The sequence below is a fragment of the Oncorhynchus nerka genome, linkage group LG14 (genome assembly GCF_034236695.1).
Source record: "Oncorhynchus nerka isolate Pitt River linkage group LG14, Oner_Uvic_2.0, whole genome shotgun sequence".
NCBI classification, from domain to species: Eukaryota; Metazoa; Chordata; class Actinopteri; order Salmoniformes; family Salmonidae; genus Oncorhynchus; species Oncorhynchus nerka.
The window spans coordinates 9,894,093-10,038,271 of NC_088409.1; the positions used below are offsets into that span (position 1 = coordinate 9,894,093).

The 144,179-nt window shown below is 45.7% G+C and overlaps 2 protein-coding genes across 2 annotated transcripts; both read right to left on the reverse strand.

Moving 5' to 3' along the window:
* Positions 1-35,456: 35,456 nt before the first annotated feature.
* Positions 35,457-47,686, reverse strand: mal2 (mal, T cell differentiation protein 2). Its single transcript, XM_065027329.1, has 4 exons — positions 47,108-47,686; positions 42,789-42,959; positions 37,931-38,119; positions 35,457-36,166 (listed from the first exon to the last, which is right to left on the reverse strand). Exons 1-4 carry the CDS (start codon positions 47,222-47,224, stop codon positions 36,095-36,097), a joined length of 549 nt encoding a protein of 182 aa, XP_064883401.1. The 5' UTR covers positions 47,225-47,686; the 3' UTR covers positions 35,457-36,094.
* A 726-nt stretch (positions 47,687-48,412) lies between these two features.
* On the reverse strand, positions 48,413-82,760 carry colec10 (collectin sub-family member 10 (C-type lectin)). The gene is made up of 7 exons (XM_065027328.1): positions 82,564-82,760; positions 77,307-77,378; positions 70,052-70,123; positions 52,960-53,013; positions 50,211-50,306; positions 49,658-49,978; positions 48,413-49,192 (listed from the first exon to the last, which is right to left on the reverse strand). Exons 1-7 carry the CDS (start codon positions 82,676-82,678, stop codon positions 49,104-49,106), a joined length of 819 nt encoding a protein of 272 aa, XP_064883400.1. The 5' UTR covers positions 82,679-82,760; the 3' UTR covers positions 48,413-49,103.
* Between the last annotated feature and the right edge of the window lie 61,419 nt (positions 82,761-144,179).

The window sequence follows — 144,179 nt, forward strand, 5'->3', positions numbered from 1 at the left end:
ATTTGGACAGTTGGAGATGGGGATTTGGCCAGTTGGAGATGGGGATTGGCCAGTTGGAGATGGGGATGTGTCCAGTTGGAGATGGGGGATTTGTCCAGTTGGAGATGGGGATTGGTCAGTTAGAGATGGGGATTTGGTCAGTTAGAGATGGGGATTTGGTCAGTTAGAGATGGGGATTTGGACAGTTGGAGATGGGGATTTGGTCAGTTAGAGATGGGGATTTGTCCAGTTGGAGATGGGGATTTGTCCATTTGGAGATGGGGATTTGTCCAGTTGGAGATGGGGATTTGGTCAGTTAGAGATGGAGATTTGGACAGTTGGAGATGGGGATTTGGTCATTTAGAGATGGGGATTTGGACAGTTGGAGATGGGGATTTGGTCAGTTAGAGATGGGGATTTGGACAGTTAGAGATGGGGATTTGGTCAGTTAGAGATGGGGATTTGGACAGTTGGAGATGGGGATTTGGACAGTTGGAGATGGGGATGTGTCCAGTTGGAGATGGGGATTTGGCCAGTTGGAGATGGGGACTTGGCCAGTTGGAGATGGGGATTTGGCCAGTTGGAGATGGGGATGTGTCCAGTTGGAGATGGGGATTTGGCCAGTTGAAGATGGGGCCTTGGCCAGTTGGAGATGGGGATTTGGCCAGTTGGAGATGGGGGACTTGGCCAGTTGGAGATGGGGGATTTGTCCAGTTGGAGATGGGGATTTGGACAGTTGGAGATGGGGATTTGGACAGTTGGAGATGGGGATTTGTCCAGTTGGAGATGGGGATTTCTATTTGTCCAGTTGGAGATGGGGATTTGGCCAGTTGGAGATGGGGATTTGGCCAGTTGGAGATGGGGATTTGGTCAGTTGGAGATGGGGATGTGTCCAGTTGGAGATTGGGATTTGTCCAGTTGGAGATGGGGGACTTGGACAGTTGGAGATGGGGACTTGGACAGTTGGAGATGGGGATTTGGCCAGTTGGAGATTGGGGATTTGGCCAGTTGGAGATGGGGATTTGGCCAGTTGGAGATGGGGATTTGGCCAGTTGGAGATGGGGATGTGTCCAGTTGGAGATGGGGATTTGGTCAGTTGGAGATGGGGTTTTGTCCAGTTGGAGATGGGGTTTTGTCCAGTTGGAGATGGGGATGTGTCCAGTTGGAGATGGGGATTTGGTCAGTTAGAGATGGGGATTTGGACAGTTGGAGATGGGGATTTGGTCAGTTAGAGATGGGGATTTGGACAGTTGGAGATGGGGATTTGGTCAGTTAGAGATGGGGATTTGGACAGTTGGAGATGGGGATTTGTCCAGTTAGAGATGGGATTTGGTCAGTTAGAGATGGGAGATTTGGACAGTTGGAGATGGGGATTTGGTCAGTTGGAGATGGGGTTTTGTCCAGTTGGAGATGGGGTTTTGTCCAGTTGGAGATGGGGATGTGTCCAGTTGGAGATGGGGATTTGGTCAGTTAGAGATGGGGATTTGGACAGTTGGAGATGGGGATTTGGTCAGTTAGAGATGGGGATTTGGACAGTTGGAGATGGGGATTTGGTCAGTTAGAGATGGGGATTTGGACAGTTGGAGATGGGGATTTGTCCAGTTAGAGATGGGGATTTGGTCAGTTAGAGATGGGGATTTGGACAGTTGGAGATGGGGATTTGGACAGTTGGAGATGGGGATTTGGCCAGTTGGAGATGGGGATTGGCCAGTTGGAGATGGGGATGTGTCCAGTTGGAGATGGGGATTTGTCCAGTTGGAGATGGGGATTTGGTCCAGTTAGAGATGGGATTTGGTCAGTTGGAGATGGGGATTTGGTCAGTTAGAGATGGGGATTTGGACAGTTGGAGATGGGGATTTGTCCAGTTAGAGATGGGGATTTGGTCAGTTAGAGATGGGGATTTGGACAGTTGGAGATGGGGATTTGGCCAGTTAGAGATGGGGATTTGGACAGTTGGAGATGGGGACTTGGCCAGTTGGAGATGGGGATTTGGCCATTTGGAGATGGGGATGTGTCCAGTTGGAGATGGGGATTTGGCCAGTTGAAGATGGGGACTTGGCCGGTTGGAAATGGGGATTTGGCCAGTTGGAGATGGGGGACTTGGCCAGTTGGAGATGGGGGATTTGTCCAGTTGGAGATGGGGATTTGGACAGTTGGAGATGGGGATTTGGACAGTTGGAGATGGGGATTTGTCCAGTTGGAGATGGGGATTTCTATTTGTCCAGTTGGAGATGGGGATTTGGCCAGTTGGAGATGGGGGACTTGGAGATGGGGTTGGTCAGTTGGAGATGGGGATGTGTCCAGTTTTGGGATTTGTCCAGTTGGAGATGGGGGACTTGGACAGTTGGAGATGGGGACTTGGACAGTTGGAGATGGGGATTTGGCCAGTTGGAGATTGGGGATTTGGCCAGTTGGAGATGGGGATTTGGCCAGTTGGAGATGGGGATTTGTCCAGTTGGAGATGGGGATTTGGCCAGTTGGAGATGGGGATGTGTCCAGTTGGAGATGGGGATTTGGTCAGTTGGAGATGGGGTTTGTCCAGTTGGAGATGGGGATGTGTCCAGTTGGAGATGGGGATGTGTCCAGTTGGAGATGGGGATTTGGTCAGTTAGAGATGGGGATTTGGACAGTTGGAGATGGGGATTTGGTCAGTTAGAGATGGGGATTTGGACAGTTGGAGATGGGGATTTGGTCAGTTAGAGATGGGGATTTGGACAGTTGGAGATGGGGATTTGGTCAGTTAGAGATGGGGATTTGGACAGTTGGAGATGGGGATTTGTCCAGTTAGAGATGGGGATTTGGTCAGTTAGAGATGGGGATTTGGACAGTTGGAGATGGGGATTTGGTCAGTTGGAGATGGGGTTTTGTCCAGTTGGAGATGGGGTTTTGTCCAGTTGGAGATGGGGATGTGTCCAGTTGGAGATGGGGTCAGTTAGAGATGGGGATTTGGACAGTTGGAGATGGGGATTTGGTCAGTTAGAGATGGGGATTTGGACAGTTGGAGATGGGGATTTGGTCAGTTAGAGATGGGGATTTGGACAGTTGGAGATGGGGATTTGTCCAGTTGGAGATGGGGATTTGGTCAGTTAGAGATGGGGATTTGGACAGTTGGAGATGGGGATTTGGACAGTTGGAGATGGGATTTGGCCAGTTGGAGATGGGGATGGCCAGTTGGAGATGGGGATGTGTCCAGTTGGAGATGGGGATTTGTCCAGTTGGAGATGGGGATTTGGTCAGTTAGAGATGGGGATTTGGACAGTTGGAGATGGGGATTTGGTCAGTTAGAGATGGGGATTTGGACAGTTGGAGATGGGGATTTGTCCAGTTAGAGATGGGGATTTGGTCAGTTAGAGATGGGGATTTGGACAGTTGGAGATGGGGATTTGGCCAGTTAGAGATGGGGATTTGGACAGTTGGAGATGGGGACTTGGCCAGTTGGAGATGGGGATTTGGCCATTTGGAGATGGGGATGTGTCCAGTTGGAGATGGGGATTTGGCCAGTTGAAGATGGGGAGATGGGGATTTGGCCAGTTGGAGATGGGGGGGCCAGTTGGAGATGGGGATTTGTCCAGTTGGAGATGGGGATTTGGACAGTTGGAGATGGGGATTTGGACAGTTGGAGATGGGGATTTGTCCAGTTGGAGATGGGGATTTGTCCAGTTGGAGATGGGGATTTGGCCCAGCCAGTTTGGAGATGGGGATGTGTCCAGTTGGAGATTGGGATTTGTCCAGTTGGAGATGGGGACTTGGACAGTTGGAGATGGGGATTTGTCCATTTGGAGATGGGGATTTGTCCAGTTGGAGATGGGGATTTGGTCAGTTAGAGATGGAGATTTGGACAGTTGGAGATGGGGATTTGGTCATTTAGAGATGGGGATTTGGACAGTTGGAGATGGGGATTTGGTCAGTTAGAGATGGAGATGGGGATTTGGTCAGTTAGAGATGGGGATTTGGACAGTTGGAGATGGGGATTTGGGCCAGTTGGAGATGGGGATTTGGCCAGTTGGAGATGGGGGTCCAGTTGGAGATGATTTGGCCAGTTGAAGATGGAGATGGCCGGTTGGAAATGGGGATTTGGAGTTAGAGATGGGGATTTGGCCAGTTGGAGATGGGGATTTGTCCAGTTGGAGATGGGGATTTGCCAGTTGGGATGGGGATGTGTCCAGTTGGAGATGGGGATTTGGTCAGTTGGAGATGGGGTTTTGTCCAGTTGGAGATGGGGATTTGTCCAGTTGGAGATGGGGATGTGTCCAGTTGGAGATGGGGATTTGGTCAGTTAGAGATGGGGATTTGGACAGTTGGAGATGGGGATTTGGTCAGTTAGAGATGGGGATTTGGACAGTTGGAGATGGGGATTTGGTCAGTTAGAGATGGGGATTTGGACAGTTGGAGATGGGGATTTGTCCAGTTAGAGATGGGGATTTGGTCAGTTAGAGATGGGGATTTGGACAGTTGGAGATGGGGATTTGGACAGTTGGAGATGGGGATTTGGCCAGTTGGAGATGGGGATTGGCCAGTTGGAGATGGGGATGTGTCCAGTTGGAGATGGGGATTTGTCCAGTTGGAGATGGGGATTTGTCAGTTTGGAGATAGAGGGGATTTGGCCAGTTGGAGATGGGGCCAGTTGGAGATGGGGGATTTGGCCAGTTGGAGATGGGGATTTGGCCAGTTGGAGATGGGGATTTTGGCCAGTTGGAGATGGGGATTTGTCCAGTTGGAGATGGGGATTTAGTCAGTTGGAGATGGGGTTTTGTCCAGTTGGAGATGGGGTTTTGTCCAGTTGGAGATGGGGATGTGTCCAGTTGGAGATGGGGATTTGGTCAGTTAGAGATGGGGATTTGGACAGTTGGAGATGGGGATTTGGTCAGTTAGAGATGGGGATTTGGACAGTTGGAGATGGGGATTTGGTCAGTTAGAGATGGGGATTTGTCCAGTTAGAGATGGGGATTTGGTCAGTTAGAGATGGGGATTTGGACAGTTGGAGATGGGGATTTGGCCAGTTGGAGATGGGGATTTGGCCAGTTGGAGATGGGGATTGGCCAGTTGGAGATGGGGATGTGTCCAGTTGGAGATGGGGATTTGTCCAGTTGGAGATGGGGATTTGGTCAGTTAGAGATGGGGATTTGGCCAGTTAGAGATGGGGATTTGGTCAGTTAGAGATGGGGATTTGGACAGTTGGAGATGGGGATTTGGTCAGTTAGAGATGGGGATTTGGCCAGTTGGAGATGGGGTTTTGTCCATTTGGAGATGGGGATTTGTCCAGTTGGAGATGGGGATTTGGTCAGTTAGAGATGGAGATTTGGACAGTTGGAGATGGGGATTTGGTCATTTAGAGATGGGGATTTGGACAGTTGGAGATGGGGATTTGGTCAGTTAGAGATGGGGATTTGGACAGTTAGAGATGGGGATTTGGTCAGTTAGAGATGGGGATTTGGACAGTTGGAGATGGGGATTTGGACAGTTGGAGATGGGGGGTCCAGTTTGGGGATTTGGCCAGTTGGAGATGGGGACTTGGCCAGTTGGAGATGGGGATTTGGCCAGTTGGAGATGGGGATGTGTCCAGTTGGAGATGGGGATTTGGCCAGTTGAAGATGGGGCCTTGGCCAGTTGGAGATGGGGATTTGGCCAGTTGGAGATGGGGACTTGGCCAGTTGGAGATGGGGATTTGTCCAGTTGGAGATGGGGATTTGGACAGTTGGAGATGGGGATTTGGACAGTTGGAGATGGGGATTTGTCCAGTTGGAGATGGGGATTTCTATTTGTCCAGTTGGAGATGGGGATTTGGCCAGTTGGAGATGGGGATTTGGCCAGTTGGAGATGGGGATTTGGTCAGTTGGAGATGGGGATGTGTCCAGTTGGAGATGGGGATTTGTCCAGTTGGAGATGGGGACTTGGACAGTTGGAGATGGGGACTTGGACAGTTGGAGATGGGGATTTGGCCAGTTGGAGATTGGGGATTTGGCCAGTTGGAGATGGGGATTTGGCCAGTTGGAGATGGGGATTTGGCCAGTTGGAGATGGGGATGTGTCCAGTTGGAGATGGGGATTTGGTCAGTTAGAGATGGGGATTTGGCCAGTTGGAGATGGGGTTTTGTCCAGTTGGAGATGGGGATGTGTCCAGTTGGAGATGGGGATTTGGTCAGTTAGAGATGGGGATTTGGACAGTTGGAGATGGGGATTTGGTCAGTTAGAGATGGGGATTTGGACAGTTGGAGATGGGGATTTGGTCAGTTAGAGATGGGGATTTGGACAGTTGGAGATGGGGATTTGTCCAGTTAGAGATGGGGATTTGGTCAGTTAGAGATGGGGATTTGGACAGTTGGAGATGGGGATTTGGTCAGTTGGAGATGGGGTTTTGTCCAGTTGGAGATGGGGTTTGTCCAGTTGGAGATGGGGATGTGTCCAGTTGGAGATGGGGATTTGGTCCAGTTGGAGATGGGGATTTGGTCAGTTAGAGATGGGGATTTGGACAGTTGGAGATGGGGATTTGGTCAGTTAGAGATGGGGATTTGGACAGTTGGAGATGGGGATTTGTCCAGTTAGAGATGGGGATTTTGTTAGAGATGGGGATTTGGACAGTTGGAGATGGGGATTTGGACAGTTGGAGATGGGGATTTGGCCAGTTGGAGATGGGGATTGGCCAGTTGGAGATGGGGATGTGTCCAGTTGGAGATGGGGATTTGTCCAGTTGGAGATGGGGATTTGGTCAGTTAGAGATGGGGATTTGGTCAGTTGGAGATGGGGATTTGGTCAGTTAGAGATGGGGATTTGGACAGTTGGAGATGGGGATTTGTCCAGTTAGAGATGGGGATTTGGTCAGTTAGAGATGGGGATTTGGACAGTTGGAGATGGGGATTTGGCCAGTTAGAGATGGGGATTTGGACAGTTGGAGATGGGGACTTGGCCAGTTGGAGATGGGGATTTGGAGATGGGGATGTGTCCAGTTGGAGATGGGGATTTGGCCAGTGAAGATGGGGAGATGGGGATTTGGCCAGTTGGAGATGGGGGACTTGGCCAGTTGGAGATGGGGATTTGTCCAGTTGGAGATGGGGATTTGGACAGTTGGAGATGGGGATTTGGACAGTTGGAGATGGGGATTTGTCCAGTTGGAGATGGGGATTTGTCCAGTTGGAGATGGGGATTTGGCCAGTTGGAGATGGGGATTTGGCCAGTTGGAGATGGGGATTTGGTCCAGTTGGAGATGGGGATGTGTCCAGTTGGAGATTGGGATTTGTCCAGTTGGAGATGGGGACTTGGACAGTTGGAGATGGGGACCAGTTGGAGATGGGGATTTGGCCAGTTGGAGATTGGGGATTTGGCCAGTTAGAGATGGGGATTTGGCCAGTTGGAGATGGGGATTTGGCCAGTTGGAGATGGGGATTTGGCCAGTTGGAGATGGGATGTGTCCAGTTGGAGATGGGGGCCAGTTGGAGATGGGGTTTGTCCAGTTGGAGATGGGGATGTGTCCAGTTGGAGATGGGGATGTGTCCAGTTGGAGATGGGGATTTGGTCAGTTAGAGATGGGGATTTGGACAGTTGGAGATGGGGATTTGGAGTTAGGATGGGGATTTGGACAGTTGGAGATGGGGATTTGGTCAGTTAGAGATGGGGATTTGGACAGTTGGAGATGGGGATTTGGTCAGTTAGAGATGGGGATTTGGACAGTTGGAGATGGGGATTTGTCCAGTTAGAGATGGGGATTTGGTCAGTTAGAGATGGGGATTTGGACAGTTGGAGATGGGGATTTGGTCAGTTGGAGATGGGGTTTTGTCCAGTTGGAGATGGGGTTTTGTCCAGTTGGAGATGGGGATGTGTCCAGTTGGAGATGGGGATTTGGTCAGTTAGAGATGGGGATTTGGACAGTTGGAGATGGGGATTTGGTCAGTTAGAGATGGGGATTTGGACAGTTGGAGATGGGGATTTGGTCAGTTAGAGATGGGGATTTGGACAGTTGGAGATGGGGATTTGTCCAGTTAGAGATGGGGATTTGGCCAGTTGGAGATGGGGATTTGGACAGTTGGAGATGGGGATTTGGCCAGTTGGAGATGGGGATTGGCCAGTTGGAGATGGGGATTTGTCCAGTTGGAGATGGGGATTTGTCCAGTTGGAGATGGGGATTTGGTCAGTTAGAGATGGGGATTTGGTCAGTTGGAGATGGGGGGTCAGTTAGAGATGGGGATTTGGACAGTTGGAGATGGGGATTTGTCCAGTTGGAGATGGGGATTTGGTCAGTTAGAGATGGGGATTTGGACAGTTGGAGATGGGGATTTGTCCAGTTAGAGATGGGGATTTGGACAGTTGGAGATGGGGATTTGGCCAGTTGGAGATGGGGATTTGGCCAGTTGGAGATGGGGATGTGTCCAGTTGGAGATGGGGATTTGGCCAGTTGAAGATGGGCCAGTTGGAGATGGGGATTTGGCCAGTTGGAGATGGGGATTTGTCCAGTTGGAGATGGGGATTTGTCCAGTTGGAGATGGGGATTTGGCCAGTTGGAGATGGGGATTTGGCCAGTTGGAGATGGGGATTTGGTCAGTTGGAGATGGGGATTTGTCCAGTTGGAGATTGGGATCCAGTTGGAGATTTGTCCAGTTGGAGATGGGGATTTGGACAGTTGGAGATGGGGATTTGGCCAGTTGGAGATGGGGAGAGTTGAGATGGGGATTTGGCCAGTTGGAGATGGGGATTTGGCCAGTTGGAGATGGGGATTTGGCCAGTTGGAGATGGGGATTTGTCCAGTTGGAGATGGGGATTTGGTCAGTTGGAGATGGGGATTTGTCCAGTTGAGATGGGGATTTGTCCAGTTGGAGATGGGGATGTGTCCAGTTGGAGATGGTCAGTTAGAGATGGGGATTTGGACAGTTGGAGATGGGGATTTGGTCAGTTAGAGATGGGGATTTGGACAGTTGGAGATGGGGATTTGGTCAGTTGGAGATGGGGATTTGGACAGTTGGAGATGGGGATTTGTCCAGTTAGAGATGGGGATTTGGTCAGTTGGAGATGGGGATTTGTCCAGTTGGAGATGGGGATTTGGCCAGTTGGAGATGGGGATTTGGCCAGTTGGAGATGGGGATTGGCCAGTTGGAGATGGGGATGTGTCCAGTTGGAGATGGGGATTTGTCCAGTTGGAGATGGGGATTTGGTCAGTTAGAGATGGGGATTTGGTCAGTTAGAGATGGGATTTGGCCAGTTGGAGATGGGGATTTGGCCAGTTGGAGATGGGGATTTGGCCAGTTGGAGATGGGGATTTGGCCAGTTGGAGATGGGGATTTGCCAGTTGGAGATGGGGATTTGGCCAGTTGGAGATGGGGATTTGGTCCAGTTGGAGATGGGGTTTTGTCCAGTTGGAGATTTGGCCAGTTGAGATGGGGATGTCCAGTTGGAGATGGGGATTTGTCCAGTTAGAGATGGGGATTTGGACAGTTGGAGATGGGGATTTGGTCAGTTAGAGATGGGGATTTGGACAGTTGGAGATGGGGATTTGGTCAGTTAGAGATGGGGATTTGGACATTTGTTGGAGATGGGGATTTGGTCAGTTAGAGATGGGGATTTGGACAGTTGGAGATGGGGATTTGGCCAGTTAGAGATGGGGATTTGGTCCAGTTAGAGATGGGGATTTGGTCAGTTAGAGATGGGGATTTGGACAGTTGGAGATGGGGATTTGGACAGTTGGAGATGGGGATTTGGACAGTTGGAGATGGGGATGTGTCCAGTTGGAGATGGGGATTTGGCCAGTTGGAGATGGGGATTTGGCCAGTTGGAGATGGGGATTTGGCCAGTTGGAGATGGGGATTTGTCCAGTTGGAGATGGGGATTTGGCCAGTTGGAGATGGGGATTTGGCCAGTTGGAGATGGGGATTTGGCCAGTTGGAGATGGGGATTTGGCCAGTTGGAGATGGGGATTTGTCCAGTTGGAGATGGGGATTTGGCCAGTTGGAGATGGGGATTTGGCCAGTTGGAGATGGGGATTTGTCCAGTTGGAGATGGGGATTTATTTGTCCAGTTGGAGATGGGGATTTGGCCAGTTGGAGATGGGGATTTGGCCAGTTGGAGATGGGGATTTGGTCAGTTGGAGATGGGGATGTGTCCAGTTGGAGATGGGGATTTGTCCAGTTGGAGATGGGGACTTGGCCAGTTGGAGATGGGGACTTGGCCAGTTGGAGATGGGGATTTGGCCAGTTGGAGATGGGGATTTGGCCAGTTGGAGATGGGGATTTGGCCAGTTGGAGATGGGGATTTGTCCAGTTGGAGATGGGGATTTGGTCAGTTGGAGATGGGGTTTTGTCCAGTTGGAGATGGGGATTTGTCCAGTTGGAGATGGGGATGTGTCCAGTTGGAGATGGGGATTTGGTCAGTTAGAGATGGGGATTTGGACAGTTGGAGATGGGGATTTGGTCAGTTAGAGATGGGGATTTGGACAGTTGGAGATGGGGATTTGGTCAGTTAGAGATGGGGATTTGGACAGTTGGAGATGGGGATTTGTCCAGTTAGAGATGGGGATTTGGTCAGTTAGAGATGGGGATTTGGACAGTTGGAGATGGGGATTTGGACAGTTGGAGATGGGGATTTGGCCAGTTGGAGATGGGGATTTGTCCAGTTGGAGATGGGGATTTGTCCAGTTGGAGATGGGATTTGGTCAGTTGGAGATGGGGATTTGGTCCAGTTAGAGATGGGGATTTGGTCAGTTGGAGATGGGGATTTGGCCAGTTGGAGATGGGGATTTGGCCAGTTGGAGATGGGGATTTGGCCAGTTGGAGATGGGGATTTGGCCAGTTGGAGATGGGGATTTGGCCAGTTGGAGATGGGGATTTGTCCAGTTGGAGATGGGGATTTGGTCAGTTGGAGATGGGGATTTGGCCAGTTGGAGATGGGGATTTGGCCAGTTGGAGATGGGGATTTGTCCAGTTGGAGATGGGGATTTGGTCAGTTAGAGATGGGGATTTGGACAGTTGGAGATGGGGATTTGGTCAGTTAGAGATGGGGATTTGGACAGTTGGAGATGGGGATTTGGTCCAGTTAGAGATGGGGATTTGGTCAGTTGGAGATGGGGATTTGTCCAGTTAGAGATGGGGATTTGGTCAGTTAGAGATGGGGATTTGGACAGTTGGAGATGGGGATTTGGCCAGTTGGAGATTGGCCAGTTGGAGATGGGGATTTGTCCAGTTGGAGATGGGGATTTGTCCAGTTGGAGATGGGGATTTGGTCAGTTAGAGATGGGGATTTGGTCAGTTAGAGATGGGGATTTGGACAGTTGGAGATGGGGATTTGGTCAGTTAGAGATGGGGATTTGGACAGTTGGAGATGGGGATTTGTCCAGTTAGAGATGGGGATTTGGTCAGTTAGAGATGGGGATTTGGACAGTTGGAGATGGGGATTTGGCCAGTTGGAGATGGGGATTTGGCCAGTTGGAGATGGGGATGTGTCCAGTTGGAGATGGGGATTTGGCCAGTTGGAGATGGGGACTTGGCCAGTTGGAGATGGGGATTTGGCCAGTTGGAGATGGGGGGACTTGGCCAGTTGGAGATGGGGACTTGGCCAGTTGGAGATGGGGATTTGGACAGTTGGAGATGGGGATTTGGACAGTTGGAGATGGGGATTTGTCCAGTTGGAGATGGGGATTTGTCCAGTTGGAGATGGGGATTTGGACAGTTGGAGATGGGGATTTGTCCAGTTGGAGATGGGGATTTGTCCAGTTGGAGATGGGGATTTGTCCAGTTGGAGATGGGGATTTGTCCAGTTGGAGATGGGGATTTGTCCAGTTGGAGATGGGGATTTGTCCAGTTGGAGATGGGGATTTGGTCCAGTTGAGATGGGGATTTGGACAGTTGGAGATGGGGATTTGGTCAGTTAGAGATGGGGATTTGGACAGTTGGAGATGGGGATTTGGTCCAGTTGGAGATGGGGATTTGGACAGTTAGAGATGGGGATTTGGACAGTTGGAGATGGGGATTTGTCCAGTTGGAGATGGGGATTTGGACAGTTGGAGATGGGGATTTGGCCAGTTGGAGATGGGGATTTGTCCAGTTGGAGATGGGGATGCCAGTTGGAGATGGGGATTTGGCCAGTTGGAGATGGGGATTTGGCCAGTTGGAGATGGGGATTTGAGATGGGGATTTGGCCAGTTGGAGATGGGGATTTGGCCAGTTGGAGATGGGGATTTGGACAGTTGGCCAGATGAGGGACTTGGCCAGTTGGAGATGGGGATTTGGCCAGTTGGAGATGGGGATTTGGCCAGTTGGAGATGGGGATTTGGCCAGTTGGAGATGGGGATTTTGGCCAGTTGGAGATGGGGATTTTGGCCAGTTGGAGATGGGGACTTGGCCAGTTGGAGATGGGGATTTGTCCAGTTGGAGATGGGGATTTGGACAGTTGGAGATGGGGATTTGGACAGTTGGAGATGGGGATTTGTCCAGTTGGAGATGGGGATTTGTCCAGTTGGAGATGGGGATTTGGCCAGTTGGAGATGGGGATTTGGCCAGTTGGAGATGGGGATGTGTCCAGTTGGAGATGGGGATGTGTCCAGTTGGAGATGGGGATTTGGCCAGTTGGAGATGGGGACTTGGCCAGTTGGAGATGGGGACTTGGCCAGTTGGAGATGGGGATTTGGCCAGTTGGAGATTGGGGATTTGGCCAGTTGGAGATGGGGGATTTGGCCAGTTGGAGATGGGGATTTGGCCAGTTGGAGATGGGGATTTGGCCAGTTGGAGATGGGGATGTGTCCAGTTGGAGATGGGGATTTGGTCAGTTGGAGATGGGGATTTGTCCAGTTGGAGATGGGGATTTGTCCAGTTGGAGATGGGGATGTGTCCAGTTGGAGATGGGGATTTGTCAGTTAGAGATGGGGATTTGGACAGTTGGAGATGGGGATTTGGTCAGTTAGAGATGGGGATTTGGACAGTTGGAGATGGGGATTTGGTCAGTTAGAGATGGGGATTTGGACAGTTGGAGATGGGGATTTGTCCAGTTAGAGATGGGGATTTGGTCAGTTAGAGATGGGGATTTGGACAGTTGGAGATGGGGATTTGGACAGTTGGAGATGGGGATTTGGCCAGTTGGAGATGGGGATTTGGCCAGTTGGAGATGGGGATTTGTCCAGTTGGAGATGGGGATTTGTCCAGTTGGAGATGGGGATTTGGTCAGTTAGAGATGGGGATTTGGTCAGTTGGAGATGGGGATTTGGTCCAGTTAGAGATGGGGATTTGGACAGTTGGAGATGGGGATTTGGTCAGTTGGAGATGGGGATTTGGACAGTTGGAGATGGGGTTTGTCCAGTTAGAGATGGGGATTTGGTCAGTTAGAGATGGGGATTTGGACAGTTGGAGATGGGGATTTGGCCAGTTGGAGATGGGGATTTGGCCAGTTGGAGATGGGGATTTGTCCAGTTGGAGATGGGGATTTGGACAGTTGGAGATGGGGATTTGTCCAGTTGGAGATGGGGATTTGGCCAGTTGGAGATGGGGATTTGTCCAGTTGGAGATGGGGATTTGTCCAGTTGGAGATGGGGATTTGGCCAGTTGGAGATGGGGATTTGGCCAGTTGGAGATGGGGATTTGTCCAGTTGGAGATGGGGATTTGTCCAGTTGGAGATGGGGATTTGTCCAGTTGGAGATGGGGGATTTGTCCAGTTGGAGATGGGGATTTGTCCAGTTGGAGATGGGGATTTGGCCAGTTGGAGATGGGGATTTGTCCAGTTGGAGATGGGGATTTGGCCAGTTGGAGATGGGGATTTGGCCAGTCGGAGATGGGGATTTGCTCAGTCGGAGATGGGGATTTGGCCAGTCGGAGATGGGGATTTGGCCAGTCGGAGATGGGGATTGTGGCCAGTTGGAGATGGGGATTTGGCCAGTTGGAGATGGGGATTTGGACAGTCGGAGATGGGGATTTGGCCAGTTGGAGATGGGGATTTGGACAGTCGGAGATGGGGGATTTGGCCAGTTGGAGATGGGGATTTGGCCAGTTGGAGATGGGGACTTGGCCAGTTGGAGATGGGGATTTGGCCAGTTGGAGATGGGGGACTTGGCCAAATGGCACCCTTTTCCCTATATAGTGCACTACTTCTGACAATATGGGCCCTATGGGCCTTGGTCAAAAAGTAGTGAACTATGTAGCAAATAGGGTGCCATTTGGGATACTATGTGTGCCTATAAGTCAGCATGATGAGCTGGCTTTGAATGGTGGCTGTGCAGTGTGCTTTGTAGTGGCCAACCGATGTGTTTTATGGGGTCCGATTCTGATCTCTGAAGGAACTAAACTTACTGGTACCGATATACAGGTCTCTTCCAACAAACTGTTTTACAGTTGGGGAAATGAAAAAGTGAAAACATTTTCCACACTTAGTCCTCAGAAATTGTTATCGAAAAGAGCCAATTGTCCAAGAAATATGTTTCAAAGGTTGATTTCTTCTTTTATGGAAATAATAACAGTAATAACAATAATAACAAGAACACATCATGAGAATGACCCCGTGTTCAGACCACCATGAGATTCTCTTTTCTCATCGAATTTATTGAACCAAATCAAATCTAATCAAAATGTATTTGTCACGTGCGTCGAATACATCGGTTATCGCTGTAATTATTGATATACATTGATCTACACTACGATCATTTAGATGAAACGACACATATCATTCGGGCTCTAGTGCTTTGTGTTCATCATTCAGATATGTGGATATGTCAACTGTTGATTTTCCACGTGTCCGTTTTGACCCTTTAATACAGGGCTAGATTTGATTGGCTGATTCACAGCAGCTGCAGATAACACTAAGGTTTGATTGGCTGATTCACAGCAGCTGCAGATAACACTAAGGTTTGATTGGCTGATTCACAGCAGCTGCAGATAACACTAAGGTTTGATTGGCTGATTCACAGCAGCTGCAGATAACACTAAGGTTTGATTGGCTGATTCACAGCAGCTGCAGATAACACTAAGGTTTGATTGGCTGATTCACAGCAGCTGCAGATAACACTAAGGTTTGATTGGCTGATTCACAGCAGCTGCAGATAACACTAAGGTTTGATTCAATTCCTATTTTGGAGTCCAGCTCTGCATTCCTCCCATTCTTTCCATGAAACACTGTTTCCATTCCTCATTTATCACCAGTCATAATAATTAATAAAATATCTCGGCTATCACCCCTACACCTAAAACAATGCTGCGTCCAATTCCTTCTACCCCTAGGTTATGTCCCAAACAGCACCATATTCCCTACATAGTGCACATATATATATGGAATAGGGTGTAATTTTGGGACACATATCTCCCTATTCATGCTCCCTCCAGAAAGAGCAGCTGCTGGAAAAGCATCTTATTAATGAGAGCTGAGATTCAGAGCAGCTCTCTGCTGCTGTCAGAGACTTGATTCACTGCTGGTCAAATAGTGTTCTCTCTGGAAGTTGAAAAATGTCAGACTTCACAGTTGTGTGTTTGCTGACTGGGTCTGGTGCATTCCTCTGGAGCGAGACCATGAAAACTCTACGTCAAAGCCATCCACACCGGGAGAGAAACTTGGAGAAATTTAAAATATTATTGTATTGTAATTGAGAATGTAAATAGAATAGAAAATACATGTTCTAGTCCTTCTGTATCTTGATGCTCTGAACTAGTCATTCTGTATGTTGATGCCCTGAACTAGTCCTTCTGTATCTTGATGCCCTGAACTAGTCCTTCTGTATCTTGATGCTCTGAACTAGTCCTTCTGTATCTTGATGCTCTGAACTAGTCCTCTGTATGTTGATGCCCTGAACTAGTCCTTCTGTATCTTGATGCCCTGAACTAGTCCTTCTGTATGTTGATGCCTTGGCCTTTCTGTATTTTCTATGATGTAACACAGAAAAATGTATTAGCAAAACAACAGAGCGATTTTTATGTGTACTCCTTGACTTGGATAATTGAGCTTGAATTATGAACAAAATAGCCTAGTGAAATAGATGATGATTTGTTCAGGCTCTCTATCTCAGGCCTATGTATTTAGGTGATCTACTGTATTTCCTACTGTAATAAGCTACAAGTACAGTACCAGAAAAACCCAGAGCCAAATCAGTTTGCTCTCATTATGTCAAATCTAGTGGATTTGTGTATCAGTCACATACAACATTATATCCTGTGGTCTCCAGAAATCAAAACTCAGTGACAGCCCTTCCAACCAAGTCCCTTTTTGAACGTTTGTCTCCCCAATCACACTCAGGAAAGAAAATAAAGAGTATGCATCCGAATTCAGAGCATAATTCAAGAGAGTGTGATAGGAAGTCTAACCTACGCACATAGCGTAACATGTGAAATATTTCCGTCGTCCGCTATGCACCTCTGAAGGCCCAGCAGACGGACAGGGCAGACAGGGCAGAGTACTGTGATTAATGGCCATCCAGGCCGTCCACTAGCCCTGCATCTCAAATGGCACCCTATTTCCTAGATAGTGCACTACTTTTGACCAGGGCCCTATTGTACATAGTGCACTTTATAGGGAATAGGGTGCCATTTTGAACACAACCTAGGGCTAACCCGGTCCTGTCTGGGAGGTGCTAGTGTTGGAGTCTGTTCTGTACCCTCTCTCCTCTCGAGGGAGATGACATCACATATATCCAACTGGGCACACACTGGTTGAATCAACGTTGTTTCCATGTCATTTCAATGAAATTACATTAAACCGACGTGGAATAGACGTTGAATTGATGTCTGTGCCCAGTGGGATAGGATAGATGGCTGATTTCATAACCCCTTTAGGAGTGTCTGTCTGCATGTCTGTGCCCAGTGGGATAGGATAGATGGCTGATTTCATAACCCCTTTAGGAGTGTCTGTCTGCATGTCTGTGCCCAGTGGGATAGGATAGATGGCTGATTTCATAAATCCCCTTTAGGAGAGTCTGTCTGCATGTCTGTGCCCAGTGGGATAGGATAGATGGCTGATTTCATAACCCCTTTAGGAGTGTCTGTCTGCATGTCTGTGCCCAGTGGGCTAGGATAGATGGCTGATTTCATAACCCCTTTAGGAGAGTCTGTCTGCATGTCTGTGCCCAGTGGGCTAGGATAGATGGCTGATTTCATAACCCCTCTAGGAGAGTCTGTCTGCATGTCTGTGCCCAGTGGGATAGGATAGATGGCTGATTTCATAACCCCTCTAAGAGAGTCTGTCTGCATGTCTGTGCCCAGTGGGATAGGATAGATGGCTAATTTCGTAACCCCTCTAAGAGAGTCTGTCTGCATGTCTGTGCCCAGTGGGATAGGATAGATGGCTAATTTCGTAACCCCTCTAAGAGTGTCTGTCTGCATGTCTGTGCCCAGTGGGCTAGGATAGATGGCTGATTTCATAACCCCTCTAGGAGTGTCTGTCTGCATGTCTGTCGGTCTGTATGTCTCTGGTGCCTTTGTGTCACTGTGTGTAAAATTAAACTTTGTGTGTGTTCACTTCCTGCCACCAACCAATGTCTGCGAGCTGAACAGACTCCTAACCTATTTCACAGCCTGTATGATGCGATCTGAAAACATGCGTTTCAGAGTTAGTCATAACTGGGATAACGTTATAGTGCTTAATGATGTGGGTTTGACAGAACACTGGCCACGGTCTCTGTGACATTTGGGCCTGCTCACTTATTGGCCTGCGAGGCTGAGGTCAATACAACTTCTGAAGCTCAGAGCAGCCTCACTGCCAAACGCGATGGTTTGGGCCTGCTCACTTATTGGCCTGCGAGGCTGAGGTCAATACAACTTCTGAAGCTCAGTGCAGCCTCATTGCCAAACGCGATGGTTTGAATTCTAATGGCAGTTTAATAAGGATAAAAAGGTCAACAGTGCTGTTATTCAAACTGCTTTGCTTCATTCAGCCTCGATTTCCTCGTGGTCCTTTGACAGTGTTTCCCCAAACCTGAATGGGTTCTGGAGAGGAACCAGTTGATACCTGCTACTCCCTACATGGGATAAAGTGGAGCTCCACTGGTTTCTCCAACACAGAACAGATGTAGTTGGAGGATTAATTCAAGGGACAAGTTTGAAAGGAAACACTCAGATCATTGAGGTTCAATGTTTTTGAGGTTCTGAGGGACTTCAATACTTCCCATTGCCACTAATCAATCTTTCATCTCAGACCGCTTCCTGTCAACGGACGTAAACCCATAACCTTCTGTATGTCAGTCCAACCTCTTGATGTACGTGCTGGTGTTGTACAAGGACACTGTAATGTGTCTTCTCAATCTTAAAACAGGGCCTGTACAGCTTCTATTCTGTCATCAGAGTAGTCATCTGGTTCCCAGGCACTTCTGCCCAAATGCACAAAGAGTCTGGAGGACCAACGCCTTCGTTAGCCAATAGAAAGACTACGAGAAACCTGTGCATTGGCTTAATTGGCTTCATCTACCAATCATTTCCAACAACACCTTCCCCCTAACCCTCCCCGGTTCTTGTCTTCGATAGGTGTCTTGCCTCAATCTGGAGCTATGCCTTGCAGTCGTCTGATTCGCAGAATATAATGATGACAAATACAGTGTGTTCGGAAACTATTCAGACCCCTTCACTTTTTACACATCTTGTTACGTTACAGCCTTATTCTGAAATGGATTCAATAAAAACACATTTCTCATCAATCTACACACAATACCCCATAATGACATCACAATACCCCATAATGACATCACAATACCCCATAATGACATCACAATACCCCATAATGACATCACAATACCCCATAATGACATCACAATACCCCATAATGACATCATAATACCCCATAATTTTTAAATGCACCGTTGAAGGTCCCCAAGAACACAGTGACCTCCATCATTCTTAAATGGAGGAAGATTGGAACCATCAAGACTCTTCCTAGAACTGTCCTGCCTGGCCAAACTGAGCAATGGGAGGAGAGCGGGCCTTGGTCAGGGAGATGACCAAGAACCCGATGGTTACTTTGACAGAGCTCCGAGCTCCCTGCCATCCAGAAACTCTATACCAGGCGGTGTCAGAGGAAGGCCGAGCTCCCTGCCATCCAGAAACTCTATACCAGGCGGTGTCAGAGGAAGGTCGAGCTCCCTGCCACCCAGGACCTCTATACCAGGCGGTGTCAGAGGAAGGCCGAGCTCCCTGCCATCCCGGACCTCTATACCAGGCGGTGTCAGAGGAAGGCCGAGCTCCCTGCCATCCCGGACCTATATACCAGGCGGCGTCGGAGGAAGGCCTGAGCATTTTTCAAAGACTCCAGCCACCCAAGTCATAGATACTTTAATATATATATTCCCCCCCCATCCTTACTCAAATGATAAGTTATTCCATTTCTCATGTTATCGGTTTGTGAAGGGTCAAGCTGTCTGCTGTTTTCATGGGAACCATTTGTAAGAAAACCACTTGGAATAGCAGCTGATGGTGCCTGTCAAAGGAAGTAAGTCCAGTTGAATCACTTGAATAATTGGAATGAATAGGTTTATTATGGTGGAACTGTTTCTCTTGGTGAACATATCAGTTATTTCTGATGTTTAACTAACAACTCAGCTTCTAGACTTTTGACATAACCCCAATGGCACTTATCCCTGTTACGTTGCCTGCGTCCCAAATCGCACCCTATTCCCTATAATTGAGCACTACTTTTGACCAGGGCCCATATCGACTCTGGTTAAAAGCAGTGCACTACATAGGGAATAGGGTGCTATTTGGGACATGCTATTGGTTTCCATTATGTGTCCAGTAAGGAATTTTAATCACTGTTGAACCCTTTCTGCAAGATACACAATAGACACATCTCAGCTTTTATGGGCCAGCTAAAGTATAACAGATGTTTCAATAGGGCACGGATATTTTGGACAGTTCCCTGTCCAGTTCATGTCAGGCGATGGGCTGGGTTCACATGCAGTTTAAAGGTCCCAGAAAATAGTTCCCCCCCCTAACCCTAGCCCCCCCCCCCCCTATATCGCCCAGAGGACCACTGAGTTTCTGTACTCTGTGTATGCGTGCGTGTGTGTGCGTATGGTGCGTGTGTTCTGTGTCTGCGTGTGTGACTGGGCCTGTGTGGTGTGTGTGTGTGTGTGTGTGTGTGTGTGTGTGTGTGTGTGTGTGTGTGTGTGTGTGTGTGTGTGCGTGCTTGCTTGTGGTGAATCCTTTAGTTTTTAGTAATCAAGTTTTCTTCTTTTGCGAATTCATTTCAGGCAACTATTGGGTTCACATGGAGTTCAAAGGTCATAGAAAAGAGCACCTTGTGGTGGATGCTACTGCCTCAGTCATAGGTTTTGGCCTTTCTAGGGAGTTTTTCCTAGCCACCGTGCTTCTACACCTGCATTGCTTGCTGTTTGGGGTTTTAGGCTGGGTTTCTGTACAGCACTTTGAGATATCAGCTGATGTACGAAGGGCTATATAAATACATTTGATTCATACTTCTTCATACTTTGAACAAGTAGAGAAACATCTCAGTGGACTGGATCTATAAGCTAGCAGCATCCGGTTGGTATAAGAGGCTATATTTCTCTGATCTGAGAAGGACAGAGAGATCAACAGAATTGGTCAAAGGCCTATGTAATTGGTTGGCTATCTAACCAGGCCGTAGGCTACGAATAATTGGAATAATCATTGTTTCACCATTTTTTTTTAGCTTGTCTGAACAAAACAAAATCCTTCAGCATGACTTGGTAACAGACTTATTTGAATGGTTGGACTCCATGGGGACGTACCAAATGGCCCCTGGTCTATTCCCTATGTAGTGCACTACTTTTGACCAGAGACTTATATAGGTAACAGGGTACCATTTGGGACTCGGAACACCATGCTGTTTTCTCTCAGCGTGCGACAGGTTTATGGAACATGGGACAGGCTGTCATGCATTGAAGTTTTGTTTTTAGTAGGGCCTGTGGTGTTGTGTGGTATTTAACACATGGATGGCTTGCAATTGCCTGAGATTTTCCATGATAACAAAACCAAGATAATTTAGGATTTTAAGATTTACAGATTATTATTTTTAGCCATTTGCCTGAGTTTTAAAACAAACAGAACAGACGGAGGAAGGAAGGAGGAATAGAATGGACAGGAAAAAAGGAGAGCAGACAAATAATTCTTCCAGAAAAGAGGAATCAAAGAGCAAGCCAGCTCTCAGCTGGGTCTGTTAGGGAGTCAGGCTGTGTCCTCTCCCCTACCAGAGTAGCCAGCTCTCAGCTGGGTCTGTTAGGGAGTCAGGCTGTGTCCTCTCCCCTACCAGAGTAGCCAGCTCTCAGCTGGGTCTGTTAGGGAGTCAGGCTGTGTCCTCTCCCCTACCAGAGTAGCCAGCTCTCAGCTGGGTCTGTTAGGGAGTCAGGCTGTGTCCTCTCCCCTACCAGAGTAGCCAGCTCTCAGCTGGGTCTGTTAGGGAGTCAGGCTGTGTCCTCTCCCCTACCAGAGTAGCCAGCTCTCAGCTGGGTCTGTTAGGGAGTCAGGCTGTGTCCTCTCCCCTACCAGAGTAGCCAGCTCTCAGCTGGGTCTGTTAGGGAGTCAGGCTGTGTCCTCTCCCCTACCAGAGTAGCCAGCTCTCAGCTGGGTCTGTTAGGGAGTCAGGCTGTCTGTCCTCTCCCCTACCAGAGTAGCCAGCTCTCAGCTGGGTCTGTTAGGGAGTCAGGCTGTGTCCTCTCCCCTACCAGAGTAGCCAGCTCAGCTGGGTCTGTTAGAGAGTCAGGCTGCATCCTCTCCCCTACCTGGCTCTCAGCTGGGTCTGTTAGGGAGTCAGGCTGTGTCCTCTCCCCTACCAGAGTAGCCAGCTCTCTCAGCTGGGTCTGTTAGAGGAGTCAGCTGGGTCTGTTAGGGAGTCAGGCCTCCTCTCCCTACCAGAGTAGCCAGCTCTCAGCTGGGTCTGTTAGGGAGTCAGGCTGTGTCCTCTCCCCTACCAGAGTAGCCAGCTCTCAGCTGGGTCTGTTAGGGAGTCAGGCTGTGTCCTCTCCCCTACCAGAGTAGCCAGCTCTCAGCTGGGTCTGTTGGAGTCAGGCTGTGTCCTCTCCCCTACCAGAGTAGCCAGCTCTCAGCTGGGTCTGTTAGGAGTCAGGCTGTGTCCCTCTCCCCTACCAGAGTAGCCAGCTCTCAGCTGGGTCTGTTAGGGAGTCAGGCTGTGTCCTCTCCCCTACCAGAGTAGCCAGCTCTCAGCTGGGTCTGTTAGGGAGTCAGGCTGTGTCCTCTCCCCTACCAGAGTAGCCAGCTCTCAGCTGGGTCTGTTAGGGAGTCAGGCTGTGTCCTCTCCCCTACCAGAGTAGCCAGCTCTCAGCTGGGTCTGTTAGAGAGTTAGGCTGCATCCTCTCCCCTACCAGAGTAGCCAGCTCTCAGCTGGGTCTGTTAGGGAGTCAGGCTGTGTCCTCTCCCCTACCAGAGTAGCCAGCTCTCAGCTGGGTCTGTTAGGGAGTCAGGCTGCATCCTCTCCCTACCCTCAGCTGGGTCTGTTAGAGTCAGGCTGTGTCCTCTCCCCTACCAGAGTAGCCAGCACTCAGCTGGGTCTGTTAGGGAGTCAGGCTGTGTCCTCTCCCCTACCAGAGTAGCCAGCTCTCAGCTGGGTCTGTTAGGGAGTCAGGCTGTGTCCTCTCCCCTACCAGAGTAGCCAGCTCTCAGCTGGGTCTGTTAGGGAGTCAGGCTGTGTCCTCTCCCCTACCCAGCCAGCTCTCAGCTGGGTCTGTTAGGGAGTCAGGCTGTGTCCTCTCCCCTACCAGAGTAGCCAGCTCTCAGCTGGGTCTGTTAGGGAGTCAGCCTGCATCCTCTCCCCTACCAGAGTAGCCAGCTCTCAGCTGGGTCTGTTAGAGAGTTAGGCTGCATCCTCTCCCCTACCAGAGTAGCCAGCTCTCAGCTGGGTCTGTTAGGGAGTCAGGCTGTGTCCTCTCCCCTACCAGAGTAGCCAGCTCTCAGCTGGGTCTGTTAGAGGAGTCAGCTGGGTCTGTCCTCTCCCCTACCAGAGTAGCCAGCTCTCAGCTGGGTCTGTTAGAGAGTCAGGCTGCATCCTCTCCCCTACCAGAGTAGCCAGCTCTCAGCTGGGTCTGTTAGGGAGTCAGGCTGTGTCCTCTCCCCTACCAGAGTAGCCAGCTCTCAGCTGGGTCTGTTAGGGAGTCAGGCTGTGTCCTCTCCCCTACCAGAGTAGCCAGCTCTCAGCTGGGTCTGTTAGGGAGTCAGGCTGAGTCCTCTCCCCTACCAGAGCAGCCAGCTCTCAGCTGGGTCTGTTAGGGAGTCAGGCTGCGTCCTCTCCCCTACCAGAGCAGCCAGCTCTCAGCTGGGTCTGTTAGGGAGTCAGGCTGCGTCCTCTCCCCTACCAGAGCAGCCAGCTCTCAGCTGGGTCTGTTAGGGAGTCAGGCTGCGTCCTCTCTCGTACCAGAGCAGCCAGCTCTCAGCTGGGTCTGTTAGGGAGTCAGGCTGTGTCCTCTCCCCTACCAGAGCAGCCAGCTCTCAGCTGGGTCTGTTAGAAGGGGAATTGGCTTATATTGAAAGCCCTACAGATGTCTTTGTGACTGTTTTAAAGACATTCAATAACACTTAGCTTTCACTGGCTGCTGTTGATTATTGGGAACCACTGATGTTCTTCATAAAAACATTTGGTTAGAGAGACATTAATTGAAGCCAGTTTCATATATATATATATATATATATATATATATATATTTATTTATTTTTTTACAGTTTATGTTATGATATTTTGTCTCTTTGCAGATTTGTATAAGAGACTCGTCTAGATGAAAGATAAAACATGTGCCAGCTGTTCCGTCAGTCCACAAACTTTGGTCTTCCATGAAGGATGTTTTCCCTGAGGGAGCTAGTCAACTCACCACAAAGGTGTTTGTCTGCACTCCAAATCCCAAATCCCAAATGGCACCATAAACCCTACATAGTAGACTACTTTTGACCAGAGCCCTGGTCAAAAATAGTGCACTATACAGGGAATAGGGTGCCATTTAGGATGCAGACAAACACCTCTGTGGTGTGTGTGTGTTAGCTAGCTCCCTCAGTGTGTTCTCATTCCCGTTCTTGACTTTGCGCCAGTTATTCCTGTTGGGGTTTTAGGTTGTGTGGGGCTTCAGGGCAGAGTCTCATCCAGCAGTTTGAACTGTGAACAGCAACCACTTGTTCTCTGAGCTGGGAGGGAGAGAGGGAGAGAGGGAGAGAATATATATCACCCTGTTCTTCTCAGGAATTGGAGTCTTCTTGTTCCAAGGAGACAGACAGGCAGTTTCCTGGCACTGTGAGGTGATTTGACTCCTTGAGGAGAAGACTCTCTGCGTCCCAAATGGCACCAGGGCCCATAGGTATCTGGTCAAAAGTAGTGCACTACATAGGGAATAGGGTGCACTGCCAGTTGGGACGATATACTCAGTGTGGAGACAGCGGGCCAAGGCCCTGAGTTTTGTTCTCTACAGGTGTCTGCTCTATCGGTATTGATGATAGGCTTCCATCAGACCACCTCATCTAGGTTAGCTCAGAGGGGGGGGTGTTGTTAAATAACTACATGGAACACTTTTTAAAATGATAGGACCTCTATGTGGATTGTTGTGTTTATGGTACTGTTTATGATGGTTTTTGTCTCCTTTTTAGAAAGGTCTAGAAACTGGTGTAGGATGGGAGGGGGAAACAGAGGAATCAGCAGTTGCTGAGATGAGTTGCAAATCTGATTGATTGATTGATGCAGATAGATATATTGATTGATTGATGCAGATAGATTGATTGATTGATTGATGCAGATAGATATATTGATTGATTGATGCAGATAGATTGATTGATTGATTGATTGATTGATTGATTGATGCAGATAGATAGATTGATTGATTGATTGATTGATTGATGCAGATAGATTGATTGATTGATTGATTGATTGATGCAGATAGATATATTGATTGATTGATTGATGCAGATAGATATATTGATTGATTGATTGATGCAGATAGATATATTTATTTATTGATTGATTGATTGATGCAGATAGATTGATTGATTGATTGATGCAGATAGATTGATTGATTGATGCAGATAGATATATTGATTGATTGATTGATGCAGATAGATTGATTGATTGATTGATTGATGCAGATAGATAGATTGATAGATATATTGATTGATTGATGCAGATAGATAGATTGATTGATGCAGATAGATAGATAGATAGATAGATTGATTGATTGATTGATTGATGCAGATAGATAATGAGACCTTTAACAATAACCACCTCAAACTAAACGAGTAGATGTTTTACTATGTGTTATGGAATCCAACCTGCTGATGCTGGAGAAGCGTCTGGATCATTGTGTTTGTATTGTGATTTGTTTTCAGCTGCCTGGAGAAACAGCACATCATTCCTATCATTGTTCCATGTACTGGAAGACAGGGTGGAAAAAAGATGCCTGTAAAACACGAGTTTTCCAACGCACCTTTGTAAATGAACTTTGACATGTAATGCTAAATAGCTACTTACTCTTCCATGACATTCCCTCTGAGGTCTCCAGTGAAGCTGGAAGGATACAGGTCTAGTATTTTCAAACCACTCAGAGGACATTGTTCTAAAGCAGTGTCCTAAGAACCTGTGTGATTCGTATAACCCTTTTCATAATGTAATGTGGGTCTATTTCTAATTGACGTTTCTATGTGACGTCACCCATCCTAAAATCCTAAAACTGGGACCTTCTAAGAAACTAATCCTCAAAGACTGGCCTATTTTTTTCCTTTTTGTCAATTTTTGTGTAATAATGGAAGAGTCTATAGAATGTGGTATCTTTACAGTGGAAGAGTCTATAGAATGTGGTATCTTTACAGTGGAAGAGTCTATAGAATGTGGTATCTTTACAGTGGAAGAGTCTATAGAATGTGGTATCTTTACAATGGAAGAGTCTATAGAATGTGGTATCTTTACAGTGGAAGAATCTATAGAATGTTGTATCTTTACAGTGGAAGAGTCTATAGAATGTGGTATCTTTACAGTGGAAGAGTCTATAGAATGTGGTATCTTTACAATGGAAGAGTCTATAGAATGTGGTATCTTTACAATGGAAGGATCTATAGAATGTGGTATCTTTACGATGGAAGAGTCTATAGAATGTGGTATCTTTACGATGGAAGAGTCTATAGAATGTGGTATCTTTACGATGGAAGAGTCTATAGAATGTGGTATCTTTACAATGGAAGAGTCTATAGAATGTTGTATCTTTACAATGGAAGAGTCTATAGAATGTGGTATCATTACAGTGGAAGAGTCTATAGAATGTGGTATCTTTACAATGGAAGAGTCTATAGAATGTTGTATCTTTACAATGGAAGAGTCTATAGAATGTTGTATCTTTACAATGGAAGAGTCTATAGAATGTGGTATCTTTACAATGGAAGAGTCTATAGAATGTGGTATCTTTACAATGGAAGAGTCTATAGAATGTGGTATCTTTACAATGGAAGAGTCAATCTTGGAATGGAAGAGTCTATAGAATGTGGTATCTTTACAATGGAAGAGTCTATAGAATGTGGTATCTTTACAATGGAAGAGTCTATAGAATGTGGTATCTTCACAATGGAAGAGTCTATAGAATGTGGTATCTTCACAATGGAAGAGTCTATAGAATGTGGTATCTTCACAATGGAAGAGTCTATAGAATGTGGTATCTTACAATGGAAGAGTCTATAGAATGTGGTATCTTTACAATGGAAGAGTCTATAGAATGTGGTATCATTACAATGGAAGAGTCTATAGAATGTGGTATCTTTACAATGGAAGAGTCTATAGAATGTGGTATCTTTACAATGGAAGAGTCTATAGAATGTGGTATCTTTACAATGGAAGAGTCTATAGAATGTGGTATCTTCACAATGGAAGAGTCTATAGAATGTGGTATCTTCACAATGGAAGAGTCTATAGAATGTGGTATCTTTACAACGGAAGAGTCCTATAGAATGTGGTATCAGTGGAAGAGTCTATAGAATGTGGTATCATTACAATGGAAGAGTCTATAGAATGTGGTATCTTTACAATGGAAGAGTCTATAGAATGTGGTATCTTTACAATGGAAGAGTCTATAGAATGTGGTATCTTTTCAATTGACGTTAGCCTACAGGTACTGTGAACTAAATTCTACTCTTTGACTAATGGCTGTACGTTGACTCGTTGGGAATGCTGGGCTCTCCTATGAGAAGGACGATAACGTATCCCACCAAGCAGAAATGGGTATTTCTGGGCTATAATTTACAGCCACTACCTTTATTTGATGTTTACTCAGCATCCATTAAGTTATGGCAGCAGGGAAGAATGGAGGTGGGGGAAAAGAGAGGATTTATTGGTCTGTTGTCTGCGCCGGGAAGAGTCTGGTGCCACTGCCTCTATAAATTACCCCAATACAGGGTGGCGTCAAGAATAGCACCCTATTCCCTGTGTAGTGCATAGGGCTGTCATAGGGCCCTGGTCAAAAGTAGTGCACTATATAGGGAATAGGGAGTCATTTGGGACATAGGCAGAGAACTGCCACTGATGTTTTTGGCCTTGCAGTGGTTCCGGAAGGAAACATACACAGAGCCTGTCTAACAGTGGTCTAGTCTTAACACGGAGCCTGTCTAACAGTGGTCTAGTCTTAACATAAAGCCTGTCTAACAGTGGTCTAGTCTTAACACAGAGCCTGTCTAACAGTGGTCTAGTCTTAACATAAAGCCTGTCTAACAGTGGTCTAGTCTTAACATAAAGCCTGTCTAACAGTGGTCTAGTCTTAACATTGAGCCTGTCTAACAGTGGTCTAGTCTTAACACGGAGCCTGTCTAACAGTGGTCTAGTCTTAACACAGAGTCTGTCTAACAGTGGTCTAGTCTTAACACGGAGCCTGTCTAACAGTGGTCTAACAGTGGTCTAGTCTTAACACAGAGTCTGTCTAACAGTGGTCTAGTCTTAACACAGAGTCTGTCTAACAGTGGTCTAGTCTTAACACGGAGCCTGTCTAACAGTGGTCTAACAGTGGTCTAGTCTTAACACAGAGTCTGTCTAACAGTGGTCTAGTCTTAACACACAGTCTGTCTAACAGTGGTCTAGTCTTAACACAGAGTCTGTCTAACAGTGGTCTAGTCTTAACACGGAGTCTGTCTAACAGTGGTCTAGTCTTAACACAGAGTCTGTCTAACAGTGGTCTAATCTTAACACGGAGCCTGTCTAACAGTGGTCTAGTCTTAACACAGAGCTGTCTAACAGTGGTCTAGTCTTAACACGGAGCCTGTCTAACAGTGGTCTAACAGTGGTCTAGTCTTAACACAGAGTCTGTCTAACAGTGGTCTAGTCTTAACACACAGTCTGTCTAACAGTGGTCTAGTCTTAACACAGAGTCTGTCTAACAGTGGTCTAGTCTTAACACGGAGTCTGTCTAACAGTGGTCTAGTCTTAACACGGAGCCTGTCTAACAGTGGTCTAACAGTGGTCTAGTCTTAACACAGAGTCTGTCTAACAGTGGTCTAGTCTTAACACACAGTCTGTCTAACAGTGGTCTAGTCTTAACACAGAGTCTGTCTAACAGTGGTCTAGTCTTAACACGGAGTCTGTCTAACAGTGGTCTAGTCTTAACACAGAGTCTGTCTAACAGTGGTCTAATCTTAACACGGAGCCTGTCTAACAGTGGTCTAGTCTTAACACAGAGCTGTCTAACAGTGGTCTAGTCTTAACACGGAGCCTGTCTAACAGTGGTCTAACAGTGGTCTAGTCTTAACACAGAGTCTGTCTAACAGTGGTCTAGTCTTAACACACAGTCTGTCTAACAGTGGTCTAGTCTTAACACAGAGTCTGTCTAACAGTGGTCTAGTCTTAACACGGAGTCTGTCTAACAGTGGTCTAGTCTTAACACGGAGCCTGTCTAACAGTGGTCTAACAGTGGTCTAGTCTTAACACAGAGTCTGTCTAACAGTGGTCTAGTCTTAACACACAGTCTGTCTAACAGTGGTCTAGTCTTAACACGGAGTCTGTCTAACAGTGGTCTAGTCTTAACACAGAGTCTGTCTAACAGTGGTCTAATCTTAACACGGAGCCTGTCTAACAGTGGTCTAGTCTTAACACAGAGCTGTCTAACAGTGGTCTAGTCTTAACACAGAGCTGTCTAACAGTGGTCTAGTCTTAACACAGAGCCTGTCTAACAGTGGTCTAGTCTTAACACAGAGCCTGTCTAACAGTGGTCTAGTCTTAACACTGAGTCTGTCTAACAGTGGTCTAGTCTTAACACTGAGCCTGTCTAACAGTGGTCTAGTCTTAACACAGAGCCTGTCTAACAGTGGTCTAGTCTTAACACTGAGTCTGTCTAACAGTGGTCTAGTCTTAACACTGAGCCTGTCTAACAGTGGTCTAGTCTTAACACAGAGCCTGTCTAACAGTGGTCTAGTCTTAACACAGAGCCTGTCTAACAGTGGCCTAGTCTTAACACTGAGCCTGTCTAACAGTGGTCTAGTCTTAACACAGAGCCTGTCTAACAGTGGTCTAGTCTTAACACAGAGCCTGTCTAACAGTGGTCTAGTCTTAACACAGAGCCTGTCTAACAGTGGTCTAGTCTTAACACAGAGTCTGTCTAACAGTGGTCTAGTCTTTGCTGTGGTGTGGTGTGCTGGAATGGGGAGGCTGCCCTCGCCAAAACCAATGTTCAGGATCATTCTGGAGCACAAGTGATCATGTCAAGTCAAGGCTGACTGACTGACTGAGGGGAAGACAGAGGCTGCGTCCCAAACGACATTCTATTCACTACCTACCCCAGAGGGTTTCTGCCCAGTCAAACATAATGCACTAGATGGGGACTAGGTTGCCATTTGAGACGTAAACAGAGTGAATGGACAACGTAAGACTTGAAGGAACGAGTGATGTGATGGGTCAGTGGCCAGCTATGTGTCCCCTTCCTGCTGTCCATGAGGCGGCAGGGTTTTTAAGGCACGACACAGACAGACAGTTGAGTGTGTCTACAGTAACACACTGGACGTGTCCTAAGTGGCTCACTATTCCTTATGTAGTGCACTACTTTTGACCAGGGCCCATATATGATGCCCCTATAGGCCCTAGTCAAAAGTAGTGCACTAGATAGGGACGAGGGTGCCATTTGGGATTCATATAGTTTTCTGTTCCTAACAGCAGGCCCCCTCGGCTCAACCTGGATACATATAGTTTTCTGTTCCTAACAGCAGGCCCCCTCGGCTCAACCTGGATACATATAGTTTTCTGTTCCTAACAGCAGGCCCCCTCTGCTCAACCTGGATACATATAGATGTTCAGGGGCGCTGAGCTGCTGTTAAAAAGCAGATCACTGCATTCATTGCCTCCCTCCTCCAATGGAATGGCAGGAACTATAACCATTTTTTTTATTCAAACAAACAAGTTCTATCAATGTTTCTCTTGAAATTTAAGCTCACGTTTTACATTTCAAATCCTTCAGTCCTTCACTCAAGATGTCCTCTTCACAAATGTATTGCAGATATTTCAATATTCAATGTGTACACTATATATTCAAAAGTATATGGATTCGGCTATTTCAGCCAAACCAGTAATCTCCATAGACAAACATTGACAGTAGAATGGCCTTACTGAAGAACTCAGTGACTTTCAACGTGGCACTGTCATAGGATGCCACCTTTCCAACAAGTAGGCCACACAAGCCTCACAGAACGCGACTGCCGAGTGCTGAAGTGCGTAGCGCGTAAAAATCGTCTGTCCAAGGTTGCAAAACTCACCACCGAGTTCCAAACTGCCTCTGGAAGCAACGTCAGCACAATACCTGTTTGTCAGGAGCTACATGAAATGGGTTTCCATGGCCGAGCAGCCGCACACAAGCCTAAGATCACCATGCGCAATGCCAGTGAAGCGAAATATTAACACTATAGCATACAATGACATTCTAGACGATTCTGTGCTTCCAACTTTGTGGCAACAGTTTGGGGAAGGCACTTTCCTGTTTCAGCATGACAATCCCCCCGTGCATAAAGCGAGGTCCATACAGAAATGGTTTGTTGAGATCGGTGTGGAAGAACTTGACTGGCCTGCACAGAGCCCTGACCTTAACCCTATCGAACACCTTTGGGATGAATTGGACGCAGAATGCGAGCCAGGAGGCTTAATCACCCAACTTCAGTGCCCGACCTCACTAATGCTCTTGTGGCTGAATGGAAGCAAGTCCCCGCAGCAATGTTCCAACATCTAGTGGAAAGCCTTCCCAGGAGAGTGGAGGCTGTTATAGCAGCAATGTTCCAACATCTAGTGGAAAGCCTTCCCAGGAGAGTGGAGGCTTTTATAGCAGCAATGTTCCAACATCTAGTGGAAAGCCTTCCCAGGAGAGTGGAGGCTTTTATAGCAGCAATGTTCCAACATCTAGTGGAAAGCCTTCCCAGATGAGTGGAGGCTGTTTTGGCAGCAAAGGGGGGACCAACTCCATATTAATGCCCATGATTTTGGAATGAGATGTTCGACGACCAGATGTCCACATACTTTTGGTCATGTAGTGTATCATCAGGGCTTTCCACGGTATTATTGTACAGCTACGTAGTAAGTCTATTTTGACAATAGACAAATCAGAACCACTACTTCCACTTCAGGCCTAAACTGCCAGAACACACTTAGAACGGATCAGAAGACAGACTATAGGGTTTCGCTTGCATCTAATGTGGGTCAGCGAAGCCACAGAGGTCAAAAAGGTGGAGGTGTGTTAAAATTGACAACACACTGTCAAAGCCATAGGTTGCACATATCTGAGAGGTTCCTAAGTTTCCCCCCCAAGTATGGGGCTGTGTCCCAAATGCTATCCTATTACTCCCTGTATTACTCCCTACAGATGGTACTGTATTACTCCCTACAGATGGTACTGTATTACTCCCTACAGATGGTACCGTATTACTCCCTACAGATGGTACTGTATTACTCCCTACAGATGGTTGCGTATTACTCCCTACAGATGGTACTGTATTACTCCCTACAGATGGTACTGTATTACTCCCAAAAGGTTGGTACTGTATTACTCCCAAAAGGTTGGTACTGTATTACTCCCTACAGATGGTACTGTATTACTCCCTACAGATGGTACCGTATTACTCCCTACAGATGGTACTGTATTACTCCCTACAGATGGTACTGTATTACTCCCTACAGATGGTACTGTATTACTCCCTACAGATGGTACCGTATTACTCCCTGTATTACTCCCTACAGATGGTACTGTATTACTCCCTACAGATGGTACCGTATTACTCCCTACAGATGGTACCGTATTACTCCTGTATTACTCCCTACAGATGGTACTGTATTACTCCCTACGGATGGTACTGTATTAATCCCTACAGATGGTACCGTATTACTCCCTGTATTACTCCCTGTATTACTCCGTACAGATGGTGGCGTATTACTCCCTACAGATGATACTGTATTACTCCCTACAGATGGTACCGTATTACTCCCTACAGATGGTACCGTATTACTCCCTACAGATGGTACCGTATTACTCCCTACAGATGGTACCGTATTACTCCCTGTATTACTCCCTGTATTACTCCCTACAGATGGTACCGTATTACTCCCTGTATTACTCCCTACAGATGGTACTGTATTACTCCCTACAGGTGGTACTGTATTACTCCCTACAGATGGTACTCCCTACAGATGGTACCGTATTACTCCCTACAGATGGTACCCTATTACTCCCTACAGATGGTACCGTATTACTCCCTACAGATGGTACCGTATTACTCCCTACAGATGGTACTGTATTACTCCCTACAGATGGTACTGTATTACTCTCTACAGATGGTACCGTATTACTCCCTACAGATGGTACCGTATTACTCCCTACAGATGGTACCCTATTACTCCCTACAGATGGTACCGTATTACTCCCTACAGATGGTACTGTATTACTCCCTACAGATGGTACTGTATTACTCCCTACAGATGGTACTGTATTACTCTCTACAGATGGTACCGTATTACTCCCTACAGATGGTCATATCCGGAGCGATTTACAGTAGTGAGTGCATACATTTTCATACTAGCCCCCCTTGGGAATCCAATCCACAACCCTAGCGTTGCAAGTGCCATGCTCTACCAACCAGGTCTCAGGTCAAAAGTAGTGCACTGTATAGGGAATAGGGTGTAATTTGGGACGAACACTGAGATATTTCCCCCACGTGTAGACGCATACATCTTCTTCCTCCTTACGGGTTCAAGATTATGCGCTAATTTGTCTGATATGGAGCCCAGGAATTTCACTGTAGGCAGCTGAAATAGGGTATTTAATGTGTTCACCGTCCTCTAGGCTCACCACATAACCACTGATTGATAGTATGTCCCTCTGTGGTAGGAATAACTGACTGGACTGCTGACTGCACTGTAATTAATGTAGTTAATATTGTATTAAATATCTCTCGCTCCCGAGTGGCGCAGCGGTCTAAGGCATCGCATCTCAGTGTAAGAGGCGTTACTGGTCCACAAGTCCCTGGTTCCAATCCAGGCTGTATCACATCCGGGCCATGATTGGGAGTCCCATAGGGCTATGCACAATTGGCCCAGCGTCGTCTGGGTTTGGCCGGGTAGGCCATCAAGAACAATTTGTTCTTAGCTGACTTGCCTAGTTAAATAAAGGTTAAATAAAAAACAAAACATTATAATTATAATTGAATCATGTACAGTGTACACTACCGGTCATAAGTGGGTTTTTATTTATTTGTACTATTTTCTACATTGTAGAATAATAGTGAAGACATCAAAACTATGAAATAACACATATGGAATCATGTAGTAACCAGAGAAGTGTTAAAAAATCTAAATAAATGTTGTATTTAAGATTCTTCAAAGTAGCCACCCTTTGGCTTGATGACAGATTTGCATTCTCTCAACCAGCTTCATGAGGTAGTCACCTGGAATGCATTTCAATTAACAGGTATGTCTTGTTTAAAGTTAATTTGTGGAATTACTTTTCTTCTTAATGTGTTTGAGCCAATCAGTTGTGTTGTGACAAGGTAGGGGTGGTATACAGAAGATAGCCATATTTGGTAAAAGACCAAGTCCATATTATGGCAAGAACAGCTCAAATAAGCAAAGAGAAACAACAGTCCATCATTACTTTAAGAAATTAAAGTCAGTCAATACAGAAAATCTCAAGAATTTTGAAAGTTTCTTCAAGTGCACTCGCAAAAACCATCAAGCGCTATGATGAAACTGGCTCTCGTGAGGACCGCCACAGGAATGGAAGACCCAGAGTTACCTCTGCTGCTGAAGATTAAGTTCATTAGAGTTACCAGCCTTAGACATTGCAGCCCAAATAAATGCTTCACAGAGTTCAAGTAACAGACACATCTCAACATCAGCTGTTCAGAGACTGTGAATCAGGCCTTCATGGTCAAATTGCTGCAAAGAAACCATTACTAAAGGACACCAATAATAAGAAGAGACTTGCTTGGGCCAAGAAACATGAGAAATTGACATTAGAAATTTGTCTAAATTGGAGATTTTTGGTTCCAACCACTGTGTCTTTGTGAGACTCAGTGTGGGTGAACGGATGTTCTCCACATGTGTATTTCCCATGTGAAGCATGGAGGAGGAGGTGTTATGGTGTGGGTGAACGGATGATCTCCACATGTGTATTTCCCACGTGAAGCATGGAGGAGGAGTTATGGTGTGGGGGTGCTTTGCTGGTGACACTGTCTGTGATTTATTTAGAATTCAAGGCACACTTAACCAGCATGGCTACCACAGCATTCTGCAGCGATATGCCATCCCATCTGGTTTGGGCTTAGTGGGACTATCATTTGTTTTTCAACAGGACAATGACCCAACACAACTCCAGGCGGTGTAAGGTCTATTTTATCAAGAAGGAGAGTGATGGAGTGCTGCATCAGATGACCTGGCCTCCACAATCCCCCTACCTCAACCAAATTGAGATGGTTTGGGATGAGTCGGACCACACAGCGAAGGAAAAGCAGTCAACAAGTGCTCAGCATATGTGGGAACTCCTTCAAGACTTGGAAAAGCATTCCAGGTAAAGCTGGTTGAGAGAATGCCAAGAGTGTGCAAAACTTGTCATCAAGGCAAAGGGTGGCTATTTGAAGAATCTCAAATATAAAACACATTTTGATTTGTTTAACACTTTGTTTACTAAACGATACCATGTGTATTATTTCATAGTGTTGACGTCGTCACTATTGTTCTACAATGTAGAAAATAGTAAAAACAAAATAAAAACCTTTGAATGAGTAGGTGTTCTAAAACGTTTGACCAGTCGTGTATGAAGATATTCATCAACTGACACCAAAAACCCTGATGAAGTCTAAAGGCCCGAAGCACTTTCATCAACCGACACTGTCCTCCAAGAGGAGTCTCCTCTTCCCTTCAGACTCCTCCTCAGTTCATTCACCTTGGTTGAAGAGAGGTTCCTTTCCCTTCAACTGACAACAAAGGCATCTGGTCCAACCACCTCCAGTAGCCTATTTAACCTCTGGAACTGGCTCCTGAATAACCAGCAGGGCTGATGAGCCAATAACTCTCCCCGCTATAAACAGTCTTTGTGAGAATAGTTCCCCCTTCTGGTGAAGCCCTGTTAAACTAGCCAAATATAAAAATACAACTTGTATCAATAAGAAAAGTTATTTATTTGTAAAAATGCATTTCAGAAATCACAGAATATACTCCAGTAGGTATTCACACAATGTCATTAAGTGATTATTATTATAATTGTCCTATGTAGTATGTTTAACAGTTTTCCATGTTGCTCTAAAAAAAGTTAGACATTCTACAAGGGGAAAATATAACTGTCCCATTATTGTTATTTAAATCAGTTATAGGTCTCTTCTGATCCAGAGTTTAATTCATTTTACAGGGAATCAAACACTAATAAATAAAATCTACACTATTGATCACACAACTAAACATGTCAGGCCTCAGAAACCAAGCACTAATATGTGAACTACAACATCTGGTAGCTTAGCCATAATGCCTGGTGTGCTGTTATTACATGTGGGGCCTCAGAAACCAAGCACTAACATATGAACTACAACATCTGGTAGCTTAGCCATAACGCCTGGTGTGCTGTTATTACATGACAGATACAACAAAGTGTTCTGTCTTGATCTCATAGCAACAAACTCTTTAAAAAATAATAATGTTGTTATACACATGTAATAAACAGACAACGTGACAATGTCTTGACGGCACGGTAGGAGTTTGAACTGTAATAACGGAAATGGTGCGTTTTCTTTCTTCCGTGTCACATCTGCCACCTCCTGAAGCCCATGAACATGCTGCAGGCGTAGCAGAGTGTCACCACAAAGGCAAATATCTAGAGGAGAACCAGGACAACAACAACAACAACGTTAGGCTAACTCACAGAAAGCCTTGAGCATTGACACCTAATGTAATAGCAGCAGCTATATAGTACAGCACCAGCAACATCACTGAACAAACTACTAGTATAGAGTCGAGAGAACAACGGCCAAACATTAACTCATGGAATGCAAAGGCCTACAGCTCAATTTACTGAATAACATTGACTTAGATTAGGAGTTTACTACAGAGCTTTTGTGTTCGGTCTCCTTGGTAATGAAACGTTGTGAAAATAGCCGTGTGCAGTACAGGAGCTACCAATACAGAAATGGACACGGCTGTCAGGACGAAGCACAACATCCGTTCACTGTCAACAGTAGAACACTGATATACGACCTCACCAAGGCTCTAAAAACATCCCTGTGTTATAGTAGTAACAGACCTCTGGGTTTATAATAACATGTTATAGTAGTAACAGACCTCTGGGTTTATAATAACATGTTATAGTAGTAACAGACCTCTGGGTTTATAATAACATGTTATAGTAGTAACAGACCTCTGGGTTTATAATAACATGTTATTAGTAGTTTATAATAACATGTTATAGTAGTAACAGACCTCTGGGTTTATAATAACATGTTATAGTAGTAACAGAGACCTCTGGGTTTATAATAACATGTTATAGTAGTAACAGACCTCTGGGTTTATAATAACATGTTATAGTAGTAACAGACCTCTGGGTTTATAATAACATGTTATAGTAGTAACAGACCTCTGGGTTTATAATAACATGTTATAGTAGTAACAGACCTCGGTTTATAATAACATGTTATAGTAGTAACAGACCTCTGGGTTTATAATAACATGTTATAGTAGTAACAGACCTCTGGGTTTATAATAACATGTTATAGTAGTAACAGACCTCTGGGTTTATAATAACATGTTATAGTAGTAACAGACCTCTGGGTTTATAATAACATGTTATAGTAGTAACAGACCTCTGGGTTTATAATAACATGTTATAGTAGTAACAGAGTTTATAATAACATGTTATAGTAGTAACAGACCTCTGGGTTTATAATAACATCTGTAGTAACAGACCTCTGGGTTTATAATAACATGTTATAGTAGTAACAGACCTCTGGGTTTTAATAACATGTTATAGTAGTAACAGACCTCTGGGTTTATAATAACATGTTATAGTAGTAACAGACCTCTGGGTTTATAATAACATGTTATAGTAGTAACAGACCTCTGGGTTTATAATAACATGTTATAGTAGTAACAGACCTCTGGGTTTATAATAACATGTTATAGTAGTAACAGACCTCTGGGTTTATAATAACATGTTATAGTAGTAACAGACCTCTGGGTTTATAACACTGGAAGAACCGATTCCAATAACTGATCGTTTGCTTGTCTGCCTGGAGTGCCAGATCCAGTAGGTTGTCATTAGTTACCACAGTCATAATTATGGATAAACCACACCGATTTCTACAGTTTATCTTCTTAAAATCTGATTTAAACCTTAAATTAAGATCAAAAAGATACATTTTCTTTTCATCTATTTTTACGATATAAACAACTGTGACTTTGGTAACTAGTGACAACCAGATGGGCAGAGTTTGCAGTTCTGGGAATTTTCTATTGGTTTATCAACCCAGGCAAACTCAAACAGGCACGTACAGTATAAAGAATTTGAATTGAAAGCCTGATCTGATCAGTGAACCACCATTTGCATTACAGACAGCCTTGACGTTGTGTGTTAGTGTATACTGACCGTAGCTGCCACGTTAATACTGTATTGTCTGTTGTCCAGGAAGGTGAGTATATTTCCACTAGGGGCTGTTACACATCCTGGTATGGAGCTGTTGGTACTCCTGATGACCCCTCTGGCAGCCGTAACAGCAGCCTCCAGCACCAAGGCACTGAAGTAGAACAGCAGTGCTGTGAAGTGGTACAGCACATCCTGCAATGAAGATGTAAAGACGGGGTTATAATATGGATTGAGAGTAGTCAGGTCTCATTGAATGTATTGAGAAAAATCACGTGTGATAGGAGGTTACAATCAGAGACCGGCCGCCTCCCAGAGAGATAGGAGGTTACAGTCAGAGACCAGCCGCCTCCCAGAGAGATAGGAGGTTACAATCAGAGACCGGCCGCCTCCCAGAGAGATAGGAGGTTACAATCAGAGACCGGCCGCCTCCCAGAGAGATAGGAGGTTACAATCAGAGACCGGCCGCCTCCCAGAGAGATAGGGGGTTACAGTAAGAGACCAGCCGCCTCCCAGAGAGATAGGGGGTTACAGTAAGAGACCAGCCGCCTCCCAGAGAGATAGGGGGTTACAGTAAGAGACCAGCCGCCTCCCAGAGAGATAGGGGCTTACAGTAAGAGACCAGCTGCCTCCCAGAGAGATAGGGGGTTACAATCAGAGACCGGCCGCCTCCCAGAGAGATAGGGGGTTACAGTAAGAGACCAGCCGCCTCCCAGAGAGATAGGAGGTTACAATCAGAGACCGGCCGCCTCCCAGAGAGATAGGGGGTTACAGTAAGAGACCAGCCGCCTCCCAGAGAGAGAGGGGGTTACAGTAAGAGACCGGCCGCCTCCCAGAGAGATAGGGGGTTACAGTAAGAGACCGGCCGCCTCCCAGAGAGATAGGGGGTTACAGTAAGAGACCGGCCGCCTCCCAGAGAGATAGGGGGTTACAGTAAGAGACCAGCCGCCTCCCAGAGAGATAGGGGGTTACAGTAAGAGACCGGCCTCCTCCCAGAGAGAGAGGGGGTTACAGTAAGAGACCGGCCGTCTCCCAGAGAGATAGGGGCTTACAGTAAGAGACCAGCCGCCTCCCAGAGAGATAGGGGGTTACAGTAAGAGACCAGCCGCCTCCCAGAGAGATAGGAGGTTACAATCAGAGACCGGCCGCCTCCCAGAGAGATAGGGGTTACAGTAAGAGACCGGCCTCCTCCCAGAGAGATAGGGGGTTACAGTAAGAGACCAGCCGCCTCCCAGAGAGATAGGGGGTTACAGTAAGAGACCAGCCGCCTCCCAGAGAGATAGGGGGTTACAGTAAGAGACCAGCCGCCTCCCAGAGAGATAGGGGGTTACAGTAAGAGACCGGCCGTCTCCCAGAGAGATAGGGGCTTACAGTAAGAGACCAGCCGCCTCCCAGAGAGATAGGGGGTTACAGTAAGAGACCAGCCGCCTCCCAGAGAGATAGGAGGTTACAATCAGAGACCGGCCGCCTCCCAGAGAGATAGGGGGTTACAGTAAGAGACCGGCCTCCTCCCAGAGAGATAGGGGGTTACAGTAAGAGACCAGCTGCCTCCCAGAGAGATAGGGGGTTACAGTAAGAGACCGGCCGTCTCCCAGAGAGATAGGGGGTTACAGTAAGAGACCGGCCTCCTCCCAGAGAGATAGGGGGTTACAGTAAGAGACCAGCCGCCTCCCAGGGAGATAGGGGGTTACAGTAAGAGACCAGCCGCCTCCCAGAGAGATAGGGGGTTACAGTAAGAGACCGGCCGTCTCCCAGAGAGATAGGGGGTTACAGTAAGAGACCGGCCGCCTCCCAGAGAGATAGGGGGTTACAGTAAGAGACCGGCCGCCTCCCAGAGAGATAGGGGGTTACAGTAAGAGACCAGCTGCCTCCCAGAGAGATAGGGGGTTACAGTAAGAGACCGGCCTCCTCCCAGAGAGAGAGGGGGTTACAGTAAGAGACCAGCTGCCTCCCAGAGAGATAGGGGGTTACAGTAAGAGACCAGCCGCCACCCAGAGAGATAGGGGGTTACAGTAAGAGACCGGCCGTCTCCCAGAGAGATAGGGGCTTACAGTAAGAGACCAGCCGCCTCCCAGAGAGATAGGGGGTTACAGTAAGAGACCAGCCGCCTCCCAGAGAGATAGGAGGTTACAATCAGAGACCGGCCGCCTCCCAGAGAGATAGGGGGTTACAGTAAGAGACCGGCCTCCTCCCAGAGAGATAGGGGGTTACAGTAAGAGACCAGCTGCCTCCCAGAGAGATAGGGGGTTACAGTAAGAGACCGGCCGTCTCCCAGAGAGATAGGGGGTTACAGTAAGAGACCGGCCTCCTCCCAGAGAGATAGGGGGTTACAGTAAGAGACCAGCCGCCTCCCAGAGAGATAGGGGGTTACAGTAAGAGACCAGCCGCCTCCCAGAGAGATAGGGGGTTACAGTAAGAGACCGGCCTCCTCCCAGAGAGAGGGGGGGTTACAGTAAGAGACCGGCCGCCTCCCAGAGAGAGGGGGGGGTTACAGTAAGAGACCGGCCGCCTCCCAGAGAGATAGGGGGTTACAGTAAGAGACCAGCCGCCTCCCAGAGAGATAGGGGGTTACAGTAAGAGACCAGCCGCCTCCCAGAGAGATAGGGGTTACAGTAAGAGACCAGCTGCCTCCCAAATGGCACCCTACTACCTATATAGTGCACCCTCTTTGACCTACGTTTGACCCGAGCCTTATGAATGAGGGTGCAATTTCGTAGGTAGCCACAGACTGTTGACAATGGGGACTCAGGGCCCACAGACTGGCCATTGTCTGGTGTGAGCTCACTATTCTCTCAGTAGCTGTATGACAAACAACACACACACACTTAGGAGAAGAACTGGAGCCTGGTGGGTCTGAGGGCTGTCTGTGGATAGGTCCCGAATGGTACTCTATTCCCTATATAGTGCACTACTACTGACCAGGGTCATTTGGGACGTAGCCTGTGTCAGTACTGTACTGTAGCTAGTAGTGTAGGCAGTACCCTTCAAGTCAACCTCTAGTGCAGTCAGTCATTAGTGCTTCATGTTAGTTATTATGTGGAAGTGTGGCAAAGTCATTTTGGATAAAAGCATCTGCTAAATGGCAGAAATATAATTAAAATATGTGGGGAAAGCATTGAGGACACATTAGGCACAGCAGCAGCAGAGCTGGGATCAGGGCCAGTAGCAGCAGAGCTGGGATCAGGGCCAGTAGCAGCAGAGCTGGGATCAGGGCCAGTAGCAGCAGAGCTGGGATCAGGGCCAGTAGCAGCAGAGCTGGGATCAGCGCCAGTAGCAGCAGAGCTGGGATCAGGGCCAGTAGCAGCAGAGCTGGGATCAGGGCCAGTAGCAGCAGAGCTGGGATCAGGGCCTGTAGCAGCAGAGCTGGGATCAGGGCCAGTAGCAGCAGAGCTGGGGTCAGGGCCTGTAGCAGCAGAGCTGGGATCAGGGCCAGTAGCAGCAGAGCTGGGATCAGGGCCAGTAGCAGCAGAGCTGGGATCAGGGCCAGTAGCAGCAGAGCTGGGATCAGGGCCAGTAGCAGCAGAGCTGGCAGAGCTGGGCAGGGCCAGTAGCAGCAGATCAGGGCCAGTAGCAGCAGAGCTGGGATCAGGGCCAGTAGCAGCAGAGCTGGGATCAGGGCCAGTAGCAGCAGAGCTGGGATCAGGGCCAGTAGCAGCAGAGCTAGGATCAGGGCCAGTAGCAGCAGAGCTGCGATCAGGGCCAGTAGCAGCAGAGCTAGGATCAGGGCCTGTAGCAGCAGAGCTGGGATCAGGGCCAGTATGAGGACTGATTGGCACAACACTGACTGGGTCTGCCCGTCTGCCCGCCTGCCTGCCTAGGGACCGTTGTTTTTCAGTAAATTAAATGACAGACGCTTTTACATTGTGTCTCACCCAGCACATGCAGTGTGTTCTTGCCATTATAATGTGCACTAGGCTCTGCCCTGTTACATGGCTTTACGTTTCTTGACAGACTAGTAGATCAAGCTCTCTGTCATGGTTCAGTGTTTATGGTCAGTTTTGATACCTGCATGTGTAGAGGCACCCTCATGACTAAAGTTGTGATGAGATCATACTCAGTAGGTGTGGTGCAGTGTTTCACTCGGTGTGTCATTACACACACACACACACACACACACACACACACACACACACACACACACACACACACACACCTGTCTGTGAAAGACATCCTCTGTACTGTAATTAGGACTATCAAAGAGCAGGATTGTTCTACATTACATTTACATTTACATTTAAGTCATTTAGCAGACGCTCTTATCCAGAGCGACTTACAAATTGGAGTTCTACATCTGTAGTGACATGATACTGAATGGAACATCCTTTCAGGAGTTAAGGGGAACTGCTATGGAGTCGGCAGCATTTGGATGAGGCTCCTGAAGAACATGTCTCCTGACTATTCTAAAGATATTGTGTTTGATTTGCAGGGTGATCTCCAAATTCATCGGATTCAAATAGCACATGTCCAGACTGAAGACTACTATTTGTTTATCATTTGAATTGTGTTTAGTGCAGAGGTGGAACTAAACCCTGCACCAACCAGTAGCTCTCCCGGACTGGAGTTGGACAGACCTGAAGATAGAAACCAAACAGACCAGGAAGACTGGAGTTGGACAGCCCTGAAGTGTCAAACCAAACAGACCAGGAAGACTGAAGTTGGACAGCCCTGAAGTGACAAACCAAACAGACCAGGAAGACTCTACCTCTGATAAAGATGTCATGTGACATCAGTATACCTGTGTATATCTGTCGGTAAGAAGATCTGTACCTCTGCTGGTTTTTCAGTGCTCCCAACCTGTTTACCAAGAATGAGTTGTTTTTTGTGACCTGTTCCTTGAGTAAAGCCTCGTCACTATCAGACTCACCATCAGGTTCCAGTCGGTGTTGATCCTGTCAGCCAATCCCAGGAGGAAGAGGAGGAGGTACACGCTGGAACAGAAGAACGTGCTGACAGAGACAAACATCACCCAGCCCTGTAGCAGGGGCACGGGCACGTTGGAGGAGGCCACCAGGATCCATACTAGCCCTCCAAATATCTGGAAGAACAGAATAGAGAAGATTTGTTAGACAAGTCATCATACGTCAAGACTGATTTGATATTTGTGACATAATAAATGCTTTAGGAATATCGAGACTGTTTGACCAGACTGAGATCTGATAGACTGTTTGACCAGACTGAGATCTGATAGACTGTTTCACCAGACTGAGATCTGATAGAGACTGTTTGACCAGACTGAGATCTGATAGAGACTGGTTGACCAGACTGAGATCTGATAGAGACTGTTTGACCAGACTGAGATCTGATAGAGACTGTTTGACCAGACTGTGAGATCTGATCATGACATGAATGTCCGTTTATTTCAAATGCATCCTAGGCCTGACAACAGGGAACGATTTCCATTTGTGAAAAGGAGCAGGCTGTTATTGAACTGAATACAGATTATTTATAGGCCTAGAAGGAGCAGGCTGTTATTAAACTGAACACAGTATTTATAGGCCTAGAAGGAGCAGGCTGTTATTGAACTGAATACAGTATTTATAGGCCTAGAAGGAGCAGGCTGTTATTGAACTGAACACAGTATCTATAGGCCTAAAAGGAGCAGGATGTTATTGAACTGAATACAGATTATTTATAGGCCTAGAAGGAGCAGGCTGTTATTGAACTGAACACAGTATTTATAGGCCTAAAAGGAGCAGCATGTTATTGAACTGAACACAGTATTTATAGGCCTAGAAGGAGCAGGCTGTTATTGAACTGAACACAGATTATTTATAGGCCTAAAAGGAGCAGGCTGTTATTGAACTGAATACAGATTATTTATAGGCCTAAAAGGAGCAGGCTGTTATTGAACTGAATACAGATTATTTATAGGCCTAAAAGGAGCAGGCTGTTAGTGAACTGAACGCATAGTATTTATAGGCCTAGAAGGAGCAGGCTGTTATTGAACTGAACGCAGAGTATTTATAGGCCTAAAAGGAGCAGGCTGTTATTGAACTGAATACAGATTATTTATAGGCCTAGAAGGAGCAGGCTGTTATTGAACTGAACACAGATTATTTATAGGCCTAAAAGGAGCAGGCTGTTATTGAACACAGATTATTTATAGGCCTAGAAGAAGCAGGCTGTTATTGAACTGAATACAGATTATTTATAGGCCTAGAAGGAGCAGGCTGTTATTGAACTGAATACAGATTATTTATAGGCCTAAAAGGAGCAGGCTGTTATTGAACTGAATACAGATTATTTATAGGCCTAAAAGGAGCAGGCTGTTATTGAACTGAATACAGATTATTTATAGGCCTAAAAGGAGCAGGCTGTTATTGAACTGAATACAGATTATTTATAGGCCTAAAAGGAGCAGGCTGTTATTGAACTGAATACAGATTATTTATAGGCCTAGAAGGAGCAGGCTGTTATTGAACTGAATACAGATTATTTATAGGCCTAAAAGGAGCAGGATGTTATTGAACTGAACACAGTATTTATAGGCCTAGAAGGAGCAGGCTGTTATTGAACTGAATACAGTATTTATAGGCCTAGAAGGAGCAGGCTGTTATTGAACTGAATACAGATTATTTATAGGCCTAAAAGGAGCAGGATGTTATTGAACTGAATACAGATTATTTATAGGCCTAGAAGGAGCAGGCTGTTATTGAACTGAATACAGATTATTTATAGGCCTAGAAGGAGCAGGCTGTTATTGAACTGAATACAGATTATTTATAGGCCTAAAAGGAGCAGGCTGTTATTGAACTGAATACAGATTATTTATAGGCCTAGAAGGAGCAGGCTGTTATTGAACTGAACACAGTATTTATAGGCCTAAAAGGAGCAGGATGTTATTGAACTGAACACAGTATTTATAGGCCTAAAAGGAGCAGGCTGTTAGTGAACTGAATACAGATTATTTATAGGCCTAGAAGGAGCAGGCTGTTATTGAACTGAACACAGATTATTTATAGGCCTAAAAGGAGCAGGCTGTTATTGAACTGAATACAGATTATTTATAGGCCTAAAAGGAGCAGGCTGTTAGTGAACTGAACGCAGAGTATTTATAGGCCTAGAAGGAGCAGGCTGTTATTGAACTGAACGCAGAGTATTTATAGGCCTAAAAGGAGCAGGCTGTTATTGAACTGAATACAGATTATTTATAGGCCTAGAAGGAGCAGGCTGTTATTGAACTGAATACAGATTATTTATAGGCCTAAAAGGAGCAGGCTGTTATTGAACTGAATACAGATTATTTATAGGCCTAAAAGGAGCAGGCTGTTATTGAACTGAATACAGATTATTTATAGGCCTAAAAGGAGCAGGCTGTTATTGAACTGAATACAGATTATTTATAGGCCTAAAAGGAGCAGGCTGTTATTGAACTGAATACAGATTATTTATAGGCCTAAAAGGAGCAGGCTGTTATTGAACTGAACACAGTATTTATAGGCCTAGAAGGAGCAGGCTGTTATTGAACACAGATTATTTATAGGCCTAGAAGGAGCAGGCTGTTATTGAACTGAACACAGATTATTTATAGGCCTAAAAGGAGCAGGCTGTTATTGAACTGAATACAGATTATTTATAGGCCTAGAAGGAGCAGGCTGTTATTGAACTGAATACAGATTATTTATAGGCCTAAAAGGAGCAGGCTGTTATTGAACACAGATTATTTATAGGCCTAGAAGAAGCAGGCTGTTATTGAACTGAATACAGATTATTTATAGGCCTAGAAGGAGCAGGCTGTTATTGAACTGAACACAGATTATTTATAGGCCTAAAAGGAGCAGGCTGTTATTGAACTGAATACAGATTATTTATAGGCCTAAAAGGAGCAGGCTGTTATTGAACTGAATACAGATTATTTATAGGCCTAAAAGGAGCAGGCTGTTATTGAACTGAATACAGATTATTTATAGGCCTAGAAGGAGCAGGATGTTATTGAACTGAACACAGTATTTATAGGCCTAGAAGGAGCAGGCTGTTATTGAACTGAATACAGTATTTATAGGCCTAGAAGGAGCAGGCTGTTATTGAACTGAACACAGATTATTTATAGGCCTAGAAGGAGCAGGCTGTTATTGAACTGAACACAGTATTTATAGGCCTAAAAGGAGCAGGATGTTATTGAACTGAATACAGATTATTTATAGGCCTAGAAGGAGCAGGCTGTTATTGAACTGAACACAGTATTTATAGGCCTAAAAGGAGCAGGATGTTATTGAACTGAACACAGTATTTATAGGCCTAAAAGGAGCAGGCTGTTATTGAACTGAACACAGATTATTTATAGGCCTAAAAGGAGCAGGCTGTTATTGAACTGAATACAGATTATTTATAGGCCTAAAAGGAGCAGGCTGTTATTGAACTGAATACAGATTATTTATAGGCCTAGAAGGAGCAGGCTGTTATTGAACTGAATACAGATTATTTATAGGCCTAAAAGGAGCAGGCTGTTATTGAATTGAATACAGATTATTTATAGGCCTAGAAGGAGCAGGCTGTTATTGAACTGAATACAGATTATTTATAGGCCTAAAAGGAGCAGGCTGTTAGTGAACTGAACACAGTATTTATAGGCCTAGAAGGAGCAGGCTGTTATTGAACAGAGATTATTTATAGGCCTAAAAGGAGCAGGCTGTTATTGAACTGAACACAGTATTTATAGGCCTAGAAGGAGCAGGCTGTTATTGAACTGAACACAGTATTTATAGGCCTAGAAGAAGCATGCTGTTATTGAACTGAATACAGATTATTTATAGGCCTAGTAACACACTACTATACTATTTAGCTGGAGAACAGTTGTATCTATTTTGTCGTTCACTTCACAATGACAAAATGTACAGTATGTTCTGCTCCTATCACTACTACACTATCAGATTGTACAATAGGGAGTCGCCCATATGCCGTTAGTAAAACACAGCCCAAATACAGTGATGACTGAACTCCCATTACTATGACGCTACCTGCCTGGCTCCTCTGATAGTGATATACATAACTACCTCTGCGATGAAAAAGCTAATCCTAAAGCTCAAATGAACTAAATGAATTAAGCAGAATTAATAGAGACTATCGATTAGACTGCAGTTTCCCCAAGTCGGCCTACTTCAAACAATGGTGTAACCAGAATCTATCTGACCACCGGTGATGTATTTGCTCACAAAACTCATAGTCAGAAATAGAGATGCTCACAATTTCCAAGCAGATCAGAGCACCGGAGTACGTCCTCAATATTTGTAGTCCCAATGGCAAAGATATCGTCGGCGCTGGGAATGCTGTCACCGCAGGATTCGTCGCTGGCTCCGACATCCTTCCCGTCTTGTATCTCGACAAAGGGCACCAACTCAGGCAAATTCTTCTGCAGTCATGTGTCCCTAACTGGTCTAACAGGTGCACGGCTCCTCCTTTCACTTTATCCACCTCTACTCGCCCGCAGAGTGGAGGCAGTCGCAGTTACCGCAATACCTCACCCCGATCTTTCTGTCGCGACTCGCTAAAGATGAATCTGCTACGAATTGAACGTGCCTGAGAAAATGAAAGATAGGCTCTTACTATAGAATCCCTTTCGAGAAAAAAATACGATACAAACAGGCAGACTAGATGCAGTGATGCCGATGAACTTCCACAGATGTTGATAGGCCACTCTAAAGTCAATATTAGTCTACCTGCAGGGGGAGAAATGCCAAGGTGAGAGAGTCTGAGAAACGGAAAGCAGAGCTGTGATTTATCTGCAAGCTGAAACAGCTTCATGGTTTAGGTAAATAATTGCACAACTTAAGTTGTTTACTCAATAACCATGACCCACAGAGAAACGTCACCAAATAGCACCTTACGACCTACGTAGTGCACTACGTTTAAGGTGCCATTTGGGGCGTAGCCATAGCCTACACCTGCAAGCCTCTGAATTGAATAGAGCAAGAGTCCTGTCTGTCACTTATCTATATTGTCAGAGAGAGTGAGAACGGTATTATGAGAGAGTGATTGTTATTTTATACAGGGGCAGTAACAGGCTAGAAAAGCCCCACCAGGTTAATGTTTACCTGGAATATGTGGATAAACTCAGCTCCTGTTGACTTAACCCCAAGCTGCACATGCTGTTAACAAGGTTAGACAGAGTCGGTCCAATTAAGGACTGATCTATTTTCACTGGCTGTACTGTATTCCTAAAGTTACCGGTGCAGTGAATGTTTATCTTTTTGGTTCCTCTCCAGGTGTCTTCCTTTCTTCTAGGGAGTTTTTCCTTGCCACTGTGCCACTACTCACTACCTACAGCCAACCTAGGATAGGATAAAGTAATCCTTCTCACCCCCCTTAAAAGACTTAGATGCACTATTGTAAAGTGGCTGTTCCACTGGATGTCATAAGGTGAAAGCACCAATTTGTAAGTCGCTCTGGATAAGAGCGTCTGCTAAATGACTTAAATGTAAATGTAAATGTCACTAGAAACATCATCTTACCTGTTCTGATCTGAATAAATGGACAATCAAAATGAGGTGGTTGATTTGTATGGTGTTTTATTACAGAAAGGGAAAGGTTTTATGTGCTATCCCCAAAAAACAAAAGGCTTAAGTGTCAACAACAAAAAACATTTTCTCCACAATTTTAATCTTGTCTCATCACTGCAACTCCCCAACGGGCTCGGGAGGCGAAGGTGGAGTCATGCGTCCTCTGAAACATGACCCGCCAAACCGTGCTTCTTCTTAACACTCGCCCGCTTAACCCAGAAGTCAGCCGCACCAATGTGTTGCAGGAAACACCGTTCAACTGACAACCCGAGGTCAGTCTACAGGTGCCCGGGCCCGCCACAAGGAGGCACTAGAGCGCTATGAGCCAAGTATAGCCCCCTGGCCAAACCGTCCTCTAACCCGGACGACACTGGGCCAATTGTGCACCGCCCTATGGGACTCCCGGTCACGGCTGGTTGTGATACAGCCCGGGATCAAACCCGGGTCTGTAGTGACACCTCTAGCACTGCGATGCGGTGCCTTAGACCGCTACGCCACTCGGGAGGCCCCCATGGATACCAACTTTTATCTCTCATTAAAATCAATAGGCTAGGTTATATCAATGACCTTTGTCTAGTTACTATAAGGCTACATGTTTCACTATAGGTTAAAGTACTACTGGTTTCTGTCTTAGCATAAAGGTCTAATGTCCACGTCAACAACCTTCCACCGACTTGATGACATCACAGCACGGCGGCGAGACCTCTCCTGCTCTTCTTGAACTCGCACACGTAGTACATGGTGATGTCACACTCCACCTGGTTCCAGGTGCCTGTGGGTGATTACAATCAGGAGGACTAGTCCAAATGGAAGTGTTGATGGCAGCGCCCCCCACCCTTTGCTCAGACGTTGCCGACGCATTCCAGGTCTCACAACACCTGGATAGGTATTTTTTGAAGTATCGGGCTGACTACATTCATTATGTCATAGCAATCTGGTACCAAGACGGTACGGTCGATGACGTGGTGCGCAACCATTGGCTGATACGTGCAACGTCTGAGCAAGGGGAACACAGCCGATATCTTGACTCTGAAATGGTACTAAGTCCAAATGTATTTATTGGCTGTGTCTAAAGTGGCACCCTATTCCCTAGTTTTATGCACTACGTTTGACCAGAGTAGTGCACTCTATAGGGCAGAGAATAGAGTGCCATTTCAGTGTTGCTCATTGATATCTAGAATTAGATTGTAGGACTAGTCAATCGTAGTGTGTACATGTTAAAATGTCCTTGCCATACCTGTGCTGACCATCTTCACACAGCTGGTGTTGGAAGGGGCCCCTGATGGCTCCTCTAGGCCCCAGGCTGTATAGTTCCTCACTGGGGTCAGGTCTGCGTAAACAGGCCCTCCCCCCTTCTGCCCAGCCTGCAGCCCGATGAAGACCTGGGTAAGGCCGGCCTGGGTGACGTAGTCTGCAATCAGGGTGTTGGTGTCTGTTGTTTTGGGCATGGCGAGCATACCGCCCCTCAGCTTACAGTTTATCAGAGCCTCTCGGTACTTTCTGGCCTCTTTCACAATCAGGTAAAATTTCTCCTCCGTTTCCTTAATGCCTAAAATGACTGAATATGACATATGAGATGTAATAAGTTGGAGTCTAAACTCCTTATTCATTCAATTCAATATAAGTAAAAACTCCTTATTCAATCCAAGTCAAAACGATATTTGTGTTGTAGAAAATGACAGTTTGATTTACGTTGTGCTACACATTGGCTGAGATTTTCTTATTTTAGTTCAATTGTTTTCTAATGATCTGACCTGAAATGATGATTTATGCAGAATACAATGACTTACCATTTTTCACAAACTTGACTGCATTCTTCAGCTTTCTGACATTGATGTCCATCTGTCCAACGACCTTCCTGTACCTCCCACAGTCACATGTTGCCCCTGTCAGACATGCTTGTAGTCAGGCACGGCATGTGTCTTACAATAAACATCATTCTCTTTCAGGAAATCTCTTTTTGTAACTAGGCCAGTCCAGAATGTAAAGACACATCATTCTCTTTCAGGAAATCTCTTTTTGTAACTAGGCCAGTCCAGAATGTAAAGACACACCATTCTCTTTCAGGAAATCTCTTTTTGTAACTAGGCCAGTCCAGAATGTGAAGACACAACATTGTATGATAGTGGATTGGAGGTACTGTCTCCAGTGGTTTGGAGGTACTGTCTCCAGTGGATTGGAGGTACTGTCTCCAGTGGTTTGGAGGTACTGTCTCCAGTGGTTTGGAGGTACTGCCTCCAGTGGTTTGGAGGTACTGTCTCCAGTGGTTTGGAGGTACTGTCTCCAGTGGTTTGGAGGTACTGTCTCCAGTGGTTTGGAGGTACTGTCTCCAGTGGTTTGGAGGTACTGTCTCCAGTGGTTTGGAGGTACTATCTTCAGTGGTTTGGAGGTACTGTCTCCAGTGGTTTGGAGGTACTATCTCCAGTGACTTGGAGGTACTATCTCCAGTGGTTTGGAGGTATTGTCTCCAGTGGTTTGGAGGTACTGTCTCCAGTGGTTTGGAGGTACTGTCTCCAGTGGTTTGGAGGTACTGTCTCCAGTGGTTTGGAGGTACTGTCTCCAGTGGTTTGGAGGTACTATCTCCAGTGGTTTGGAGGTACTGTCTCCAGTGGTTTGGAGGTACTATCTCCAGTGACTTGGAGGTACTGTCTCCAGTGGTTTGGAGGTACTGTCTCCAGTGGTTTGGAGGTACTGTCTCCAGTGGTTTGGAGGTACTATCTCCAGTGACTTGGAGGTACTGTCTCCAGTGGTTTGGAGGTACTGTCTCCAGTGGTTTGGAGGTACTGTCTCCAGTGGTTTGGAAACATACATTACCAGTCAACCGTCTGGACAAACCTGCTCATTCAACCTCCTTCTTGATCCAAATCAGTCAGGTTTCAAGACTAGTCATTCAACTGAGACTGCTCTTCTCTGTATCACGGAGGCGCTCCGCACTGCTAAAGCTAACTCTCTCTCCTCTGCTCTCATCCTTCTAGACCTATCGGCTGCCTTCGATACTGTGAACCATCAGATCCTCCTCTCCACCCTCTCCGAGTTGGGCATATCCGGCGCGGCCCACGCTTGGATTGCGTCCTACCTGACAGGTCGCTCCTACCAGGTGGCGTGGCGAGAATCCGTCTCCTCACCACGTGCTCTCACCACTGGTGTCCCCCAGGGCTCTGTTCTAGGCCCTCTCCTATTCTCGCTATACACCAAGTCACTTGGCTCTGTCATAACCTCACATGGTCTCTCCTATCATTGCTATGCAGACGACACACAATTAATCTTCTCCTTTCCCCCTTCTGACGACCAGGTGGCATCGCATCTCTGCATGTCTGGCAGACATATCAGTGTGGATGACGGATCATCACCTCAAGCTGAACCTCGGCAAGACGGAGCTGCTCTTCCTCCCGGGGAAGGACTGCCCGTTCCATGATCTCGCCATCACGGTTGACAACTCCATTGTGTCCTCGTCCCAGAGCGCTAAGAACCTTGGCGTGATCCTGGACAACACCCTGTCGTTCTCAAATAACATCAAGGCGGTGGCCCGTTCCTGTAGGTTCATGCTCTACAACATCCGCAGAGTACGACCCTGCCTCACACAGGAAGCGGCGCAGGTCCTAATCCAGGCACTTGTCATCTCCCGTCTGGATTACTGCAACTCGCTGTTGGCTGGGCTCCCTGCCTGTGCCATTAAACCCCTACAACTCATCCAGAACGCCGCAGCCCGTCTGGTGTTCAACCTTCCCAAGTTCTCTCACGTCACCCCGCTCCTCCGCTCTCTCCACTGGCTTCCAGTTGAAGCTCGCATCCGCTACAAGACCATGGTGCTTGCCTACGGAGCTGTGAGGGGAACGGCACCTCAGTACCTCCAGGCTCTGATCAGGCCCTACACCCAAACAAGGGCACTGCGTTCATCCACCTCTGGCCTGCTCGCCTCCCTACCACTGAGGAAGTACAGTTCCCGCTCAGCCCAGTCAAAACTGTTCGCTGCTCTGGCCCCCCAATGGTGGAACAAACTCCCTCACGACGCCAGGACAGCGGAGTCAATCACCACCTTCCGGAGACACCTGAAACCCCACCTCTTTAAGGAATACCTAGGATAGGATAAAGTAATCCTTCTCACCCCCTCCCCCCCTTAAAAGACCTAGATGCACTATTGTAAAGTGGCTGTTCCACTGGATGTCATAAGGTGAAAGCACCAATTTGTAAGTCGCTCTGGATAAGAGCGTCTGCTAAATGACTTAAATGTAAATGTAAATGTAAGGGCTTTTCTTTGTTTTTACTATTTTCTACATTGTAGAATAAGACATCAAAACTGTGAAATAACACATATGGAATCATGTAGTAACCCCAAAAAGTGTTTAACAAATCAAGATAGATTTTAGATTCTTCAAGGTAGAAACCCTTTGCCTGATGACAGCTTTGCACACTCTTGGCATTCTCTCAACCAGCTTCACCTGGAATGCTTTTCCAACAGTCATGAAGGAGTTCCCACATATCCAGTGGTATGGAAACATACATGAACAAAGAACGAGGCTAAATAATGAACTAGCTCACCTGTTTTCCCTTTCAGTCCAGAGGGTCCATCGACTCCAGCATCTCCTGCGTCTCCTGGAAACAACATGTACAGTTACACTACACATAAGGGACAGCAGCATAGTCCAGGGAGGAGAGAGACCAGACATATACATTTTGTTGAGTAGATGTCTGCTTCAGGAGGAAAACTATTTGCACTGGTGAGATATCACCACTAGACAGCAGCACTCCACAGTACTTCACTTCATAGAGCAGAGATGTGGCAGGAGAGGGATTCAACCTCTCTCTACACTAGGTGTTTTACCTCCTAACTGACAGGAAGGAGAATCAACCTCTCTCTACACTAGGTGTTTTACCTCCTAACTGACAGGAAGGAGAATCAACCTCTCTCTACACTAGGTGTTTTACCCCCTAACTGACAGGAAGGTGAATCAACCTCTCTCTACACTAGGTGTTTTACCTCCTAACTGACAGGAAGGAGAATCAACCTCTCTCTACACTAGGTGTTTTACCTCCTAACTGACAGGAAGGTGAATCAACCTCTCTCTACACTAGGTGTTTTACCTCCTAACTGACAGGAAGGTGAATCAACCTCTCTCTACACTAGGTGTTTTACCTCCTAACTGACAGGAAGGAGAATCAACCTCTCTCTACACTAGGTGTTTTACCTCCTAACTGACAGGAAGGAGAATCAACCTCTCTCTACACTAGGTGTTTTACCCCCTAACTGACAGGAAGGTGAATCAACCTCTCTCTACACTAGGTGTTTTACCTCCTAACTGACAGGAAGGAGAATCAACCTCTCTCTACACTAGGTGTTTTACCTCCTAACTGACAGGAAGGTGAATCAACCTCTCTCTACACTAGGTGTTTTATCTCCTAACTGACAGGAAGGGGAATCAACCTCTCTCTACACTAGGTGTTTTACCTCCTAACTGACAGGAAGGTGAATCAACCTCTCTCTACACTAGGTGTTTTACCTCCTAACTGACAGGAAGGAGAATCAACCTCTCTCTACACTAGGTGTTTTACCTCCTAACTGACAGGAAGGTGAATCAACCTCTCTCTACACTAGGTGTTTTACCTCCTAACTGACAGGAAGGAGAATCAACCTCTCTCTACACTAGGTGTTTTACCTCCTAACTGACAGGAAGGAGAATCAACCTCTCTCTACACTAGGTGTTTTACCTCCTAACTGACAGGAAGGTGAATCAACCTCTCTCTACACTAGGTGTTTTACCTCCTAACTGACAGGAAGGTGAATCAACCTCTCTCTACACTAGGTGTTTTACCTCCTAACTGACAGGAAGGTGAATCAACCTCTCTCTACACTAGGTGTTTTACCTCCTAACTGACAGGAAGGAGAATCAACCTCTCTCTACACTAGGTGTTTTACCTCCTAACTGACAGGAAGGAGAATCAACCTCTCTCTACAGGTGTTTTACCTCCTAACTGACAGGAAGGAGAATCAACCTCTCTCTACACTAGGTGTTTTATCTCCTAACTGACAGGAAGGAGAATCAACCTCTCTCTACACTAGGTGTTTTACCTCTTAACTGACAGGAAGGTGAATCAACCTCTCTCTACACTAGGTGTTTTACCCCCTAACTGACAGGAAGGTGAATCAACCTCTCTCTACACTAGGTGTTTTACCTCCTAACTGACAGGAAGGTGAATCAACCTCTCTCTACACTAGGTGTTTTACCTCCTAACTGACAGGAAGGAGAATCAACCTCTCTCTACACTAGGTGTTTTACCTCCTAACTGACAGGAAGGAGAATCAACCTCTCTCTACACTAGGTGTTTTACCCCCTAACTGACAGGAAGGAGAATCAACCTCTCTCTACACTAGGTGTTTTACCTCCTAACTGACAGGAAGGTGAATCAACCTCTCTACACTAGGTGTTTTACCCCCTAACTGACAGGAAGGTGAATCAACCTCTCTCTACACTAGGTGTTTTACCTCCTAACTGACAGGAAGGTGAATCAACCTCTCTCTACAGTAGGTGTTTTACCTCCTAACTGACAGGAAGGTGAATCAACCTCTCTCTACACTAGGTGTTTTACCTCCTAACTGACAGGAAGGTGAATCAACCTCTCTCTACACTAGGTGTTTTACCTCCTAACTGACAGGAAGGAGAATCAACCTCTCTCTACACTAGGTGTTTTACCTCCTAACTGACAGGAAGGAGAATCAACCTCTCTCTACACTAGGTGTTGTACCTCCTAACTGACAGGAAGGAGAATCAACCTCTCTCTACACTAGGTGTTTTACCTCCTAACTGACAGGAAGGTGAATCAACCTCTCTCTACACTAGGTGTTTTACCTCCTAACTGACAGGAAGGAGAATCAACCTCTCTCTACACTAGGTGTTTTACCTCCTAACTGACAGGAAGGAGAATCAACCTCTCTCTACACTAGGTGTTTTACCTCCTAACTGACAGGAAGGAGAATCAACCTCTCTCTACACTAGGTGTTTTACCTCCTAACTGACAGGAAGGAGAATCAACCTCTCTCTACACTAGGTGTTTTACCTCCTAACTGACAGGAAGGTGAATCAACCTCTCTCTACACTAGGTGTTTTACCTCCTAACTGACAGGAAGGTGAATCAACCTCTCTCTACACTAGGTGTTTTACCCCCTAACTGACAGGAAGGTGAATCAACCTCTCTCTACACTAGGTGTTTTACCTCCTAACTGGCAGGAAGGAGAATCAACCTCTCTCTACACTAGGTGTTTATCCCCTAACTGGCAGTTTATAAATTAGGGGAAGTAAGTAGATTACCGACACAACACAGGTTGTTTTTATGACAGTTGGAACCGGAGGGCAATAATGTGTAGGTGTCACATTATCGTGTCACAAAATAGCTGAAGGATCTGAGATTTTCACTGAGATTGATTTGAAGGCTTTTCTCTTGACTTGATACAGCTTCATGAAATACCCTTTATTTTCTCACAGTTACCTGGGACAATAGTACCAGCATAGTGTTTTTATATATTAACCCAAATATGAATATGTTTTGATTATTGTTAAGACTTAACCTACTAAATTCATAGTGTCATTATGTGTCTGCTAAGTGAGGTCTGGATTTCTGTAGGTCTGTCAAAGCATTACAGACAGGATTGACCAGACTCTTTCTGTAGCTCTGTCAAAGCATTACAGACAGGATTGACCAGACTCTTTCTGTAGCTCTGTCAAAGCATTACAGACAGGATTGACCAGACTCTTTCTGTAGCTCTGTCAAAGCATTACAGACAGGATTGACCAGACTCTTTCTGTAGCTCTGTCAAAGCATTACAGACAGGATTGACCAGACTCTTTCTGTAGCTCTGTCAAAGCATTACAGACAGGATTGACCAGACTCTTTCTGTTTACATACAGCTCTGTCAAAGCATTACAGACAGGATTGACCAGACTCTTTCTGTAGCTCTGTCAAAGCATTACAGACAGGATTGACCAGACTCTTTCTGTAGCTCTGTCAAACATTACAGACAGCTCTGAAGACATTAGTGACCAGACTCTTGACCAGGCTCTTAGAAAGTTTAGTGCACTACTGTTGACCAGCTCTGGTAGAGTAGTGACTGAGGCTCACACTCTGTTGACCAGGCTCTGATAGAAAGTAGTGCACTACTGTTAACCAGGCTCAGACAGTGCACTACTGTTAACCAGGCTCTGAAAGAGTGCCTACTGTTGATCAGGTTAGTGCACTACTGTTAACCTGGCTTCAGAGGGGCTGCATCTGACTGAAAGTAGTGCACACCTTAACCAGGCTCTGTAGAAAGTAGTGCACTACTGTTAACCAGGCTCTGGTAGAAAGTAGTGCACTACTGTTAACCAGGCTCTGATAGAAAGTAGTGCACTACTGTTAACCAGGCTCTGGTAGAAAGTAGTGCACTACTGTTAACCAGGCTCTGGTAGAAAGTAGTGCACTACTGTTAACCAGGCTCTGATAGAAAGTAGTGCACTACTGTTAACCAGGCTCTGATAGAAAGTAGTGCACTACTGTTGACCAGGCTCTGATAGAAAGTAGTGCACTACTGTTAACCAGGCTCTGGCAGAAAGTAGTGCACTACTGTTAACCAGGCTCTGACTGAAAGTAGTGCACTACTGTTGATCAGGCTCTGGTAGAAAGTAGTGCACTACTGTTAACCTGGCTCTGGTAGAAAGTAGTGCACTACTGTTAACCAGGCTCTGACTGAAAGTAGTGCACTACTGTTGACCAGGCTCTGGTAGAAAGTAGTGCACTACTGTTGACCAGGCTCTGACTGAAAGTAGTGCACTACTGTTGACCAGGCTCTGATAGAAAGTAGTGCACTACTGTTAACCAGGCTCTGGTAGAAAGTAGTGCACTACTGTTAACCAGGCTCTGGTAGAAAGTAGTGCACTACTGTTGACCAGGCTCTGATAGAAAGTAGTGCACTACTGACTGAAAGTAGTGCACTACTGTTGACCAGGCTCTGATAGAAAGTAGTGCTCACTACTGTTAACCAGGCTCTGACTGCACTACTGTTGACCAGGCTCTGGTAGAAAGTAGTGCACTACTGTTGACCAGGCTCTGGTAGAAAGTAGTGCACTACTGTTGACCAGGCTCTGGTAGAAAGTAGTGCACTACTGTTAACCAGGCTCTGGTAGAAAGTAGTGCACTACTGTTGACCAGGCTCTGACCAGGCTCTAGAAAGTAGTGCACTACTGTGACCAGGCTCTGACTGAAAGAGTGCACTACTGTTGACCAGGCTCTGGTGAAAGTAGTGCACTACTGTTAACCAGGCTCTGACTGAAAGTAGTGCACTACTGTTAACCAGGCTCTGACTGAAAGTAGTGCACTACTGTTGACCAGGCTCTGGTAGAAAGTAGTGCACTACTGTTGACCAGGCTCTGACTGAAAGTAGTGCACTACTGTTGACCAGGCTCTGATAGAAAGTAGTGCACTACTGTTAACCAGGCTCTGGTAGAAAGTAGTGCACTACTGTTAACCAGGCTCTGGTAGAAAGTAGTGCACTACTGTTGACCAGGCTCTGACTGAAAGTAGTGCACTACTGTTGACCAGGCTCTGATAGAAAGTAGTGCACTACTGTTGACCAGGCTCTGATAGAAAGTAGTGCACTACTGTTGACCAGGCTCTGACTGAAAGTAGTGCACTACTGTTAACCAGGCTCTGACTGAAAGTAGTGCACTACTGTTGACCAGGCTCTGGTAGAAAGTAGTGCACTACTGTTGACCAGGCTCTGGTAGAAAGTAGTGCACTACTGTTGACCAGGCTCTGGTAGAAAGTAGTGCACTACTGTTGACCAGGCTCTGGTAGAAAGTAGTGCACTACTTTTGACCAGGCTCTGGTAGAAAGTAGTGCACTACTGTTGACCAGGCTCTGACTGAAAGTAGTGCACTACTGTTGACCAGGCTCTGACTGAAAGTAGTGCACTACTGTTGACCAGGCTCTGATAGAAAGTAGTGCACTACTGTTGACCAGGCTCTGGTAGAAAGTAGTGCACTACTGTTGACCAGGCTCTGACTGAAAGTAGTGCACTACTGTTAACCAGGCTCTGATAGAAAGTAGTGCACTACTGTTGACCAGGCTCTGATAGAAAGTAGTGCACTACTGTTAACCAGGCTCTGATAGAAAGTAGTGCACTACTGTTAACCAGGCTCTGATAGAAAGTAGTGCACTACTGTTAACCAGGCTCTGGTAGAAAGTAGTGCACTACTGTTAACCAGGCTCTGGTAGAAAGTAGTGCACTACTGTTACCCAGGCTCTGATAGAAAGTAGTGCACTACTGTTAACCAGGCTCTGGTAGAAAGTAGTGCACTACTGTTACCCAGGCTCTGATAGAAAGTAGTGCACTACTGTTACCCAGGCTCTGGTAGAAAGTAGTGCACTATACAGGGAATAGACGGCATTTGAGATGTACACAGGGTTTCAAGGAGGACATCATGGTTGAGCTCTCAGTAAACATGTTCCTGACACCTAAATATGAGTCCCTTCCAAGCTGATCACATTGACGACCGTGGAAAATAATTCTCTACTAGCAGACCTGGGTTCAAATACTGTTCGATACTAATACTGTCACGCCCTGACCTTAGACATCCTGTTTATGTCTCTATTTTGGTTTGGTCAGGGTGTGATTTGGGGTGGGTATTCTATGTTCTATTATGTTTATTTCTATGTTTTGGCGGGTAGGGTTCTCAATCAGGGACAGCTGTCTATCGTTGTCTCTGATTGAGAACCATACTTAGGTAGCCCTTTTTCCCACCTTTCTTGGTGGGAAGTTGACTTTGTTTATGGCACATAGCCTTTAGCTTCACGGTTTGGTTTGTAGTGTTTATTGTTTTGTTCAGCGTCTTTTCTAATAATAATAATAATAATAATAATATGTACGCTCATCACGCTGCACCTTGGTCCTCTTCATTCAACGGCCATGACAAATACTATTAACAGTAACATCACTTTATTGGTCAATTGCACACGAGGTCCAACGGAACTTTGACTTCTGATTTAACCCCTCAGAAAGACACACACACACACACATACTGTTTTTTTTTTGATAGGAGGGGTGGGAGGTGCCACACTGGGCACCTGGGGAGCTGTAGTGAAGGGTTAAGTGCCTTGCTCAAGGGCACAAAGGCAGCTAGGCAAATCCTTTATCTGTGCTTGATTGAGCTTGCCTGGCTAAATAGACCGATAGAATAGTCCCAACAGTGTCTGATACTACAGGCAGGCTAGAGCACTGTAACCCTGTCTGGCTGATACTACAGGCCAGGCTAGAGCACTGTAACCCCTGTCTGTCTGATACTACAGGCAGGCCAGGCTAGAGCACTGTAACCCTGTCTGTCTGATACTACAGGCCAGGCTAGAGCACTGTATCCCCTGTCTGTCTGATACTACAGGCAGGCTAGAGCACTGTATCCCCTGTCTGTCTGATACTACAGGCCAGGCTAGAGCACTGTAACCCCTGTCTGTCTGATACTACAGGCCAAGCTAGAGCACTGTATCCCCTGTCTGTCTGATACTACAGGCCAGGCTAGAGCACTGTAACCCCTGTCTGTCTGATACTACAGGCAGGCTAGAGCACTGTATCCCCTGTCTGTCTGATACTACAGGCAGGCTAGCGCACTGTAACCCCTGTCTGTCTGATACTACAGGCAGGCTAGAGCACTGTAACCCCTGTCTGTCTGATACTACAGGCAGGCAGGCTGACCCCTGTCTGTCACTACAGGCAGGCTAGAGCACTGTAACCCCTGTCTGTCTGATACTAGGCAGGCACTGTAACCCCTGTCTGCTAGCAGGCACTGCACTGTAACCCCTGTCTGTCTGATACTACAGGCCAGGCTAGAGCACTGTAACCCCTGTCTGTCTGATACTACAGGCAGGCCAGGCTAGAGCACTGTAACCCCTGTCTGTCTGATACTACAGGCAGGCTAGAGCACTGTATCCCCTGTCTGTCTGATACTACAGGCAGGCCAGGCTAGAGCACTGTAACCCCTGTCTGTCTGATACTACAGGCCAGGCTAGAGCACTGTAACCCCTGTCTGTCTGATACAGGCAGGCCAGGCTAGAGCACTGTAACCCTGTCCTGTCTGATACTACAGGCAGGCTAGAGCACTGTAACCCCTGTCTGTCTGATACTACAGGCCAGGCTAGAGCACTGTAACCCTGTCTGACTGATACTACAGGCAGGCTAGAGCACTGTAACCCCTGTCTGTCTGATACTACAGGCAGGCTAGAGCACTGTAACCCCTGTCTGTCTGATACTACAGGCCAGGCTAGAGCACTGTAACCCCTGTCTGTCTGATACTACAGGCAGAGCACTGTCCCCTGTCTGTCTGGCAGGCCAGGCTAGAGCAATGTAACCCTGTCTCTGATACTACAGGCCAGGCTAGAGCACTGTAACCCTGTCTGTCTGATACTAGAGCACTGTAACCCCTGTCTGTCTGATACTACAGGCCAGGCTAGAGCACTGTAACCCCTGTCTGTCTGATACTACAGGCAGGCTAGAGCACTGTAACCCCTGTCTGTCTGATACAGGCAGGCTAGGCAGTCTGCAGGCAGGCTAGAGCACTGTAACCCCTGTCTGTCTGATACTACAGGCAGGCTAGAGCACTGTAACCCCTGTCTGTCTGATACTACAGGCAGGCTAGAGCACTGATACTACAGGCAGGCCCTGTAACCCCTGTCTGTCTGATACTACAGGCCAGGCTAGAGCACAGGTCTGATACTACAGGCAGGCTAGAGCACTGTAACCCTGTCTGTCTGATACTACAGGCAGGCTAGAGCACTGTAACCCCTGTCTGTCTGATACTACAGGCCAGGCTAGAGTCTGTCTGTAAGGCCAGGCCCTGTCTGTCTGATACTACAGGCAGGCAGGCTAACCCCTGTCTGTCTGAGGCACTGTAACCCCTGTCTGTCTGATACTACAGGCAGGCTAGAGCACTGTAACCCCTGTCTGTCTGATACTACAGGCCAGGCTAGAGCACTGTACAGGCCAGGCCCTGTCTGTCTGTCTGATACTACAGGCAGGCTAGAGCACTGTAACCCTGTCTGTCTGATACTACAGGCCCTGTCTGTCTCTGATACTACAGGCAGGCTAGAGCACTGTAACCCCTGTCTGTCTGATACTACACAGGCAGTCTGTCTGATACTACAGGAGCACTGTAACCCCTGTCTGTCTGATACTACAGGCCAGGCTAGAGCACTGTAACCCCTGTCTGTCTGATACTACAGGCAGGCTAGAGCACTGTAACCCCTGTCTGTCTGATACTACAGGCAGGCTAGAGCACTGTAACCCCTGTCTGTCTGATACAGGCCAGGCTAGAGCACAGTCTGTCTGATACTACAGGCCAGGCTAGAGCACTGTAACCCCTGTCTGTCTGATACTACAGGCACAGGCACAGGCTACAGGCCAGGCTAGAGCACTGTAACCCCTGTCTGTCTGATACTACAGGCAGGCCAGGCTAGAGCACTGTAACCCCTGTCTGTCTGATACTACAGGCCAGGCTAGAGCACTGTAACCCCTGTCTGTCTGATACTACAGGCCAGGCTAGAGCACTGTAACCCCTGTCTGTCTGATACTACACAGGCCAGGCTAGAGCACTGTAACCCTGTCTGTCTGATACTACAGGCCAGGCTAGAACACTGTAACCCTGTCTGTCTGATACTACAGGCCAGGCTGATACTACAGCACTGTAACCCCTGTCTGTCTGATACTACAGGCAGGCCAGGCTAGAGCACTGTAACCCCTGTCTGTCTGATACTACAGGCCAGGCTAGAGCACTGTAACCCCTGTCTGTCTGATACTACAGGCAGGCTAGAGCACTGTAACCCCTGTCTGTCTGACTACAGGCAGGCCAGGCTACTGTAACCCTGTCTGGATACTACAGGCCAGGCTAGAGCACTGTAACCCCTGTCTGTCTGATACTACAGGCCAGGCTAGAGCACTGTAACCCCTGTCTGTCTGATACTACAGGCCAGGCTAGAGCACTGTAACCCCTGTCTGTCTGATACTACAGGCCAGGCTAGAGCACTGTAACCCTGTCTGTCTGATACTACAGGCAGGCTAGAGCACTGTAACCCCTGTCTGTCTGATACTACAGGCAGGCCAGGCTAGAGCACTGTAACCCCTGTCTGTCTGATACTACAGGCCAGGCTAGAGCACTGTAACCCCTGTCTGTCTGATACTACAGGCAGGCTAGAGCACTGTAACCTCTGTCTGTCTGATACTACAGGCAGGCTAGAGCACTGTAACCCCTGTCTGTCTGATACTACAGGCCAGGCTAGAGCACTGTAACCCCTGTCTGTCTGATACTACAGGCCAGGCTAGAGCACTGTAACCCCTGTCTGTCTGATACTACAGGATACTACAGGCAGGCTAGAGCACTGTAACCCCTGTCTGTCTGATACTACAGGCCAGGCTAGCACTGTAACCCCTGTCTGCACTGTAAGCACCCCTGTCTGTCTGATACTACAGGCAGGCTATAACTACAGGCAGGCTAGAGCCCTGTATCCCCTGTCTGTCTGATACTACAGGCAGGCTAGAGCACTGTAACCCCTGTCTGTCTGATACTACAGGCCAGGCTAGAGCACTGTATCCCCTGTCTGTCTGATACTACAGGCAGGCTAGAGCACTGTAACCCCTGTCTGTCTGATACTACAGGCAGGCTAGAGCACTGTAACCCCTGTCTGTCTGATACTACAGGCAGGCTAGAGCACTGTAACCCCTGTCTGTCTGATACTACAGGCAGGCTAGAACACTTAACCCCTGTCTGTCTGATACTACACAGGCCAGGCTAGAGCACTGTAACCCCTGTCTGTCTGATACTACAGGCCAGGCTAGAGCACAACCCCTGTCTGTCTGATACTACAGGCAGGCCAGGCTAGAGCACTGTAACCCCTGTCTGTCTGATACTACAGGCAGGCTAGAGCACTGTAACCCCTGTCTGTCTGATACTACAGGCAGGCCAGGCTAGGCACTGTAACCCCTGTCTGTCTGATACAGGCAGGCTAAGCACTGTAACCCCTGTCTGTCTGATACTACAGGCAGGCTAGAGCACTGTAACCCCTGTCTGTCTGATACTACAGGCAGGCTAGACTGTAACAGGCCAGGCTAGAGCACTGTAACCCCTGTCTGTCTGATACTACAGGCAGGCTAGAGCACTGTAACCCTGTCTGTCTGATACTACAGGCAGGCCAGGACACTGTAACCCCTGTCTGTCTGATACTACAGGCAGGCTAGAGCACTGTAACCCCTGTCTGTCTGATACTAGGCAGGCACCCTGTCCATCTGATACTACAGGCACTAGAGCACTGTAACCCCTGTCTGTCTGATACTACAGGCAGGACACTGTAACCCCTGTCTGTCTGATACTACAGGCAGGCTAGAGCACATCCCCTGTCTGTCTGATACTACAGGCCAGGCTAGAGCACTGTAACCCCTGTCTGTCTGATACACAGCAGGCCAGGCAGCACTGTAACCCTGTCTGTCTGATACTACAGGCAGGCTAGAGCACTGTAACCCCTGTCTGTCTGATACTACAGGCCAGGCTAGAGCACTGTAACCCCTGTCTGTCTGATACTACAGGCCATGCACTGTAACCCTGTCTGTCTTACAGGCCAGGCTAGAGCACTGTAACCCCTGTCTGTCTGATACTTTTAGAGCACTGTAAGTCTGATACTACAGGAGCACCCCTGTCTGTCTGATACTACAGGCAGGCTAGAGCACTGTAACCCCTGTCTGTCTGATACTACAGGCAGGCCAACCCTGTCTGTCTGATACTACAGGCCAGGCTAGAGCACTGTAACCCCTGTCTGTCTGATACTACAGGCCAGGCTAGAGCACTGTAACCCCTGTCTGTCTGATACTACAGGCAGGCCAGGCTAGAGCACTGTAACCCTGTCCATCTGATACTACAGGCAGGCTAGAGCACTGTAACCCCTGTCTGTCTGATACTACAGGCAGGCTAGAGCACTGTAACCCCTGTCTGTCTGATACTACAGGCAGGCTAGAGCACTGTAACCCCTGTCTGTCTGATACTACAGGCAGGCTAGAGCACTGTAACCCCTGTCTGTCTGATACTACACAGGCTAGAGCACTGTAAGGCAGGCCAGGCTAGAGCACTGTAACCCCTGTCTGTCTGATACTACAGGCCAGGCTAGAGCACTGTAACCCCTGTCTGTCTGATACTACAGGCCAGGCTAGAGCACTGTAACCCCTGTCTGTCTGATACTACAGGCAGGCTAGAGCACTGTAACCCCTGTCTGTCTGATACTACAGGCAGGCTAGAGCACTGTAACCCCTGTCTGTCTGATACTACAGGCCAGGCTAGAGCACTGTAACCCTGTCTGTCTGATACTACAGGCAGGCTAGAGCACTGTAACCCCTGTCTGTCTGATACTACAGGCAGGCTAGAGCACTGTAACCCCTGTCTGTCTGATACTACAGGCAGGCTAGAGCACTGTAACCCCTGTCTGTCTGATACTACAGGCAGGCTAGAGCACTGTAACCCCTGTCTGTCTGATACTACAGGCCAGGCTAGAGCACTGTAACCCCTGTCTGTCTGATACTACAGGCCAGGCTAGAGCACTGTAACCCCTGTCTGTCTGATACTACACACACCCCTGTCTGTCTGCAGGCAGGCTAGAGCACTGTAACCCCTGTCTGTCTGATACTACAGGCAGGCCAGGCTAGAGCACTGTAACCCCTGTCTGTCTGATACTACAGGCCAGGCTAGAGGCCAGGCTGATACTACACAGGCCAGGCTAGAGCACTGTAACCCCTGTCTGTCACTACAGGCAGGCTAGAGCACTGTAACCCCTGTCTGTCTGATACTACAGGCCAGGCTAGAGCACTGTAACCCCTGTCTGTCTGATACTACAGGCAGGCTAGAGCACTGTAACCCCTGTCTGTCTGATACTACAGGCAGGCTAGAGCACTGTATCCCCTGTCTGTCTGATACTACAGGCAGGCTAGAGCACTGTAACCCCTGTCTGTCTGATACTACAGGCAGGCAGGCACAGTCTGCTAGAGCACTGTAACCCCTGTCTGTCTGATACTACAGGCAGGCTAGAGCACTGTAACCCCTGTCTGTCTGATACTACAGGCAGGCTAGAGCACTGTAACCCCTGTCTGTCTGATACTACAGGCTACAGCTAACCCCTGTCTGTCTGATACTACAGGCCAGGCTAAGCACTGTAACCCCTGTCTGTCTGATACTACAGGCAGGCTAGAGCAGTCTGTCTGCTAGAGCACTGTAACCCCTGTCTGTCTGATACTACAGGCCAGGCTAGAGCACTGTAACCCCTGTCTGTCTGATACTACAGGCCAGGCTAGAGCACTGTAACCCCTGTCTGTCTGATACTACAGGCAGGCTAGAGCACTGTAAGTCTGATACTACAGGCAGGCTAGAGCACTGTAACCCTGTCTGTCTGATACTACACAGGCCAGGCTAGAGCACTGTAACTGATACTACAGGCCAGGCTAGAGCACTGTAACCCCTGTCTGTCTGATACTACAGGCACAGGCACACCCCTGTCTGTCTGATACTACAGGCCAGGCTAGAGCACTGTAACCCCTGTCTGTCTGATACTACAGGCCAGGCTAGAGCACTGTATCCCCTGTCTGTCTGATACTACAGGCAGGCTAGAGCACTGTAACCCCTGTCTGTCTGATACTACAGGCAGGCCAGGCTAGAGCACTGTAACCCCTGTCTGTCTGATACTACAGGCCAGGCTAGAGCACTGTATCCCCTGTCTGTCTGATACTACAGGCCAGGCTAGAGCACTGTAACCCCTGTCTGTCTGATACTACAGGCAGGCTAGAGCACTGTAACCCCTGTCTGTCTGATACTGATACAGGCCAGGCAGAGCACTGTAACCCCTGTCTGGATACTACAGGCCAGGCTAGAGCACTGTAACCCTGTCTGTCTGATACTACAGGCCAGGCTAGAGCACTGTAACCCCTGTCTGTCTGATACTACAGGCCAGGCTAGAGCACTGTAACCCCTGTCTGTCTGATACTACAGGCAGGCTAGAGCACTGTAACCCCTGTCTGTCTGATACTACAGGCAGGCCAGGCTAGAGCACTGTAACCCCTGTCTGTCTGATACTACAGGCCAGGCTAGAGCACTGTAACCCCTGTCTGTCTGATACTACAGGCAGGCCAGGCTAGAGCACTGTAACCCCTGTCTGTCTGATACTACAGGCAGGCTAGAGCACTGTAACCCCTGTCTGTCTGATACTACAGGCCAGGCTAGAGCACTGTAACCCCTGTCTGTCTGATACTACAGGCCAGGCTAGAGCACTGTAACCCCTGTCTGTCTGATACTACAGGCAGGCTAGAGCACTGTAACCCTGTCTGTCTGATACTACAGGCAGGCTAGAGCACTGTAACCCCTGTCTGTCTGATACTAACAGATACTACAGGCTAGAGCACTGTAACCCCTGTCTGTCTGATACTACAGGCAGGTCTGTCTGATACTACAGGCAGGCTAGAGCACTGTAACCCCTGTCTGTCTGATACTACAGGCAGGCTAGAGCACTGTAACCCCTGTCTGTCTGATACTACAGGCAGGCTAGAGACTGTAACCCCTGTCTGTCTGATACTAGGCTAGAGCACTGTAACCCCTGTCTGTCTGATACTACAGGCAGGCTAGAGCACTGTAACCCCTGTCTGTCTGATACTACAGGCAGGCTAGAGCACTGTAACCCCTGTCTGTCTGATACTACAGGCAGGCTAGAGCCCTGTAACCCCTGTCTGCTGATACTACAGGCCAGGCTAGAGCACTGTAACCCCTGTCTGTCTGATACTACAGGCAGGTTAGAGCACTGTAACCCCTGTCTGTCACTACTGTCCACCCTGTCTGTCTGATACTACAGGCAGGCTAGAGCACTGTAACCCCTGTCTGTCTGATACTACAGGCCAGGCAAGCACTGTAACCCCTGTCTGTCTGATACTACAGGCAGGCTAGAGCACTGTAACCCCTGTCTGTCTGATACTACAGGCAGGCTAGAGCACTGTAACCCCTGTCTGTCTGAGACAGGCAGGCTAGAGCACTGTAACCCCTGTCTGTCTGATACTACAGGCCAGGCTAGAGCACTGTAACCCTGTCTGTCTGATAAGGCAGGCAGGCTAGAGCACTGTAACCCCTGTCTGTCTGATACTACAGGCAGGCTAGAGCACTGTAACCCCTGTCTGTCTGATACTACAGGCAGGCTAGAGCACTGTAACCCCTGTCTGTCTGATACTACAGGCAGGCTAGAGCACTGTAACCCCTGTCTGTCTGATACTACAGGCAGGCTAGAGCACTGTAACCCCTGTCTGTCTGATACTACAGGCCAGGCTAGAGCACTGTAACCCCTGTCTGTCTGATACTACAGGCAGGCTAGAGCACTGTCCCCTGTCTGTCTGATACTACAGGCCAGGCTAGAGCAATGTAACCCCTGTCTGTCTGATACTACAGGCCAGGCTAGAGCACTGTAACCTCTGTCTGTCTGATACTACAGGCAGGCTAGAGCACTGTAACCCCTGTCTGTCTGATCTGATACTGAGCACTGTAACCCCTGTCTGTCTGATACAGGCCAGGCTAGAGCACTGTAACCCCTGTCTGTCTGATACTACAGGCAGGCTAGAGCACTGTAACCCCTGTCTGTCTGATACTACAGGCAGGCTAGAGCACTGTAACCCCTGTCTGTCTGATACTACAGGCTACAGGCAGGCCAGGCTAGAGCACTGTAACCCCTGTCTGTCTGATACTACAGGCAGGCTAGAGCACTGTCTGATACTACAGGCAGGCCCTGTCTGTCTGATACTACAGGCCAGGCTAGAGCACTGTAACCCCTGTCTGTCTGATACTACAGGCAGGCTAGAGCACTGTAACCCCTGTCTGTCTGATACTACAGGCAGGCTAGAGCACTGTAACCCCTGTCTGTCTGATACTACAGGCAGGCCAGGCTAGAGCACTGTAACCCCTGTCTGTCTGATACTACAGGCCAGGCTAGAGCACTGTATCCCCTGTCTGTCTGATACTACAGGCAGGCTAGAGCACTGTAACCCCTGTCTGTCTGATACTACAGGCAGGCTAGAGCACTGTAACCCCTGTCTGTCTGATACTACAGGCAGGCCAGGCTAGAGCACTGTAACCCCTGTCTGTCTGATACTACAGGCCAGGCTAGAGCACTGTATCCCCTGTCTGTCTGATACTACAGGCAGGCTAGAGCACTGTAACCCCTGTCTGTCTGATACTACAGGCAGGCCAGGCTAGAGCACTGTAACCCCTGTCTGTCTGATACTACAGGCCAGGCTAGAGCACTGTATCCCCTGTCTGTCTGATACTACAGGCCAGGCTAGAGCACTGTATCCCCTGTCTGTCTGATACTACAGGCCAGGCTAGAGCACTGTATCCCCTGTCTGTCTGATACTACAGGCCAGGCTAGAGCACTGTAACCCCTGTCTGTCTGATACTACAGGCCAGGCTAGAGCACTGTATCCCCTGTCTGTCTGATACTACAGGCAGGCTAGAGCACTGTAACCCCTGTCTGAGTTTGAGTTTATTTTTTATTTTTACAGGGACAGTGCACATTAATCAACGTTTCAGTAAAAGTGCCGGTTTTAGCCAGCCGGCCAATTTTCAACCGCAGTCCCTGGGCAGGTTATTAAAAACAATTACAATATAGACAATAGTAACATAGAACAAGCAAGACATAGCAACATAGGACAAGCAAGACATAGCATACAGACAGAGCAACATAGGACAAGCAAGACGTAGCATACAGACAGAGCAACATAGAACAAAAAGCAGCAAGACAAAATTCATAAAAGCAACAAAGTGTTTCCACACTCTCACTGAGACAGACAACAGACAACATGGAAAGCGGCAACACACAGCTAGGGACCATGTTCACAAATCTGATTGACCTTTAGCCATGTCTTCAAGCATTTTGTGAAAGTGTGATATGTGGTGCAGTTATGTGTGTCTGATGGCAGTGTATTCCAGATATGTCTGTCTGATACTACAGGCCAGGCTAGAGCACCGTAACCCCTGTCTGTCTGATACTACAGGCAGGCTAGAGCACCGTAACCCCTGTCTGTCTGATACTACAGGCAGGCCAGGCTAGAGCAAATGATCAAATAATGGAAAGATTTCAAATAGTATTTGAACCCAGGTCTGTCTAATAGATGCATCAACAACCCGAGTTGAAGGGTTGAATGGGAAGAGAGGCTGAATACATTGGATAAAAACCTAACAAGTACCTGTTTATGTAAAACAAACTTGATGAAGGTCTCTCCCAGGTAGTTTGGGTCTGGCAGTGTGTTTCTGTGGCTAAGCCCTAATGGCACCCTATTCCCTGTATAGTGCACTACTTTCGACCAGCCCTATGGGTAGTAGTGCACTACTTTCGACCAGTCCTATGGGTAGTAGTGCACTACTTTCGACCAGTCCTATGGGTAGTAGTGCACTACTTTCAACCAGCCCTATGGGTAGTAGTGCACTACTTTTAACCAGTCCTATGGCTGAATAGGGTGTCAGTAGAGACACGGCCTCTGTATCATTGGCCTGAGATGGAGCCAGAACAGTTTTCTTCTCCGTAAGCAGAATATTTCTCAGTCTGATTACTAAATGATTACCTTTGTCTCCAGCAGGACCCATCTTCCCCGTCCGGCCCTGCTCTCCTTTATCTCCGAGCTCCCCTGTCAGACCTGAGACAGAGGGTAGGAGAAGACTGGTGAACTGTCAGACCTGAGACAGAGGGTAGGAGAAGACTGGTGAACTGTCAGACCTGAGACAGAGGGTAGGAGAAGACTGGTGAACTGCCAGACCTGAGACAGAGGGTAGGAGAAGACTGGTGAACTGTCAGACCTGAGACAGAGGGTAGGAGAAGACTGGTGAACTGTCAGACCTGAGACAGAGGGTAGGAGAAGACTGGTGAACTGCCAGACCTGAGACAGAGGGTAGGAGAAGACTGGTGAACTGCCAGACCTGAGACAGAGGGTAGGAGAAGACTGGTGAACTGCCAGACCTGAGACTGAGACAGAGGGTAGGAGAAGACTGGTGAACTGTCAGACCTGAGACAGAGGGTAGGAGAAGACTGGTGAACTGTCAGACCTGAGACAGAGGGTAGGAGAAGACTGGTGAACTGTCAGACCTGAGACAGAGGGTAGGAGAAGACTGGTGAACTGTCAGACCTGAGACAGAGGGTAGGAGAAGACTGGTGAACTGTCAGACCTGAGACAGAGGGTAGGAGAAGACTGGTGAACTGTCAGACCTGAGACAGAGGGTAGGAGAAGACTGGTGAACTGTCAGACCTGAGACAGAGGGTAGGAGAAGACTGGTGAACTGCCAGACCTGAGACAGAGGGTAGGAGAAGACTGGTGAACTGCCAGACCTGAGACAGAGGGTAGGAGAAGACTGGTGAACTGCCAGACCTGAGACAGAGGGTAGGAGAAGACTGGTGAACTGTCAGACCTGAGACAGAGGGTAGGAGAAGACTGGTGAACTGCCAGACCTGAGACAGAGGGTAGGAGAAGACTGGTGAACTGACAGAGGGTAGGAGAAGACAGACCTGAGACAGAGGGTAGGAGAAGACTGGTGAACTGCCAGACCTGAGACAGAGGGTAGGAGAAGACTGTGAACTGAACTGACAGACCTGAGACAGAGGGTAGGAGAAGACTGGTGAACTGCCAGACCTGAGACAGAGGGTAGGAGAAGACTGGTGAACTGCCAGACCTGAGACAGAGGGTAGGAGAAGACTGGTGAACTGCCAGACCTGAGACAGAGGGTAGGAGAAGACTGGTGAACTGCCAGACCTGAGACAGAGGGTAGGAGAAGACTGGTGAACTGCCAGACCTGAGACAGAGGGTAGGAGAAGACTGGACTGTCAGACCTGAGACAGAGGGTAGGAGAAGACTGGTGAACTGCCAGACCTGAGACAGAGGGTAGGAGAAGACTGGTGAACTGCCAGACCTGAGACAGAGGGTAGGAGAAGACTGGTGAACTGTCAGACCTGAGACAGAGGGTAGGAGAAGACTGGTGAACTGCCAGACCTGAGACAGAGGGTAGGGAGAAGACTGGTGAACTGCCAGACCTGAGACAGAGGGTAGGAGAAGACTGGTGAACTGCCAGACCTGAGACAGAGGGTAGGAGAAGACTGGTGAACTGCCAGACCTGAGACAGAGGGTAGGAGAAGACTGGTGAACTGCCAGACCTGAGACAGAGGGTAGGAGAAGACTGGTGAACTGTCAGACCTGAGACAGAGGGTAGGAGAAGACTGGTGAACTGTCAGACCTGAGACAGAGGGTAGGAGAAGACTGGTGAACTGTCAGACCTGAGACAGAGGGTAGGAGAAGACTGGTGAACTGTCAGACCTGAGACAGAGGGTAGGAGAAGACTGGTGAACTGTCAGACCTGAGACAGAGGGTAGGAGAAGACTGGTGAACTGTCAGACCTGAGACAGAGGGTAGGAGAAGACTGGTGAACTGCCAGACCTGAGACAGAGGGTAGGAGAAGACTGGTGAACTGTCAGACCTGAGACAGAGGGTAGGAGAAGACTGGTGAACTGTCAGACCTGAGACAGAGGGTAGGAGAAGACTGGTGAACTGTCAGACCTGAGACAGAGGGTAGGAGAAGACTGGTGAACTGTCAGACCTGAGACAGAGAGGAGAAGAGTGAACTGTCAGACCTGAGACAGAGGGTAGGAGAAGACTGGTGAACTGTCAGACCTGAGACAGAGGGTAGGAGAAGACTGGTGAACTGTCAGACCTGAGACAGAGGGTAGGAGAAGACTGCCAGACCAAAAGGAAATTGTAAATAGGTAGAGAGAGTTTTTTTTTAGGTCTGTTTCTTTATTGCTGTTTTCTTATGGTTTGTATGGCAGTTAGGCTACTGATGGAATTTAAAGAGAGAAACTAAAGGCCAGAGAGAGAGAGAGGGGAGGGAGAGTGGGGGAGAGAGAAAGGGGGAGAGAGAAACTAAAGGCCAGAGAGAGGGGAGGGAGAGGGGGAGAGAGAAAGGGGAGAGAGAAACTCAAGGCCAGAGAGAGAGAGAGAGGGGAGGGAGAGGGGGAGAGAGAAAGGGGGAGAGAGAAACTAAAGGCCAGAGAGAGAGAGAGAGGGGAGGGAGAGGGGGAGAGAGAAGGAGGGGAGAGTGAGAGGGGGAGAGGTAGGGGGAGGGAGAGAGGGTGGAGAAAAATGGGAGGAGAGATAGAGAAGGTGAGAGAGAGAGAGAGGGGGGACTGAGAGGGGGAGAAAGGGGGAGTGAGGGGAGAGTGAGAGGGTGGAGAAAGAGAAAGAGGGGGAGAGGAAGAGGGGGAGAGAGAGAGAGAGCTAGGGGGAGAGAGAGACCCAACCAAATTAGACCCAACTAAATCGTGAGAAAACAAAAAGATAATTACTTGACACATGGAAATAAACAGTGCAAACTAGAATGCTATTTGGCCCTAAACAGAGAGTTCACAGTGGCAGAATACTTGACCACCGTGACTGACCCAAATTTAAGGAAAGCTTTGACTATGTACAGACTCAGTGAGCATAGCCTTGCTATTGAAACAGGCCGCCGTAGACAGACCTGGCTCTCAAGAGAAGACAGGCTATGTGCTCACTGCCCACAAAATGAGGTGGAAACTGAGCTGCACTTCCTAACCTCCTGCCAAATGTATAACCATTTTAGAGACACATAGTTCCCTCAGATTACATAGATCCACAAAGAATTTGAAAAACAAACCCAATTTTGATAAACTCCCATATCTACTGGGTGAAATACCACAGTGTTCCATCACAGCAGCAAGATTTCTGACCTGTTGCCACAAGAAAACGGCAACCAGTGAAGAACAAACACCATTGTAAATACAACCCATATTTATGTTTATTTATTTTCCCTTTTCTACATGAACTATTTGCACATAATTACAACACTGTATATATACATAATATGACGTTTGAAATGTCTTTATTCTTTTGGAACTTTTGTGAGTGTAATGTTTACTGTTAATTTTGATTGTTTATTTCACTTTTGTTTATTATCTACTTCACTTGCTTTGGCAATGTTAACATATTTGTCCTGTGCCAATAAAGCGCCTTGAATTGAATTGAGAGAGACGGATTGGGACATCTGCTTTTTATGCCAGAGCCGCTCTGCCAGGATCAAAATGAGTATTTCCTCAGGAAATAATAACTGATGCAGGACCCCCTTCCCAAAAGCCTGTACCACACATGAACCGTCTAGCACCAGTCAATATTGTTTTTCACAATGTATTTCAGCCATGTCCATTTGGATTGAATTGTAATTATTTTGTATCTTCACAGATTGTATAAAGCGTTGGTTTTTTTCTCCAGGTTGTGAGCTCTTATGTTGTTTTTCCAAATTAGACCTACTTTGGGGTTTTGTTCAACCTAGCATATGTACAGCTCAAGTATTTTAGTCATCATCATCATTTTTTAGCATAATTTCAGCTGACTGACAATTTCCTAACACACAGAAACATTTCTCAACATGGAACATCATCATTATGGTGTCTGCTTTCATATTCGAGCAGGTGGGACCTTTCAAATGATAGGCTGAACGTGAAGAGATGGTTTGATTGAGTCAGGAACAGTCATTATAAAACTGGTTGTTTGGATCCTGGATGCTGATTGGACGAGCCGTCTTGTATTGGCGGTCACAGACACACCTATGCCTGATAACGCTTCCCTCTGTAAAGTATCCCTGCGCCTCCATAGGACTATGATCATTGTGTTGCTGGCCGAATCATTTCTTGTATTTATCCCAACTCGCACATGATTTCCCCTTGCTTCCAGCCTAGCATTTAGTTTGGTAGGGCGGGGGATAATATAAGCCTAGCTGTCTGCCTGTTAGACTTCGGGAAACAGTGTTAAACTTTTGAATTTAGTACCATACGGTGAACGGTGCCCAGACGAGACCAGACAACTTTTTCTGAGACAGTCGAAATCACACATCAACGTCAGTATCATGGACATATCCAAGTAAATGCCAATAGAAAAAAAGAAGCTCAAACAAACGAAAATGCAGTTTGTGTACTGTTATTCAAGGTTCAATGTTTTGACGTGACTGAGTTAGCTGAAGTTGGTTAGCTATCTAAAGCAAGTGACGAGAACGGATGACCAGTCCTGTTGCATAGCAACTATGCAAAAATCATTTACAACTGGTTCAGGTCTGTAGCAACATGACCAAAATAACTAAAACCCAGATTATTCTGGTGGAATCATTCAATTGTATGTAATGACTTATCCAAATAACGTTTTTTTTTAATGAAAATATGTAACCATTGTTATTTTAAATATGTTGGTAAGAATTTTACAGGTCTGATTATTGATTAATTATCCACTACCTCAGTGGCTAAGCATCGAGCCGAACAATAACATTTATCTGCTGTGACTGTAGTCGTGATATTGCACTGCCTCTTGCACCTTATTGATTAATTATCCACTACCGATACAGGTCTGATTATTGATTAATTATCCACTACCGATACAGGTCTGATTATTGATTAATTATCCACTACCTATACAGGTCTGATTATTGATTAATTATCCACTACCGATACAGGTCTGATATTTATTAATTATATCAGGTCTGATTATTGATTAATTATCCACTACCGATACAGGTCTGATTATTGATTAATTATCCACTACCGATACAGGTCTGATTATTGATTAATTATCCACTACCTATACAGGTCTGATTATTGATTAATTATCCACTACCGATACAGGTCTGATTATTGATTAATTATCCACTACCGATACAGGTCTGATTATTGATACAGGTCTGATTATTGATTAATTATCCACTACCGATACAGGTCTGATTATTGATTAATTATCCACTACCGATAGGGGTCTGATTATTGATTAATTACCCACTACCGATTCAGGTCTGATTATTGATTAATTATCCACTACCTATATAGGTCTGATTATTGACATTTTCTCACTGATATTGCCTATGTTTAACCGGCAGTCAGAAGTTCAAGATGTCATTCTCTCATTTCACTTCCCCCTTTTCAAAGGCCAACCGTTGTAGCTTGTCTGATGACTCTCCTTCTCCCAGGTGCTGAAGGCACCAGCAGCAGATGCTCAGGAAAGGTTCTGAGAAAACTTTAGTTTAGTGGCACAAATGACACTCTATTCCCAAATACCTACACAGTGCACTGCTGTTGACCAGAGCCGTATGGGTCCTCGTCAAAAGTACTGTATTATTTAAGGAAAATGTGGCACCATTTGTGATGCATTTTAGTTTAGTGACCCTTTCATGCAATGTAAAATTAAAGGCAATTACACTTTGGCTTCAGTCAGTCTTAGCTTAATCAACGGCAGTAGTATGTGCAGTGGATATTTTAAACTCACTCTGATGGTTAGTAACCCTCTTTCAGCCCCATTTACATTTTAAACTCACTCTGATGGTTAGTAACCCTCTTTCAGCCCCATTTACATTTTAAACTCACTCTGATGGTTAGTAACCCTCTTTCAGCCCAATTTACATGTTAAACTCACTCTGATGGTTAGTAACCCTCTTTCAGCCCCATTTACATTTTAAACTCACTCTGATGGTTAGTAACCCTCTTTCAGCCCAATTTACATTTTAAACTCACTCTGATGGTTAGTAACCCTCTTTCAGCCCAATTTACATGTTAAAGTTACTCTAACATCTCTTAGTAAATGACCTGTAAAGGAAACTTTGATCAAGCTGAGTATTTACTGTACTGTCATGTAATGGATTTATAACGCATTACGTTATGGTGAACATACATCAAATCCAACCGAACAACAAACCTATACAGGAAACCAACACTGTTAGTTTTGTTATACACTGTGGGGTGAAGTTGAAAAAACAAGTCAACAAGTTTGCTTTGTTCTTTCTTTTTTGGGGGGGGAAATGACTCCCAACGGTCCTGGCTGGCATTTGTCTCTGTCTGTTGGTTCGATGATAGAGGTGTGTGTTTGTGAAAGAGGCCAGCCAGAAGTTCATTTAGCGCCTGGCCCTGCCTCCCTGTCTCCTACGTCCACCTCCCACAGAACATATATGGTGCTCCCGCCGACCGCTGGCCGCCATACTACAGCAGCAGCAATGAACACGTCTGCTCTGATGTGACTTCCTTCAAGGAGAAGCAGAGAGTCAGGCTCACGGAGGCTGGCTGGTCTGGCCCAGGCTACTCCATTGTAACTCAGCTCACTGCCGGTGCCAATCAGACCTCACTCACGTCAGAGTCAGACACCGTGCTGCTTCTGAATCTAGAAAGACTGGGGGGATAGCTAGTCTGTTCTGCTTTTGAGTCTAGAGTATTGAGTGTTTATATAGGCATTTACCTTCAACTGAGGAGGTTTACATACCTTGAACTCTGAGGACTTACTCTGCGGTGGGCAGTGGTGGAAAATGTGTCATCTGCCAGATCAGAGGAAGTGGGAATGACTACGGATATTTTCTTGATAAGTGTGTGAATTGGACCATTTTCCTGTCCTGCTAAGCATAAAAAATGTAACGAGTACTTTTGGGTGTCAGGGAAAATTTATGGAGTTAAATTTTATTCAGGAAGTGAGTGAAATAAAAGTTAAAGTTGTCAAAATTATAAATAGTAAAGTACAGATACCCCCAAAACGACATAAGTAGTACTTTAAAGTATTTTTACTTAAGTACTTTAAACCACTACGCGTGGGAGTATACAAAACACCTCAGCTCACTTAGACACTTAACAAACTCTGTTTAGATACTCTGTTTAAAACCGTCAAGACAACCATTTAAAAAAGGATCAGTAGAACATGCCGGAAAGTTGAATCAACTCTCTGGCTTTTATACCACTTCCTTTTAATTCCTCAATGATTCATGTATTTGAATATTAAACCAATAAAAGATATATAAAGGAGGAACCTAGTAGTCCTGGTGGGCCGGTCTTTCCCAGCCGTCCCTGGTCTCCCTCGCCTCCCCCTTCACCCAGGTCTCCTGTTAGGAGAGGAAGAAACGTTAAGATGAGATTCAGCAACTCTTGGGAGGCCAACGGAAGTCAATTTAAAAAAGCTTCTTTATTGTTGCACGTAAAAACAATGTATTTCGGCTTTTGGCCTTCAAGGAACTCAGGGACCAATCACAACGAGGGGAAGAAAAAGCATATAACCCATTTTATGACAATGCAATAAATATGTCAAGCAAAGAGAAGAGACCCGACAATAGAGATAGAGGTTTGTTCAGTGGACTGAAAGGCTCCCATTTGACCCGAGGAAACCTGACTCAGTAGGGCCTTGGCTTTTCTGTGCCTGGTTTACAGGTTCACTGACTTCAAGACAAACCATAGCCGTTCTTTCTCAGTCCATATAGACACTGCTGTTTGGGATGGGTCTTATCTAAATAAACTCCTCTATTGTGAAACAGCTGTCTCAATACAGACAGTCAGCCAGACAGTCATAGTGGCCACTTCTCTGGCGCTAGCAATAGCACGCAAAACAAAATGAAACATTTCCTTGTGTATAAATTACTCATGACATACAGTATATACTCCTCCTAAAATCCCCAAATAAGTATTACCTCTACTGTCTAAGGGTGTTAGTTATAGTCCAACCTACACAGCCAACACCGTGTTAATACTGCACAACACTACAACAGTAGCAGCCTCTCATACCAACCATGTCTTAAGGCTGTTGCCCCAATAAAGGAGATGGAAGTGACTGTACTATTTCAACACATGGTTATTGTTTAATACCAGCAGGGTTTCTGCAGGAAACAAGCTACTGTTGTAGTAAAATCAAATAAAAACACATTGTTTAATACCAGCAGGGTCTCTGTAGGAAACAAGCTACTGTTGTAGTGAAACAACAAAACAGCAACCGAGGCATGCTATCTCCATTAACCAGGCTGTATCACAACCGGCCGTGACTGGGAGTCTCATAGGGCAGCGTACAATGAGCCGAGCGTCGTCCGGGTTTGGCCGTTGTAGGCCGCCATTGTAAATAATAATTTGTTCTTAACTTACTTGCCTAGTTAAATAAAGATTAAATAAAAATTAACCACCTGGTTTAACACGGTGCAGACAGATCATGCTATCTCCATTATAACCGCCTGGTTTAACACAGTTCAGACAGATCATGCTATCTCCATTAACCGTCTGGTTTAACACGGTGCAGACAGATCATGCTATCTCCATTATAACCACCTGGTTTAACACAGTGCAGACAGATCATGCTATCTCCATTATAACCACCTGGTTTAACACAGTGCAGACAGATCATGCTATCTCCATTATAACCACCTGGTTTAACACGGTGCAGACAGATCATGCTATCTCCATTATAACCACCTGGTTTAACACGGTGCAGACAGATCATGCTATCTCCATTATAACCACCTGGTTTAACACAGTGCAGACAGATCATGCTATCTCCATTATAACCGCCTGGTTTAACACGGTGCAGACAGATCATGCTATCTCCATTATAACCGCCTGGTTTAACACGGTGCAGACAGATCATGCTATCTCCATTATAACCGCCTGGTTTAACACAGTGCAGACAGATCATGCTATCTCCATTATAACCACCTGGTTTAACACGGTGCAGACAGATCATGCTATCTCCATTATAACCACCTGGTTTAACACGGTGCAGACAGATCATGCTATCTCCATTATAACCGCCTGGTTTAACACGGTGCAGACAGATCATGCTATCTCCATTATAACCACCTGGTTTAACACAGTGCAGACAGATCATGCTATCTCCATTATAACCACCTGGTTTAACACGGTGCAGACAGATCATGCTATCTCCATTATAACCACCTGGTTTAACACGGTGCAGACAGATCATGATCATGCTATCTCCATTATAACCACCTGGTTTACGGTGCAGACAGATCATGCTATCTCCATTATAACCGCCTGGTTTAACACGGTGCAGACAGATCATGCTATCTCCATTATAACCGCCTGGTTTAACACAGTGCAGACAGATCATGCTATCTCCATTATAACCACCTGGTTTAACACGGTGCAGACAGATCATGCTATCTCCATTTAACCACCTGGTTTAACACAGTGCAGACAGATCATGCTATCTCCATTATAACCACCTGGTTTAACACGGTGCAGACAGATCATGCTATCTCCATTATAACCACCTGGTTTAACACGGTGCAGACAGATCATGCTATCTCCATTATAACCACCTGGTTTAACACGGTGCAGACAGATCATGCTATCTCCATTATAACCACCTGGTTTAACACGGTGCAGACAGATCATGCTATCTCCATTATAACCGCCTGGTTTAACACGGTGCAGACAGATCATGTTATCTCCATTATAACCACCTGGTTTAACACGGTGCAGACAGATCATGCTATCTCCGTTATAACCACCTGGTTTAACACGGTGCAGACAGATCATGCTATCTCCATTATAACAGCCTGGTTTAACACGGTGCAGACAGATCATGTTATCTCCATTATAACCGCCTGGTTTAACACGGTGCAGACAGATCATGCTATCTCCATTATAACCACCTGGTTTAACACGGTGCAGACAGATCATGCTATCTCCATTATAACCACCTGGTTTAACACGGTGCAGACAGATCATGCTATCTCCATTTATAACCACCTGGTTTAACTGGTTTAACGGTGCAGACAGATCATGCTATCTCCATTATAACCACCTGGTTTAACACGGTGCAGACAGATCATGCTATCTCCATTATAACCACCTGGTTTAACACGGTGCAGACAGATCATGCTATCTCCATTATAACCACCTGGTTTAACACTGGGTGCAGACAGATCATGCTATCTCCATTATAACCACCTGGTTTAACACGGTGCAGACAGATCATGCTATCTCCATTATAACCACCTGGTTTAACACGGTGCAGACATCATGATCTCATTATAACCACCTGGTTTCAGTGCAGACAGATTATTATAACCACCTGGTTTAACACGGTGCAGACAGATCATGCTATCTCCATTATAACCACCTGGTTTAACACGGTGCAGACAGATCATGCTATCTCCATTATAACCACCTGGTTTAACACGGTGCAGACAGATCATGCTATCTCCATTATAACCTGGTTTAACCTGACAGTTTAACACCTGGTTTGCAGACAGATCATGCTATCTCCATTATAACCACCTGGTTTAACACGGTGCAGACAGATCATGCTATCTCCATTATAACCACCTGGTTTAACACGGTGACAGACAGATCATGTTTATCTCCAGATCATGCTATCTCCATTATAACCACCTGGTTTAACACGGTGCAGACAGATCATGCTATCTCCATTATAACCACCTGGTTTAACACGGTGCAGACAGATCATGCTATCTCCATTATAACCACCTGGTTTAACACGGTGCAGACAGATCATGCTATCTCCATTATAACCACCTGGTTTAACACGGTGCAGACAGATCATGCTATCTCCATTATAATAACCCTGGTTTAACACGGTGCAGACAGATCATGCTATCTCCATTATAACCACCTGGTTTAACACGGTGCAGACAGATCATGCTATCTCCATTATAACCACCTGGTTTAACACGGTGCAGACAGATCATGCTATCTCCATTATAACCACCTGGTTTAACACGGTGCAGACAGATCATGCTATCTCCATTATAACCACCTGGTTTAACACGGTGCAGACAGATCATGCTATTATCCTCCATTATAACCGCCTGGTTTAACACGGTGCAGACAGATCATGCTATCTCCATTATAACCACCTGGTTTAACACGGTGCAGACAGATCATGCTATCTCCATTATAACCACCTGGTTTAACACAGTGCAGACAGATCATGCTATCTCCATTATTATAACCACCTGGTTTAACACTGGTTTGCAGACAGATCATGCTATCTCCATTATAACCGCCTGGTTTAACACGGTGCAGACAGATCATGCTATCTCCATTATAACCACCTGGTTTAACACGGTGCAGACAGATCATGCTATCTCCATTATAACCACCTGGTTTAACACGGTGCAGACAGATCATGCTATCTCCATTATAACCACCTGGTTTAACACGGTGCAGACAGATCATGCTATCTCCATTATAACCACCTGGTTTAACACGGTGCAGACAGATCATGCTATCTCCATTATAACCACCTGGTTTAACACGGTGCAGACAGATCATGTTATCTCCGTTATAACCACCTGGTTTAACACGGTGCAGACAGATCATGTTATCTCCGTTATAACCACCTGGTTTAACACGGTGCAGACAGATCATGCTATCTCCATTATAACCACCTGGTTTAACACGGTGCAGACAGATCATGCTATCTCCATTATAACCACCTGGTTTAACACGGTGCAGACAGATCATGCTATCTCCATTATAACCACCTGGTTTTAGACAGATCATGCTATCTCCATTATAACCACCTGGTTTAACACGGTGCAGACAGATCATGTTATCTCCATTATAACCACCTGGTTTAACACGGTGCAGACAGATCATGCTATCTCCATTATAACCACCTGGTTTAACACGGTGCAGACAGATCATGTTATCTCCATTATAACCACCTGGTTTAACACAGTGCAGACAGATCATGCTATCTCCATTATAACCACCTGGTTTAACACGGTGCAGACAGATCATGCTATCTCCATTATAACCACCTGGTTTAACACGGTGCAGACAGATCATGTTATCTCCATTATAACCACCTGGTTTAACACGGTGCAGACAGATCATGCTATCTCCATTATAACCACCTGGTTTAACACGGTGCAGACAGATCATGTTATCTCCATTATAACCACCTGGTTTAACACGGTGCAGACAGATCATGTTATCTCCATTATAACCACCTGGTTTAACACGGTGCAGACAGATCATGCTATCTCCATTATAACCACCTGGTTTAACACGGTGCAGACAGGATTTAGATCATCATTTGTTTGCTTAACATTTTAAAGGATTTGAATTTGCATAACATCTATTAAACGGCAAATGTCAATATCTACGATGAGGTTTACAAATTGTTATTTTTTTTCGAGCCCTGACAATTCCCAAGCTCTTACATAAACATCAGACAGATTGCTGTACTGTGGAGACACACCAGATAGTTCTAAAATCCTTTAGAGAGCCTGCAGATGGAAGGTTGAAAAACATCACCTTTAGATCCTGGCAGAATAGTGTTGGAACAGACTTCGACCGCATTAAGAGAATCAAAGATAGTTGAAAGGACAGAGAGCACCAGTAGCCTCCTGCCGAAGTCGTGATGTTTCATGTCCTTTAGTATGAGGATTCAATACAGCACAAGGACCATACAGCATGTTTTAGACGCAGAGCTGGGTTCTATCTTTGTTTACCAAACGTTATCACTTCTCTGTCATGCTGTCAGACAACATTATCCAGGCTAGGTCATTAGCCAGGGTAGGTTAGGGGACACATGTTTACTCACTCTTGTATCTGGAATTTGACTGAACAAATTAGTGATCATCTTTGTAATGTTGTATTTGCACCAGGATTATGTTATATCAATGTATTATTATTACTGTTATATATTATTATTACTACTGTTATATATTATATATTACTACTGTTATATATTATATATTACTACTGTTATATATTATATATTACTACTGTTATATATTATATATTACTACTGTTATATATTATATATTACTACTGTTATATATATTATATATTACTACTGTTATATATTATATATTACTACTGTTATATATTATATATTACTACTGTTATATATTATATATTACTACTGTTATATATTATATATTACTACTGTTATATATTATATATTACTACTGTTATATATTATATATTACTACTGTTATATATTATATATTACTACTGTTATATATTATATATTACTACTGTTATATATTATATATTACTACTGTTATATATTATATATTACTACTGTTATGTATTATATATTACTACTGTTATATATTATATATTACTACTGTTATATATTATATATTACTACTGTTATGTATTATATATTACTACTGTTATATATTATATATTACTACTGTTATGTATTATATATTACTACTGTTATATATATCTTATCTACAGGTCATCATTAGGTCCATAATACATCTGGTCTACATACCAGTTAAATCTACAGGTCATCATTAGGTCCATAAAACATCTGGTCTACATACCAGTTAAATCTACAGGTCATCATTAGGTCCATAAAACATCTGGTCTACATACCAGTTAAATCTACAGGTCATCATTAGGTCCATAAAACATCTGGTCTACATACCAGTTAAATCTACGGGTCATCTGTTCTGTTCTGCCTGCGGCTATGGAACCCTGACCTGTTCACCGGACATGCTACCTGTCCCAGACTTGCTGTTTTCAACTCTCTAGAACAGCAGGAGCGGAAGAGATACTCTTAATGATCGGCTATGAAAAGCCAACTGACATTTACTCCTGAGGTGCTGACTTGCTTCACTCTCGACAACTACTGTGATTATTATTATTTGACCATGCTGATCATTTATGAACATTTGAACATCTTGGCCATGTTCTGTTATAAGTCTGGTTCCTCTCTAGGTTTATAATCTCACCCGGCACAGCCAGAAGAGGACTGGCCACCCCTCATAGCCTGGTTCCTCTCGGTTTATAATCTCCACAGCCAGAAGAGGACTGGCCACCCCTCATAGTCTGGTTCCTCTCTAGGTTTATAATCTCCACCCGGCACAGCCAGAAGAGGACTGGCCACCCCTCATAGTCTGGTTCCTCTCTAGGTTTATAATCTCCACCCGGCACAGCCAGAAGAGGACTGGCCACCCCTCATAGCCTGGTTCCTCTCTAGGTTTATAATCTCCACCCGGCACAGCCAGAAGAGGACTGGCCACCCCTCATAGCCTGGTTCCTCTCTAGGTTTCTTCCTAGGTTCTGGCCTTTCTAGGGAGTTTTTCCCAGCCACCGTGCTTCTACACCTGCATTGCTTGCTGTTTGGGGTTTTAGGCTGGGTTTCTGTACAGCACTTTGAGATATCAGCTGATGTAAGAAGGGCCATATAAATACATTTGATTTGATTTGATCATTAGGTCTTGGCCTACAGATGGAAATGTTACAACGTTCTAGTCAGTATAGTATCAACACTGCTTGAATCAGAGGGTGTGACAGTCTTATCAATACCAAGGGAATACTTCCCCCCTTCTCTCCTCCTCTCTCCTCCTCTCTCCTCCTCTCCTCCTCTCCTCTCCTCTCCTCTCCTCTCCTCTCCTCTCCTCTCCTCTCCTCTCCTCTCCTCTCCTCTCCTCTCCTCTCCTCTCCTCTCCTCTCCTCTCCTCTCCTCTCCTCTCCTCTCCTCTCCTCTCCTCTCTCTTCCTCTCTCTACCTCCGCTCCACCCTGTTGACCACAGAGTCAGACACGGCAGTTGGAGTGGGAGGAGGAGTGGTGTGTCTGTGTGTTCCAGCCTGGTTCCAGCAGCTCATCCCTGCAGGCGTGACCGGCGAGAAGGCTGCGTCCCAGATGGCCCCCTATTCCATTTATAGTGCACTGCTTTTGACCAGACCACATAGGGAATAGGGTGCTCCCTCCCTCTCAATGATCAACCACAAACCCCTGTTTCCCCTCGAGACATTCTCTCATAATTGCGCCCACCTCATTTGACACCATGTGATGAAAAATGCATAGATTACAGTGGGGTTTGGAGGAATGGAATTCCCTCTGAGAGGAAAAGCTGTCTGCACTGAACCACATGTCTTGGCAAGAGCCGTTTCCTCGTAGATTTGTGTTTCCTCCAGTACTTTTAGCTCTTCATCAATATGAAACCAGTTGTGGAGTTGCCCCTCCTAACCTTTAAAGGGGAGGAGAGAGGCCAGGGGCCTCTAATCCTTAAAGGGGAGGAGAGAGGCCTGGGGCCTCTAAACTTTAAACGGGAGGAGAGAGGCCAGGGGCATCTAATCTTTAAAGGGGAGGAGAAGGCCAGGGGCATCTAATCTTTAAAGGGGAGGAGAGAGGCCAGGGGCCTCTAATCTTTAAACGGGAGGAGAGAGGCCAGGGGCATCTAATCTTTAAAGGGGAGGAGAGAGGCCAGGGGTCTCTAATCTTTAAAGGGGAGGAGAGAGGCCAGGGGCCTCTAATCTTTAAAGGGGAGGAGAGAGGCCAGGGGCATCTAATCTTTAAACGGGAGGAGAGAGGCCAGGGGCATCTAATCTTTAAAGGGGAGGAGAGAGGCCAGGGGCCTCTAATCTTTAAAGGGGAGGAGAGATGCCAGGGGTATCTAATCTTTAAAGGGGAGGAGAGAGGCCAGGGGCATCTAATCTTTAAAGGGGAGGAGAGAGGCCAGGGGCCTCTAATCTTTAAAGGGGAGGAGGGAGGGAGCATCTTTTCTTTCCATGGGCCTCAAAATCTTTAAAGGGGGGAAGGGAGCCTCTTTTCTGTCCAGGGGTCTTTCCTCTTTAAAGGGGAGGAGAGAAGCCAGGGACATCTAATCTTTAAAGGGGAAGAGGGAGGGAGCATATTTTCTTTCCAAGAGCCTCTAATCTGTAGAAAGACATAATGTAGAGAGACACTGTTGGAACTAGGAACACAAGCATTTCGCAATAACATCTGCTAAATATTTGTATGTGATCAGTACAATTTGATTTGATTTGATGAAACCCTAATCAGGGTGTGACACTCTTGTTCTCTCTTCTGTACTCTTTTCTTTCTCTCTCTCCATCTCACCCTCTCTCCCTCCTTCACTCTCTCCCTTCCTCTCTCCTTCCTCTCTCCCTCTCCCTATCTCCGTCTTTCACTCTCTCTCTCTCCGTCTCACCCTCTCTCCCTCTCTCTCTCTGTCTCACCCTCTCTCACTCCTTCACTCTCTCCCTCTCAATTCAATTTTCAATTTCAATTTCAATTTAAGGGCTTTATTGGAATGGGAAACATATGTTTACATTGCCAAAGCAAATCCTTCTCTCCCTCTCTTGCTCTCTCTCCCTCCCTCCCTCTCTCCCTCTCTCCCTCTCTTGCTCTCTATCCCTCCCTCTCTCCCTCCCTCCCTCTCTCCCTCTCTTGCTCTCCCTCCCTCCCTCTCTCCCTCTCTTGCTCTCTCTCCCTCCCTCTCTCCCTCCCTCTCTCCCTCTCTTGCTCTCTCTCCCTCCCTCTCTCCCTCTCTCCCTCCCTCTCTCCCTCTCTTGTTCTCTCTCCTTCCCTCTCTCCCTCTCTTGCTCTCTCTCTCTCCCTCTCTCCCTCTCTTGCCCTCTGCTCTCTCTCCCTCCCTCTCTCCCTCCCTCCCTCTCTTGCTCTCCCTCCCCCTCTCTCCCTCTCTTGCTCTCTCTCCCTCCCCCTCCCTCTCTCCCTCCCTCTCCCTCCCTCTCTCCCTCTCTTGCTATCTCTCCCTCCCTCTCTCCCTCCCTCCCTCTCTCCCTCTCTCCCTCTCTTGCTCTCCCTCCCTCCCTCCCTCTCTCCCTCTCTTGCCCTCCCTCCCTCCCTCCCTCCCTCCCTCCTCTCTCCTCTCTCTCTCTCTCTCTCCCTCCCTCCCTCTCTCCCTCTCTCCCTCCCTCTCTCCCTCTCTTGCTCTCTCTCCCTCCCCCTCTCCCTTTCTTGCTCTCTCTCTCTCCCTCTCTCCCTCTCTTGCCCTCTGCTCTCTCTCCCTCCCTCTCTCCCTCTTTCCCTCTCTTGCTCTCTCTCTCCCTCTCTCCCTCTCTTGCTCTCTGCTCTCTCTCAATTAAATTAAATTCAAAGGCCCTTTACTGGCATACTGTATATGGATTCTTTCTCTGTCTCGCTCTCTGAAAAGATTTCCTCTCCGGGGCTGGGGAAGTGCCTCTTCCCTCCTCTTCAATTTTCAATTTCCATCAATTTAAGGGATTCAGCATGGGAAAATATGTTTACATTGCCAAGGCAAATCCTTCTCTCCCTCTCTCCCTCTCTTGCTCTTCTCCCTCCCTCCCTCTCTCCCTCTCTCCCTCTCTTGCTCTCTATCTCCCTCCCTCCCTCTCTCCCTCTCTTGCTCTCCCTCCCAGATTATCTCCCCCTCTCTGCTCTCTCTCCCTCCCTCTCTCCCTCCCTCTCTCCCTCTCTTGCTCTCTCTCCCTCCTCTCTCCCTCTCTCCCCTCTCCCTCCCTCTCTCCCTCTCTTGTTCTAGGATTTCCTTCCCTCTCTCCAATTCTCTTGCTCTCTCTCCCTCCTTTCTGGCATGGGAAACTCCCTCCCTCTCTCCCTCTCTTGCTATCTCTCCTCTCCCTCTATTGTCCCTCCCTCCCTCTCTCCCTCTCTCCCTCTCTTGCTCTCCCTCCCTCCCTCCCTCTCTCCCTCTCTTGCCCTCCCTCCCCTCCCTCCCTCCCCCCTCCCTCCATCCCTCCCTCCCTCCCTCCCTCTCTCTCTCTCTCTCATTTCCCTCTCTCCCTCTCTCCCTCCCTCTCTCCCTCTCTTGCTCTCTCTCCCTCCCCCTCTCCCTTTCTTGCTCTCTCTCTCTCCCTCTCTCCCTCTCTTGCCCTCTGCTCTCTCTCCCTCCCTCTCTCCCTCTTTCCCTCTCTTGCTCTCTCTCTCCCTCTCTCCCTCTCTTGCTCTCTGCTCTCTCTCAATTAAATTAAATTCAAAGGCCCTTTACTGGCATACTGTATATGGATTCTTTCTCTGTCTCGCTCTCTGAAAAGATTTCCTCTCCGGGGCTGGGGAAGTGCCTCTTCCCTCCTCTTCACCCATCATCCATCCTGCTACATCAGCATAAATAGTACTGACAGGCATATTACTATAAGGGCTCATTGTTGACATGTGGGTCAATGGAGCCCCTTTATTTAGTGTGATTCACACTTCTGGACCAACAAGGTTTACGTTGTTGGTGAGCAATGCTGTACCACAGATTATTCACAGGAACAATGACCGACCGACTGCTTTGCAAGGTTGGTTTTCATAATGACTGTTTTGGGAAATCCATGCAACTGATCTCTCAGCTATTGGAGAGCTGAGAGGCCTGCAGCATGACGATGACCACATTCACACTGTTATTGGGTCGTCTGGTTTTAGGATTTCACTTTCAGAGAAATGTCTCAATTCAATTCAATTCAAGGGCTTTATTGGCATGGGAAACATGTGTTAACATTGCCAAAGCAAGAAGAGTTTGGATATTAGAGAAACATGTAATATTGTGGTCAGACTTCTTGTTAGTGTGTGTGTGTGTGTGTGTGGAATATAGCATCTCAATGCCGTCATATTCCAAATTATTACATGGATTCATTTAACCTTAATTTAACTAGGCAAGTCAGTTCAGAACAAATTCTTATTTACAAATGACGGCCTACCCCGGCCAAACCCTATCCAGGACGACACTGGGCCAATTGTGCGCTGCCCTATAGGACCCCCAAATACGTCCGGTTGTGATACAGCCTGGAATCGAACCAGGGTCTGTAGTGACGCCTCTAGCACTGAGATGTAGTGCCTTAGACCGCGGTGCCACTCAGCAGCTCCAAATCCATTCCGTGAGTCCTGTAAACAAATGTTACCTTCTTTGTTTTTTATTCAGATGTTCCGGTGAGCTAAATGTCAATATCATAAAAGAGTGACCAGCTATTCAAATGAGCAGAGATAACATGTCTTTGTGGCTGTGTTGTCAATGGGTGGTGGTTACATGGTCCTACTCTACTATGTCCATTAACCATGTATCATAAAGCTTTTCATGAGCATGACATAATAGATCCTAGACAGTCATAACAGCTGGTGTCAAGTTTAGAACAGTTGAGCTACTTGGACACCATTATGACACGCTGTACCATGTGACGTGTACGGTTGGAGCTAGTTTAGAACAGTTGAGCTACTTGGACACCATTATGACACGCTGTACCATGTGACGTGTACGGTTGGAGCTAGTTTAGAACAGTTGAGCTACTTGGACACCATTATGACACGCTGTACCATGTGACGTGGACGGTTGGAGCTAGTTTAGAACAGTTGAGCTACTTGGACACCATTATGACACGCTGTACCATGTGACGTGGACGGTGGACGGTTGGAGCTAGTTTAGAACAGTTGAGCTACTTGGACACCATTATGACACGCTGTACCATGTGACGTGTACGGTTGGAGCTAGTTTAGAACAGTTGAGCTACTTGGACACCATTATGACACGCTGTACCATGTGACGTGTACGGTTGGAGCTAGTTTAGAACAGTTGAGCTACTTGGACACCATTATGACACGCTGTACCATGTGACGTGGACGGTTGGAGCTAGTTTAGAACAGTTGAGCTACTTGGACACCATTATGACACGCTGTACCATGTGACGTGGACGGTTGGAGCTAGTTTAGAACAGTTGAGCTACTTGGACACCATTATGACACGCTGTACCATGTGACGTGTACGGTTGGAGCTAGTTTAGAACAGTTGAGCTACTTGGACACCATTATGACACGCTGTACCATGTCCATGTACGGTTGGAGCTAGTTTAGAACAGTTGAGCTACTTGGACACCATTATGACACGCTGTACCATGTGACGTGGACGGTGGACGGTTGGAGCTAGTTTAGAACAGTTGAGCTACTTGGACACCATTATGACACGCTGTACCATGTGACGTGGACGGTGGACGGTTGGAGCTAGTTTAGAACAGTTGAGCTACTTGGACACCATTATGACACGCTGTACCATGTGACGTGTACGGTTGGAGCTAGTTTAGAACAGTTGAGCTACTTGACACCATTATGACACGCTGTACCATGTGACGTGTACGGTTGGAGCTAGTTTAGAACAGTTGAGCTACTTGGACACCATTATGACACGCTGTACCATGTGACGTGTACGGTTGGAGCTAGTTTAGAACAGTTGAGCTACTTGGACACCATTATGACACGCTGTACCATGTGACGTGTACGGTTGGAGCTAGTTTAGAACAGTTGAGCTACTTGGACACCATTATGACACGCTGTACCATGTGACGTGGACGGTTGGAGCTAGTTTAGAACAGTTGAGCTACTTGGACACCATTATGACACGCTGTACCATGTGACGTGTACGGTTGGAGCTAGTTTAGAACAGTTGAGCTACTTGGACACCATTATGACACGCTGTACCATGTGACGTGTACGGTTGGAGCTAGTTTAGAACAGTTGAGCTACTTCGACACCATTATGACACGCTGTACCATGTGACGTGTACGGTTGGAGCTAGTTTAGAACAGTTGAGCTACTTCGACACCATTATGACACGCTGTACCATGTGACGTGGACGGTTGGAGCTAGTTTAGAACAGTTGAGCTACTTCGACACCATTATGACACGCTGTACCATGTGACGTGTACGGTTGGAGCTACGATGACTTGACTGCTTTTCCAGCAGGGATTGTTTTGGGCCGTTGAACGTGCCACTGTGTTTTAACCACCAATGATGTGGATCAAGAGGGATTCTGTGTGTTGTCTTTGCCCTGATTGTTAGACCAGCATTCTAGCTATCCTCAGTTGTGTCAGTTTGGAGCAAACAGCACTCCATTTTCCCTATATAGAGGCACTACTTTTGAATAGAGCCCGGTGGGTCCTGGTCAACAGTACTTTATAGGGACTAGTGAGCCATTTTGGATGCAGCCTTGCTGTGTGTCTAAATATAGGACTTCCTGTCACAATTTGGTTATAATCTGATCCCTCACCTCTCTGGACGTTGGTGTTGATGACATCACTGCTGAAACACGACTCTTTTTCCAGTCTCTACCAGAAACTCATATTCTGGGGAACAGTTTATACCAACTGTGATGTGTGGGGTATGTTGCTTCCTGTAAGTCTACCTCAGGTCTAGTCAACTGTGATGTGTGGGGTACAGTGGGGCAAAAAAGTATTTAGTCAGCCACCAATTGTGCAAGTTCTCCCACTTAAAAAGATGAGAGAGGCCTGTAATTTTCATCATAGGTACACTTCAACTATGACAGACAAAATTAAGAAAAAAAAATCCAGAAAATCACATTGTAGGATTTTGAATGAATTTATTGGCAAATTATGGTGGAAAATAAGTATTTGGTCATTAACAAAAATTTATCTCAATACTTTGTTATATACCCTTTGTTGGCAATGACAGAGGTCAAACGTTTTCTGTAAGTCTTCACAAGGTTTTCACACACTGTTGCTGGTATTTTGGCCCATTCCTCCATGCAGATCTCTTCTAGAGCAGTGATGTTTTAGGGCTGTTGCTGGGCAACACAGACTTTCAACTCCCTCCAAAGATTTATGGGGTTGAGATCTGGAGACTGGCTAGGCCACTCCAGGAACTTGAAATGCTTCTTACGAAGCCTCTCCTTCATTGCCCGGGCGGTGTGTTTGGGATCATTGTCATGATGAAAGACCCAGCCACTTTTCATCTTCAATGCCCTTGCTGATGGAAGGAGGTTTTCACTCAAAATCTCACAATACATGGCCCCATTCATTCTTTCCTTTACACGGATCAGTCGTCCTGGTCCCTTTGCAGAAAAACAGCCCCAAAGCATGATGTTTCCACCCCCATGCTTCACAGTAGGTATGGTGTTCTTTGGATGCAACTCAGCATTCTTTGTCCTCCAAACACGACGAGTTGAGTTTTTACCAAAAAGTTATATTTTGGTTTCATCTGACCATATGACATTCTCCCAATCTTCTTCTGGATCATCCAAATGCTCTCTAGCAAACTTCAGACGGGCCTGGAAATGTACTGGCTTAAGCAGGGGGACACGTCTGGCACTGCAGGATTTGAGTCTCTGGCAGCGTAGTGTGTTACTGATGGTAGGCTTTGTTACTTTGGTCCCAGCTCTCTGCAGGTCATTCACTAGGTCCCCCCGTGTGGTTCTGGGATTTTTGCTCACTGTTCTTGTGATCATTTTGACCCCACGGAGTGGGATCTTGCGTGGAGCCCCAGATCGAGGGAGATTATCAGTGGTCTTGTATGTCTTCCATTTCCTAATAATTGCTCCCACAGTTGATTTCTTCAAACCAAGCTGCTTACCTATTGCAGATTCAGTCTTCCCAGCCTGCTGCAGGTCTACAATTTTGTTTCTGGTGTCCTTTGACAGCTCTTTGGTCTTGGCCATAGTGGAGTTTGGAGTGTGACTGTTTGAGGTTGTGGACAGGTGTCTTTTATACTGATAACAAGTTCAAACAGGTGCCATTAATACAGGTATCAAGTGGAGGACAGAGGAGCCTCTTAAAGAAGAAGTTACAGGTCTGTGAGAGCTAGAAATCTTGCTTGTTTGTAGGTGACCAAATACTTATTTTCCACCATAATTTGCAAATAAATTCATAAAAAATCCTACAATGTGATTTTCTGGATTTTTTTTTCATTTTGTCTGTCATAGTTGAAGTGTACCTATGATGAAAATTACAGGCCTCTCTCATCTTTTTAAGTGGGAGAACTTGCACAATTGGTGGCTGACTAAATACTTTTTTGCCCCACTGCATGTTGTTTCCTGTAAGTCTAGCTCAGGTCTAGTCAACTGTGATGTGTGGCTACATCAGGTCTAGTCAGCTCAGGGATATGAACTTGCAACCTTTGTGGTTATTAGTCCAATGCTCTAACCACTAGGCTATGCTGTCAGGGGAGACAAGAAGGGCCTTTTTGAGGGACGTTTGGTTATGTATCAAAATATTTCCTTATATCAGCACAGGACAGGATGCTGTGATGATTTCCAATTGGCCTTTACATAAAGATCAGCATTCAGCTGTTTACACGTTGGTCCTTCAGGGCATCTCAATGGAAGGTCACTGGAGGCAAACAAAACTGTCCAATGTAGATTTTGATCAAATGCCACCATTTGATCTGGAGTAAAGAAGCAACATATAGCAACACATCACAGTTGACTAGACCTGAGGTAGACTTACAGGAAACAACATATAGCAACACATCACAGTTGACTAGACCTGAGGTAGACTTACAGGAAGCAACATATAGCAACACATCACAGTTGACTAGACCTGAGGTAGACTTACAGGAAGCAACATATAGCAACACATCACAGTTGACTAGACCTGAGGTAGACTTACAGGAAGCAACATATAGCAACACATCACAGTTGACTAGACCTGAGGTAGACTTACAGGAAACAACATATAGCAACACATCACAGTTGACTAGACCTGAGGTAGACTTACAGGAAACAACATATAGCAACACATCACAGTTGACTAGACCTGAGGTAGACTTACAGGAAGCAACATATAGCAACACATCACAGTTGACTAGACCTGAGGTAGACTTACAGGAAGCAACATATAGCAACACATCACAGTTGACTAGACCTGAGGTAGACTTACAGGAAGCAACATATAGCAACACATCACAGTTGACTAGACCTGAGGTAGACTTACAGGAAACAACATATAGCAACACATCACAGTTGACTAGACCTGAGGTAGACCTACAGGAAACAACATATAGCAACACATCACAGTTGACTAGACCTGAGGTAGACTTACAGGAAGCAACATATAGCAACACATCACAGTTGACTAGACCTGAGGTAGACTTACAGGAAACAACATATAGCAACACATCACAGTTGACTAGACCTGAGGTAGACTTACAGGAAACAACATATAGCAACACATCACAGTTGACTAGACCTGAGGTAGACTTACAGGAAGCAACATATAGCAACACATCACAGTTGACTAGACCTGAGGTAGACTTACAGGAAGCAACATATAGCAACACATCACAGTTGACTAGACCTGAGGTAGACTTACAGGAAACAACATATAGCAACACATCACAGTTGACTAGACCTGAGGTAGACTTACAGGAAACAACATATAGCAACACATCACAGTTGACTAGACCTGAGGTAGACTTACAGGAAGCAACATATAGCAACACATCACAGTTGACTAGACCTGAGGTAGACTTACAGGAAGCAACATATAGCAACACATCACAGTTGACTAGACCTGAGGTAGACTTACAGGAAACAACATATAGCAACACATCACAGTTGACTAGACCTGAGGTAGACTTACAGGAAGCAACATATAGCAACACATCACAGTTGACTAGACCTGAGGTAGACTTACAGGAAGCAACATATAGCAACACATCACAGTTGACTAGACCTGAGGTAGACTTAAAGGAAACAACATATAGCAACACATCACAGTTGACTAGACCTGAGGTAGACTTACAGGAAACAACACATCACAGTTGACTAGACCTGAGGTAGACTTACAGGAAGCAACATATAGCAACACATCACAGTAGACTAGACCTGAGGTAGACTTACAGGAAACAACACATCACAGTTGACTAGACCTGAGGTAGACTTACAGGAAACAACACATCACAGTAGACTAGACCTGAGATAGACTTACAGGAAACAACATACCCCACACATCACAGTTGACTAGACCTGAAGGTACAAATCTGTTGTTCTGCCCCTGAACAAGGCAGTTAATACCACTGTTCCTAGGCCGTCATTGAAAATAAGAATTTGTTCTTAACTGACTTCCCTAGTTAAATAATTTAGTTCCTATGTGTTCATTAACCAATTCAATTAAAACACTCTGTCCGTTTATAAGAATTTGTAAGGTTCTTATTTACATAAAATAGACAGAGACCAGTCATCAACATTAACCAATAGCGTTTATTCTCGTGTTTATTCTTGTTTATTCTCTGATCATAATACCATGTACATTGGTTTATTATATACCTCACATTTCGTCGTAAATGTCCCTCCTCCTCTCAGATACAATGGCAACATAGTTCACAAGCCTTCTCACATTGTCTGCCACCTGTTAAACAATCTACTACAAGCCCCAGGTCTCTCCCCTCCCTGGGTAGAGACAGGATGTCCAGTAAGGAACACAGTATTCCATCTACTACTAGCCCCAGGTCTCTCCCCTCCCTGGGTAGAGACAGAATGTCCTGTAAGGAACACAGTATTCCATCTACTACTAGCCCCAGGTCTCTCCCCTCCCTGGGTAGAGACAGAATGTCCTGTAAGGAACACAGTATTCCATCTACTACTAGCCCCAGGTCTCTCCCCTCCCTGGGTAGAGACAGAATGTCCAGTAAGGAACACAGTATTCCATCTACTACTAGCCCCAGGTCTCTCCCCTCCCTGGGTAGAGGAACACAGTATTCCATCTACTACTAGCCCCAGGTCTCTCCCCTCCCTGGGTAGAGACAGGATGTCCTGTAAGGACCACAGTATTCCATCTACTACAAGCCCAAGGTCTCTCCCCTCCCTGGGTAGAGACAGAATGTCCTGTAAGGAACACAGTATTCCATCTACTACTAGCCCCAGGTCTCTCCCCTCCCTGGGTAGAGACAGGATGTCCTGTAAGGACCACAGTATTCCATCTACTACAAGCCCAAGGTCTCTCCCCTCCCTGGGTAGAGACAGAATGTCCTGTAAGGAACACAGTATTCCATCTACTACTAGCCCCAGGTCTCTCCCCTCCCTGGGTAGAGACAGAATGTCCAGTAAGGAACACAGTATTCCATCTACTACAAGCCCAAGGTCTCTCCCCTCCCTGGGTAGAGACAGAATGTCCTGTAAGGAACACAGTATTCCATCTACTACTAGCCCCAGGTCTCTCCCCTCCCTGGGTAGGGACAGAATGACCTGTAAGGAACACAAGTCGTCTCACCTTGTCTGCCACCTGTTAAACAATCTACTACAAGCCCCAGGTCTCCCCCTCCCCGGGTGGGGACAGAATGTCCTGTAAGGAACACAGTATTCCATCTACTACTAGCCCCAGGTCTCTCCCCTCCCTGGGTGGGGACAGAATGTCCTGTAAGGAACACAGTATTCCATCTACTACTAGCCCCAGGTCTCTCCCCTCCCTGGGTGGGGACAGAATGTCCTGTAAGGAACACAGTATTCCAGCCGGTCTGATGATAGCTCCATTTGTTTCGAACAAGGAACAGAAAGTCCTCGTTCTAACTCTTGACTAAAACTAAACACATTATTTAGTGTTATGATTCATACAATCATACAGTGACTGGGTAGTATTCTGTTTAGTTATAGTTCTAAGTTAAATGTATACATCATTTAGTCATTATTCATATAAATCCCATAACAATAAATAAAACATTTAACGCCTGAAATGGACCTAATGTCACGTTGGTTTCACCTTAATATTCTATGCAGCTCATTGATTTCAGGCGTAGTTAGACGGTTGATCTGACTAGGGAAAGCTCAGAGCTGTGCGTTTCGGAGGAGCCGAGGAGGAAGATGTCAGGAGGCATCAGTACTCCATGGAAACTCAGACAGTCTGTCTGTCTCTCCCAGGCCTCCTGGACCATCTTCACAGCAGGACGTAGCAGTACTGAGCTCAGACTGAGACTCACTCAACCATCTGACGAGATCTTTGACAACAGCAACACTCAAAAGGCTTTGACTGAGACATGCACAAGCCTTTCACTCAGAAGCTGTGCAGTCGTTTGCTTGGTAGCTGAGGTGCAATGAAGTGTTTGTTTTAATGGTTAGTCCTGTGTTAGGAGGACTGGGGTTAGGGTTTGACAAAGCAGCACGCAATTGTTTCACTGAGAGGCTGTCCTTATACACTGGTATGCCAGCACTTACTACATCACTATGCAAAGACTTGGTTATTAATTGTTTCGGTTGTTGCCCAAATCCTAAATTAAGCAATGCAATAAAAACAGTTAAAAAGGATTTCACTGACACAGAATGATTTTGTTTGGAAATGTGGTAATATTTCCAATGGCCTCTGACACAGACACTATCTGATGATGTGCCAGTGTTAAACTCCCAAAGCTTTAGGATTTTAGGCTTGTCCACCGTTAAGTCTCTTCCTCACTGTCGATGAAATGTGGGATTAAGCAGAACTACTTCAGAAGCAACAGCCAAGCGATATGACTCAGGAGGGTGTTTAAAAGCATCTCTTCAAACGTCATGGTGAAGACTGAAGAGTAGGCCTGGTCTACCTCGGTTTATCAGGACTCCACCTAAAAGTCTCGGTTACGAAAACAAAGGTGTTTTTTTCTGACAAAGCTTTTATGTTCCTTCCAGTCAGGCAATTTAGTTTTAGTGCAGTTAGGGCCATGGTTTAGCAGTGTATTTTAGTTTTAGTGCAGTTAGGGCCATGGTTTAGCAATGTATTTTAGTTTTAGTGCAGTTAGGGCCATGGTTTAGCAATGTATTTTAGTTTTAGTGCAGTTAGGGCCATGGTTTAGCAGTGTATTTTAGTTTTAGTGCAGTTAGGGCCATGGTTTAGCAGTGTATTTTAGTTTTAGTGCAGTTAGGGCCATGGTTTAGCAGTGTATTTTAGTTTTAGTGCAGTTAGGGCCATGGTTTAGCAATGTATTTTAGTTTTAGTGCCGTTAGGGCCATGGTTTAGCAGTGTATTTTAGTTTTAGTGCCGTTAGGGCCATGGTTTAGCAGTGTATTTTAGTTTTAGTGCAGTTAGGGCCATGGTTTAGCAGTGTATTTTAGTTTTAGTGCAGTTAGGGCCATGGTTTAGCAGTGTATTTTAGTTTTAGTGCAGTTAGGGCCATGGTTTAGCAGTGTATTTTAGTTTTAGTGCAGTTAGGGCCATGGTTTAGCAGTGTATTTTAGTTTTAGTGCAGTTAGGGCCATGGTTTAGCAGTGTATTTTAGTTTTAGTGCAGTTAGGGCCATGGTTTAGCAGTGTATTTTAGTTTTAGTGCAGTTAGGGCCATGGTTTAGCAGTGTATTTTAGTTTTAGTGCAGTTAGGGCCATGGTTTAGCAGTGTATTTTAGTTTTAGTGCAGTTAGGGCCATGGTTTAGCAGTGTATTTTAGTTTTAGTGCAGTTAGGGCCATGGTTTAGCAGTGTATTTTAGTTTTAGTGCAGTTAGGGCCATGGTTTAGCAGTGTATTTTAGTTTTAGTGCAGTTAGGGCCATGGTTTAGCAGTGTATTTTAGTTTTAGTGCAGTTAGGGCCATGGTTTAGCAGTGTATTTTAGTTTTAGTGCAGTCCCATAGAGCGGCCCACAACCGGCCGTGACCGGGAGTCCCATAGAGCGGTCCACAACTGGCCGTGACCGGGAGTCCCATAGAGAGGCCCATTGGCCCAGTGTCGTCCGGGTTACGGGAGGGTTTGGCCCAGTGTCGTCCGGGTTACGGGAGGGTTTGGCCCAGTGTCGTCTGGGTTACGGGAGGGTTTGGCCCAGTGTCGTCCGTGTTATGGGAGGGTTTGGCCCAGTGTCATCCGGGTTAGAGGAGGGTTTGGCCAGGGGGCTTTACTTGGCTCATCGCGCTCTAGCGCCTCCTTGTGGTGGGCCGGGCAACTGCAGGCTGACTTCCGGTCGTCAGTTGAACGGTGTTTCTTCCAACACACTGGTGCCGCTGGCTTCGGGGTTAAGCCGGCGTGTCATTGGAGGACGCATGACTCGACCTTCGCCTCTCCCGAGCCCGTTGGGGAGTTGCAGTGATGAGACAAGATTGTAATCATGAAATTGGGGAGAAAAATAAATAAATACAAAATATACAATTGTTTTCGCTTTTTCATTATGGGGTATCATGTGTAGATTGATGAGGGGGAAAAAAACGATTTAATCAATTTTAGAATAAGGCTGTAATGCAACAACATGTAGAAAAATTCAAGGGGTCTGAATTCTTTCCGAATGCCCTGTATCTGCTCCGTACAGTTTATTCTCTATTCCAGTCAAGTCATTTAGAGTGCAGTCATGTCCGCTTGGTTCAGTAGGACATACAGTCTGTGTGGTCCAAAGGCATTTACTGAGAATAAAAGCCAGAGAGGGGGAACCTGTAATGGTCTTTTTTTACGAAGATCCGTCATCGTGACCAACCGAATTAAGCTAAAAGAAGAAAGATCCCCACCTACCCTGGAACACATTGTGAAACACCAGTTCTATCCCCGTATAGTTCCCGCTTCCCTCTGTTTCTGTCTGGCAGTTAAGGGCTGTTTGTAGCAAGCTGTGCCCATGGAGAGTGACTGCTACATTCCACCACACACAGCCCATCAACTTATTGAGTGGTAGGACTCCTGAAGCCGTCTGTGACCCAAATGGCACCCTAGTCCCCATTTAGTGCACTACATTTGACTAAGGCCCACATGGCTCTGGTCAAAAGTAGTAAACTAGGGTTATGGGAATAGGGTGCCATTTGGGACACAAGCCTAAGACTTGACAACAGGGGGTTAGATTTAGCACGAACGCAACATTAACGAATGAGTAGACGTCATTCATCCGGTTTTTTATTTTTATGGCCCGGACTCACCTTTGTGTAAACTCACTCTGTAGAAAAACCCATCACAGTCAATGGCCGTGTCCCAAAACCCATACTTGTGTCCTAAATTGTAGGCCGTTTGAGTATGCGGGGAGAAAAAATGTTGAATAGTATGCAACATTTTCAAAAAAATCTAGCATACTTTAAATGCCCGGATGTTAATACTCATTTCACCTTTGACAACAGCTGATCAATTGGGATGAGCTACCGAAAACAACTGTCACGATCGTCGAATGAAGGAGACCAAAGCGCAGCGTGGTTAGAATACATTCTTTATTTCAGGAAGAACACAAAGAACACTTAAACAAAACAACAAAACGAACGTGACTGCTAATGAACACTGTCCTAACAACATAACATAGACAATAACCCACCAAATACCCAAAGCAGATGGCTGCCTAAATATGGTTCCCAATCAGAGACAACGATAAACACCGGTCTCTAATTGAGAACCAATCTAGGCAACCATAGACCTACATAAACACCTAGATGGAAACAACCCCATAAACCCATAAACCCTAGATGAGACAAAACACACATATCACCCATTCACACCCTAACCTAACCAAAATACTGGTGGTACTGCCTGGAGCGGAGTTGGTGGAACGGTATCAAACCCATCATACACATGGTTTCCAGGTGTTTGATGTCATTCCGTTGGCTCCGTCCCGGGTGTTATTATGAGCCGTTCTCCTCTCAGCAGCCTCATGTGATGTCATTCCGGTGGCTCCGTTCCGGATGTTATTATGAGCCGTTCTCCTCTCAGCAGCCTCATGTGATGTCATTCCGGTGGCTCCGTTCCGGATGTTATTATGAGCCGTTCTCCTCTCAGCAGCCTTATGTGATGTCATTCCGGTGGCTCCGTTCCGGGTGTTATTATGAGCCGTTCTCCTCTCAGCAGCCTCATGTGATGTCATTCCGGTGGCTCCGTTCCGGGTGTTATTATGAGCCGTTCTCCTCTCAGCAGCCTCATGTGGCTGTGAGTGAATAAGCCCTGGTTCTCAAACAAACAACAAAACTAGGTTACTTAATTGGGAAGATGCCAAATAACAAAGCTTCTGCAGTGGTGTTCAAATGTAGGCTAAGTTGGAGGGGGGGGGGGGTCTCCTTAAAATGAGTTTTGCATCTTAGAAAACAGTTGTCATTTAAAATATTTTGACCCAAAAGTGTATTTCTGTTTTCTCATTGAAAGGTGTTTCTTGTTCTCGTTGGCCTTCGTCACAGCTTTTAAACTAAATAGTAAAAAAAAAAAAAAAGATTTCCGAATGTGAGGACTCAGGATGTGGCTTTGTTAATGATGTCATGTTAAACAGGCCTTTTAATTGGAACATATGGATTGTTTTAGTTTTATAGGCGTGGCTACCTATTTCATTATTTAACTTATGGATCCAGCCTTAGCATTCATTCTGAAAAGTAAGATAAGTATTTTGAGAGTGTTGAGAAGTTGTAATAAGACATTAACTGATGTTATCGCAGGGTTCACTAAAATAGTTTTTGAAGAAAAAGGGTCAGAAGAAAAGTGCTTCTGAAAGTACACTTGTCTGGTTGAAAAACTGTTAAAGAACGTTGCTTTAAGGCAAAGATTCAAGACAGAGATTTATACTTTCATGCTTTTTGCCCAGAGGCATAAATCACACACAATATTTAATTTGTGGTTTTTGATTTATTAAATGACTACAGACTCTTGGAGCTGCTTTGATGGATTCAGACAGAAGTTGGAGATGCTAGTGTTGCTTTAGGCAAACTGGTCCAGAGTTAGGAAGAGCCTGACTTTATGAAACCAATTATATCTTGACTTGTGGTTTCATGACCTTTTATTAAACCCTACCTTGATGAGTGGTTTCAGGGCCTTGACCCTACCTTGATGAGTGGTTTCAGGGCCTTGATTAAACCCTACCTTGATGAGTGGTTTCAGGGCCTTGATTAAACCCTACCTTGATGAGTGGTTTCAGGGCCTTGATTAAACCCTACCTTGATGAGTGGTTTCAGGGCCTTGATTAAACCCTACCTTGATGAGTGGTTTCATGACCTTTTATTAAACCCTACCTTGATGAGTGGTTTCAGGGCCTTGATTAAACCCTACCTTGATGAGTGGTTTCAGGGCCTTGATTAAACCCTACCTTGATGAGTGGTTTCAGGGCCTTGATTAAACCCTACCTTGATGAGTGGTTTCAGGGCCTTGATTAAACCCTACCTTGATGTGTGGTTTCAGGGCCTTTATTAAACCATACCTTGATGAGTGGTTTCAGTACCTTTTATTAAACCCTACCTTGATGAGTGGTTTCAGGGCCTTGATTAAACCCTACCTTGATGTGTAGTTTCAGGGCCTATATGAAATATAGACCCAGGCTGTGATAGTGAGTGAAACATAGCAGTTGTCCTACTGGTTTCTCACATATACTCTCTCATACAATTCTCCTTCATATGTTAGATAGGTGGGGAAATGTTCCCCAACCCGTAGTAGAATAAATTCATCTCCTATACAGTTCTCCTTCAGTATGTTAGATAGGTGGGGAAATGTTCCCCAACCCGTAGTAGAATAAATTCATCTCCTATACAGTTCTCCTTCAGTATGTTAGATAGGTGGGGAAATGTTCCCCAACCCGTAGTAGAATAAATTCATCTCCTATACAGTTCTCCTTCAGTATGTTAGTTAGCTAGGAGGTCAAACTTTCTCCAAATTCTAAATGAAATAAATCAGTGTTAAACTGTGCCATATGACTCTGGCTGTAACCTGATGCCTGAAAGAGCTGGCTATCATGCAGGCAGATTAGAGATGATCAGCCTATATGGATTGATTGCAGGGCGGAGAGCAGTAACAGCATGCTGCTAACCGATTCCTACTAGGGGAAAACACAGCAACACATGATCTGGTGTACGTCCCAAATGGCACCCTATTCCCTTTATAGTACACTACTTTTGACCAGGACACATATATAGGGAATAGGGTGCCATTTGGGACAAACACCCTCGGTGAACCGAACGCAACACCACAGCAGGCGATCGATAGGGATTTTTTACAGCAATCGTAGAGGAGCGGTTGACTTCATTGGTTGTGTCAAAACCTCGGTTGGTTTCAGATTCCGTCAGATTCCGGATGTTCTTCTCATGATTATATAAATGCCGTAACATCGTTGCCCTTTAGGGATCTTTGCGTTTGCACACTTCAGGGAAAAGGAAAACACTGGTTACATCCCATTTAAAAGAATATTACAAAAATATATTTGTAATGATGTAGTTATAGGTGTAATATAACCATGGTAACCAGGCTTGGGTACAGTTCCTTCAGAACATATCCAGACGCCTTATTCCAATTGTGCTGTGTTACAGCCTGAATACATTCTCTCCCAATCTACACACACACTACAATCATAATGACAAAGTGAAAACATGTTTTTAGAAATGTTTGCAAATTTATTGAAAATGAAGTACGGAAATATCTCATTTACATAAGTAGTCACACCCCTGAGTCAACACTTTATAGAAACACCTTCGGAGGTGTGAAACGGGTGTCGTCGTCGGATGAGGAATCATCGGACCAAAGCACAGCGTGTTAAGTGTTCATGCCTTTTATTTAAACTGAACACTAATAACAAAAATAACAAAGAGAAATTAACGAAACCGAAACAGTCCTGTAAAGGTGCAGAAAACACTAAACAGAAAATAACTACCCACAAAGCATAGGTGGGGAAAAGCTACCTGAGTACGGTTCCCAATCAGAGACAACGATAGTCAGCTGTCCCTGATTGAGAAACATACCCGGCCAAAACAAGGAAATACAAAACATAGAAAAAGGAACATAGAATGCCCACCCAAATCACACCCTGACCAAACCAAAATAGAGACATAAAAAGCTCTAAGGTCAGGGCGTGACGCGGAGATTACAGCTTTGACTCGTCTTGGGTCTGTATCAGCTTTGACTCGTCTTGGGTCTGTATCAGCTTTGACTCGTCTTGGGTCTGTATCAGCTTTGACTCGTCTTGGGTATGTCTGTATCAGCTTTGACTCGTCTTGGGTCTGTATCAGCTTTGACTCGTCTTGGGTATGTCTGTATCAGCTTTGACTCGTCTTGGGTATGTCTGTATCAGCTTTGACTCGTCTTGGGTATGTCTGTATCAGCTTTGACTCGTATTGGGTATGTCTGTATCAGCTTTGACTCGTCTTGGGTATGTCTGTATCAGCTTTGACTCGTCTTGGGTATGTCTGTATCAGCTTTGACTCGTCTTGGGTCTGTATCAGCTTTGACTCGTCTTGGGTCTGTATCAGCTTTGACTCGTCTTGGGTCTCTATCAGCTTTGACTCGTCTTGGGTATGTCTGTATCAGCTTTGACTCGTCTTGGGTATGTCTCTCAGCTTTGGGGACTTTCTTTCTAAAGATTTTCTTTGTATTATTATTTTTTTTAACCCCATTTTTATTAAAATCTTGTCTTCTCGCTTCAACTCCCCAACGGGCTCGTGAGAGGTGAAGGTCGAGTCAGGCGTCCTCCAAAAAATGACCCGCCAAACCACGCTTCTTAACACCTGCCCACTTAACCCTGAAGCCAGCTGCACCAATGTGTCGGAGGAAACACTGTTCAACTGATGACCAAAGTCAGCCTGCAGGCGCCCGGCCCGCCACAAGGAGTCTAAGGACGTTTGCACTCTGAAGCAGGATTTGCCAAGGATTTGCCTGTATTTGGCTCCATTCATTGTTCCCTCTATCCTTACTAGTCTCCCATAGTCCTGCCGCTGAAAAGCATCCCATAGCACGATGCTGCCACTACCATGCTTCACAGCAGGGATGGTGTTAGACGGGTGATGAGCTTTGCCTGGTTTTCTCCAGACATAGCGCTTTGATTTCAGGCCAAAGAGTTACATTTTTGTTAAAAAATATATATATATTAAGTTTACATTTTCAGACCACAGAATATTTTGCCTTATGCTCAGAGTATTTCACTTGCCTTTTTGCAAACTCAAGGCGTGCTGTCATGTGCTTTTTTTCCCCAGGAGTGGCTTTCATCTGGCCACTCTCCCATAAAGCCTAGATTGGTGAAATGCTGTCAAGACTGTTGTTATTCTGGCAGGTTCCCCCCCATCTCAGCCAAGGAACTCTGTAGTTCTGCCATAGTGATCATTGGGTTCTTGGTTACCTCCCTGACCAAGGTCCTTCTTGCCCGGTTGCTCAGTTAGGTCGGACGGCCATCTCTAGGCAGAGTCTGGGTAGTTAAATATTTTTTTAATTTTCCACTGTGCTCTTGGAAACTTCCAACACTTTACAAATTGTTATATACCTTTCCTCAGATATATGCTTTATCACAATTCTATCTCTGAGATCTACGAACAGTTCCTTTGACTTCATGGTATAGTTTTATACTCTGACATCCACTGTCAGCTGTGGGACCTTATATAGACAGGTGTGTTTCTCTCTAAATCGTGTCCAAACAATTCAATTGGCCACAGGTGGACTCCAATCAAGTTGAAGAAACATCTCAAGGATGATCAATGGAAACAGGATGCACCTGAGCTCAATTGTGGAGTATAATAGCAAAAGGGATGTGAATACAAATGTTTGGACACACCTACTAATTCAAGGCTTTTTCTTTATTTGTACTATTTTATACATAATCATGTAGTAAAAAGAAAAAGTGTTAAAACAATCAAAATATATTTTATATTCTTCAAAGTAGCCACCCTTTGCCTTGACGACAGCTTTGCACACTCTTGGCATTCTCTCAACCAGCTTCATGAGGTAGTCACCTGGAATGCATTTCAATAAACAGGTGTGCCTTGTTAAAAAGTGAATTTGTGGAATTTCTTTCCTTCTTGATGCGTTTGAGCCAATCAGTTGTGTTGTGACAGGGTAGGGGTGGTATACAGAATATAGCCCTATTTGGTAAAAGATCAAGTCCATATTATGGCAAGAACAGCTCAAACAAGCAAACTGAAATGACAGTCCATCATTACTTTAAGACATGAAGGTCAGTCAATCCGGAACATTTCTAGAACTTTGAAAGTTTATTCAAGTGCAGTCGCAAAAACCATCAAGCTCTATGATGAAACTGGCTCTCATGAGGACTGCTGTCACGACTTCCGCCGAAGTCGGTCCCTCTCCTTGTTCGTGCGGCGGTCGACGTCGCCGGCCTTCTAGCCACCGCCGATCCACTTTTCATTTTCCATTTGTTTTGTCTTTGTCTTACACACTTGGCTTCACTCAACCAATTACCTGTTTATGATTTAACCCTCTGTTCCCCATGTTTTGTTTGTGAGCTCGCTATGTTACGTTGTATTTTTGTAATTTTGAGTAAAGTACGTTGATTACTCATATCTGCTGTCCTGCGACTGACTCCCTACACCAGCTACACACAGGACCATTACAACTGCCACAGGAATGGAAGACCCAAAGTTACCTCTGCTGCAAAGGATAAGTTCAGTTACCAGCCTCAGAAATTGCAGCCCAGATAAATGCTTCACAGAGTTCAAGTAACAGATACATCTCAACATCAACCGTTCAGAGGAGAATGTGTGAATGAGGCCTTCATGTTCGAATTGTACCTATAATTATGTGGTTATAGGTGAAATATAGCCATGGTAATCAGGTTGAAATTAAGTGGTTATAGGTGACAAATAGCCTTGGTAATCTGGATGAAATGATGTGGTTACAGGTGACAAATAGCCTTGGTAATCTGGATGAAATGATGTGGTTATAGGTGACAAATAGCCTTGGTAATCTGGATGAAATGATGTGGTTACAGGTGACAAATAGCCATGGTAATCTGGATGAAATGATGTGGTTACAGGTGAAATATAACTATGGTAATCAGGATCGTTTGTAATGTCCCAGGACGTTATTCACACGGCCGTTAACATTGTCCAACAAGAAACAGATGATGTCATCTAAACTTGCCTGCCAGTGAGTTCTTCATGTTTTATTCATTTAGGCTACATTTCATTGCTCAACGGAGCCATTATTCATGTTGTTAGTTTGTTTAAGATTCAGCGTTCAGGGTCATTTAGATCATCACCATGGTAACGACAGCCCCCGCCTTGGAAGACCTTCATATGGAGAGAGACACTCTCCAGACCTGAACAAAGACCAAAAGCTGTCGCTTTGGACAGAGTTGGTTCTGTTCTGGTCTCGGCCGTCTGTTGAGAGAACCAGACGTGATATTGGCACCGGGCAGCCCCAGTATCTAAATTTGAACCACTGGAAAACATTGGTCGCCATGCAGAGTAGACCATAGGGTCGGTCACGCTCTCTGAAGAATATTCCTCTTGACCCTAATGACGAACGTCCCTCTGCTTCAGAGAAGAAGTGTGCCTAATTCCAGACGCTTTTTGTACATCCCAAATGGCACCCATGTTGAATAGGGCTCTGGTCAAAAGTAGTGCACTATATAGGGAATAGGGTCCCGTTAGAGCTCTGGTCTAAAGTAGTGCACTACATAGGGAATAGGGTGCCATTTGGGACACACAATTGTCTTCACATTGTCTTGTTGTCCTCAACGTCAACAAAACAAAGGAGCTGATCGTGGACTTCAGGAAACAGCAGAGGAAGCCACACCCCTATCCACATCGATGGTCGCAGTGGAGAAGGTGGAAAGCTTCAAGTTCAGCAACAGCGCCTCTTCAACCTCAGGAGGCTGAAGAAATTTGGCTTGGACCCTATAACACCCTCAGAAACTTCTACAGATTCACAATTGAGAGCATCCTGTCTGGCTGTATCACCGCCTGGTAAGGCAACTGCACCGCCAGCAACCGCAGGGCTCTCCAGAGGGTGGTGCGTTCTGCTCAACGCATCACCAGGTGCACACTGCCTGCCCTCCAGGACACCAACTGCACCCGATGTCACAGGAAAGTCAAAAAGATCATCAAGGACATCAACCACCCGAGCCACTGCCTGTTCACCCTGCTATCATCCATAAGGCACAGATATAGCCCTTGGTTCACCCCAGACTTGACTGCCCTTGACCAGCACAAAAACATCCTGTGGCGTACTGCATTAGCATCGAATAGCCCCCGCGATATGCAACTTTTCAGGGAAGTTAGGAACCAATATACACAGGCAGTTAGGAAAGCAAAGGCTAGCTTTTTCAAACAGAAATTTGCATCCTGTTGCACAAACTCCAAAAAGTTCTGGGACACTGTAAAGTCCATGGAGAATAAGAGCACCACCTCCCAGCTGTCCACTGCACTGAGGCTAGGAAACACTGTCACCACCGATAAATCCATGATAATTGAGAATTTCAATAAGCATTTGTCTACGGCTGGCCATGCTTTCCACCTGGCTACCCCTACCCCGGTCAACAGCAATGCACCCCCCACAGGAGCTTGCCCAAGCCTCCCCCATTTCTCCTTCACCCAAATCCAGATAGCTGATGTTCTGAAAGAGCTGCAAAATCTGGACCCCTACAAATCAACCGGGCTAAACAATCTGGACCCTCTCTTTCTAAAATGATCCGCAAAATTGTTGCAACCCCTATTACTAGCCTGTTCAACCTCTCTTTCGTATCGTCTGAGATCCAGAAAAATTGGAAAGCTGCTGCAGTCATCCCCCTCTTCAAAGGGGGAGACACTCTAGACCCAAACTGTTACAGACCTACTGTATATCCATCCTGCCCTTTCTAATGTCTTCAAAGGGGGAGACACTCTAGACCCAAACTGTTACAGACCTACTGTATATCCATCCTGCCTTTCTAATGTCTTCAAAGGGGGAGACACTCTAGACCCAAACTGTTACAGACCTACTGTATATCCATCCTGCCCTTTCTAAGGTCTTCAAAGGGGGAGACACTCCAGACCCAAACTGTTTCAGACCTACTGTATATCCATCCTGCCCTTTCTAATGTCTTCAAAGGGGGAGACACTCCAGACCCAAACTGTTATAGACCTACTGTATATCCATCCTGCCCTTTCTAATGTCTTCAAAGGGGGAGACACTCTAGACCCAAACTATTACAGACCTACTGTATATCCATCCTGCCCTTTCTAATGTCTTCAAAGGGGGAGACACTCTAGACCCAAACTGTTACAGACCTACTGTATATCCATCCTGCCCTTTCTAATGTCTTCAAAGGGGGAGACACTCTAGACCCAAACTGTTTCAGACCTACTGTATATCCATCCTGCCCTTTCTAATGTCTTCAAAGGGGGAGACACTCCAGACCCAAACTGTTACAGACCTACTGTATATCCATCCTGCCCTTTCTAATGTCTTCAAAAGCCAAGTTAACAAACAAATCATCAACCATTCTGAATCCCACCGTACCTTCTCCTCTATGGATGCACCTCAGCCACGCTCAAGGCCCTAAAACATATCATAGAGACAATGCAGCTGTACCTTCTCCGCTATGGATGCACCTCAGCCACGCTCAAGGCCCTAAAACATATCATAGAGACAATGCAGCTGTACCTTCTCCGCTATGGATGCACCTCAGCCACGCTCAAGGCCCTAAAACATATCATAGAGACAATGCAGCTGTACCTTCTCCGCTATGGATGCACCTCAGCCACGCTCAAGGCCCTAAAACATATCATAGAGACAATGCAGCTGTACCTTCTCCGCTATGGATGCACCTCAGCCACGCTCAAGGCCCTAAAACATATCATAGAGACAATGCAGCTGTACCTTCTCCGCTATGGATGCACCTCAGCCACGCTCAAGGCCCTAAAACATATCATAGAGACAATGCAGCTGTACCTTCTCCGCTATGGATGCACCTCAGCCACGCTCAAGGCCCTAAAACATATCATAGAGACAATGCAGCTGTACCTCCTCCGCTATGGATGCACCTCAGCCACGCTCAAGGCCCTAAAACATATCATAGAGACAATGCAGCTGTACCTTCTCCGCTATGGATGCACCTCAGCCACGCTCAAGGCCCTAAAACATATCATAGAGACAATGCAGCTGTGCAGCTGTATTCGTCGATCTGGCCAAGGCTTTCGACTCTGTCAATCACCACGTTCTTTTCGGCAGACTCAACAGCCTTGGTTTCTCAAATGACTGCCTCGCCTGGTTCACCAACTACTTCTCAGACAGAGTTCAGTGTGTCAAATCGGAGGGCCTGTTGTCTGGACCTCTGGCAGTCTCTATGGGGTTGCCACAGGGTTCAATTCTCGGGCTGACTCTCTTCTCTGTATACATCAATGATGTCGCTCTTGCGGCTCTGATCCTACGCAGACGACACCATTCTGTATACCTCTGGCCCTTCTTTGGACACTGTGTTAACTAACCTCCAGATGAGCTTCAATGCCATACAACTCGTCTTCTGTGGCCTCCAACTGCTTTTAAATGCAAGTAAAACTAAATGCATGCTCTTCAACCGATCACTGCCTGCACCCGCCTGCCCGTCCAGCATCACTACTCTGGACGGTTCGGACTTAGAATATGTGGACAATTACAAATACCTAGGTGTCTGGTTAGACTATAAACTCTCCTTCCAGAATCACATTAAGCATCTCCAATCCAAAATTAAATCTAGAATCGTCTTGGGGGAGTTGCCCCCCCCAATACGCTCCAACAGTATAGTTACAGCAGAGGAGTTGCCCCCCCAATACGCTCCAACAGTATAGTTACAGCAGAGGAGTTGGCCCCCCCAATACACTCCAACAGTATAGTTTCAGCAGAGGAGTTGGCCCCCCCCAATACGCCCCAACAGTATAGTTACAGCAGAGGAGTTGCCCCCCCCAATACGCTCTAACAGTATAGTTACAGCAGAGGAGTTGGCCCCCCCAATACGCTCCAACAGTATAGTTACAGCAGAGGAGTTGGCCCCCCCAATACGCTCCAACAGTATAGTTACAGCAGAGGAGTTGGCCCCCCAATACGCTCCAACAGTATAGTTACAGCAGAGGAGTTGGCCCCCAATACGCTCCAACAGTATAGTTTCAGCAGAGGAGTTGCCCCCCCAATACGCTCTAACAGTATAGTTACAGCAGAGGAGTTGGCCCCCCCCAATACGCTCCAACAGTATAGTTTCAGCATATTCCTCATATTGACAAAAGCTTTACTGACCCTTTCTCCTTTTGATTTCTTATCAGAATATATATAATAGCATTAGTCATGTTTCTAATGTGGTTTTTACGAAACAACAACGGGTCTTTAATGCAACATGAGGCGTTGACTGACCACACCCACTGTGTAACGCATCACACTTATTGTGACCACACCCACTGTGTAACGCATCACACTTGTTGTGACCACGCCCACTGTGTAACGCATCACACTTGTTGTGACCACGCCCACTGTGTAACGCATCACACTTGTTGTGACCACGCCCACTGTGTAACGCATCATACTTGTTGTGACCACACCCACTGTGTAACGCATCACACTTGTTGTGACCACGCCCACTGTGTAACGCATCACACTTGTTGTGACCACGCCCACTGTGTAACGCATCACACTTGTTGTGACCACGCCCACTGTGTAACGCATCACACTTGTTGTGACCACACCCACTGTGTAACGCATCACACTTATTGTGACCCCGATTAACATCTGCACCCAGAGAAGTGAGTGATATTTTGCATTGAAGATAGATAAAGGGGTGGGCTAAACATTAAATGCAGACCCACAGTACACAAGTAAGCTATTCATCTGTTGCTGACTGGTGGAAGCTCTGGAAACTCCCCAGTTACAGCCGGGGTTCTGGCTTGGCTTTGTGTGGCCGTCATAACTAACTGTCTAAAACGTGGAAAAACAAATGGACTGCTAAAGCACCCGTAACATTCCATATACTTAAAGAAATTCAGAACAATAATAAATCTTGTCTATTTTCACTTCTCTTGGAAGACTGGGTCGGTCGCTCAGCTCCATTTAATACTAGAGAGTTGTTGTTTTCCCCGCCCCGACTGTAATCATCCAAGCATGGATTTAGTTAACCAGCTTAACTAGATTGCATGATTTGTTTTTAGTCAACGATGGAATCATTCATGGGTGTGGGCATCGTGAAACAGGATGTTGCCCAACAAAAAAAAACAAGTGAAGTGAAGTCCTTTACCAAGGAGAGCAGCAGTACAGTAGTGTTTGAATCCCAGATCCTAGTCCTTTACCAAGGAGAGCAGCAGTACAGTAGTGTTTGAATCCCAGATCCTAGTCCGTTACCAAGGAGAGCAGCAGTACAGTAGTGTTTGAATCCCAGATCCTAGTCCTTTACCAAGGAGAGCAGCAGTACAGTAGTGTTTGAATCCCAGATCATAGTCCTTTACCAAGGAGAGCAGCAGTACAGTAGTGTTTGAATCCCAGATCCTAGTCCTTTTACCCTGGTGGCGTCACCTGCCTGACCCCCCCCCCCCCCATCCTTCTCACATAGTTGACAGGACGTGTCACTACACTGCAGCTCCAGCTGTGCGTCACCTGCCTGACCCCCTCCCCCCCGCCCATCCTTCTCACATAGTTGCCAGGACGTGTCACTACACTGCAGCTCCAGCTGTGCGTCTCCTCGTAGATGAATGGAGGGAGGTGAGTGTTTCCTTGGCTCTGTTGCTTCTGGCTGGATAGGATCTGACCCCCCTAGTCACAGGGGAATTCATCATTCATCATCACTGATTTCAGGGGTTTTATTGCCTCAGTAATTCCCCCACTGATACTTTACACGTTCTGTTTTATTCGATATATCCACACCTTGATGTGTGTCTGACGGACCTTCCTCCTCTGTTTAGACGCTCTCATTGAAGAGTGGTATCACATTTCCTTCAATTTCCCATAAATGCCTCCCTTCGTCCTTCCATGGAATATCTTCCAGTATGAACTGGCAATAGTGATTAAACTCAGACTTCAGACATTTAATTTGGCAGCTCCTTGATGCAGAAGTATAAAACTTTTTTTTTTAAGGGCTATTGGAACAATGTGTGACCACAGAACGGCCCTTGGGTTTGAATCCAGAGCCATAGTAAAAAGGCAGAAAAACAAAGGGCTGGGCAGCCACCACTTGATGAAGCATCTCTTTCACAATGGCCCAGGACAGCTGCAGGCTGGTGCAGGGTTGGGGTGTGTCTGTGGCTGCAGTGACATGAACAAACCCATTCCTACGCTGGAGGAAAACCCTCTGCAGCCGAACGGCTTCAGGCAGCTGGAGTTCTTGAAAGCAGGCTTCCTTTGGTTCAGAGGCAGCAGCCCCGGCCACACCAACACCAAGGCACTTGTCTGGGCTTTGGAAATGGGTGGTCCATTATGGGCGAAGATTATGAATGCCCCGATGGCAATTCAGATGTTGACTTGGTGACCTGCCCCGATGGCAATTCAGATGTTGACTTGGTGACCTGCCCCGATGGCAATTCAGATGTTGACTTGGTGAACTGCACATATCTGAAGAGATGGAGCGGAAGGGGGGGTTCTTTTTTTTTTCCTACCAAGGTTCTGTGTTGAGCTCATTAACCCACACTGGTGGATGTGAAGGATCGGCACTGATGTCATCCATCCTCATCCTAGACCCATCCTCATCCTAGACCACTGTAACAGCAGAGAGAACACCCCCCCTCCCCATCCTAGACTGCTGTAACAGCAGAGAGAACAGCCCCCCCCCCCATCCTAGACCGCTGTAACAGCAGAGAGAACATCCCCCCATCCTAGACCACTATAACAGCAGAGAGAACAACCCCCATCCTAGACCACTATAACAGCAGAGAGAACAGCCCCCCCCATCCTAGACCGCTGTAACAGCAGAGAGAACATCCCCCCATCCTAGACCACTATAACAGCAGAGAGAACAGCCCCCCATCCTAGACCACTATAACAGCAGAGAGAACAACCCCCCATCCTAGACCACTATAACAGCAGAGAGAACAGCTCTCAGACCTCAAAGGAACTAACGACTGATCCCAAACTCAGGCCATCCATTCACAAAATACAGCATGGTCCAGCCTTATAGAGAGGGACCGATTTGAAATGGTCATTTCTTAAAGAGGTCAGTGAGCTTGGAAAGAAAATATCCTCTGGAGGATCATGGTCAGAGTCAGGACATTAAAGTCACGTTTTGGTAAGGACACTGGCTGAATGCAATGGCATTAACTCTTGGAGACTGATGAGTTGTTTGGCGGAAACTAAATTGATATCAGGAAGTACGGTATAATTATAAAGGACACTGAGATGAATATAGCCTGGACTAAGATGTGTTTAAGAGGAAAGGTCATGGTAAGAACAGGGAGGAGTCCTTGGTGACCACAGAGTTCTTTTCTTCTCCTTTTGAAGAGATGAGAGGGATCAAAACGTACACCATAGCGGAGCAGAGTTCAACAGGTCTGAGTTAGGATCAATATGGCAGGAATAACCGAGGCCTTATCTTGGTGGCCTGATCGCCATAGAGGAAGAACATTGTACATTATATATGTGTGTCTTCACAAGTATTCAGTCTAACTAAGAGACCATTTGAACCTGTCTTGTATCTCCCATGGCCGTACCCATATTATACTCAGTCGGTAGGCCCACGTCCTCTCCCATGGCCGTACCTATATTATAAGCAGTCGGTAGGCCGACGTCCTCTCCCATGGCCGTACCTATATTATAAGCAGTCGGTAGGCCGACGTCCTCTCCCATGGCCGTACCTATATTATAAGCAGTCGGTAGGCCGAGTCTTCTCCCATGGCCGTACCTATATTATAAGCAGTCGGTAGGCCGACGTCCTCTCCCATGGCCGTACCTATATTATACGCAGTCGGTAGGCCCACGTCCTCTCCCATGGCCGTACCTATATTATACGCAGTCGGTAGGCCCACGTCCTCTCCCATGGCCGTACCCATATTATAAGCAGTCGGTAGGCCCACGTCCTCTCCCATGGCCGTACCTATATTATACGCAGTCGGTAGGCCCACGTCCTCTCCCATGGCCGTACCTATATTCTAAGCAGTCGGTAGGCCCACGTCCTCTCCCATGGCCGTACCTATATTATACGCAGTCGGTAGGCCCACGTCCTCTCCCATGGCCGTACCTATATTATAAGCAGTCGGTAGGCCCACGTCCTCTCCCATGGCCGTACCCATATTATAAGCAGTCGGTAGGCCCACGTCCTCTCCCATGGCCGTACCTATATTATACGCAGTCGGTAGGCCCACGTCCTCTCCCATGGCCGTACCTATATTATAAGCAGTCGGTAGGCCCACGTCCTCTCCCATGGCCGTACCCATATTATAAGCAGTCGGTAGGCCCACGTCCTCTCCTCTCGGACCACAGTTCTCAACAAATGGTTAAAAGAGTATGATGAAGCGGCGTTCCCTCTAAACCTTCGGGAGTCTAAAAGAGTATGATGAAGCGGCGTTCCCTCTAAACCTTCGGGAGTCTAAAAGAGTATGATGAAGCAACGTTCCCTCTAAACCTTCGGGAGTCTAAAAGAGTATGATGAAGCGGCGTTCCCTCTAAACCTTCGGGAGTCTAAAAGAGTATGATGAAGCAGCGTTCCCTCTAAACCTTCGGGAGTCTAAAAGAGTATGATGAAGCGGCGTTCCCTCTAAACCTTTGGGAGTCTAAAAGAGTATGATGAAGTGGCGTTCCCTTTAAACCTTCGGGAGTCTAAAAGAGTATGATGAAGCAGCGTTCCCTCTAAACCGTCGGGAGTCTAAAAGAGTATGATGAAGTGGCGTTCCCTTTAAACCTTCGGGAGTCTAAAAGAGTATGATGAAGTGGCGTTCCCTTTAAACCTTCGGGAGTCTAAAAGAGTATGATGAAGTTGCGTTCCCTTTAAACCTTCGGGAGTCTAAAAGAGTATGATGAAGTGGCGTTCCCTTTAAACCTTCGGGAGTCTAAAAGAGTATGATGAAGCGGCGTTCCCTTTAAACCTTCGGGAGTCTAAAAGAGTATGATGAAGCGGCGTTCCCTTTAAACCTTCGGGAGTCTAAAAGAGTATGATGAAGCGGCGTTCCCTTTAAACCTTCGGGAGTCTAAAAGAGTATGATGAAGCGGCGTTCCCTTTAAACCTTCGGGAGTCTAAAAGAGTATGATGAAGCGGCGTTCCCTTTAAACCTTCGGGAGTCTAAAAGAGTATGATGAAGCGGCGTTCCCTTTAAACCTTCGGGAGTCTAAAAGAGTATGATGAAGCGGCGTTCCCTTTAAACCTTCGGGAGTCTAAAAGAGTATGATGAAGCGGCGTTCCCTTTAAACCTTCGGGAGTCTAAAAGAGTATGATGAAGCGGCGTTCCCTTTAAACCTTCGGGAGTCTTTGAAAACTCGATAGGTTTAGAGAACCTTTTTTGAGTTCCATTCATGCTCTGGTTAGCCACGGCCAACCACACACTGAGCTCTGATGTTGCCTTCAAGGGCCAGATGTTGATCTCTCCACTAGTCTTTGTAGTGTGGCAGGTTCCGATAACTGGGGGGAGTCTGTAAGGAACAACCAAAGAAATCGTTGATTCACTCCACTGCTATTTTGGGCCTTGTTTTCATGCTACAGAAAGGATATCCTGCCTCGATTCCTTTTCCCTGATAGTGGACCTTTCTTTACTTCAGTTAGTTTTGTGAGTCTGAGTCATGTTTGTGGAAATACTTTTACTGTACAGTTCAAGACACGGTGAATCACACCCTTATAAAAGAAGAACTATACTCCACTGTACAGTAGCGTTCACAGCCCTGCACCTCCAGGTTTACAGATAAATATTAGCCCAGTACGTAACTCACCTTCTGCCTGCCGCAGCCCAGCCTACGATGCCCTCAGCCTTTCAGTCAAACTAAGGAGAACGTTTGACTCATCAAACCGCACGATTCACTCAAGATCTACTGTACGACGCAACGCTCTGACAAGTGTGAATTTAAGACTTGCTGTGGTTTCTGGGTTCTCCTAGGGGTTTTCTGCCAGCCCGCATTTACATGGAATAGCAGTGGTGGTGGTGGTGTCATTGAGCTGCCTTCGACAGGGTAGACTGGAGCGCTGAAGCATGGGAGCGTAGAAGAGACTTCAGACCCTATCCAAACCGACCTCCACCCCACCCCGCCGCCCCCCGATGGGCCTACTGTACCACGGGACACCTCCATCCTTCTGGCAAAGTCCCAGCGACATCACGCCCTGCCTCAAACCCAGCCTTTCACGACACGTGTTGGCTGCCTCCGCCGACTCTACCAAGCCTTACACTGACCGACAGTGTTTCCAGTAGTTACATTATAACTCTACCAAGCCTTACACTGACCGACAGTGTTTCCAGTAGTTACATTATATTATGTTGTCTAATGCCCTCCGTGTGGAAATGAATCGTTTCTGACCTGGAAGGAATTGCAACACTTTAGTTCAGTTCTTGATTTTCCACATCACCTGGGTTACTGGTTTTAGTCTCCTATAAACTGACTTCACACACGCAAGTCATTTGGTCATCGAAGGGTTTATGTACTTATATCCTGCGGTGTAGCTGCACAATGAAAGTGTTATTTGTTTTCCGAGGCTGATTCTTGCTACAGAGATGGTACAGCTGGATAGTTTGACAGACTGGTAGGATTAGTGGCTTGAAACCAGGAATGTTTGGATTGTCTTCCTTTTTTTAATTGTTCATTTGACTGAATGGAATAACTGTCAAATATCGCATGAATGACGAAGATTTCATTTCAACAGTTTTACATATTGATTACATTTCAAGCTGAAAAAAAAATAAAGCACATTCCGTAAAAGTATCACCAATCCAAGGCCGTAGTTCTAGAACCAGGGTAAAAGTATCACCAAGCCAAGGCCGTAGTTCTAGAACCAGGGTAAAAGTATCACCAAGCCAAGGCCGTAGTTCTAGAACCAGGGTAAAAGTATCACCAATCCAAGGCCGTAGTTCTAGAACCAGGGTAAAAGTATCACCAATCCAAGGCCGTAGTTCTAGAACCAGGGTAAAAGTATCACCAATCCAAGGCCGTAGTTCTAGAACCAGGGTAAAAGTATCACCAAGCCAAGGCCGTAGTTCTAGAACCAGGGTAAAAGTATCACCAATCCAAGGCCGTAGTTCTAGAACCAGGGTAAAAGTATCACCAATCCAAGGCCGTAGTTCTAGAACCAGGGTAAAAGTATCACCAAGCCAAGGCCGTAGTTCTAGAACCAGGGTAAAAGTATCACCAATCCAAGGCCGTAGTTCTAGAACCAGGGTAAAAGTATCACCAAGCCAAGGCCGTAGTTCTAGAACCAGGGTAAAAGTATCACCAATCCAAGGCCGTAGTTCTAGAACCAGGGTAAAAGTATCACCAATCCAAGGCCGTAGTTCTAGAACCAGGGTAAAAGTATCACCAATCCAAGACCGTAGTTCTAGAACCAGGGTAAAAATATCACCAATCCAAGGCCGTAGTTCTAGAACCAGGGTAAAAGTATCACCAATCCAAGGCCGTAGTTCTAGAACCAGGGTAAAAGTATCACCAATCCAAGGCCGTAGTTCTAGAACCAGGGTAAAAGTATCACCAATCCAAGGCCGTAGTTCTAGAACCAGACCGTAGGAACTAACACCTGTTTAGTTGGCCCAGGTTCCTAGCTTCTGATCCGTTCCTCTCTGTGAATCCCAAGAGAACTGTTGTGAATCCCAAAAGGCACCTTACATAATGCATGACTTTTGATCAGGGCCAATAGGGTTTTGGTCAAAACTAGTGCACTATATATGAAACAGAGTGCAATTTGGAACACTTACACCAAAACTTTCCCCCTGATTTCCAGGAAACTCTCGTACTGGTTTCCATATAACCTCACTTGATGAAGAGGTCATTCATGTTAGTCTGTAGTGTCTGGGATGCCCAGGTTATCCCTCTATAGACGAGTCGTCGTCATCCGAGCCCTTTTCAAACGGCGGGCAGAACACTTGGCTTCCCTGAAGTCATTCATGTGGTCATCTCGTGCTTCCAAGAAAGAAGAACTGGTCCATAATGCCGCCGCAGAGTGACCGTCAACGTACCACCACTGTGGTTTCAGGGTACGCGTCCCAAATGACCCCCTGTTTCCTATCTAGTGCACTACTTTTGACCAGAGCCCTATGAGCCCTGGTCGAAAGTAGTGCACTATAAAGGGAATAGGGGGTCATTTGGGACACAAGCAGGGAGATCTCTCTGAATACTCCTCTGGAGGGAGCAGCTTAAGGAAATTCTCTTGACAACCCGTTAAACAAATATGGTTAAAAGACCAAGGAGCACATTGACTGATATTTCTTTCTTTCCCCTGCCGGAACGAGATCTCTTTCTGAATGAGAGACTTATTTCCATTCTGCACCTATCAATTTCTACTGAAGGATTAAACAGTTTCTTCTGTTCTCTTTCCAGTCACCAAACCTCGGCAGATAAATATAGTTTTCAACTCCCTTTTACTGGCAATGAATTCATTTTATTTAGCTCTCCTTGTTTGGCATTTTACAGTAGTCTGTCTGTCTGTCTGTCTGTCTGTCTGTCTGTCTGTCTGTCTGTCTGTCTGTCTGTCTGTCTGTCTGTCTGTCTGTCTGTCTGTCTGTCTGTCTGTCTGTCTGTCTGTCTGCCTGCCTGCCTGCCTGTCTGTCTGTCTGTCTGTCTGACCCGGAGTATGGAATAATCTGCAGTCTGTGTATCCTATGGTTCATTGCAGTACATTTTGAGAGTCATCAGAAAAACAAAACATGGATGATTGAAAGAGAAGACCTTAAGAAGATTTACAGCTCATTACATTTCCTCTGGGGTGGCATCTATTTACGATGACTGGCCAGCAAATTGTATGAATAATGATCCATCTGCACCTGAATGTTTAGGGTGTATAAAGGTACAATATACTAGGGGTTTAGGGTGTATAAAGGGGGTGTATAAAGACATAATATATGAGGGGTTAGGGTGTATAAAGACATAATATATGAGGGTTTAGGGTGTATAAAGACATAATATATGAGGGTTTATGGTGTATAAAGGCACAATATATGAGTGTTTAGGGTGTATAAAGACATAATAAAAGAGGGTTTAGGGTGTATAAAGGTAAAATATACGAGGGTTTAGGGTGTATAAAAGGCTCAATATACTAGGGTTTAGGGTGTATAAAGACATTATATATAAGGGTTTAGGGTGTATAAAAGCACAATATACGAGGGTTTAGGGTGTATAAAGGTACAATATACTAGGGTTTAGGGTGTATAAAGACATACTATATGAGGGTTTAGGGTGTATAAAGACATACTATATGAGGGTTTAGGGTGTATAAAGACATACTATATGAGGGTTTAGGGTGTATAAAGACATAATATATAAGGGTTTAGGGTGTATAAAAGCACAATATACGAGGGTTTAGGGTGTATAAAAGCACAATATATGAGGGTTTAGGGTGTATAAAGACGTAATATATGAGGGTTTAGGGTGTATAAAGACATAATATACAAGGGTTTAGGGTGTATAAAGGCACAATATACAAGGGTTTAGGGTGTATAAAGGCACAATATATAAGGGTTTAGGGTGTATAAAGGCACAATATACGAGGGTTTAGAGTGTATAAAGGCACAATATACAAGGGTTTAGGGTGTATAAAGGCACAATATACAAGGGTTTAGGGTGTATAAAGGCACAATATACAAGGGTTTAGGGTGTATAAAGGCACAATATACGAGGGTTAGGGTGTATAAAGGCACAATATACGAGGGTTTAGGGTGTATAAAGGCACAATATACAAGGGTTTAGGGTGTATAAAGGCACAATATACGAGGGTTTAGGGTGTATAAAGACACAATATACAAGGGTTTAGGGTGTATAAAGACATAATATACGAGGGTTTAGGGTGTATAAAGACATAATATACATGGTTAGTGCACACTGAATAGACAATACTGTATAGCCATTTCTGCTAATACTGTATAGCCATTTCTGCTAATACTGTACAGCCATTTCTGCTAATACTGTATAGCCATTTTTGCTAATACTGTATAGCCATTTCTGCTAATACTGTATAGCCATTTCTGCTAATACTGTACAGCCATTTCTGCTAATACTGTATAGCCATTTCTGCTAATACTGTATAGCCATTTCTGCTAATACTGTATAGCCATTTCTGCTAATACTGTACAGCCATTTCTGCTAATACTGTATAGCCATTTCTGCTAATACTGTATAGCCATTTCTGCTAATACTGTATAGCCATTTCTACTAATACTGTATAGCCATTTCTGCTAATACTGTACAGCCATTTCTGCTAATACTGTATAGCCATTTCTGCTAATACTGTATAGCCATTTCTGCTAATACTGTATAGCCATTTCTGCTAATACTGTACAGCCATTTCTGCTAATACTGTATAGCCATTTCTGCTAATACTGTACAGCCATTTCTGCTAATAATGTATAGCCATTTCTGCTAATACTGTACAGCCATTTCTGCTAATACTGTATAGCCATTTCTGCTAATACCATATAGCCATTTCTGCTAATACTGTATAGCCATTTCTGCTAATACTGTATAGCCATTTCTGCTAATACTGTACAGCCATTTCTGCTAATACTGTATAGCCATTTCTGCTAATACTGTACAGCCATTTCTGCTAATACTGTATAGCCATTTCTGCTAATACTGTACAGCCATTTCTGCTAATACTGTATAGCCATTTCTGCTAATACTGTACAGCCATTTCTGCTAATACTGTTTCATTGTAGAAAGTCAAGTAATTTTCCAGGAAGGTTTTATTTGAGTGAGTCATGATAAAACTGAGGACCGTTCCTGGCCTGTTTGCTGCTGTGAATTCTTTGACACCTCTTTTCCCATGAAAGGTTTGTCTTTACGATGGGCCTGTCTGACCATTGTAATAAGGCTGTGTGGTGTAATGATAGGAAACTGTCTGACCATTGTAATAAGGCTGTGTGGTGTAATGATAGGAAACAGTCTGACCATTGTAATAAGGCTGTGTGGTGTAATGATAGGAAACAGTCTGACCATTGTAATAAGGCTGTGTGGTGTAATGATAGGAAACTGTCTGACCATTGTAATAAGGCTGTGTGGTGTAATGATAGGAAACAATCTGACCATTGTAATAAGGCTGTGTGGTGTAATGATAGGAAACTGTCTGACCATTGTAATAAGGCTGTGTGGTGTAATGATAGGAAACAGTCTGACCATTGTAATAAGGCTGTGTGGTGTAATGATAGGAAACTGTCTGACCATTGTAATAAGGCCGTGTGGTGTAATGATAGGAAACTGTCTGACCGTTGTAATAAGGCTGTGTGGTGTAATGATAGGAAACTGTCTGACCGTTGTAATAAGGCTGTGTGGTGTAATGATAGGAAACTGTCTGACCGTTGTAATAAGGCTGTGTGGTGTAATGATAGGAAACAGTCTGACCATTGTAATAAGGCTGTGTGGTGTAATGATAGGAAACTGTCTGACCATTGTAATAAGGCTGTGTGGTGTAATGATAGGAAACAGTCTGACCATTGTAATAAGGCTGTGTGGTGTAGTGATAGGAAACTGTCTGACCATTGTAATAAGGCTGTGTGGTGTAATGATAGGAAACTGTCTGACCATTGTAATAAGGCTGTGTGGTGTAATGATAGGAAACTGTCTGACCATTGTAATAAGGCTGTGTGGTGTAATGATAGGAAACTGTCTGACCATTGTAATAAGGCTGTGTGGTGTAATGATAGGAAACTGTCTGACCATTGTAATAAGGCTGTGTGGTGTAATGATAGGAAACAGTCTGACCATTGTAATAAGGCTGTGTGGTGTAATGATAGGAAACTGTCTGACCATTGTAATAAGGCTGTGTGGTGTAATGATAGGAAACAGTCTGACCATTGTAATAAGGCTGTGTGGTGTAATGATAGGAAACAGTCTGACCATTGTAATAAGGCTGTGTGGTGTAATGATAGGAAACTGTCTGACCATTGTAATAAGGCTGTGTGGTGTAATGATAGGAAACTGTCTGACCATTGTAATAAGGCTGTGTGGTGTAATGATAGGAAACTGTCTGACCATTGTAATAAGGCTGTGTGGTGTAATGATAGGAAACTGTCTGACCATTGTAATAAGGCTGTGTGGTGTAATAATAGGAAACTGTCTGACCATTGTAATAAGGCTGTGTGGTGTAATGATAGGAAACTGTCTGACCATTGTAATAAGGCTGTGTGGTGTAATGATAGGAAACTGTCTGACCATTGTAATAAGGCTGTGTGGTGTAATGATAGGAAACAGTCTGACCATTGTAATAAGGCTGTGTGGTGTAATGATAGGAAACTGTCTGACCATTGTAATAAGGCTGTGTGGTGTAATGATAGGAAACAGTCTGACCATTGTAATAAGGCTGTGTGGTGTAATGATAGGAAACAGTCTGACCATTGTAATAAGGCTGGGTGGTGTAATGATAGGAAACTGTCTGACCGTTGTAATAAGGCTGTGTGGTGTAATGATAGGAAACAGTCTGACCATTGTAATAAGGCTGTGTGGTGTAATGATAGGAAACAGTCTGACCATTGTAATAAGGCTGTGTGGTGTAATGATAGGAAACAGTCTGACCGTTGTAATAAGGCTGTGTGGTGTAATGATAGGAAACTGTCTGACCATTGTAATAAGGCTGTGTGGTGTAATGATAGGAAACAGTCTGACCATTGTAATAAGGCTGTGTGGTGTAATGATAGGAAACAGTCTGACCGTTGTAATAAGGCTGTGTGGTGTAATGATAGGAAACTGTCTGACCATTGTAATAAGGCTGTGTGGTGTAATGATAGGAAACTGTCTGACCGTTGTAATAAGGCTGTGTGGTGTAATGATAGGAAACTGTCTGACCGTTGTAATAAGGCTGTGTGGTGTAATGATAGGAAACAGTCTGACCGTTGTAATAAGGCTGTGTGGTGTAATGATAGGAAACTGTCTGACCATTGTAATAAGGCTGTGTGGTGTAATGATAGGAAACAGTCTGACCGTTGTAATAAGGCTGTGTGGTGTAATGATAGGAAACTGTCTGACCATTGTAATTTTGCCGTGGTACAAAAATGGCGCAGAAAGAAAGGGCAATTCGAAACTCTGTGAAAATAACAGTGAACGCGTCCACACTGAGACAAAACAAGTCAGATAATTTACTGTGGGAGAATATCATTAGTTATGTAAGTACGGTTACTCAGCCCCCTCCATCCCACACAGCCCTCAGTAATGTCTCTCCTAGCTGTGTCTCTAACACTGTTAATTGCACTGTGATGACCTCATTCTCAAGGATCCTGAAACATAGACTAGGAGGTGTGTCCCAAATGGCACCCTATTCCGTGTACAGTATAGTCCACTACTGTTGACCAGAGCCCTATGGCACTGCATGGAGAATAGCATGCCATTTGGGATACACGCCTTGTCTTCAGGTACCCTGTGCTTGTCTTAGGAAAGCCCTTGGGGTATAAGTGACCCCCTGTTGACGTTGCTGGAAAGCCCAGTCATTTATTAGACAGCTACTCATAGAAAATAAAATGTACCTTTATTTAACCAGGTAGACCAGTTGAGAACAAGTTCTCATTTACAACTGCCACATGGCCAAGATAAAGCAAAGCAGTGTGACACAAACAACATAAGAGTTACACATGGAATAAACAAGCGTACAGTCAATAACACAATAGACAAAAAATAAAGTCTATATACAGTGTGTGCAAATGACATGAGGAGGTAAGGCAATAAATAGACCATAGTAGCGAAGTAATTACAATTTAGCAAATGAACACTGGAGTGATAGATATGCAGATGATGATGTGCAAATAGAAATACTGGTGTGCAAAAGAGAAGAAAAAACAATATGGGGATGAGGTAGGTAGATTGGATGGGCTATTTACAGATGGGCTATGTAGATCTGCAGCGATCGGTTAGCTGCTTGGATAGCTGATGTTTGTCATGTTCTCCAAGGTAACCAGATAACTGTGGAGGTGTACTGTATGAAACATGCTTACACAGATAGTGTTGAGAAAATCTGAATCAGGAAGACCCACATGTGGAAATGGATACACCGCCAGGCTTGATTTAGAGGTAGATGATGTTCTGTCTGTAAATGTTGGACCTCACCTTTATCATATGAAGAGTAGTACACTGTCTCCACTATCACTAAAATACCAGATTATCACCTTTATCATATGAAGAGTAGTACACTGTCTCCACTATCACTAAAATACCAGACAATCACCTTTATCATATGAAGAGTAATACACTGTCTCCTCTATCACTAAAATACCAGATTATCACCTTTATCATATGAAGAGTAATACACTGTCTCCACTATCACTAAAATACCAGATTATCACCTTTATCATATGAAGAGTAGTACACTGTCTCCACTATCACTAAAATACCAGATTATCACCTTTATCATATGAAGAGTAGTACACTGTCTCCACTATCACTAAAATACCAGATTATCACCTTTATCATATGAAGAGTAGTACACTGTCTCCTCTATCACTAAAATACCAGATTATCCGGGCTCAAAGATCCCAATTTATTTGAGTGACTCAGCGTTTCTTTAGTGAGAAACCAAAATACTGCACACCTCCAAATGTGTGGCATCCTGGAGACTGAGGCAACGAGCTCCATTTCCGACTATATTTATCTTTCAAAGTAATTATTTCATTAGTGAGGGCCTGCAGTGCCCAGGGGTGAAACTTTCCTGTACCCGTTCAGGACAGTGCTTTTTATTTTAGGCCGACTCCACGGGAGATTGTGGCCCCAGTGAGGGAACTGCTCAACCAGACTCTAGTTTTGGATTGCAAACATTATGCACAAAACATACATTCATTTTTGCTTCCCATGAAACCAATTAAACCAACAAACGACAAACCTTAATTTGTTTACTTTCCTCAATCATCAGTTTCACTCATGGAGAGAAGCTCACTTACCTCCGTTTCAAATCGGTTTGAAATACATATTGGCAAATTCCCGGGCAAGAATTGTGTGTTAAAAGGCTCATTCAGTCCTGAATGAGCCGTTGCTGCTGTGTTAGACATATAATCCAAGGTCTAGTGTATATCACTGTGTTTATCACGGCTGATGACTCAGCTCAGGAGGATCATTTCTTATGCAAAACAATAAACGGCTTGTCTCTACGGCAACACATTCAGTCAGTCTTACTTAACCACAAGCTGGATCCTTGAAGCACACCCGTTACTTCATCTGACAAACGTTGATTTTATAGAACTAGCACTGCCTATTAGACATGAAGCAGGGTGTTAGCTGGTATTGATATGGATGGAGGACATAGCAGAGTGTTAGCTGGTATTGATATGGATGGAGGACATAGCAGGGTGTTAGCTGGTATTGATATGGCTGGAGGACATAGCAGAGTGTTAGCTGGTATTGATATGGATGGAGGACATAGCAGAGTGTTAGCTGGTATTGATATGGATGGAGGACATAGCAGGGTGTTAGCTGGTATTGATATGGATGGAGGACATGGCAGAGTGTTAGCTGGTTTTGATATGGATGGAGGACATAGCAGGGTGTTAGCTGGTATTGATATGGATGGAGGACATAGCAGGGTGTTAGCGGGTATTGATATGGATGGAGGACATAGCAGGGTGATAGCTGGTATTGATATGGATGGAGGACATAGCAGGGTGTTAGCTGGTATTGATATGGATGGAGGACATAGCAGGGTGTTAGCTGGTATTGATATGGATGGAGGACATGGCAGAGTGTTAGCTGGTATTGATATGGATGGAGGACATAGCAGAGTGTTAGCTGGTATTGATATGGCTGGAGGACATAGCAGAGTGTTAGCTGGTATTGATATGGATGGACATAGCAGAGTGTTAGCTGGTATTCATATGGATGGAGGACATAGCAGGGTGTTAGCTGGTATTGATATGGATGGAGGACATAGCAGAGTGTTAGCTGGTATTGATATGGATGGAGGACATAGCAGAGTGTTAGCTGGTATTGATATGGATGGACATAGCAGGGTGTTAGCTGGTATTCATATGGATGGAGGACATAGCAGGGTGTTAGCTGGTATTGATATGGATGGAGGACATGGCAGAGTGTTAGCTGGTATTGATATGGATGGAGGACATAGCAGAGTGTTAGCTGGTATTGATATGGATGGAGGACATAGCAGAGTGTTAGCTGGTATTGATATGGATGGAGGACATAGCAGGGTGTTATCTGGTATTAATATGGATGGAGGACATAGCAGGGTGTTAGCTGGTATTGATATGGCTGGAGGACATAGCAGAGTGTTAGCTGGTATTGATATGGATGGAGGACATAGCAGAGTGTTAGCTGGTATTGATATAGATGGAGGACATAGCAGGGTGTTAGCTGGTATTGATATGGATGGAGAACATAGCAGGGTGTTAGCTGGTATTGATATGGATGGACATAGCAGGGTGTTAGCTGGTATTGATATGGATGGAGGACATATTTGTAAGTCGCTCTGGATAAGAGCGTCTGCTAAATGACTTAAATGTAATGTAAATGTATTGATATGGATGGAGGACATAGCAGGGTGTTAGCTGGTTTTGATATGGATGGAGGACATAGCAGGGTGTTAGCGGGTATTGATATGGATGGAGGACATAGCAGGGTGATTGCTGGTATTGATATGGATGGAGGACATAGCAGGGTGTTAGCTGGTATTGATATGGATGGAGGACATAGCAGGGTGTTAGCTGGTATTGATATGGATGGAGGACATGGCAGAGTGTTAGCTGGTATTGATATGGATGGAGGACATAGCAGAGTGTTAGCTGGTATTGATATGGCTGGAGGACATAGCAGAGTGTTAGCTGGTATTGATATGGATGGAGGACATAGCAGGGTGTTAGCTGGTATTGATATGGATGGAGGACATAGCAGGGTGTTAGCGGGTATTGATATGGATGGAGGACATAGCAGGGTGATAGCTGGTATTGATATGGATGGAGGACATAGCAGGGTGTTAGCTGGTATTGATATGGATGGAGGACATAGCAGAGTGTTAGCTGGTATTGATATGGATGGAGGACATGGCAGAGTGTTAGCTGGTATTGATATGGATGGAGGACATAGCAGAGTGTTAGCTGGTATTGATATGGATGGAGGACATAGCAGAGTGTTAGCTGGTATTGATATGGATGGACATAGCAGAGTGTTAGCTGGTATTCATATGGATGGAGGACATAGCAGGGTGTTAGCTGGTATTGATATGGATGGAGGACATAGCAGAGTGTTAGCTGATATTGATATGGATGGAGGACATAGCAGAGTGTTAGCTGGTATTGATATGGATGGACATAGCAGGGTGTTAGCTGGTATTCATATGGATGGAGGACATAGCAGGGTGTTAGCTGGTATTGATATGGATGGAAGACATAGCAGAGTGTTAGCTGGTATTGATATGGATGGAGGACATGGCAGAGTGTTAGCTGGTATTGATATGGATGGAGGACATAGCAGAGTGTTAGCTGGTATTGATATGGATGGAGGACATAGCAGAGTGTTAGCTGGTATTGATATGGATGGACATAGCAGAGTGTTAGCTGGTATTCATATGGATGGAGGACATAGCAGGGTGTTAGCTGGTATTGATATGGATGGAGGACATAGCAGAGTGTTAGCTGGTATTGATATGGATGGAGGACATGGCAGAGTGTTAGCTGGTATTGATATGGATGGAGGACATAGCAGAGTGTTAGCTGGTATTGATATGGATGGAGGACATAGCAGAGTGTTAGCTGGTATTGATATGGATGGACATAGCAGAGTGTTAGCTGGTATTCATATGGATGGAGGACATAGCAGGGTGTTAGCTGGTATTGATATGGATGGAGGACATAGCAGAGTGTTAGCTGGTATTGATATGGATGGAGGACATAGCAGAGTGTTAGCTGGTATTGATATGGATGGACATAGCAGGGTGTTAGCTGGTATTCATATGGATGGAGGACATAGCAGGGTGTTAGCTGGTATTGATATGGATGGAGGACATAGCAGGGTGTTAGCTGGTATTGATATGGATGGACGTAGCAGGGTGTTAGCTGGTATTGATATGGATGGAGGACATATTTGTAAGTCGCTCTGGATAAGAGCGTCTGCTAAATGACTTAAATGTAATGTAAATGTATTGATATGGATGGAGGACATAGCAGGGTGTTAGCTGGTATTGATATGGATGGAGGACATAGCAGGGTGTTAGCGGGTATTGATATGGATGGAGGACATAGCAGGGTGATTGCTGGTATTGATATGGATGGAGGACATAGCAGGGTGTTAGCTGGTATTCATATGGATGGAGGACATAGCAGGGTGTTAGCTGGTATTGATATGGATGGAGGACATGGCAGAGTGTTAGCTGGTATTGATATGGATGGAGGACATAGCAGAGTGTTAGCTGGTATTGATATGGCTGGAGGACATAGCAGAGTGTTAGCTGGTATTGATATGGATGGAGGACATAGCAGGGTGTTAGCTGGTATTGATATGGATGGAGGACATAGCAGGGTGTTAGCGGGTATTGATATGGATGGAGGACATAGCAGGGTGATAGCTGGTATTGATATGGATGGAGGACATAGCAGGGTGTTAGCTGGTATTGATATGGATGGAGGACATAGCAGAGTGTTAGCTGGTATTGATATGGATGGAGGACATGGCAGAGTGTTAGCTGGTATTGATATGGATGGAGGACATAGCAGAGTGTTAGCTGGTATTGATATGGATGGAGGACATAGCAGAGTGTTAGCTGATATTGATATGGATGGAGGACATAGCAGAGTGTTAGCTGGTATTGATATGGATGGACATAGCACGGTGTTAGCTGGTATTCATATGGATGGAGGACATAGCAGGGTGTTAGCTGGTATTGATATGGATGGAGGACATAGCAGAGTGTTAGCTGGTATTGATATGGATGGAGGACATGGCAGAGTGTTAGCTGGTATTGATATGGATGGAGGACATAGCAGAGTGTTAGCTGGTATTGATATGGATGGAGGACATAGCAGAGTGTTAGCTGGTATTGATATGGATGGACATAGCAGAGTGTTAGCTGGTATTCATATGGATGGAGGACATAGCAGGGTGTTAGCTGGTATTGATATGGATGGAGGACATAGCAGAGTGTTAGCTGGTATTGATATGGATGGAGGACATGGCAGAGTGTTAGCTGGTATTGATATGGATGGAGGACATAGCAGAGTGTTAGCTGGTATTGATATGGATGGAGGACATAGCAGAGTGTTAGCTGGTATTGATATGGATGGACATAGCAGAGTGTTAGCTGGTATTCATATGGATGGAGGACATAGCAGGGTGTTAGCTGGTATTGATATGGATGGAGGACATAGCAGAGTGTTAGCTGGTATTGATATGGATGGAGGACATAGCAGAGTGTTAGCTGGTATTGATATGGATGGACATAGCAGGGTGTTAGCTGGTATTCATATGGATGGAGGACATAGCAGGGTGTTAGCTGGTATTGATATGGATGGAGGACATGGCAGAGTGTTAGCTGGTATTGATATGGATGGAGGACATAGCAGAGTGTTAGCTGGTATTGATATGGATGGAGGACATAGCAGAGTGTTAGCTGGTATTGATATGGATGGAGGACATAGCAGGGTGTTATCTGGTATTAATATGGATGGAGGACATAGCAGGGTGTTAGCTGGTATTGATATAGATGGAGGACATAGCAGGGTGTTAGCTGGTATTGATATGGATGGAGGACATAGCAGGGTGTTAGCTGGTATTGATATGGATGGACATAGCAGGGTGTTAGCTGGTATTGATATGGATGGAGGACATATTTGTAAGTCGCTCTGGATGAGAGCGTCTGCTAAATGACTTAAATGTAATGTAAATGTATTGATATGGATGGAGGACATAGCAGGGTGTTAGCTGGTTTTGATATGGATGGAGGACATAGCAGGGTGTTAGCGGGTATTGATATGGATGGAGGACATAGCAGGGTGTTAGCGGGTATTGATATGGATGGAGGACATAGCAGGGTGATAGCTGGTATTGATATGGATGGAGGACATAGCAGGGTGTTAGCTGGTATTGATATGGATGGAGGACATAGCAGGGTGTTAGCTGGTATTGATATGGATGGAGGACATGGCAGAGTGTTAGCTGGTATTGATATGGATGGAGGACATAGCAGAGTGTTAGCTGGTATTGATATGGCTGGAGGACATAGCAGAGTGTTAGCTGGTATTGATATGGATGGACATAGCAGAGTGTTAGCTGGTATTCATATGGATGGAGGACATAGCAGGGTGTTAGCTGGTATTGATATGGATGGAGGACATAGCAGAGTGTTAGCTGGTATTGATATGGATGGAGGACATAGCAGAGTGTTAGCTGGTATTGATATGGATGGACATAGCAGGGTGTTAGCTGGTATTCATATGGATGGAGGACATAGCAGGGTGTTAGCTGGTATTGATATGGATGGAGGACATGGCAGAGTGTTAGCTGGTATTGATATGGATGGAGGACATAGCAGAGTGTTAGCTGGTATTGATATGGATGGAGGACATAGCAGAGTGTTAGCTGGTATTGATATGGATTGAGGACATAGCAGGGTGTTATCTGGTATTAATATGGATGGAGGACATAGCAGGGTGTTAGCTGGTATTGATATGGATGGAGGACATAGCAGAGTGTTAGCTGGTATTGATATAGATGGAGGACATAGCAGGGTGTAAGCTAGTATTGATATGGATGGAGGACATAGCAGGGTGTTAGCTGGTATTGATATGGATGGACATAGCAGGGTGTTAGCTGGTATTGATATGGATGGAGGACATATTTGTAAGTAGCTCTGGATAAGAGCGTCTGCTAAATGACTTAAATGTAATGTAAATGTATTGATATGGATGGAGGACATAGCAGGGTGTTAGCTGGTTTTGATATGGATGGAGGACATAGCAGGGTGTTAGCGGGTATTGATATGGATGGAGGACATAGCAGGGTGATAGCTGGTATTGATATGGATGGAGGACATAGCAGGGTGTTAGCTGGTATTGATATGGATGGAGGACATAGCAGGGTGTTAGCTGGTATTGATATGGATGGAGGACATGGCAGAGTGTTAGCTGGTATTGATATGGATGGACATAGCAGAGTGTTAGCTGGTATTAATATGGATGGAGGACATAGCAGGGTGTTAGCTGATATTGATATGGATGGAGGACATAGCAGAGTGTTAGCTGGTATTGATATGGATGGAGGACATAGCAGAGTGTTAGCTGGTATTGATATGGATGGACATAGCAGGGTGTTAGCTGGTATTCATATGGATGGAGGACATAGCAGGGTGTTAGCTGGTATTGATATGGATGGAGGACATGGCAGAGTGTTAGCTGGTATTGATATGGATGGAGGACATAGCAGAGTGTTAGCTGGTATTGATATGGATGGAGGACATAGCAGAGTGTTAGCTGGTATTGATATGGATGGAGGACATAGCAGGGTGTTATCTGGTATTAATATGGATGGAGGACATAGCAGGGTGTTAGCTGGTATTGATATAGATGGAGGACATAGCAGGGTGTTAGCTGGTATTGATATGGATGGAGGACATAGCAGGGTGTTAGCTGGTATTGATATGGATGGACATAGCAGGGTGTTAGCTGGTATTGATATGGATGGAGGACATATTTGTAAGTCGCTCTGGATGAGAGCGTCTGCTAAATGACTTAAATGTAATGTAAATGTATTGATATGGATGGAGGACATAGCAGGGTGTTAGCTGGTTTTGATATGGATGGAGGACATAGCAGGGTGTTAGCGGGTATTGATATGGATGGAGGACATAGCAGGGTGTTAGCGGGTATTGATATGGATGGAGGACATAGCAGGGTGATAGCTGGTATTGATATGGATGGAGGACATAGCAGGGTGTTAGCTGGTATTGATATGGATGGAGGACATAGCAGGGTGTTAGCTGGTATTGATATGGATGGAGGACATGGCAGAGTGTTAGCTGGTATTGATATGGATGGAGGACATAGCAGAGTGTTAGCTGGTATTGATATGGCTGGAGGACATAGCAGAGTGTTAGCTGGTATTGATATGGATGGACATAGCAGAGTGTTAGCTGGTATTCATATGGATGGAGGACATAGCAGGGTGTTAGCTGGTATTGATATGGATGGAGGACATAGCAGAGTGTTAGCTGGTATTGATATGGATGGAGGACATAGCAGAGTGTTAGCTGGTATTGATATGGATGGACATAGCAGGGTGTTAGCTGGTATTCATATGGATGGAGGACATAGCAGGGTGTTAGCTGGTATTGATATGGATGGAGGACATGGCAGAGTGTTAGCTGGTATTGATATGGATGGAGGACATAGCAGAGTGTTAGCTGGTATTGATATGGATGGAGGACATAGCAGAGTGTTAGCTGGTATTGATATGGATTGAGGACATAGCAGGGTGTTATCTGGTATTAATATGGATGGAGGACATAGCAGGGTGTTAGCTGGTATTGATATGGATGGAGGACATAGCAGAGTGTTAGCTGGTATTGATATAGATGGAGGACATAGCAGGGTGTAAGCTAGTATTGATATGGATGGAGGACATAGCAGGGTGTTAGCTGGTATTGATATGGATGGACATAGCAGGGTGTTAGCTGGTATTGATATGGATGGAGGACATATTTGTAAGTAGCTCTGGATAAGAGCGTCTGCTAAATGACTTAAATGTAATGTAAATGTATTGATATGGATGGAGGACATAGCAGGGTGTTAGCTGGTTTTGATATGGATGGAGGACATAGCAGGGTGTTAGCGGGTATTGATATGGATGGAGGACATAGCAGGGTGATAGCTGGTATTGATATGGATGGAGGACATAGCAGGGTGTTAGCTGGTATTGATATGGATGGAGGACATAGCAGGGTGTTAGCTGGTATTGATATGGATGGAGGACATGGCAGAGTGTTAGCTGGTATTGATATGGATGGACATAGCAGAGTGTTAGCTGGTATTAATATGGATGGAGGACATAGCAGGGTGTTAGCTGGTATTGATATGGATGGAGGACATAGCAGAGTGTTAGCTGGTATTGATATGGATGGAGGACATAGCAGAGTGTTAGCTGGTATTGATATGGATGGACATAGCAGGGTGTTAGCTGGTATTCATATGGATGGAGGACATAGCAGGGTGTTAGCTGGTATTGATATGGATGGAGGACATGGCAGAGTGTTAGCTGGTATTGATATGGATGGAGGACATAGCAGAGTGTTAGCTGGTATTGATATGGATGGAGGACATAGCAGAGTGTTAGCTGGTATTGATATGGATGGAGGACATAGCAGGGTGTTATCTGGTATTAATATGGATGGAGGACATAGCAGGGTGTTAGCTGGTATTGATATAGATGGAGGACATAGCAGGGTGTTAGCTGGTATTGATATGGATGGAGGACATAGCAGGGTGTTAGCTGGTATTCATATGGATGGACATAGCAGGGTGTTAGCTGGTATTGATATGGATGGAGGACATATTTGTAAGTCGCTCTGGATGAGAGCGTCTGCTAAATGACTTAAATGTAATGTAAATGTATTGATATGGATGGAGGACATAGCAGGGTGTTAGCTGGTTTTGATATGGATGGAGGACATAGCAGGGTGTTAGCTGGTATTGATATGGATGGAGGACATAGCAGGGTGTTAGCGGGTATTGATATGGATGGAGGACATAGCAGGGTGATAGCTGGTATTGATATGGATGGAGGACATAGCAGGGTGTTAGCTGGTATTGATATGGATGGAGGACATAGCAGGGTGTTAGCTGGTATTGATATGGATGGAGGACATGGCAGAGTGTTAGCTGGTATTGATATGGATGGAGGACATAGCAGAGTGTTAGCTGGTATTGATATGGCTGGAGGACATAGCAGAGTGTTAGCTGGTATTGATATGGATGGACATAGCAGAGTGTTAGCTGGTATTCATATGGATGGAGGACATAGCAGGGTGTTAGCTGGTATTGATATGGATGGAGGACATAGCAGAGTGTTAGCTGGTATTGATATGGATGGAGGACATAGCAGAGTGTTAGCTGGTATTGATATGGATGGACATAGCAGGGTGTTAGCTGGTATTCATATGGATGGAGGACATAGCAGGGTGTTAGCTGGTATTGATATGGATGGAGGACATGGCAGAGTGTTAGCTGGTATTGATATGGATGGAGGACATAGCAGAGTGTTAGCTGGTATTGAAATGGATGGAGGACATAGCAGAGTGTTAGCTGGTATTGATATGGATTGAGGACATAGCAGGGTGTTATCTGGTATTAATATGGATGGAGGACATAGCAGGGTGTTAGCTGGTATTGATATGGCTGGAGGACATAGCAGAGTGTTAGCTGGTATTGATATGGATGGAGGACATAGCAGAGTGTTAGCTGGTATTGATATAGATGGAGGACATAGCAGGGTGTAAGCTAGTATTGATATGGATGGAGGACATAGCAGGGTGTTAGCTGGTATTGATATGGATGGACATAGCAGGGTGTTAGCTGGTATTGATATGGATGGAGGACATATTTGTAAGTAGCTCTGGATAAGAGCGTCTGCTAAATGACTTAAATGTAATGTAAATGTATTGATATGGATGGAGGACATAGCAGGGTGTTAGCTGGTTTTGATATGGATGGAGGACATAGCAGGGTGTTAGCTGGTATTGATATGGATGGAGGACATAGCAGGGTGTTAGCGGGTATTGATATGGATGGAGGACATAGCAGGGTGATAGCTGGTATTGATATGGATGGAGGACATAGCAGGGTGTTAGCTGGTATTGATATGGATGGAGGACATAGCAGGGTGTTAGCTGGTATTGATATGGATGGAGGACATGGCAGAGTGTTAGCTGGTATTGATATGGATGGAGGACATAGCAGAGTGTTAGCTGGTATTGATATGGCTGGAGGACATAGCAGAGTGTTAGCTGGTATTGATATGGATGGACATAGCAGGGTGTTAGCTGGTATTGATATGGATGGAGGACATAGCAGGGTGTTAGCTGGTTTTGATATGGATGGAGGACATAGCAGGGTGTTAGCTGGTATTGATATGGATGGAGGACATAGCAGGGTGTTAGCGGGTATTGATATGGATGGAGGACATAGCAGGGTGATAGCTGGTATTGATATGGATGGAGGACATAGCAGGGTGTTAGCTGGTATTGATATGGATGGAGGACATAGCAGGGTGTTAGCTGGTATTGATATGGATGGAGGACATGGCAGAGTGTTAGCTGGTATTGATATGGATGGAGGACATAGCAGAGTGTTAGCTGGTATTGATATGGCTGGAGGACATAGCAGAGTGTTAGCTGGTATTGATATGGATGGACATAGCAGAGTGTTAGCTGGTATTCATATGGATGGAGGACATAGCAGGGTGTTAGCTGGTATTGATATGGATGGAGGACATAGCAGAGTGTTAGCTGGTATTGATATGGATGGAGGACATAGCAGAGTGTTAGCTGGTATTGATATGGATGGACATAGCAGGGTGTTAGCTGGTATTCATATGGATGGAGGACATAGCAGGGTGTTAGCTGGTATTGATATGGATGGAGGACATGGCAGAGTGTTAGCTGGTATTGATATGGATGGAGGACATAGCAGAGTGTTAGCTGGTATTGATATGGATGGAGGACATAGCAGAGTGTTAGCTGGTATTGATATGGATGGAGGACATAGCAGGGTGTTATCTGGTATTAATATGGATGGAGGACATAGCAGGGTGTTAGCTGGTATTGATATAGATGGAGGACATAGCAGGGTGTTAGCTGGTATTGATATGGATGGAGGACATAGCAGGGTGTTAGCTGGTATTGATATGGATGGACATAGCAGGGTGTTAGCTGGTATTGATATGGATGGAGGACATATTTGTAAGTCGCTCTGGATGAGAGCGTCTGCTAAATGACTTAAATGTAATGTAAATGTATTGATATGGATGGAGGACATAGCAGGGTGTTAGCTGGTTTTGATATGGATGGAGGACATAGCAGGGTGTTAGCTGGTATTGATATGGATGGAGGACATAGCAGGGTGTTAGCGGGTATTGATATGGATGGAGGACATAGCAGGGTGATAGCTGGTATTGATATGGATGGAGGACATAGCAGGGTGTTAGCTGGTATTGATATGGATGGAGGACATAGCAGGGTGTTAGCTGGTATTGATATGGATGGAGGACATGGCAGAGTGTTAGCTGGTATTGATATGGATGGAGGACATAGCAGAGTGTTAGCTGGTATTGATATGGCTGGAGGACATAGCAGAGTGTTAGCTGGTATTGATATGGATGGACATAGCAGAGTGTTAGCTGGTATTCATATGGATGGAGGACATAGCAGGGTGTTAGCTGGTATTGATATGGATGGAGGACATAGCAGAGTGTTAGCTGGTATTGATATGGATGGAGGACATAGCAGAGTGTTAGCTGGTATTGATATGGATGGACATAGCAGGGTGTTAGCTGGTATTCATATGGATGGAGGACATAGCAGGGTGTTAGCTGGTATTGATATGGATGGAGGACATGGCAGAGTGTTAGCTGGTATTGATATGGATGGAGGACATAGCAGAGTGTTAGCTGGTATTGATATGGATGGAGGACATAGCAGAGTGTTAGCTGGTATTGATATGGATTGAGGACATAGCAGGGTGTTATCTGGTATTAATATGGATGGAGGACATATCAGGGTGTTAGCTGGTATTGATATGGATGGAGGACATAGCAGAGTGTTAGCTGGTATTGATATAGATGGAGGACATAGCAGGGTGTAAGCTAGTATTGATATGGATGGAGGACATAGCAGGGTGTTAGCTGGTATTGATATGGATGGACATAGCAGGGTGTTAGCTGGTATTGATATGGATGGAGGACATATTTGTAAGTAGCTCTGGATAAGAGCGTCTGCTAAATGACTTAAATGTAATGTAAATGTATTGATATGGATGGAGGACATAGCAGGGTGTTAGCTGGTTTTGATATGGATGGAGGACATAGCAGGGTGTTAGCTGGTATTGATATGGATGGAGGACATAGCAGGGTGTTAGCGGGTATTGATATGGATGGAGGACATAGCAGGGTGATAGCTGGTATTGATATGGATGGAGGACATAGCAGGGTGTTAGCTGGTATTGATATGGATGGAGGACATAGCAGGGTGTTAGCTGGTATTGATATGGATGGAGGACATGGCAGAGTGTTAGCTGGTATTGATATGGATGGACATAGCAGAGTGTTAGCTGGTATTCATATGGATGGAGGACATAGCAGGGTGTTAGCTGGTATTGATATGGATGGAGGACATAGCAGAGTGTTAGCTGGTATTGATATGGATGGAGGACATAGCAGAGTGTTAGCTGGTATTGATATGGATGGACATAGCAGGGTGTTAGCTGGTATTCATATGGATGGAGGACATAGCAGGGTGTTAGCTGGTATTGATATGGATGGAGGACATGGCAGAGTGTTAGCTGGTATTGATATGGATGGAGGACATAGCAGAGTGTTAGCTGGTATTGATATGGATGGAGGACATAGCAGAGTGTTAGCTGGTATTGATATGGATGGAGGACATAGCAGGGTGTTATCTGGTATTAATATGGATGGAGGACATAGCAGGGTGTTAGCTGGTATTGATATAGATGGAGGACATAGCAGGGTGTTAGCTGGTATTGATATGGATGGAGGACATAGCAGGGTGTTAGCTGGTATTGATATGGATGGACATAGCAGGGTGTTGGCTGGTATTGATATGGATGGAGGACATATTTGTAAGTCGCTCTGGATGAGAGCGTCTGCTAAATGACTTAAATGTAATGTAAATGTATTGATATGGATGGAGGACATAGCAGGGTGTTAGCTGGTTTTGATATGGATGGAGGACATAGCAGGGTGTTAGCTGGTATTGATATGGATGGAGGACATAGCAGGGTGTTAGCGGGTATTGATATGGATGGAGGACATAGCAGGGTGATAGCTGGTATTGATATGGATGGAGGACATAGCAGGGTGTTAGCTGGTATTGATATGGATGGAGGACATAGCAGGGTGTTAGCTGGTATTGATATGGATGGAGGACATGGCAGAGTGTTAGCTGGTATTGATATGGATGGAGGACATAGCAGGGTGTTAGCTGGTATTGATATGGATGGAGGACATGGCAGAGTGTTAGCTGGTATTGATATGGATGGAGGACATAGCAGAGTGTTAGCTGGTATTGATATGGATGGAGGACATAGCAGAGTGTTAGCTGGTATTGATATGGCTGGAGGACATAGCAGAGTGTTAGCTGGTATTGATATGGATGGACATAGCAGAGTGTTAGCTGGTATTCATATGGATGGAGGACATAGCAGGGTGTTAGCTGGTATTGATATGGATGGAGGACATAGCAGAGTGTTAGCTGGTATTGATATGGATGGAGGACATAGCAGAGTGTTAGCTGGTATTGATATGGATGGACATAGCAGGGTGTTAGCTGGTATTCATATGGATGGAGGACATAGCAGGGTGTTAGCTGGTATTGATATGGATGGAGGACATGGCAGAGTGTTAGCTGGTATTGATATGGATGGAGGACATAGCAGAGTGTTAGCTGGTATTGATATGGATGGAGGACATAGCAGAGTGTTAGCTGGTATTGATATGGATTGAGGACATAGCAGGGTGTTATCTGGTATTAATATGGATGGAGGACATAGCAGGGTGTTAGCTGGTATTGATATGGCTGGAGGACATAGCAGAGTGTTAGCTGGTATTGATATGGATGGAGGACATAGCAGAGTGTTAGCTGGTATTGATATAGATGGAGGACATAGCAGGGTGTAAGCTAGTATTGATATGGATGGAGGACATAGCAGGGTGTTAGCTGGTATTGATATGGATGGACATAGCAGGGTGTTAGCTGGTATTGATATGGATGGAGGACATATTTGTAAGTAGCTCTGGATAAGAGCGTCTGCTAAATGACTTAAATGTAATGTAAATGTATTGATATGGATGGAGGACATAGCAGGGTGTTAGCTGGTTTTGATATGGATGGAGGACATAGCAGGGTGTTAGCTGGTATTGATATGGATGGAGGACATAGCAGGGTGTTAGCGGGTATTGATATGGATGGAGGACATAGCAGGGTGATAGCTGGTATTGATATGGATGGAGGACATAGCAGGGTGTTAGCTGGTATTGATATGGATGGAGGACATAGCAGGGTGTTAGCTGGTATTGATATGGATGGAGGACATGGCAGAGTGTTAGCTGGTATTGATATGGATGGAGGACATAGCAGAGTGTTAGCTGGTATTGATATGGCTGGAGGACATAGCAGAGTGTTAGCTGGTATTGATATGGATGGACATAGCAGAGTGTTAGCTGGTATTCATATGGATGGAGGACATAGCAGGGTGTTAGCTGGTATTGATATGGATGGAGGACATAGCAGTGTTAGCTGGTATTGATATGGATGGAGGACATAGCAGAGTGTTAGCTGGTATTGATATGGATGGACATAGCAGGGTGTTAGCTGGTATTCATATGGATGGAGGACATAGCAGGGTGTTAGCTGGTATTGATATGGATGGAGGACATGGCAGAGTGTTAGCTGGTATTGATATGGATGGAGGACATAGCAGAGTGTTAGCTGGTATTGATATGGATGGAGGACATAGCAGAGTGTTAGCTGGTATTGATATGGATGGAGGACATAGCAGGGTGTTATCTGGTATTAATATGGATGGAGGACATAGCAGGGTGTTAGCTGGTATTGATATAGATGGAGGACATAGCAGGGTGTTAGCTGGTATTGATATGGATGGAGGACATAGCAGGGTGTTAGCTGGTATTGATATGGATGGACATAGCAGGGTGTTAGCTGGTATTGATATGGATGGAGGACATATTTGTAAGTAGCTCTGGATGAGAGCGTCTGCTAAATGACTTAAATGTAATGTAAATGTATTGATATGGATGGAGGACATAGCAGGGTGTTAGCTGGTATTGATATGGATGGAGGACATAGCAGGGTGAAAGCTGGTATTGATATGGATGGAGGACATAGCAGGGTGTTAGCGGGTATTGATATGGATGGAGGACATAGCAGGGTGATAGCTGGTATTGATATGGATGGAGGACATAGCAGGGTGTTAGCTGGTATTGATATGGATGGAGGACATAGCAGAGTGTTAGCTGGTATTGATATGGATGGAGGACATAGCAGAGTGTTAGCTGGTATTGATATGGATGGAGGACATGGCAGAGTGTTAGCTGGTATTGATATGGATGGAGGACATAGCAGAGTGTTAGCTGGTATTGATATGGATGGAGGACATAGCAGAGTGTTAGCTGGTATTGATATGGATGGACATAGCAGAGTGTTAGCTGGTATTCATATGGATGGAGGACATAGCAGGGTGTTAGCTGGTATTGATATGGATGGAGGACATAGCAGAGTGTTAGCTGGTATTGATATGGATGGAGGACATAGCAGAGTGTTAGCTGGTATTGATATGGATGGACATAGCAGGGTGTTAGCTGGTATTCATATGGATGGAGGACATAGCAGGGTGTTAGCTGGTATTGATATGGATGGAGGACATAGCAGAGTGTTAGCTGGTATTGATATGGATGGAGGACATGGCAGAGTGTTAGCTGGTATTGATATGGATGGAGGACATGGCAGAGTGTTAGCTGGTATTGATATGGATGGAGGACATAGCAGAGTGTTAGCTGGTATTGATATGGATGGACATAGCAGAGTGTTAGCTGGTATTCATATGGATGGAGGACATAGCAGGGTGTTAGCTGGTATTGATATGGATGGAGGACATAGCAGAGTGTTAGCTGGTATTGATATGGATGGAGGACATAGCAGAGTGTTAGCTGGTATTGATATGGATGGACATAGCAGGGTGTTAGCTGGTATTCATATGGATGGAGGACATAGCAGGGTGTTAGCTGGTATTGATATGGATGGAGGACATAGCAGGGTGTTAGCTGGTATTGATATGGATGGAGGACATAGCAGGGTGTTAGCTGGTATTGATATGGATGGAGGACATAGCAGGGTGTTAGCTGGTATTGATATGGATGGAGGACATAGCAGGGTGTTAGCTGGTATTGATATGGATGGAGGACATAGCAGAGTGTTAGCTGGTATTGATATGGATGGAGGACATAGCAGGGTGTTAGCTAGTATTGATATGGATGGAGGACATAGCAGAGTGTTAGCTGGTATTGATATGGATGGAGGACATAGCAGAGTGTTAGCTGGTATTGATATGGATGGAGGACATAGCAGAGTGTTAGCTGGTATTGATATGGATGGAGGACATAGCAGAGTGTTAGCTGGTATTGATATGGCTGGAGGACATAGCAGAGTGTTAGCTGGTATTGATATGGATGGAGGACATAGCAGAGTGTTAGCTGGTATTGATATGGCTGGAGGACATAGCAGAGTGTTAGCTGGTATTGATATGGATGGAGGACATAGCAGAGTGTTAGCTGGTATTTATATGGCTGGAGGACATAGCAGAGTGTTAGCTGGTATTGATATGGATGGAGGACATAGCAGGGTGTTAGCTGGTATTGATATGGATGGAGGACATAGCAGAGTGTTAGCTGGTATTGATATGGATGGAGGACATAGCAGGGTGTTAGCTGGTATTCATATGGATGGAGGACATAGCAGGGTGTTAGCTGGTATTGATATGGATGGAGGACATGGCCAAGTGTTAGCTGGTATTGATATGGATGGAGGACATAGCAGAGTGTTAGCTGGTATTGATATGGATGGAGGACATAGCAGGGTGTTATCTGGTATTAATATGGATGGAGGACATAGCAGGGTGTTAGCTGGTATTGATATGGCTGGAGGACATAGCAGAGTGTTAGCTGGTATTGATATGGATGGAGGACATAGCAGAGTGTTAGCTGGTATTGATATAGATGGAGGACATAGCAGGGTGTAAGCTAGTATTGATATGGATGGAGGACATAGCAGGGTGTTAGCTGGTATTGATATGGATGGACATAGCAGGGTGTTAGCTGGTATTGATATGGATGGAGGACATATTTGTAAGTCGCTCTGGATAAGAGCGTCTGCTAAATGACTTAAATGTAATGTAAATGTATTGATATGGATGGAGGACATAGCAGGGTGTTAGCTGGTATTGATATGGATGGAGGACATAGCAGGGTGTTAGCTGGTATTGATATGGATGGAGGACATAGCAGGGTGTTAGCGGGTATTGATATGGATGGAGGACATAGCAGGGTGATAGCTGGTATTGATATGGATGGAGGACATAGCAGGGTGTTAGCTGGTATTGATATGGATGGAGGACATAGCAGAGTGTTAGCTGGTATTGATATGGATGGAGGACATAGCAGAGTGTTAGCTGGTATTGATATGGATGGACATGGCAGAGTGTTAGCTGGTATTGATATGGATGAGGACATAGCAGAGTGTTAGCTGGTATTGATATGATGGAGGACATAGCAGAGTGTTAGCTGGTATTGATATGGATGGACATAGCAGAGTGTTAGCTGGTATTCATATGGATGGAGGACATAGCAGGGTGTTAGCTGGTATTGATATGGATGGAGGACATAGCAGAGTGTTAGCTGGTATTGATATGGATGGAGGACATAGCAGAGTGTTAGCTGGTATTGATATGGATGGACATAGCAGGGTGTTAGCTGGTATTCATATGGATGGAGGACATAGCAGGGTGTTAGCTGGTATTGATATGGACATGCAGAGTGTTAGCTGGTATTGATATGGATGGAGACATGGCAGAGTGTTAGCTGGTATTGATATGGATGGAGGACATAGCAGAGTGTTAGCTGGTATTGATATGGATGGAGGACATAGCAGAGTGTTAGCTGGTATTGATATGGATGGACATAGCAGAGTGTTAGCTGGTATTCATATGGATGGAGGGGTTACATATGCACATAGCAGAGTGTTAGCTGGTATTGATATGGATGGAGGACATAGCAGAGTGTTAGCTGGTATTGATATGGATGGACATAGCAGAGTGTTAGCTGGTATTCATATGGATGGAGGACATAGCAGGGTGTTAGCTGGTATTGATATGGATGGAGGACATAGCAGAGTGTTAGCTGGTATTGATATGGATGGAGGACATAGCAGAGTGTTAGCTGGTAAATTGATATGGATGGACATAGCAGGGTGTTAGCTGGATATGGATGGAGGACATAGCAGGGTGTTAGCTGGTATTGATATGGATGGAGGACATAGCAGAGTGTTAGCTGGTATTGATATGGATGGAGGACATGGCAGAGTGTTAGCTGGTATTGATATGGATGGAGGACATGGCAGAGTGTTAGCTGGTATTGATATGGATGGAGGACATAGCAGAGTGTTAGCTGGTATTGATATGGATGGACATAGCAGAGTGTTAGCTGGTATTCATATGGATGGAGGACATAGCAGGGTGTTAGCTGGTATTGATATGGATGGAGGACATAGCAGAGTGTTAGCTGGTATTGATATGGATGGAGGACATAGCAGAGTGTTAGCTGGTATTGATATGGATGGACATAGCAGGGTGTTAGCTGGTATTCATATGGATGGAGGTATTGATATGGATGGAGGACATAGCAGGGTGTTAGCTGGTATTGATATGGATGGAGGACATTGCAGGGTGTTAGCTGGTATTGATATGGATGGAGGACATAGCAGGGTGTTAGCTGGTATTGATATGGATGGAGGACATAGCAGGGTGTTAGCTGGTATTGATATGGATGGAGGACATAGCAGAGTGTTAGCTGGTATTGA

Excerpts from the sequence above, each read along its gene's own strand:
- mal2 (XM_065027329.1), bottom strand. The coding sequence starts at position 47,224 with ATGTCGGAGCCAGCGACGAATCCTGCGGTGACAGCATTCCCAGCGCCG. Across the intron at positions 38,120-42,788 it reads ACACCGACTGGAACCTGATG|GATGTGCTGTACCACTTCAC; the intron begins GTGAGTCTGATA and ends TCTTCATTGCAG. Across the intron at positions 36,167-37,930 it reads GTATTAACGTGGCAGCTACG|ATATTTGCCTTTGTGGTGAC; the intron begins GTCAGTATACAC and ends GTTCTCCTCTAG.
- colec10 (XM_065027328.1), bottom strand. The coding sequence starts at position 82,678 with ATGAAACATCACGACTTCGGCAGGAGGCTACTGGTGCTCTCTGTCCTT. Across the intron at positions 50,307-52,959 it reads TGGACTGAAAGGGAAAACAG|GGGCAACATGTGACTGTGGG; the intron begins GTGAGCTAGTTC and ends CATGTCTGACAG. Across the intron at positions 49,979-50,210 it reads AGTCAAGTTTGTGAAAAATG|TCATTTTAGGCATTAAGGAA; the intron begins GTAAGTCATTGT and ends TGTCATATTCAG.